This window comes from Aythya marila (genome assembly GCF_965140915.1).
Source record: "Aythya marila genome assembly, chromosome: Z".
NCBI classification, from domain to species: Eukaryota; Metazoa; Chordata; class Aves; order Anseriformes; family Anatidae; genus Aythya; species Aythya marila.
This window is the reverse complement of record NC_139080.1, coordinates 24471748-24615926: the sequence shown is the minus strand read 5'-3', so window position 1 is coordinate 24615926 and position 144179 is coordinate 24471748. Positions and strand designations below refer to the sequence as shown.

The following is a 144179-nucleotide window of genomic DNA, read 5'->3' as shown; positions in this document are numbered from 1 at the left end:
GTGTTTATGATGTCTGCTTGTTTCAGAACTGGGACCATTTCCATAGCAGCCTCAATGTGTTCCATTATTCTGTCTAAATCAGACTCAAAAAGTTCTTTTCCAAAACCTGCACAAATATTTGAGCCATTATATACTTGTTAAATACAATGAAAATACTTACATTTTAATCACAGTTATGAAATTTATAAAATGGACACAAAATTTTTCAGTTAGTATGTTCAAGCATATACTATCCTACCTAAGAAAAATGGTGTGCATAAAACCTTAGTTACTTGCAGGATCAAGTTTACTGTCACTGCAGTTACACTGTCTTTTATACATATTTGTTTAACCCTAAGGTCACACAAATTCAACAATGAAGTAGAAAGGAAGTGGAGAAACACAGATACTTCATCTGTGTTAATAAGACCCATTTATTTTTCTCAATATGGCAACAATTTGAGGAGGGAAAGAAAGATATTGCCTGTGTCAGCTTATTTCTTCCACGGCATTTTGTGAATTCCTGGATACATTTCAGCCTTCAGCCTGTGCTCTGAGAATTACTGAACATGACTCTGTAGAAGGACTTGACACTGGTGGAGACAAAAAGCTTACGAAGATAAGACAGTGCAATCCACAGCCCAAGAATATAAATTGATTTATTCTTCCTTAAGAAACACTTAAGAAACACTTTCTGTTTTGTTGTTGTTGTTGGTGGTGGTGGTGGTTGTTTGTTTGTTGTTTTTTGTTCTTGTTGTTTTTGGTTTGGTTGGTTGTTTTTTTTTCTTTTTAAACATCATGACCATTCACTTAAGATGAATTTCTGTGAAGAAGTGAATGTAAAGCTGGAGCCTAGGTATAGCACAGTACTTAATTTCATAATCATCAGTATGTTAAGGTTGGGATTTTTCTGTACAAAAATTCTATACAAATCTACAGCTCATTTGTACTTATATCCGAGCACAGTATTTTGTCTAAGCCATTCCTTTGGTGTATCTGTGTTCCTTTTTGCCAACTGCATTGTCTTCAAGGGAACAGAGAAAAATTCAAAGCCCTTGTTAGTATGTTGGAGAGAACTGTGGCTTAAAAATATAATAAAAATCTATTCAAATGAAAAAAAATGTGTATTTAGTGATTGGATTTAATCGCTACACACAGACACCTGTTCAGAGAGTAAGATAATATGTTGTAGATGTATATTTTGTGCCTATTTCAAATAGCCTTTTTTTATATTACTTTTTTATTTCTATTTATTTGGAATATTAGATGTCACAGCTATTCTTTGAAAAAAGTTTTCCACTGCAATCCTACATTGCAAGTGTTTTCTATTTTCCAATATATAAGGCAATATGACATAGTGGGATTTATATATATTAAAATATATGGTAGTGCTTATTGAGTTTAAAGATTTAATGTACTTAATTACCTGGTGGGACTCCATTTGTTACCCAAGAGTCCTGCAGCTTCATCTTCTTTTCACTTTCATATGGACCAAATAAAAGACCATCTCTTTCCTGTCTTAGGTAATATGATCCTTCTAAATCACGAATCACAGGTAATTCTCTTTTTAGGGCTTTCACTTCAGGGATGGTTGCTGTCACGACATACTGATGGTGGACAGGAATAAGAGGGTGCTGCAGGCCAATCATCTTGCCTATTTCACGAGCCCAGAAGCCTACAGAGGACAAGATACAACACGCTAACATTCAAAGATTTTCCTTTCAATTAAGGGAAAATAACAGCAAAACATTTTCAAGAAGCACTGTGCTTTGTGGAAAGTGACAATTTTTTTACACAATTTCACTTTTAAAACTATTTTTCATACTATCTAGCATCATTTTCACTCCATAATTTCATGCTGTTGTTCCTAATTATGCTACCATATATTACTCTAGTTCACAGTTATTCAAAAATGTAACTGGAAAAATATGAATTAGGCTTCTAAAAGTTCAGAAAGGAATTTAATTATCAATTCCACAAACCCCATAGTTCATTTAATTAAACTAGGACTGTAATGCATAAAAATCAGTAACACAAGCAGAATAAATTAGTTCATATTATAGGTGTTATCCTAGGCTCTTACTATCAACCAAAAGAGCTAGTGTGCTTCCCCAATACAGTAGTCAAGTCCTAACACAGCAAGGCAGTACCTTCAGCTGGCTAATCCCAAAAATCTGTTTCCTTCCTTTTTCACATGTGTCATTAACTTGTATTACTTATGCCTGTCATGCAGTAATCAATTAACTGTTCCTACTGGCAAGTAGTTAGTGCACCCTCCCATAGGTGTCCAATTAAAAGTTCTGATACATGCTGTGATCAGAAAAAGTAAGCACCAATTTCCCTGTCCCTAAAGCTTGCTCAAGGTCCTACATGTAAAATCCTAAGCATACGTTAAAGAAGGCCTAACTCTTCTCTGTTAAGGTCCTTGCAGACTAGCTGCTTGCACCTGGTAAGACGTATTCACTTAGTGATGTATCAGTGTCAAAGCTAAGAAGTAGAAGCCATTTATCTCTGCCAGACTTATTAGCTAGGGCTTTGCATCATGGCTCAAGTCTGCTGTGAGATCGGAGCGTATAGATAAGAGAATCCAGCAGATACAATCGACTGCAATGGCAGCTGCTCTTAGAGATTGGAATACTCTTTAACATCACTCTCCTGACTCTTTGTAAGAAGGAATGTAGGTCTCAGAAGTGGGAATGAAGGGGGTAAGTCAAACAGCAGGAGTTTCAGGGAAATCTATGGGGTCAGAAGTAAGGGTTGGGAGAAGGCAATATGGAGATGAGGAAGAGGTATCCTTTCAAAGAAAAGGCTATGTGCTGTATGCCACCCAGGAAAAGGAGGCATTTCAGACTGGTTCCTGTGTAATCAGCTAACTCCCAACTTAATGAAAAACTATCTCTAGCAAGGTTTCCCACTTACACAGCTGCCTCTTCTCCTGGGCCCTACACTCAAGGATGCCCAGCGTAACATGCAATTTTTTTTTGTTTTTCCTTTTTGCTGTTTACTTGGCTTCAGACCCAGAGGTTCCTACCTCTCTCTTCAATTCTACCTTTTCCAAGAACCGGCTAAATTTTAGCTCTCAGGGCCCTGAGGGCACTAACAAGCCTCAACAGTCCTGAGCCATTGGGACTTTCACCCACACACCTCCCCATGGGGCCTGAAGCCCCGTTTCTGCTCAGCTCAGGGACATCAGTACCAGTCTGAGCTGGTTTGATCGGAGGAGTGCCTGTTTACACCTGTGTCACAACCATGCCCGTGCCTGGCCATGGCCCTCATTGATCCAGACCCTGATCCATGGACTACTTCCCAGCTTGGCCTCACCCCAGACTCATCACCATGGACCTGCCTGTTAATCACTGGGCAGTGTCTGACCCTGGTTACTGTCACCAGACCTGCTCTCAACCTGCCTTGTCTGCAGGCTGGATTTGTCAGTATGGCTGCCTGTGCCTCTTCCCCACAAATCAGTCTGGAAACCTGGGCTCTGGGTGGATGCCAAATGTCAGTCCTGGGCCAGCCCAACTCCCTCCTTCATGGCATTTAGGACAGAGCCCTGGCTAGCAAGGCCCATGCCCCACCAGACCTGTTACCACTCCTGGCACCTTCTCCCATAGAGAGTACCCAGACAGTGCTGTTAGTTGACATTGATTTGGAAATACAGCCTCTCATCTCTGACATGGGCTAACACCAGAGTAATTAGAAAAGATGAGTTGGGCTGTGCTGGCTTGGAGCTATTCCCTGCACACAAGCCAGACTCTGGGTCTAACACCCACATTAAAAATAATAATAATAAATAAAATCCAAGAACAAGGTTTTATGTGATAAATCAGCTGGCAATTGCTAACAGACAGGTAAAGCAAGTGAGAATGATATCAAAGATCATGACAGAGAGACTTGGTTAATTAAAAGCCCCTGCCCAGAAAATGGTAAAAAATGGTATCTGTTGTACTGCATTTATCATATGTAAGACTTTGCTTCTTAAATGAATCCTCAGTACTTGGAGGAGACTCACTGACAGAATAGTTTTTATGTTGGTCAAATTAGCTGAGGGAAGATCACGTAGCATGCAGTGATTCAAAAAATCTTTTAAAACTACTGAAACATGATTTATGCTCCTTTATATAGAGAACAATCAAAAAATGCTAATGAAGTTGAATTTCTAGCACCTCTTCAAGGGCTTCCTCAATTAAACATGACAAATACACATTTGAATTTAAGCATAGGCTAAGGGGACCTAGAGTTGACCATTAAAAAAATAGAAATTAAAATTAAAAAAATAAAGTATGAATGCAATGAATGTATTTACTCTCATTTGCTAGCCATTCATGTACAGTGTCCCCCTTCTACCAAGTCCAGGCCATTGACTAGTCAACTACAATTACTGTTTAGGGAACTTATTTTGATTTGTGTATTTCCATATCAACTCCAAAGAAGATTATTTTAAGGTAAGGTCAGTTAATGATCCATACAGGAGAAAAGAAGGTGAAGTAGCAAAAAAAAAAAATCCACAAAATATAGTATTATACACTGTTTTTCTGCCAAAAATTTTAGACTCGAAAGAGATATTTGGAAAAGAAATAATACTCCGGAAATGCACTCCTAGTAATTTCATTGTTTTGCTTACATGTTAAAACAGAATTAGTGGGAAAACATTAGAGTAAAAATATTCAAGCTCCTCAGAGAAAATAAAAATGGCAGACAATTTTAGATCTTTGAAACTTACTTCCAAAATAATATCAAGTTTCTTAACCATTAAGTTTCCAGAAGTATAGCACAGCCACAGCTGATTTTAAACTGCTGTTGAATTAAAAGCAAATACTATAGGCATGCTCAAAATCAAATTTAAATGCCATAGTTCTAAAAAATATATATTCATACTTAGGCTAAATGCTTATTTAATTGGTTAGAATAACAACAGCTGGCATTTACTACACGAAATATGTCATAGTTTCTTTGTTTAAAGTTTTTGAACCATATGCAAAAGGCATTACAAACTCAAAAATGACAAAAGAAAGAATATGTTCTCTAAAACAAAATTCTAATTGGAAGCAGATGTCAAGTCCTATCACACACACAAGAGATAAATGAAGGCATGAATTATATCTCAAGGACATTTATAAAGATAGAATTGTAGAGATTGCAAACATCTGATGCTGAAATATTTACTGGTGGTATTACTGAGCGTAACTGTTGAACTATGTAATCTGACTATCTCTTGTGTTTTAAAAGAGGAGAAAATATTCCACCACTACATATATATAAACGGTTGTATATGAATTGTGCACAGGCCTGCACGTGTGTATATGTATGCACGTGCATATTGTATAAATAAACTAAATTCACTATTTTTGCAGAATTTAATCAATCTTTATATTATAAATAGGCTGAAAATCACTCTAGCTGGCTCAATACCAGTTAATTTATGTCAGGGATTATTTATTAGGCATCTGCTTTCTTCCAAAATGGAAATCTCACATAAGGAACAGCTAAAGATTGGTTGAAACTAGTTTGTTCCAGTTCCACAGCAGATGTCGGTTGGGGGATGAGGGAAGAAGAGAGAATGTGGAGAGCCTCCTGATATATTCTTCTCTACTCATATTGCAACACGAGCCTAAAATATGAGCTCTGAATTATACCAGTCATGATCTGTAGTGGAATGAGGCAAGGCTGAGAAGAAGAATGAATGTTAGCTGAGGGAACATTTATAAAATATATTGGTTATACGGTATTAATTTCACATCCCTAGCCAGAATGTTAAGCAACACGTGCTTCAAATGTTCATTTTGGCTGAACAGTTAGCCACGTATTGTTAGTTTAATAAGTTATTAAATCAAAAAAATTAAAAAAGAAAAAAAAGAAAATTTCGTAAGGGCTCATTCTAATTTTTACAAATAGACTTTGAAAAGCAATTACTGAAAAACTCTGCCTAATGTCTACTTGATACATAAGCCCAGGAAAGACAACTATACTACAAAAATAAATAAATTACATCTGTGATACTTTGTACATATGATGTAGAGGCAATGTTTTGGAATAATAAGTACCTACAAGTTTGGGGCCTAAATAAGAGGTCTAAATGCCAAAAGAAAACCCTGTCTCTCCATGCCATAATCTTGAATTGTTTCCAGACTAATAAATCCATCCTGTGTAACAAATGATGCAAGTATCCTATTAGTAAGAGAGCTTGTGATTTTTTATCTGAATGCTGTCCCATAATTCATGTCCAAAAGCCATGAACTGTGAGTCCATACACAATCTAAATATTGATCTTTCATCTTATGAGTGCTTGACTTCTGTTATGAAGAAAGGCTGAGAGACCTGGGTCTGTTTAGCCTGGAGAAGAGAAGACTTAGAGGGGATCTCGTCAGTGTATATAAATATCTGAGGGGTGGGGGAAAGAAGGATGTAGCCAACCTCTTCTCAGTGGTTTGTGGGGATAGGACAAGGGGCAATGGCTGGAAGTTAGAGCACAGGAAGTTCTGCACTGACATGCGAAAGAACTTCTTCATGGTGAGGGTGACGGAGCATTGGAACAGGCTGCCCAGGGAGGTTGTGGAGTCTCCTTCTCTGGAGATATTCAAGGCCTGTCTGGATGCCTACCTGGGCAGCCTGCTCTGAGGAACCTGCTTTGGCAGGGGGGTTGGACCTGATGATCTTTCGAGGTCCCTTCCAACCCCTACAGTTCTGTGATTCTGTGACATAGTGGTCTAAATAAAATTAGTTTAATTTGGTCTCCCAGTCTGTGTCATTGCTTGCTTTCTAACAAGCATACTGAACTCCTTATCTAGTCCTCTTTCTCTCCAAAATATTGTTATATTGCACTACATTGGCATCATGACAGCTCATGAGCGTGCATAGAACCTCAAGGTGAACTTTTCAGACCCCTGCTATTTTAGCAAGGCTAGCAGCCATAGCAGGTGATCACAAGTACGTGGGAGGTATATGATGAGAAAGCACACTTTTCAGTGTGTTTCACAGTCTTTACTGAAAGCCTAGAATGATCTAACACAGGACTCTCTGCATTCCAGACATGGAAAGTGGGTCACCTAGCACATACAATTTTTCTGTCCAGAGCACAACCCTTTTATCCCATTCCCTCCAAACTTCTCCCTGTGCCAATCTCCTCCCTTCCCCACCTCTGCTTTTCCTGTAACTGCTTTTCATCTCAGTCTCAAGCTCTTTTTCAATCACTCTTTTACAATACTTTTTCATCTAGTTGCCTCTCTCCATGTGCAAGTCAACTTTCCTCTTTTGTCAAATCCTGTCCCATCTGCCTTACCTTCCTTCCAATCCACTCCCATCCACCTTTTTCCTTGTTTGTCTGACAGTCTTCCATCCTTAGACAGCTCAGAAAGCCTCAATTTTCCAATTCCAGTTTCACCCACAACCAGTCCTCAAATATTCTTTCTAATCTTTTTGCCCAGAAAAGCTCCAGTTCCCATAATGAAACATGTAGACCCTTTTTGGCTATCTCCCTCCACAGTGTCATCCCAACTGTTGCTATCACCACAGTCCTTCCCAGCCTGAGCTATCTTATTCAGCAGGTCCTCTAGCACTTAAGCTCTCCACCTGCTGCCAGTGCTCCCAGCTACCTCCCGGCATCTTTCCCAAGCATTTCACTCTCCCACTCTACTCCCCTTCCAGTCCAACTCTCTCATTATTTCCAACTACCAGCCATGGTTGTTCTACCACCTACAAGAACAGTACCTCTCTCACTCAACTTCTTCATTTTATCTGCCTTGCATTAGAGACATGGTGTTTTTTATTATTATTATTATTATTTTTCCACTGCACATATGTAGAAAGGAATTAAAAGGATTATATATCCCTGCTCTCAGTTTGCTCATCCCATTTGAAGAAGAAAAAGTCTTCTGGAGTCATCACACCTCCCAGCTGAAACCTGGTTATTCACTGGGATGGGATGTATGAAAGACTATTTCAAAAACACAGATACGATTCAGTTTGAGGCTGTCAGTGTCTGCAAAACTTTTATCCAAATTGTAAATATTCAGAAAATATTCAAATGACTGAAAACAGAAAGTCTTCTGCTAGGAACCATTTGGCACACTTCATGTGGGAGGTGCCAATGGTCTCACCAGTACTATGATTTTCTGTAATTTGTATAAAGCAGCATAAAAATAAGTGAAGTTTGGTTTAAATACTGCTTCCTAGACCTATCAACTCATTTGAGAAAACAAAATCAAATCCTGTTGGAAAGACTTTTGAGGCAGAAACATCAGTTTAGCTTCTTTAACAAAATGAAGAATAAAATTGCATATGTAAATACAAGTTCCTTTGAGTTTGGAAATTTTTATTATGTGGAAAAATTTATTATTAAACAAAGTGTGTGTTTAAAATACTAATCAAATAACAAAAATCTGCTCTTTCAATGATAAGTGGAGAGTTAAATCTTAGAGAAGATAATGCTGAAATATGCAGAATTATCTTATTGGCTGCAAATCCTCAGTCTCTGAAAACAAACAAACAAACAAACAAAACCAGTGAAGATATTTCTAGTTCATTTGTACATCCCATATCCCTTCCTAAGTAGCTTTCATAATATTTTAGAGGACCGCATTCACAGACAGTAACCTGTCTCTTCTACACCACTTACTGCCGACAAGTAAGAGTCTATTCTGCTTCTGAAATCTAACAAGACAGCCTAAGTAGTAACTGCTGGAGACAAGCCAGAAAGTAATATTATTAATGCCTAGACAAGGACATTTATCTGAAGAGTTAAATTTTCACAATAATGTAAAGTAAAAAGCACGGAGTATATTTTACCACAAACCAAATATTCAAAAGCATATACTTATTCCTGTAAATCGCACAAATCTGCACAGATCCTCAGTGTCACCTAGTTTGTAAATCAGAATAGTATACAACTGATGATGTTAAATCCTACCTGCAGTGTTCACAATTCTCTTTGCCTGAATTACTCCAAGCGGAGTTTCAACTTCCCATGTCCCATCTGATCGGGGGTTCAGATTAGTTACTTGGACTGGGTAATTCAGTTGGGCACCGTATTTTCTGGCTCCTGCAGCCAAGGCCATTGTGAGAGAATAGGGATCAATATGACCATCTCCAGGGTTATACAGGCCAGCTAAAACCTATGTGGAGGTAAAATCACACAAAATGAAAGAAACTAATATTTATAAAAGTCAACTAATTTTGTTTCAAAAATGATTTATTTATTGAATGTGATGTATTTCTTGAGTAAACGTTAAGGACTCAAATCCAAACAAATTTTGAAAACATAGCACATTATAAAGGCTACAGCTAACCAACTTAATAGTGGTCCTAAGGAAGCAAAATTCCTCAGTTCTCAGATGTAATTATAATTTTAATTTAATATTATATTAATATTATAGCATACAGTATTCACTAAAACGCACAAGAGATTTTAGTTTATATATTTTTCCACTGAAATACAAGAATTTCTCATACCATTTTTATAAATGGAACAGGATCTAAATACCTGGCAGACCAACATTTAAATGCAATGGAAGTTGTTCCATAAAATTATGTTTTTTACCATATCCATGTTCAATAAGGGGAATAGCTCTTGTACTTTCTCAGGAGTAATTAAGTACTGCTCTGTTGGATGCCAACCAGCTCGAGTCATTTGGTATTTGAATTCATCCACCCTAGTAGGGGTTGAAGCAATTCTGATGCTGCCAGGCTGATGAAACCCCACAGCCTAAAACAAAGAGAAAAAATGAAATACTGTAAGAACTTTTACTTATCTCCATAAATACATGTTCCTATGCTATTCTTATTCCACAAGAAATTTGCCATTAAAATGACTGGAAAAAGACTCAGTGTAAGCTAGGTGCCCTTGGAGGAGCAGGATTAAACTCCTACAGTTAATTGGCTTCCCAAGTAAATACATGCTATCTTCAAAAGAAATGTAAAAAGTTATTATTGAATGCCATATTTTATTAAGTTTTGATTAATGTCTGAATTTATGGACTCACTTTCAAACTTATCAGATACATCTGAAAATAAATATATAATAATTTGTATTAAAGTTTATCACCTACTTAATTTGCTACTGAGGTGCAGCAGAATAAACTTAACAGATGTAGCAACTCTATTGACAAAATGAACAACCCCCTTCCTTTTTGCCTTTTTAATAAAGCAGAAATCCTTATACAGCTAAACACTGAATCCTCACTTTCAGGTATACATAATGTATTTTATCTTTTCTCTGTTAATTAACAGGACATTAATAGGGTTGTATAAGTCTTTTAGCAGAACTCACAATGATAATTTGCTGCAGTGTTTTATCTTGCTGTAGATAAGAGCAGCAGAATGAAGAAAAAAGCACTTTGTGACAATTATTAAGTTAGTACTGCAAGGATCACGGAGGTTCTGCTGCAGTCTGAAGCAAGCAGAGCGTAGTAAATGAAATCTATGTGGCTGAATGTTGCCAGATAAGGAAGACAACTCCTGTGTTTCTCTGCATACCCATTCCCTAAGTCACTAAATAAAAACATGTCTCTGAAGGGGATGGGAAGAATTACAGCAATCTTCTCAAGTACAGACCATCATATCATATGAAATTATAAGCAGACAAGTTTAAAGCAGGAATGTATCATAATCAATCCATTCATTCCAGATCCTTGATGCTATTTTAACTCCTAGAGCAAGATAAAGTTGCAGACTCTCAGTCTGCTGAGCTTCTGAGATGTTTGATGAAAACAATCTTCTTAAACTTTACAGAAATCTGAGAAGCTATCTAAAATATTTACTGATTAAACACAAGACTTCAGTACAGTTATGCAGGCAGAATATATTTTAATATAAAGAGAGACTTATGATAACCCTGAACAAACACATACAACGTGTCAACTCTTTTATGAGACTATTCGTAAGATTGATTTGAATTAATACTTAGAAAGTTAAGGAGATTACCTGCCCAGTCTCTTCTTCCAGCTTTTCATAGAGTTTGATGCTGTAAGCATGGATTTTCTTCAGGTTTATTCCAGGATGAAAGTAGGTAGTTAAACCAGCCTCAATTAAGAAATAAGAAAAACACAGAAATAAAATTAGAAATGGAGTGTTGTCTTTCCCACCTTCCAACTATCATTCAAAAGTGAACTGTCGAGATACTATAAAGAAAAGCAACACATGTATAGAGCCAAGTGCTACAAAAATAAAAGCAAATCCCTTTCCCTACTTATGGCATTCTTCTCTCTGCATATGTTTTTCCACCTGTCTTTTCTCATCAAATCTGTCAGCTCATGATACTCTTGCAGTTGTCCTCTCCTATGGTTTCCTTTCTTCCTTAAATTATGCAGTTGTCTGTTTCAAATCTTTTGGAAGTGACACATTACTTAGTCCTCGATCAACTGCAGCCTCTGCAATTGTTGAAGTAGCTTAAAAAATTAGTGTATGAATTTTGCACATCATTTTGTTAGGCTTGATTTTAGAAAGCTGATGAGCCCTTTTGGGTTCATGCAACTGTAATATCAAGAAGCTACTACAGACTTTCCTGTATTTAAGGAAACTATTCACGTCCCAACACTATAGACAGCTTCATCAATCTAATGACATTCATAAGTGCAGATATTTAGCACTTGAAGGAAGTTTAATTCTTACTGACTTAATTTAAGAGTTTAAGTCTTACAGAAGTTAGGTCACATGTCTTCGTATCTCTAGAATTTGACATCTCACTAAAGCCCTTCTTCGAACTGAGGTAACAGCACTGAAAAATTACATTCGGTTTTCATGCTCAGTTTTCAGTAACTACATTGATTTAAATATTTTTATAGAGAGACAAGTTTGCTAACTAAATAAAGCTTATTCATACCTAATGTTTGTTTTAATTAAGAACCCAATTTATATATAATATCTTCGTTTACTTACATAGATGTAATAGAACAAATGTACAGTACGAGATTTTTAAAAACAGTTAAGGGAGCTAGACACCCAAATTCACTGTTCAGTTCACTGCCATTGTGAGATAAAAAGAGCAGAGAATCTAAAGGTGAAAAGTAACACACGTAGTAGAATTTTGATAGTTTCCTTCAAGTTGCCTACTAAGAATGCACATCAACTACTCTTGATTTTCACTCGTCAAAATGTCTCTGTGCAACAAATATGTAATTTTAAGGCCCCAACTTTTAAAGATAATTTAATAACTGTACATGTATATATATGAACAACAAAATTAAGAGTTAGTGGTCTATAAATATAGGTTCTGATTCAATCTAGTTTAATTTTGCTGAGAACCTATTAAACATTACTCTTCTCTGTAATTAACAATGTTCTTCTCTATAATTAACAATATATATTGTATGCATTACACATTCTCATTTTCTGAAACAATGGACTGTTGTGGCTCATCTTTCTTGTTGCACCTTCACATTTAAGACCCATTTTTTCTTCAGATAAAATTAGCTTCAAATTGCACTTAGCAAGTTGTTTCCACTCAAATGCCATGCCCCTCAAAAAAACAAACAAACAAACAAACAAACAAATAAATAAATGATTCCTAAGTCACTCACTGCCTGAGATGACAAGTACTCAGTCTCTTCAGAGCATGAGAAGTGTCTGGCATTAGTGACTGCACAGCTTTATGCATAGTGTCAGTTTTTCCTACTTTTCTTCATATGAATTTTATCTTCCTGATGCCTTAAAGTTTATATACAATATCATAGCATACCAAATGAGTGAAATGACACATTTTTCATTTGTGATGGTATTTTATTCATAAATTTGCCTCTGGTTCCCTCAGTATGTTTGGTATTGTTCATTACCCAAATGTTTTAAGTTTAAAGGTGATCATGAAAATCTGGAGGAGTAAAAAATATCCACTGAGGGCTACATTAAATGCAAAACAAGCCCCTTGGATTCAGGAAGTCACTGAGATACAAAAATATTCTGGAAAACTATTGCTGGCTTCATGAAGTCCCTGAGATAGATAAATAATCTGGAAAAAATATTGTTTGTCTTTTTTTTATTACCATATTATATCATCATCATATCGTCTAGAGACTGGATATTTGACAATGTGTGCACTTGACCTCATTTGTTACATGTGGTTTTATGCTGTTGTGAACACTTGTATTTTATTTTCCTCAAACTAAAACCCAAGGCTGCTTCAGTAAAGAGTTTGTAATTAAAAGTTGCTTGTTTCCTTAAAAAAATAAGTCCTAAAGGCCTTTTTGCTACGTGTAGAGAATAAAGAAATAAATTAGGCATTGAAGTCTTCACATTTCTTCAGCCATTTACAATAATCTATGGGTAATTCATTTACTTGTGCCTGGAAATCATGCCATCACATATTATTTCTACTGTCCTTTTTCATTTATGTAAACATTTTCTGGTTGGTCTTTTGTTGTTTTTCCAAATGTAGCAATATATTTTCCAGATGTAAGGAAATTCCATTTTAGCAGCCACTGTTAGTGAAGTCATCTTAACCAAATGAAGCATAAATCACCTACAACTTGGCTATAAAACCATATAAGTTCAAGTACATTTAATTGCAATAATTAAATCTAATCTCTGACTTTTTTAAATAAAGAAAAAAAAATCTAAACACATTTAGTGCCCTTTGGCTTCTCATGAAGATTGTTTCTGATTTCAGAAGTGTAATTAGGAGACAAATATAACCTGACTGGACTATATCAAAATGAAAGTAATAGAAACACAGAATAATTTAGACTGAATGGGGACCTCTTGAGGTCCATATCTATGCTCATGCTTTAAGCAGGATCAGCTACAAGATCAAACCAGGTTGCCCAAGGTTTTCTCCAATCTGGAAGATCTCCAAGGACAGTTAGTGCACTATCTCTATGGATAAATATTCCGATACTTTGCATTTGTCCTTGCTAAATTTCATGAAGTTTTTCTCATTCCATCCCTCCAGTCTGTCCAGGTCCCTCAACATGGCAGCCCTGCCTTCTGCTACACTGACTGGTTCCCACAGTTTGGTGTCAACTGTGAACTTGACAAGCATGCACTCTGTCTTATTTTCCAGATTATTGATAAGGATATTAATCAAGATGGGTCCAAGGACCCTGTGACACTCCACGTTTCCAACATTTGGGTGGGGTACAATCCATTTACCACTACTCTCTGAGCCCAACCATCCAAGCAGTCTTTTTTTTACCTATCTAGCTGTCCCACCATACAGACCACAACATCTTAAGTTGAACACATGAATATTACGGGAGACTGTGTCTCATGTATTGCTGAAGTTGAGGTACATGACATCAGCTGCTTTCCCATTGTCCACACATTCAGTCATTTTAAGATAGTAAGCAACTGGTTTGGGTCAGGTATATTTTATGCTTGGCAAAATTTTATGCCAACTGTACCAAGTTACTTTATGAGCTCATACATGATCTGAAATTCACTCTATGATTTTTCCAAGAACAAAAGAAAAGCTAGCTGGCCTTTAGCTCCACTGATTATTTCCTTTGGCTTTTTATAAAGATGGATACTCCCCCAGTTCCACAGTATTTCAAAAATGATACAACTGCAGCCTTGCAATGCCATCGACAGCATTCTTGGACTCAGCCCATCTGCTCCAATGTATTGTGAGTCAAGTTCTCCTAGTAATCCCTGACTTGATGATACTCGTCCACTGCTAGTAGTTCCTCTACTCCTTGAGCTGTGCTTCTATGCACAGAGGTGTGTGAAACTTTGTCAGTGAAAGCTGGCAAAGAAGGCATTGAGTACTTCAGCCTTATCAGTGTCCACTGTGGCTGAATCACCCCCCTCATTCAGTAGCAGTCCCACATTTTCCTTGTTCAGCATTTTACTGTTAATGTAGCAGTAGAAGACCTTGTTGGCCTAATGCTCCTTGCGAGTCTTAACTCCAGTTGGGCTTTAGCTATTCTAGCATCCTCTTTGCATGCCCATTCAGTTTTTCTAAACCACCTCTTTGCAGCTTCTTCCTGCTTCCAATTCCTGTAACTCTGCCATGAGCTTTCTCTTTAGCCTAGTTGGCTAAACTAGGCTAAAGACATCCACCTCTTGTCCTGAATTTCAGGGTGGACTGTTCTTATATATGAAGATTTGCCCTTAGTTTTGCTCTGTTTTTGTGAGACAGATTGTGTTGTTTTATATGAACATGAGCTGGGGAGATAATTTTCTGTAGAATGGCCACTATGCTATGAAAATCGACAAAGACTTTAAAGCATTTTTATAGACTATTTTTTTTATATATTTTGAATATTTCATGTGTTCTTTTCCTTCTATTCCAATCTGTTTCAGATTTTATATTTACTTTACTATTAAACTAGCATTCTGGAGGAAATGGCATTAATATGATACTACCAACATTCACTCTTATTTCAAGTTTGACTGAGCGTTAACAAGTTTTTATTTGTCTTGTGCTGTGATTTATTAACCATCAGCAGTAAAATCAACTGAACGTTGCGCGAAACAGTATTACATAATAATGATACATCACACATTTTCTTAGAAAACACCTTGCTGAAAAATAACTATACAAAAAAAATATTTGCTGAGTGAGTTATATATGCATTGTTCAGTCCTTAGAATGTCGGTGAGATTGCAAATGATTTGACAAGCAGTATACTAGAACCCTGAAAGTTCATGAAGTCTAAGTCTTAACCTAGTTTACATACATATAATAATCACTACTCTGTCATGGTTAGATGGCATAAAAGTTAGCAGCACTTACTCTCTTATTTATATCTGCTCATTATTTCTTGTTATTCTCATAGCTAATACAAAAATGTGCATGGTTTCTGTCCTGTTTTCAATAAATAATTTCAATAAAAGGAGAGTCAGACAAATTCTTCTCAGACCACAGAAGTGGAAGAAAGTTTTAGCAGCAACACTAGCAGGAATATGATCTATATGAAATGTGATCCTGAATGCTGGCAAGACTTACTGGACTGCAAAAGAGGGAAAATCTGGTACAGTACAGCAATATCTGAACCAGGCTTTCTCAAGTTTTCTGGCCGCAGGCAATATACCATGTGCCATATGACATGTTAACTATACATGTCATTTTCATCTATACCCAGTGAAAAGACCACTGATAAATGAACAGTACCTACTGCAATAAAGAATTGACAGTCACAATTCTGATCTTTTTCATCATGTGAAACAGCAATTTTTTCATCTTGAGACCCAGCACTACAATATGGAATTCAATGAAGAGCATTAGCATACCATGTATTTTATTTAGTAGTTATTCATTTTTAACCTGTCTCATAACTAGGTGTCTTTCTGTGTTCATCACCCCACACTGTTGGAGCAGGTACTACAAGGCAGCCCACTGAGAAGCCTGGTGCAGGTATCTTCTCTACTGTGGTCCCTCCCTGACTTTATACAGAGTTCCTCACCCAGTGCCCCATCCTTATGTTCACTAAAAATGAACAAGCAAAAATACTGAAGGAGAGGTTGCTTTTACGTAGTTAGGAGCAATAAGCTAGAGTGAGAGAGCATATCAACAAAATATTAGAAACAAATTGCCCCCTATTCATGATGTTGTTTTCATATTCAATGAGGGGATTTGATTATTTTTTTACACACATATTGTTCTGTATATGCATTGGGTAGATAGAACTCAGTCTGTGACTCTCTTTTATGCTGAAGTCGAATTATTTCTCTGAACACTTCCTAATTATGATTCATTACACAAGATGTATGATCTGACACTTACTATATACCATGTTGCATTCTGAACTGCATCAGCTGAGGTAAGATTGGCTAAAGGAAGTATAATTACTGATTTTGTTTTTCCTAACTTGATAAAGTGTGTTTTCTTCTGTTTTGTTTGTTGAAAAGCAAGTACAATGAAATATAAACATACATGTCAGGCTTTTTTTTTTTTTTTTAATATTTTTTTTTACTAACATCCTCTTTTAAGGCTCCAAACCCACAAAGCATCTGCACTATAATATTTCAAACTTGAGGCTTTCTCCTGTAGGAAGAGTGTGAGAATATAAACAGAACACAATGAGAGTCATCCTCCTTACTTTGTTCCTAAAAGTCACTCAGATATTCTAGTTGTAAGCACTGCATAAATGCTCTATTGTATTAACAGAGTAGTCCCAGAGAAAGCAAGCTGTTGCTTTTATATGCACTTTTATTACTACACACAGGGATAGCTTTCTCCTAACTCCATGTGAGCATAGCTGGAAATGAATAGAAAAAGCATCTAGTGTTGTGGCAAGTTTTATTTTATTTAATAACACTACCTACTCCAGACATTGACACATACAAAATATGTAGTTACATACATGCATGCTATGCACCACTATGTCCATGTGATTAGCATTATTATAGGAGGTGTCCCCAGTTGTCATAATTACATGTATGTCTTTTTAGTTCTTTTCCTTAGACTACAGACAAACAGTCAGCCTTACAAAACAACAATGTACAGTTGTCAGCTTTGCTTTTCCAAGACTTTGTGCAGTGTCAGTAATGGTAGGAAAGAAAGCTCTTGTCTCTAATAAGAATCAATTGCTGAGACAGTCATGTTCTCTGAGAACTGGGCACTGATGTTGGTTCTTAACCACCTCTTTCAAAATAACACACATATAAAAAATAATTAAGGATAAAATAATGCCAAATTCCACATTTCTGTTTTTTGAATGGTATTAAAACCACTCCCAGTGGTAAAGTCTGCAGTATAAACTAGATTACTTATGACATCAAAATTTGTTTTTAAAAAAATCTGAATTGAACTGAAGTTTAAAGTCTAAGTCCACTTAGCTGCCAAAACCATATAATAGTATTAACAGTTATGTTCCAGTAATTTCAAAATACAATATTTGTCCCAACTTCTATGAACTTCTAGGAAAATATACTATGGATAGCTGAACCAACTTTTCAAAACTCACACTCCAGGTCTATACAGAGCTCAGTGCTAAAAAGTTTACATCTATAAAATAACCAAGACAATCTCTGGAAAGCCAGGGAATATAAGGATAATGAAACTTCCACCACTGTTAGATAAACTGTTGTTAATCTGAGAGATTAACAAAATGTTCCTTACTGCATGCCAAGTAGATCCTGCAGTGAGCTCAGATTTTTCCAGCAGGATGACATCCTTCAAGCCAGCCTTTGCCAAGTGATAGGCTAGGCTCACACCGACGCAGCCACCTCCAATGATCACTGTGTCTGCTCTGTCTTTCCTCAAGGAAGGAGATGGATTTTCTTTACTGGGGAAAAAAAAATAACAGTTATGGACACTTACAGAAAGACAGTTGCACATTTGTCCATCTGCATTGTTTTCAGCTCCAGTCATTACGTAACTTGGTCCCTGCCTGCGAGTCTAACTTAGAAAGTAACCTGTTCACTCCTATCTTCTTTTAAAGTAAATGCTCCCAAAGGGTTTTTTGCATACCCGGGCCTAATAAAAACTGCAAAGCAAGTTTGCTTCCACTCACAGCTTTAAATCTTTGCTATTTGTCCCATTTACCCTTATATGTAGTATATTTTCAAATGAGAATCTGTACCCCTGAAACAATGCCAAAATCTAAGTTTTTGGAAGTGTGAGTGCAACACAACACAGTCTTTTAAGAATGACTACTTAGTAAAGCTCATTGACACATTTTTAAAGCGATATGTCAGCATTCACCAACAATGAAAATTAATTCTTATTTTCAAGTTCTGTGTACCTTAACGTGTTCTGCTTTGCTGAAGTCAGAGCATTACGGTGGCAGGTTTTTCTCAATGGCTTGCTTACACCTGCTACAACGTGGTTTCACAACTATTGTAAGCCAGCACAACTCAGCACTGTTACCCCGGGCAGCCCATTCGCTTCCATCTTATGTGACCCCCCCCTTCCGCAGAGGGCCGAGCAGCAAGCCAAGATCAGGAAATGTATCAGGATAAATATCCAAATTAAAACATTTTCGATGAGCGGGGCAAGGTCAGACCTTTTACTGCAGCAGAATACTGTGAAACTACAGTACCTGTCCTTTCGGGACAGTTAATCAACACTCATTTAATTTTATCTCCCCACTCCTTCTACGCAGCTTTTTGGTGTTTGCTTTCTCAGCCTCTCCGGCAGAAAGCTACCTAATGTGTAACTAACTGATCTTTCACCCGTCTGCGCTCGGAATTCCGAGCTGCTAGCGGCATGCATGACGATGCACATGACAAAATGGCATTTTAGGTACAAACTCACCCGCCCTGGGCGCCCGCGCCGCTGCCGAGGGGCCGGGGGGCAGCCGCGGGCAGGGGGCAGCGGTGGCGGCGCGGGGTCGGCAGGCGCCGCAGGGCCGCCCGCAGCAGCGTGCCCATCCCGCACACGGCTCGTCCGCAACACGGGCCGGCTCTGCGCCCCCCGACGAGGACGGCCCCCGAGGAGGAGGAGGAGGAGGAAGGCGCCGGACCGCCCCCCTGGCCGCGGAGCCGGCTGTCCCCGCCGGGACTGGGGGCGGAGGACGAAGGGGGGGGTCCCCCGAGGGGTCAGGGACCGGGCAGGGACGGGACGGGACGGGGGTGTCACCCACAGCGCTGCCCACCTCCTGCCCGGGCTATAAGAGGGCAGGCAGCTCGCTGCGGGCATCCCCTGCTCCGTGCCGAGCCGTCGGACAGACTCGGGCAGCCGGCGTCCCCGGGCGAGCAAGATGCTGCCGATCGCCAAGAGCTTGAAACAGGGCAAGAGGGTAACTCCCCGCACCCCCCGCGCAGCCCCGGACCCCTGCTCCCCTCCCCTGCACCTCCTCTGCTTCCTCCTTCAGTATTTTTAATTTTGCAGCCCCTGCTGCAAAACCCCCGCTGCTGCCAGACCCTGCTGGAGGGGCTCGGTGTGACTGCGGGTAGGGGCGTACTGTGAGAACCTACCTCACGGGCATGGTGTGCATATGTACACCTACACAGTGTACCTATATGGTATACCTATACATCCATATGGTATATCTATATAGCAGCTGTAGCTGTTCACCATCGGGCCCCTGAAAGCATTTGGATGCCACTATAAAGTGGACGGATATATTGGGTTGGAGTTAATGCTGTGGCAGCTCCTGGGATCTTGGTTTCTCCGAATGCCTGGCCACCAAAATTTAGAAGCTTTTTGCTATATAGTGTTTGATACGTAAACTAAACTGTGCTTGCAACACATTAAAATTGTGAATGTTGTAAGTGTAAGCCTTCATTGCATGGGGTTTCTGTCTCCAGCATCCTGACAACACTATTTAAAAGCCCCAAATTGCTCTTCTCTTGATTTATATGACTGAATACCAGCAGTGTTTGTAATATGAGTGCAATCTCCAATATATGCGTGCCCTTAGCACTCTCATTTAGCTGAGAATAAGCTGATATAAAAAGTTATCCAGGCATCAGCCATTCTGCCTGTTAAGACAAAACTGTGAGTACTGTCTAAAGCAGACTCTGGCATTCACCACTTCTGCTACCCAGTAGTGGGAATGTGGGTGGAATCACATATTCTGCCTTCGTCTCGGGAGGACAGTGTTATCATCAATAGGACATAACTGTTTTTGTTCATTTTTATATGTAACATACAAGTCAGAGAAGAGGCCATGGGAAGAAGGCTCAGCTTTGGACCTTTCATGTAGATCAGCTATAGCTGAAGGACTCACTGAAGATCTGAATAGCAGTTTTGAGGTGCATTTTTCTCTCCACTGACGGAAAGATAGGACATTGGTAGAGAAAGAAGGCTTCCCACTTGCATGGTTTGGTTACATTCCTAAAGCTGGATAGGGGGATATCTTCATACACTTGTACTCTTTCCACGGATAGAGGTATGAACTATGTGGTGCAATTTCATTCACGGTAGCAGAAGTGAAGCAGTGAAAAGGTGGCTCAAAAGCCTTGTTTAACTTTTTACAGATACTTTTTCATGTTATTTAATATCAGATTTGTGCATTATGGATTGCCTGATCATATAATTTTGGTCTGCATTGAGCATGAGCACACAGTTGTAGTTCTGTTAGGACAAAACAGAGTTGATGCCAAACTTATGCTAGCTATATGTCTGTTGAGCCAATAATATTTTATCCAGTATGGATAAGTAAAAATGGTTTGAAGAGATGATATCAGATCTATAATAAGCCGTCTCAATACAGGAATTATATTTTTGCAGAATTTGAACTGAAAAAAATGCACATTTTTATTAAGTACTTCATGCTTTATAGTTTTGTCACCTTTTATCTGCTATTAGGTGCTCTTATGCTATGTTTAATAGATTGCATTACATTAGATATTAAGATATCATGTACTGTTATATCATGGCTTGCATTGCTTCTCTGTGTTTAAAAAAAAAAAAAAAAGGAAGGTGATTTACAGTGTACTTTAAAAGAGCTAGAACTGTGAGGGAAAGCTGCCATTAAATCTTAGAAATGACTTGTTAAAAGAAAAAAAAAATCCATTAGTTGCACTGCATTGAAATATAATATCCATATATTATGTCAACATCTGTCTATTACTTAATCTTCAGTTAACAAGCAATGACTGAAGTTTCTTGTATGTTCAAGGTTTTTTCCTCCACACTCCTGTTCTCTGCATACTAAACTTCTGAAGCAGGCTTTGTCTGTTGTTCCTTGGCAAGCAGAGGAAGGAAAGACTCAGTTGTTGGTCCCTCAGCTGCTTTTCTCTGGCTCAGTTTGAGGCATTCTGTTAAAACTGCAAATTAGTTAATTGGAAGCACAATTTCTACAAAGCCTCTCGACACTTACACGTACAAGAGAGTTGCCCTCTGTTGAGGAATGACTGGTAGACTCACTGAAAATTACTGATTTTTGTGGATTCAGTATTGCAGGTTGAGTTTTGCCCGGGTCCTGATGAAATGAAGATAAAGGCTCATGTACTTGAAGCTGTAGAGTTAATCAGGTCACTATTTTGGCAAGTCCAAAACATGCAATAGAATGCGAAGCAAAATCTGCAAGCCAACACTTGGCCAGGCTCATATGCCTGCAGAGCAGCCCCATCCCTTTGTTGCCATGTCAGCACCAAAACATGAGTCAAAAATGCTGACCCTCTCAGTCAGTCTTTGTAGCCTCAGGGTATGCAAACACATCAATGCTTGGCACCAGTTCTGGCAGAGGTGGCATGGTGCTCCTTGGTAGAAAGGCGTACCTCATCCCTCCTAAAGGGCAGTGATGCTGAGAAGTTATAGATGTTTGTCTTTCCCATATATATGTGTGTGTGTGTGCTGAGATAAATGAATCAATGAAGGAGAAATTATCAAGAAATATAATATATTAAAGTTTGGGGGCTAATTGTTTAAAAAAACATCCTCTCGGTGCACAAGCTACACTCAACTCTATGCCCATAAGGCTTTTCTTTGTCCTACTCCCTCAGATTTCATTTAAGACTTTTTGGAAAATTTGAATGAGCCAATGAAGCAGTGAATGGAATATGAAAAATAACATATATTAGGTACAACCAATCTGTATTTTTCTCATGTTTTTCATTCTACAAAATCAAAAAGACTTGCCTTGTATTAGGATTATTTTTGAGGTAGAAACAAGGTTAATCACAGGGTGTTGTAAGGTTTGACATCTTAAAATATTTCTGGGCTGTGCAAAGCAAGCAGGATTTTCTTTCATTTTTTAAGTTTAGGTAAGCAAACCCAAGGCACTGAAAACAGCCTGCCAGAAAATGGAGGCATTTTGAGGTGTCTTATTTGCTTGGAAAATGTTACATGCTTACTGTTTTATGATGCCTGTTGTGTTGTCTTCTGTCATGAGCTACTTGTGCTGAGGTTCTGTCAAGATGGCATTTGTAGCTAAAGAGCAAATGACTTGATACTTGTGTTTTATTTTGAAGTTTCACATATATTTTAAAGGAGAATTTCAGACTGTGGTTTATATTCATAGAGACGAAACTGAACCGTTGACCTCTAGCTCTGGGGACTATGCCTCTAGAATACAATAAATCTGACTAACGGGAAGTCTTAAGTACTACATATCCATATATTAAAGCCTGATGTTCTTATAAAACAGGCCACCTACCATTTTTTCAAGAGAACTTCAAGAAGTGAATGGATTACTTTTTATTACTATGGTAAAGGCCTTTCTGGTAGCCCACAAATAATTATATTTTCTTTGTAAATATGGGAAATTACAATGAACTCATGGAAGCTGAAGCACTGTAATAATTAATCTTTCCTCCTGCTTTTCAGGGTATTCTAGAGCGCTTAGATTCTGGAGAAGTTGTGATTGGAGATGGAGGATTTGTCTTTGCCCTTGAAAAGAGGGGATATGTAAAAGCTGGGCCTTGGACTCCTGAAGCAACAGTAGAACACCCAGAAGCAGGTCAGTTTACTGGGAAATGGTAATCCTATAGTGAAAGCTAAGTGGCTGGATAAATAATAATTATATAGGAATTTGTAGCAGGTTTTAAGAAGTGAGGTTTGACAATGCCACATTAAGTAGAATTAAACACTGTTAAGAATAGTCTAAGAATGCATACACCAGAAACTCATTTTACCCCATAATTTGTCTATAATATTGTCCAGAAGCAGTTGGCTAGGGACCAATGAGTAGTGCAAACATAGTGATACCTCACTAGAATGCTCTCTGTCTTCAATAATTTGCAGCCCAGGGACTTGCTTGACACAGAAATTGTATCTTTGTGTTCAATAACATTCAGTGATTGCTCTTCCATGGCCTTGTCCTGTTTGTCCTAGAGCTGATATCAAGTTTATCATTCACAACATCTTGTCACAAAGAATTAGGCAGGTAAGTATCTGTTTTCTGACCGTTCTAGGATTTTTATATCGTCACAAGCAAATATAGCTTGTTTATTAATTCTTTACGGAAAACCGTAGCTTCATCTAAGCAATAAAATGGGAAAGGAGTCTTTAATGTATCTGCATCCACTATGAAAAAGGAAATGATAAACCTCATAAGAACCTAACCATTCCAATAAAGCAGGATCAGTTTCTGTGTCTACACTATTTAAAGGAATAACTCTTTATAGTGTAGGGGAACAAAGCAAGCTTGTTGTGTTCAGAAGAGTACTTTGTTTCCATTTCCTGTACTTGTGAGTGTTTCTATATGGAAACAACTTTGTAATTTTGCTTTACAAAACTGAATTGTTGGTTTCTAACAATACTGGTTACCTTTCCTGGACCACTTTTAGTTCTAACTACCACATCTGATAAACAGGGCATAAATTACAAAGCTATTCAATCTGGGAAGGATCTATTGAACTCATGTCAACTGGCTTATCCTTGACAGTCGTCTGACCAATCGCTTGTCTTGCTGAGATTCTGCTTTATGCTGGAAATGAGTTCTTGTTGTCAGACAGTGCTTCAAGGGATGAGACATGATTTCAGTGAAATTTTGTTATTTGGCTTTCTTTGACATGTTTTATATGAGGAAAACATCTAAATGAATTCAGTATGCTAGATGAGCAAACAGATTTGCTTTAAATAGCTGACTAGTTGCCACTGATTAGAGCCCAGCCAACTAATAATTGCTACTGATTTGCTTCTAACTGTTTTTAGAACATATTGGCTATGTCTGTAACACACTTATAACATTTTAATAAACCCTTTATAGGCTGTTTATAAATATACCCTTAACTGGAAATGTGTCAATTTCTTTTAGTGCAGTGTGTTGCCTCCTCTCCATTACTGCTTTTTGCTACTGAATGTTCAAGAGTCATGTTACTTGGAAAGCAGGTGTGAAAAACACAAGGAGCAACTGGATAGGCCAGCTGGTCCATACAACTACTAGGCCTTCTCTTTGTAAGGAGAGAGGAAAAAGGAGAGAGGTTCTTAAAATGCAGCAAGGCATGCAAGGAAAAAAAAAAAAAATGAATCAAAAACTGTAAGAGAGGAGAAGATCTGCAAGACTGACAACTTCAGAAATGAGATCTAAATATTTGTTCTGAGCCAGATCAAGTATCAGAGCTACAGCTGTGCACAGGGCATATACACTTATTGCCCCCATATTCTGTTGGATTAATTTTTTTGCTAAATGTCACTCACGGTGAATTGAAGTGAAAACTCAGTGTTCTATGCCTGACTTCTAAAATGCATCAAATTATTAATAATTATTTGGCCTTACATGTGGCTATTATCCTCATTTCTCTAATGGTGGTAGAAAATACAGCTTCAGAAACATGCTAGAAGTTACACAAGAAGTAAATTACAGTTGTTGTTTATTTTTTTTTGTTTGTTTGTTTTCTTGGGGGTTTTGTGTTTTTTGTTTGTTTTTGTGTTTTTTGTTTTTTTTTTTTTGATAGTGTCATGCACACTCTTGTTGACTTTATAATAATGACAATGTATTCTAGCAACAAATGTTTGCCTGAGATTGAATGAGGTTCAAGCTCATACTTTTAAGGGCATTCTTTCTATCCAAATGTGAACAGCAGACTCCCAAGTGGATCTACCTAACTGATAGTCTGGGATATCAAGTTTCTTATTTATATATGTTAGGTTGTTTCATTTACTTGCCTATGTCACTGTCTTTATTCACACAAATCCCAAGCCTTTTTCTAGGAATGAAACAACTTTATTTAAAGTTTATTTAAACTGAATTATTATGGAAATGTCATATGTGAAAGTATATGTAGATTTCCCCTCCCCTTTTCCTACTTCTTGATTAGTTTTCATCAGTATTTTTTATGGGGGAGAATCAAAAAACAAACTACAGACCACTAGAAATATACAGAGACAGACCTTTTATTTGTGTTTTAATGCTTCAGGAAAAACAATACTCCCTACACTAGGAAATTTTTGACTTTGAGTAGAGGTTGTAAGACTGAAATCTGATTCTGATATTTCAGGCAAATTCCAGGGGTTTTTTGAACTGTAGCCATACTACGATCTGTGTTCCTGAATAGGTCTTTTTGATTGCTGGGAAAAGAAGCATGATATTAAGTCACAGTGTGGTTAGCCAAGGCTGCAACTGAAAATGAAGTGCTCTACTAGCAGGGAAAAACAAGGAACGTTACACTGTCCTTCACTGAAAGTAAATGTGTAATTGTGTGTTTGGAGATTGACTCTAGCAGCTACTGTTTGAGCTTTTCTGGTGTAGAAGTCTGTTTGTTGTAGCTAAAGACAATAATTTTATAATGGCATATTTACACGTTTTCCTAATGACACAGATCGTCTGTAGGCAATGAGGTATGATAAAAGACTCCTGGAAAACTTCCAAACATCTGCCATAGAAACTGAAGTGTTTTCATGTCTGTATGCAATATCTAAGGAATAAATTGCTCCTGCATTTGCTATAAGCTGTTGATCTTTTTAACTCTATTTTGCATGATTGGTAGTGTTCTGGCAATTATAATTGTTTTGTGGGTGGATATATATATCCATTTTATATTTTATATATAAAATCAATTGACAACTCCTGTTCTGCTCTTGTGGTGTCGGTTGCGGTGCATTGCTTACTGTGATGAAGTCAGAACTGACATAAGAGAGCTTACTCCCAAAGTTGTAATGTAGGAAACTTGTCCATTAAAAGTAACGCCAGCCTTTCCTTCAAAAGAATTGTTGGCTCTGTAGTAAAATCATGTAACAACTTATGAGACAAATTAAGTCTGTGTTCTGATTCAATTTTTTTTGGAGCGATGAATCATCTCTTAATCAAGTGTTCTTTTAACCAGAGAGCTTTGGTCTCAGCTGAGGCTAGGTTTTGCTTGGAGAAACTAGAAAGTACAAAGTGGATGAGATTTGATGATCTTTTTGTCTGGTATTCCTTGCTATGCTTTATTTTGCCGGTTGTCTGTTTCCCCCTCCCAAACCATGATGCAGTTCTGTAAAGTGAGACTGGGTGGTCTGAAGGACTCGCAAGGTGTCAGACAAAACTGAATCTACTGATGAACTAAATAGAAATCCTCAGCCATTCTTATCAGAGACTAACTGAGGAGAATGTCTTCTACCGAATGTTGCAGGAGTGTGAAGAAAAGGAGTTCTGCAGACTACTGCTTCTACTCTCTCATAATGATTCCTCTAGTAAATACTGTATCACTTGTTTTATAGTAACATTAATTCAACAAGCATTCGATTTGAGGATAACTATACTAATAACTGTTCCAAACATCTCTTCTTTGTCTCTTTAATTCTTTACAGTTCGTCAGCTTCACCGGGAATTCCTCAGGGCTGGATCCAACGTTCTACAGACATTCACCTTTTATGCCAGTGAAGACAAACTAGAGAACAGAGGCAATTATGTAGCTGAGAAAATAACTGTGAGTAAAATACATCTACATCTATTTCGATCTAATGTGAAATAAGTGGATTCATTTCAAAAGGCTCAGTAAAGAGATTATGGAATATTTTCAGTTTTTCATATTGGTTTTGATCATGTTTGATGACCAAAGTATGAGATAATGCAATTTCAGAGGTAGGAACAGTAAGAAAGACAAGGTTAAATGCAAAAACAAACAAAAACACACACACAGAAAATGGTACAAGGATAAAGAGAGGAAGGAGGATGCCCACGTCTTATGTTTTTCAGCTGAAGAGATTAGTGTACTGGAGTTTTCTTACAAAGAGTATGGGGAGAACTAAGAGCACAGGGAGAACAATAAGTTAGGGGAAAAAATACTTTAACACCTAGAGAGACAAATCAACTGCAAAAAAAATGGTGAAGAATCCTAGAAAACAACTTGCTAGTAAGAGTGGAATGTTCATAGAATCACAGAATGGTTTGGGTTGGAAGGGACATTAAAGCCCATCCAGTTCCAACCCCCTGCCATGGGCAGGGACACATCCCAGCAGACCAGGCTGCCCAAAGCCCCATACAAGCTGGCCTTGAGCACCTCCAGGGATGGGGCATCCACAGCTTCTCTGGGCAACCTGTGCAAGTGCCTCGTCACCCTTTGAGTGAAGAATTTCTTCTTTATCTCTAATCTAAATCTCCCCTCTTTTAGTTTAAACACATTACTGTGTGTCTGATCCCTGTACTCCCTGACAAAGAGTCTCTCCCCAGCTTTTCTGTAGGCCCCCTGTAGGTACTTGAACTACTTGAACCCTGCTCTATGGTCTTCCTAGAGCCTTCTCTTCTCCAGGCTGAACAGCCCCAATTCTCTCAGCCTGTCTTAACAGCAGAGGTGCTCCAACCCTCTGATCATCTTTGTGGCGGTCCTCTGGACTCATTGTACTAAGTTTATGTCTATCTTGTGCTGGGGGCCCCAGATCTGAACACAGGGCTCCAGGTGGGGTCTCACAAGAGCAGAGCAGAGGGCCAATCACCTCACTCACCCTGCTGGCCACGCTGCTTTTGGTGCAGCCCAGGACGCAGCTGGCTTTCTGGGCTGCAAGCGCACATTGCCAGCTCATGTCCAGCTTCTCATCAACCAACAGCCCCAGGTCCTTCTCCTCAGGGCTGCTCTCAATTCATTCTTTGCCCAGCCTGTGTGGTGCTTGGGATTGCCTCAGCCCAGATGCATGGGCTTGCACTTGGCCTTTTTGAACCCCATGAGGTTCGCACAGGCCCGCCCCTGAGATCTGCCCAGGTCCCTCTGGATGGCATCCCTTCCCTACAGTGTGTCCACTGCACCACACAGCTTGGTGTCATCGGCAAACTTGCTGAAGGTGCACTTGTCACTGACAAAGATGTTAAACAGCACAGGTCCCAGTACTGGCTCCTAAAGAACACCACTCATTGCTGATCTCCACCTGGACATTGAGATGTTGACTGCAGCTCTTAGAGTGCCACCATCCAGCCCATTCCTTACCCACTGAGTGGTCCTTCCATCAAATCCATGCATCTCCAATTTAGAGACTAGGATATCATGGGAGACAGTGTCAAATGCTTTTCACAAGTCCAGGTAGATGATGTCAGTTGCTCTTCCCCTATCCATCAATGCTGTAACCCTGCCATAGAAGGCCACCAGACTTGTCAGGCACCATCTGCCCTTAGTGAAATCACATCAGAATCCTGGATTGCGTGTGCCCTGCTGTGCTGTCCCTCCACGGGTTATCAGGGTGTTTGAAGTCCCCCATGAGAACCAGGGCTTGTGAATGTGAGGCTGCTGCTACCTGTCTATAGAGGGCCTCATCTGCTTGGTCTTCCTGGTCAGGTGGCCTGCAGCAGACCCCCACTACAACAACCCCTGTCCCTGTCCTCCCTGTAATGCTGACCCACAAGCTGTCAGCTCCTCACCCATCCCCAGGCAGAGCTCCACACACTCCAGCCTCTCACTGACATAGAGGGCAATGCCCACTCCTCCTCGCCCCTGCCTGCCCTTCCTAAAGAGCCTGCATCTGTTCATTACAACTCTCCTGTCACCGCAGCCTTCCCACCATGTCTCCCTAATGCAAGTGAGGTCACAGCCCTGCAGGCATGCGTACTGTCTTGTGTATTGCCCATGCTACCTGTGTTAGCACAGGGACATCTGAGCTGGGCCCCTGGTGAAGCTGACTTACTGGCTGGAGTGGCAGTAATTCCTTCGTGCTGCTGTTAAAAACGTGCTGCTGTAGTTTAAGACCATTTCTTCAGTAAAGTAACAACTAACAAAGCCAGGGAAGGCTCTGTGGCCAATACTGCCCTCTTCAGGCGTAAAGGTAATCTGGCACAGCAGCAACGTACAATGTTGGCGTTTTCTAATGCTGTGCACCGAGGAGCTGTAGGATGCTGGGTGCCTTCACTAGATGCAGAGCACAGCTCCAATTTTGGCATCAACATTTCTAGCTATTTCCGTTGAGACTAGGAAATTTGGCATTGGGAATTTTCTCTGGGCCTTTCCTTTGGTCATATTGTTTGTTTCCGCCTCTGGAAAACAGAAGATTCTCCAGGAGGCAGAGAGAAAGGAATATATTTTTTTTTATGTGAATATATACCAGGCCAGAAATTAGAACAATCTGTACACTAGGGAAACAACTGTGGCTTAAAATAAAGAGATTGCTTTTACCCTAGTACTGTTGTACATATCAGTATGCAATAAATAGCATTATTCTCAAAGCATCATATTTGACATCAGCTCTCAGCTATCTGGGCTGCTTGTTTAACAAAAATAAGCACATCTGTTATACAATATGAAAGCCTATTTTTTGTACTTCTTTCTATCTAATAACAAGATTGGAGCCTGTTTCTGTACAGAGGATATAAGTAATTCTGAGTAGAATGAATCAGAATTCTTCATATTCTAAGGGGCTAAAACCACTGGTCATTACAAATATTGAGATGCTGTGCACAGCCTAGAAGATACTGATGTGGGAATGATTCCAAAGAGGGGGGTTCTGCTTCACTGGCTGGAATTTTTGGGAGAAGATCTTCCTGATCAATTAAAAAATATATACTTTTAAATTCTAAGTGAATGTGAGGTCAGTATGGGCTTTGATTCTTTTGTCCCCTTCTGTGCTCCATGCATATCTCTGACCAGGTAAAACTGATGTAATCTGTATTCATACAGTGCCAGAAAGTGAATGAAGCTGCTTGTGACATTGCAAAAGAAGTGGCTACTGAAGGTGATGCTTTAGTGGCTGGAGGAGTCAGTCAAACACCATCATATTTAAGCTGCAAGGATAAAGCAGAGGTTAAAGCAGTTTTTCGAAAGCAACTAGAAGTCTTCATGAAGAAGAATGTGGACTTCTTAATTGCAGAGGTAAACTCTTAAACAGGAAAAAAAAAAAAAGTGTATGCCTTCAACTGGTACAGTGTGTTAACTTTCATCTGTGTAGTCTACTTTAGGGAATAAAGTATATACTGCTTCCTCCTTTAAAATTTTGTGCTATTCTTTTATTCTAGTAGTATCAGAATTCTTTGTAAATGCCTAGAAAAATCTGCAAGTGTTCAAGAATAGGACATTGAATCCTAAATTTCTATCTCAGTCAAGTCAAATTCTATACTGGCACAAAATAAATAGGTGAATGTGATCTTAAATAGATCCAGTTTCCTCCTGTACTCTGAACAACCAAACTGTGGTGGCTAATGTACATGAATTTTGGGGGTGAGTCCTTGATTAACTCTCTATGTGGACATTCCTACTTCAGAGCAAGAGTGCCTTTATTTTTTTAGTTTCTCTAACTAACTCTTTAAAATCCTTTTTTTTTTTTTTTTTTTTTTTTTAAGCTGTGTGATCACTGATCACTGAACTCAATAAAATTCTTAGTGTAAGTCATTGTATTGCTAATGAATTTTGGGTCTGGATTAACATGCTTATGCTTCATCTCCAAGACACAAAACTAGCTGAGTTCAAATTTCTTTCAGTATTTTGAGCATGTTGAAGAAGCTGTCTGGGCAGTTGAAGTCCTGAAAGAATCTGGCAAACCAGTCGCAGCTACAATGTGCATTGGTCCAGAAGGGGACATGCATGGCGTGCCCCCAGGACAGTGTGCTGTCCAACTGGTAAAGGCTGGTAAGAACCTGTTTTAACTGGCCCTTTAAAATAATGGAATAAAACGAATTTCTTAGGCACCCATTTACTTGAAATACCATGTAATTAGCTTCCTGATTACATCTGCAGATATAAAAAGTATCTGTGTTTACTTTGCTAGAGGAGTCTTTACAAAAAAATAGACAAAAAAAAAAAAAATATATATATATATATATATATATATAAATGCAGCTATTAAATCTTTATTATCAAGGGTGGTATAGGGAGTAGAAGGCACAAGTAGCTGATATTGCATAGAGCAAAATGCTATACCTATTCCACTTTGGACAGAGAATCAGCCCCAAGTTCTGTGCTCATAATTAAGAAACATAAGCAGAATCCAAAGTAGCCTATGATTCTCCACTCATGTTTTAAGAAATGTCTCAAAAAGTTCAAATCCAAGATGAGAATGGGGTTGAAAAAACATGTCCTTTTGCCTATCAAAGGATGTGTTTTCTGGAGGACAAGGGGAAGGACAGAAGGCATGAATCAATGGCATGACGGTTGGTACAGGAGTTTTACTGTATCTCTCCTGAGCTACTCTTATCATTGGAGTTAGCAGTCACAAGCAAAGGCAGAAATTGTGTTACGAACCAGCTAGTTAATTGCATTTGTGCCTGTGGATGTTACTCACTGTAGTGTTTCCTCTGGAAGGTAAAGAGGAGTGCAATTCCTGAGATGTAAATGCTCTGATCAGGAGAGCAGAGGCTGGCTCTAAGCATGGAGTGCTGTGGCTCTTTTCCAGGGAGATGTGACTTGAACAATTATTTTTTTCCTCACAGGTGCTTCTATTGTGGGAGTCAACTGCCATTTCGATGCAGAAACTTGTCTGCAAACTGTGAAACTGATGAAAGAGGGCTTGCAGGCTGCTAAACTGAAAGCTCACCTGATGTCTCAACCACTTGCTTTCCATACACCTGATTGTGGGAAGCAGGGATTTATTGATCTTCCTGAATTTCCATTTGGTAAGACAAGAGTATCTCTTTATTATTGGCTGTTTCTTTTTTCTCCTTTTTTTTTTTTTTTTTTTTTTTTTTTAGAAAAATTGAAACTGCAGTTTATCCTTCTGCACAATAGTATTAGTCCCTATTACCTTGTCTAGCACTGTGCTTAGAGGCATTGCAGTGTACTGTTAGGTGAAAGTTCATCCACATAGTGAAAGTATTTCAATAGTATCATAGTATGTGAAAGACAGTAAAATTATAATGAAAATTGTTAAAATGCCATGACCTAAACTCCATTAAAAGTATAGTTCTTACTCATGCTATAGAGCATTGTTCAGGACAGCTGTAAAACAGCTCAAAGAAATGGACAAACTCCAGATTTCAAATACCTTTGAACGGGAGCTCCCCTGTGTTCTGGTTTGTGACATCTATCCCACAAGCCCTGTAATGTTTATCTTTATAGGAATTTAATGTCCAGCACATACATGGAAATGGATCATTAGTACAGGTGCATAATTACTGCAACTCAGTCTTGCAAACTATCTAATGTGAGAGTAGAGAGAAACCAGAAGCAGTATGTTCCTAGATGTAGCTAACAAATGGGTTAGCAGTTTGGAGATGGATTCACCACTCTTATGCTAAGGAGAAATTTTACAGAGACTGAAAGGCTCATCCACTTTTGTATTTAGAGCTTATTTGCACCTGGGATGTAAAAGATCACATCTTCCTAAGATGAGAGGACAAAATCAGCCAAAACAGTTTTATTTTGATTAGAAAAATACCTTTCTTTTCAAGTACTATGCACTCTTCTTTTCAAGATCAGCCTATAACATAAGGTATTGAAACAATTGAAACTTGGATTTGTAGCAAAAACTGAGAGAGATGTGATTTTTAGGAAGGTCTCTCAGTCTCTCTCTTTTTTTTTTACTTCCTTTCTTTAAATACAGGAAAGAATGAAGCCTAAGGCTTTGATTAGGTGATAATAGTGTGTCTAAATTCTGAAAGTATTCTGGAATATTTCAAAGTGTCAGGACCTCATTTGTGCTATTCATTCTTTCATATAACTCCTCTGATTGCAAGCAAAAATGATAGAGCAGATGCAGTAAGTAATCAAGTGAATTGAAGACTTCGCTATTTGGTTTGTTATGGTTCTTGGCTTGTCTGTATAAGCAGTCTGTATGAGATCTCATCTTTTAGAAATTTCATGACTCAGTTGGAGAAGCCTGTTTCTGTGAATATTTTCAATACCCAGATCAATTGATGCACTTTGATAAATGATTGTTAAACTAACCTAGTTAAATTTAGTTAGTTAGTTAGTTAGTTTGTGAAAGACTGCAGAAGAGGCATTTAGATGTTTTAAGTGCACATACCCTCTGTAAAGACCAAGACCTCAGTTTCTAGAAAAGAATTGTCTATGTTGTATTGGCAAACTCCAGCATCAGCTGCCAGTAGTATTTATTTATCATTAGCAGTTTTTTCCGCTTTCTGTGTCTTCCTTTTAACTGTAATTGGCCTCAAATGTTAAGGAATGACAGTGTTTTAGAAAGCAATGTGCTGGTCAGTTGTCTCATGAGTAGATGCATGGAGAGGCTAAATCTAGGAACTGATTACAATCTTCTCATCCAAAGTTTATGAAAACTTCAATCTCTTTTTATCATAAATAACCAAATTGTTAAGCTAGGGATATATAACTCTGAGTAAAGCCAAGAAAATAAATGCTATAAAATGACAGGAGTGGAAAATAAAATGTTAAATAATTTTTGGGAGGGTAAAAAGTACAACAACAAAACACTATCTATGTAGAATCTTCTTTTCATTGAATATTGTTTGCTTTTAATCATCATATTCCACCACATGAGTAGTCAGTTTGTACAGAGGAATCTATCCATGTTTCTTTAGAGAGGTTAAGCTCTTGCTGTCCTTATGCCTATGATGCATAAAGGACTGATTGTGACTGTGTGGGTGATGGAGAAAACAGGGAAATATTCTATGCTATTCCCCTGGAGTTTAGTTGCTTATACATGTATCAGCTGAGTAAAAGATGATGCATTCTTAACATTCATCACTTTGTATCAATTTTGCATTTTCATTTTAATGATATATAAGAGAAAAGGAAAACATCGACAGGACTGAACACAAAGTTACATGTATGTGAAAAGCTTTCTAAGATACTTTCATTTGCTTTTCTTTTTTTTCCTCACTATTAGACTATCTTAATTTCCTCTGTCCAGCCCTTCCATGTGAGACTAACTTTTTGTTTAAGAACACTTCTTTTTTCCTTCTGTTTTTTATTTTCTGACCCCTATTTAACTACTCATCGGACTTTAATCAGTTCTGCTTTTTGTCAGCTTCTTGCATGTTAAGGCAGTTTTGGAACAGAGTGTAGGCAGAAGAATCGTACCTCTGTGCAGAGATGCCAGAGCTTCCTCACCACAGCTTGTTTGCCTAGGGGTGTGTTCTGTGGCCTGACATCACACTGTTCTCCCCTCATAACCTTGCTGGTTAATTTCCTGCAGGTGTGCGTAAAGAAGCAGGAGGATTTACCTCCTGTATTTTTATTCCTCCGAGTTTCTTTTCCAGTCCTTGGTCTTTTCCGTTCTGCTACTTGTTGTACTTCCTTCCCACTACGGTGTGCTTTTCTTTGTTCTCTTCATGCTCTGTTTGCTGCTTTCCTTCCACAAGTCTTTCCTCTCAGCTCTGTTGTCCCTCCACTCTGCTTACCACTGGGAGAGGGGCTCAAAAGAAACATGTCATCTACACATAGAATTTTCCACGAGGAAGGAAGTGGCATGTGGCAGCAAACTGCTTATGGATGGGAGTATAATTAATTAAGGGATGGGCTAAGAAAAAACTGGCTGCCACTAGCTGATCATGGGGGAAAAAAAAAAAAAAAAAAAAAAAAAAAAAAAAAAATTCTAGTAAGCACTCCTGAGGAAATAACAAGCAAGCTTATTGTTGCAGGTAGTCCAATACCCTCTCCTCTCACAGATTAGAGTGCAGTAATCAGATTTCCCACCTACTGATAGGTCACTGAAAATGTAACACTGAAAGTGCTCCAATACTCCCGTTCAGAACTCTAGCAGAATGGCAAGCACGAGGCCCAGGGCTTCACAGAATCACACAGAATCACAGAATTGTCTAGGTTGGAAGAGACCTCAAGGTCATCGAGTCCAACCTCTGACCTAACGCTAACAGTCCCCACTAAACCATATCCCTAAGCTCTACATCTAAACGTCTTTTAAAGACCTCCAGGGATGGTGACTCCACCACTTCCCTGGGCAGCCTGTTCCAGTGCCTCACAACCCTTTCAGTAAAGAAGTTCTTCCTAACATCTAACCTAAAACTCCCCTGGCTCAACTTAAGCCCATTCCCCCTCGTCCTGTCACCAGGCACGTGGGAGAACAGACCAACCCCCACCTCACTACAGCCTCCCTTGAGGGACCTATAAAGAGCGATAAGGTCGCCCCTGAGCCTCCTCTTCTCCAGGCTGAACAAGCCCAGCTCCCTCAGCCGCTCCTCGTAGGACTTGTTCTCCAGGCCCCTCACCAGCTTCGTTGCCCTTCTCTGGACCCGCTCAAGCACCTCGATGTCCTTCTTGTAGCGAGGGGCCCAAAACTGAACACAGTACTCGAGGTGCGGCCTCACCAGAGCTGAGTACAGGGGGACGATCACCTCCCTAGCCCTGCTGGTCACACCGTTCCTGATACAAGCCAGGATGCCGTTGGCCTTCTTGGCCACCTGAGCACACTGCTGGCTCATATTCAGCCGACTATCCACCATCACTCCCAGGTCCTTCTCTGCCTGGCAGCTCTCCAACCATTCCTCTCCCAGCCTGTAGCTCTGCTTGGGGTTATTGCGCCCCAGGTGCAGGACCCGGCACTTGGCCTTGTTGAACTTCATGCAGTTGACCTCAGCCCATCGGTGCAGCCTATCCAGATCCTCCTGCAGAGCCTTCCTACCCTCAAGCAGATCAACACACGCACCTAACTTGGTGTCATCTGCGAACTTACTGAGGGTGCACTCGATGCCCTCGTCCAGATCATCGATGAAGATATTAAAGAGGACCGGTCCCAGCACTGAGCCCTGGGGGACGCCACTAGTGACTGGCCTCCAACTGGACTTGGCTCCATTCACCACGACTCTTTGGGCCCGGCTATCCAGCCAGTTTCTAACCCAACGAAGCGTGCGCCAGTCCAAGCCAAGAGCAGCCAGTTTCTTGAGGAGAATGCTGTGGGAGACGGTGTCAAAAGCCTTGCTGAAGTCAAGGTAGACCACATCCACAGCCTTTCCCTCATCCACCCGGCGCGTCACTCTGTCATAGAAGGAGATCAGGTTCGTCAGGCATGACCTGCCTTTCATAAACCCATGCTGACTGGGCCTGATCACCTGCTTCCCCTGCAAGTGCTGCATGATGACTCTCAGGAGGATCTGCTCCATGAGCTTCCCTGGCACTGAGGTCAAACTGACAGGCCTGTAGTTTCCCGGGTCTGCCCTCCGGCCCTTCTTGTAGATGGGCGTCACGTTTGCTAGCCGCCAGTCGATTGGGACCTCCCCCGATAGCCAGGACTGCTGATAAATGATGGATAGTGGCTTGGCCAGCTCCTCTGCCAGTTCCCTCAGTACCCTTGGGTGGATCCCATCCGGCCCCATCGACTTGTGCACATCTAAGTGCCGTAGCAGGTCACCAACCAGTTCTTCATGGATAATGAGGGCCACATCCTGCTCCCCATCCCCTTCCACCAGCTCAGGGTACTGAGTATCCAGAGAACATCCGGTATTGCCGCTAAAGACTGAGGCAAAGAAGGCATTGAGCACCTCCGCCTTTTCCTCATCTCTTGTAACTAAGTTTCCCCCCGCATCCAGTAAAGGATGGAGATTCTCCTTAGTCCTCCTTTTTGTGTTGATGTATTTATAGAAACGTTTTTTGTTATCTTTAACGGCAGTAGCCAGATTGAGCTCCAGATGAGCTTTGGCCTTCCTAATTTTGTCCCTGCACAGCCTCGCTACTTCTTTAAAGTCCTCCTCAGTGGCCTGCCCACTTTTCCAAAGCTTATAAACCCTCTTTTTCCTCCTAAGATCAAGCCACAATTCTCTGTTGAGCCAGGCCGGTCTTCTTCCCCGCCAGCTCGTCTTTGGGCACGTGGGGACAGACCGTTCCTGCGCCATTAAGACTTCCCTCTTGAAGAGCGCCCAGCCTTCCTGGACCCCTCTGCCCTTCAGAACCACCTCCCAAGGGACTCCACCAACTAGTGTCCTGAGCAGCTCAAAGTCAGCCCTCCGAAAGTCCAATACAGCGGTTTTACTGGTCCCCTTCCTGGCCTCACCAAGAATAGTGAACTCCACCATTGCATGGTCACTCTGCCCGAGACAGCTCCCGACAATCACATCCTCCACCAGTCCTTCTCTGTTTGTGAAGAGAAGGTCTAGCGGGGCACCTCCCCTGGTAGGCTCACTAACCAGCTGCATCAGGAAGCTATCTTCCACGCTCTCCAGAAACCCCCTAGACTGCTTTCTCAGGGCTGTGTTGTGCTTCCAGGATATGTCAGGGAAGTTGAAGTCCCCCACGAGTACAAGAGCTGATGATTTTGCAACCTCTGTCAGCTGCCTGGCTTGGTCAGTCTCAGAGGACATGAGGTGCTGTTTTGCAAAAGCAAAAAAGCTTAGAACAAATATAGCTCAGTAATGCTTAACAGAACCTAAAAGCTAGACTTCAAAAAATTTGCATCATTAGTTTTAGCTCAGACAGTTCAAACATCTACAGCCACTTTTGCAAACAGTGTGCAAGTGTTTCAACAATGTGATTCCTTACTGAAAAACTACGGAAATGGAGTGTGCTGGATACCTAAGCTATGAATGTTTTTGCAGCTCTGGAGCCAAGAATTGTCAGCAGATGGGATGTTCAAAAATATGCAAGAAAGGCCTATGACTTAGGCATTCGTTACATTGGAGGCTGCTGTGGATTTGAGCCATACCACATCCGAGCAATAGCTGAGGAACTGGCTCCCGAAAGGGGATTTTTGCCAGAAGCTTCTGAGAAACATGGCAGCTGGGGCAATAGCCTGAGCATGCATACCAAACCCTGGGTCAGAGCAAGGTATGTATATGTGAACTGGAAAGCACACCAACACAGCCCTTGCTTAGGCTTATATTTGTCCATGCAGCAGACTGGATTAACTGATATGGAGGTTTTATTTATGTTAATAATTTGGAGGAATTAAATCTGATCTGGGAATAATGAAAGGGGTGCAGGGGCAGTAGGACATACTCCAAAGTTATCACACACACACTTTAAAATGAAGAATTGGTCATCATTAATGTGAAAGTAATTCATGAAAGTTAAGATGGAAGCCTGACAGACTATGGTAGAACAGCTCCTAACGGTGAGTGGCTTACGGTGTTCCTTTGGAGGGTGAAAAGATACTTTTTAGATGTGTAGCATTTCTTTGCATGCTTTAATTCAACTTTCTGCATCTGAACACAAAGTCAGTCTGTGCAAGACAGATGACCCTTAGTAATAATGATTTAAGCCACAGTTCCGTTAGTACTGTGAGGTGCTGGAACAAATATTTTATTGTTTTATTTATTTAGGGCAAGAAAAGAATACTGGGAGAATTTGAAGCCTGCCTCGGGCAGGCCATATTGTCCTTCAATGTCAAAGCCAGATGGCTGGGGAGTGACCAAAGGAGCCAAGGAGCTGATGCAGCAGAAAGAAGCAACAACTGAACAGCAGTTGAAGGAGCTCTTCCAGAAACAGAAGTTCTAATCCACTGCAGTTTTCTGAATGTTAGGATGTTAGAACATCTCATGCTTCAAGAGAAAATCTGTGAAGATGAATACCCTTTTAATTTGCCAGTTAACATGTAATGAAAAAGACAAAATGAATAGAGAATGTGATTATAGACTAAATATGTGAAGCTTTGATAATAAAGGCTTTCTTTGGTCAAACAGTTTAGAAGGAGATTCTTATGGATTCTTATAACAATTGGGCTTCTTTTAGCTAGGTGCCACTTACTGGGTAGACATAGAAATATGTGGAAAGTAATAATAGGCTCAACTGGCCTGTGCATAAAGGAGAAAGTCACTTCTAAATACTGTATCAGTGGATTTCCATTCTTGAGACTCTTTTCTGTTTGGAATTATGTAGGAGCTTTCTCAGACCTCAGCATTTGCTGAGGGCCACTTCAGGCATGCACAAGCTGCCAGTGCTTCAGACAGAGTTATCTGTAGTCACTTTCTTTACTTAAAGAGAATAAAAGTATATTGGAAAATATATCTTTCAATTGAATCAAAAGATAAGAATGAGATCTTGCAGGAATTTCTTACGTGCAGGAGAAAGGTTCAGAGAAAACTTAGGATGCAAAAATGGCAAGTAAATAATTCATTGTTTTTGTCCTAAGTTATCATGTTTACAAAACTTTATTCCTTTGGAGACTGTAAGGCTTAAGAGATTATTCTGAAATTATATATTAAAAAATGAATAAATTAAAAATAATATGATGGAATAGTACTGTATTATCTTCACACTCAAAATCATATGAACTCAGAGTAACATAACCCAAGTAAACAACTGTCATTGTCAAATACTCCAGATGATTTCTGGATATCTGATTTGAAACACTCAGTTTTATTAAAAATCAAGTATTCTATAGAAAATTAATAATAAGAAGGTGTGAAAACCCTGTTAGGATATAGAATCATCCACATAAGGTAAAAAAAAAAAAAAAAAAAAAAAAAAAAACAGTAAATTTGCTGAGAAGGGTTTTCTTAGGAAAGGTATCTCTATAATTGGAAACCATGAAGGACATATTTCCATAGTTTATTTTTGTGAAATACTACACAATTGAGAGTTCCTTCTGAAATCTCATTCCCACCCATCCTGCGTGAAAGCCACTGCCTTTATGAAAATATTCTTGAAGTTAGAATATTGAAAACTGGGCTACTTTGTATGTATAAGATTATTTCATTATTTCTATATCCATGCTGATATTCGGAAGTCCAAGAAACATTTCAATATGCAACACTTTACTGGAAAACTTCAAATACATTTTTCAGGCTGTTATTGGCATGCAAATTTTAGAGAAAGTCATCTGCTTTCACCATGTCTTTAGCAGACTGAAATAAATGCGACCTGGAAATTTTGGCTAAAAGCCAAAACCAGATAGATCAAGAAAGTGAATATTTTTACATGTACACTATTTTGGAAAGGATCCATTTACATATACATGTATGTGCATTACATTAAACTCCTTTCCTTCTTAAACCCTTCTGGAAGTTCTCCCTGCAGAAAATGCAACTATGCAAAATCTATGAACCAAAAAAGCCATCTCTTTGATCACTGCCAAAATGATCACAGCATTATAGATGTATGCATGATGAAGTGGCTAAAATACAAGCTACAATTGCTACAGAAGTGCTTTGTGCAATCATTACCAGTTTAGGGACTTCCTGTAGGAAAAGATGCAGCTTGACCATCATTCTGTATAGAAGCAGCTGGGCTGATTTTTTTGTTTGTTTGTTTGTGTGTTTTAAAGCGCAAACATGCAAAAATTCGTATTGGAGTGAATTGTCAAGGTTGGAAGAGCCTTGCAGAGAGATCTGGACAGATTGGAGAGCTGGGCGATCACCAGCCACATGAAGTTTAGCAAGAGCAAGTGCCGGGTCCTGCACCTGGGACAGGGCAACCCTGGCTATACGTACAGACTGGGCGATGAGATTCTGGAGAGCAGCCCTGCAGAGAGGGATCTGGGGGTTGTGGTTGACAGCAAGTTGAATATGAGCCAGCAGTGTGCCCTGGCAGCCAGGAGGACCAACCATATCCTGGGGTGTATCAAGGGTGGCACTGCTAGTCAGTCAAGGGAAGGAATTGTCCCACTCTAGTCTGCACTGGTGCAGCCTCATCTCGAGTAGTGTGTCCAGTACAAAAAGGATGTGAAACTGTTGGAGAGCGCCCAGAGGAGGGCTACAAAGATGGTGAAGTGCCCAGAGGGGAAGACGTGTAAGGAGCGGCTGAGGTCACTTTGCCTGTTCAGCCTGGAAAAGAGGAGGCTGAGGGGGGGACCTCATCACAGTCTACAACTTCCTCATGTTGGGAAGCAGAGGGGCAGGTGCGAGTCTATTCTATCTGGTGACCAGCAATGGTTGGACTAGGTGATCTTGAAGGTCTTTTCCAACATTAATGGTTGTATGATTCTATGATCTGAGGAAATGGAGTCAAGCTGTGATGGGGTTCAGGCTAGACATCAGGAAGAGGTTCTTCACCGAGAGGGTGGTTGCACACTGGAACAGGCTCCTCAGGGATGTAGTCACAGCACCAAGCCCGTCAGATTTTAAGAAGTGTTTGGACTGTGCTCTCAGTCATATAGTCTGAATTTCTGGGGACACCTGTGTGGAACCAGGAGTTGGACTGGATGATCCCTGTGGGTCCTTTCCATCTTGGGATATTCTATGATTCTGTGATTCTATGACTTGACAATACACAACATTTAAGAACCATAACATTTAAGATAATAATCAAATATTATTTTAAGGACTTACTTTTAGACACCCATTTTTAAAAGGACCAAATTTTAATAACTAATACTGATGATGAGAAACATTGAGGAGTTAAAAAAAACATTCAAAAGGGGACCTGGCCCGAGTGTAAAGGTGCATGATACCTGTTTGGTTGTTATCTCAAACTGGGCTTAGAAAGAAATTGACCAGGTGCTTTATTGATCACTGTATAACCCCCAAACTCTACAGGAAAACAAACAAAAACCAAACATAAACAAAAATCATGCAGAAAAGCCAACAAAGTTTTATTTCCCATTTCTTTCTGTGTAACATCTGAGTGAGAAGTTAAGGAGCTGTTAGATTTTTTAAAGCTTTCTAATGCTTTATTATATGACTAGTTAAGGAAATAAGATGGACCAACAACACAATCCTAGGAAATTTGTTTCCCTAGGAAGCCTGTCTGCAAACTTTGACAGTTAGAAATGAAAGCGGCTTTAGGCAGCCACAGGCTCTATTTAGTACCCTAAGGCAGGATCAGCTGTTCATAGGATGCATTTGTATCAACTGTTTGGAAATGCACCTAACCATAGAGACCCTGTGCCAACCCCACCCAATGTGGTTACTTCCTTTGTCTTGAAATTGTTCTTAATTTGGTGACCCCGCTTGAGTAGCGGTGTTGGACTAGATGATCTCCAGAGGTCTCTTCCAAGCTCAACCATTCTGTGATTCTATGATTAATCTGAATACTCCTTGATATAATTTGAATACACCATGATGGAATTTTAATCCATTTCTTTCCAGATCATTGTAGAAATGAAGAATTTATTCCCTTTGTCTTCCCTGAAGCCTTTTATACAATTGATTAATACACATTCCTTCTTTCTCTCTTCTGATTGAGAAGAGAGAATGCAACACTTTATTCTCTCTTCTGCTTCTTCATTCTTTCTCTGTGGCTTCCATGTCTGTGATTCATCACAAATCCAGAGATCATCTCCATCAGATCTTTTACCAGATCTTCCTAGGTCTTAGCATTTTTCATGTGGAAGCAGAAGTGAAATGACCTGAACTTTGGAAGTTTAGGTCCAGAAGTGAAAATACAAAGTCTTTGCTATGTAAAGAACAAACCTTTCCTAACTAGGATGAATGTAAGGACAAGAGGGATTTGAACAATAAATAAGCTTTGGAAACTTTCTACAAGCTCACTGTGCTTCACAGAGAAGAGAACTACATTTTTGGTGAGCTCCAATTTTTTTCAGGAATCCCATGCAAAGAATGTTTGATGGCTTAAAAAAATGAGTTTTACAATCACATCTCTTCATCCATCTTGTTGGTTGGCTTGATTTATCACTGCTTGATTTATAACTGCAGGAAAGCAAAGACTTTCTTTTGTAATGTAGGATATTCTGGAGTAAGATACAAAATCATGGAAAACACTTTTTTCCTTTTGCTTTTTGAGGAGAGTTTGATAGGAATCCTACTGAAACAGAAATCTCCATGTACCACAGAGTTCTTCCAAAAGCAGTTTGTGCCTCATGCCTTCTTATTTCAATTATATCCTCAAATGCAGTGGTAAGTTCAGTGACAGTTTTTATCTAAGCATTGAAAAAGGTCAATTCATATATCTGTCTTGTTCTACTGTATTGACTTTATAAAATATCTAACATAAATAATCTAATTTCATCCTCCAATGTCTTAAATTATTCTAGGTATAGATACTAATGAAATAGGATGAGCAGAATATTTTCATAAAATATACTTTTAGTATCTCACTTTATTATAAAAAATTCTTCTGTATTACCTTTTCTTTATGTTCCACTTATTGACGTGTTTATGGACAGATGTTTTCTGCTATAAGTTTTGTAAAGAGAGAGGTTACAGAGCTCCATCTACATGCAGTTCTATGGAATTATGATAATCAGTTTGGTTAACAGTGGATGATCAGATCCTGAGACAGACAGTAATCAATTACATCCCAAATTTAGGAATCAGAAGATAAAATTCAATATATTTTGGTCAACTTCACCTCAGAGCTTCTATATCCAATAATGTTGCGAAACTGAAAAGAAAAACAAATTCTGGGTAACAAGACTTGAGGCATTCAGAGCAGAGGGTAGTAGCTAACAAAAGAATTTCACAGCAAGTTCAAGAAGTGAGTATGTGGAATACAGAGAAGAAGCATAATTCTATCTCATGACTAACAGAGCAATAGCAAATATGCATTGAGCAAAAGATGCTTTACAGGCATTACCAGTTATCAACTGGTGGTTCAGAAGTGTTTTGTAGCATTCATTTGCAAACATTTGCATGCCGTCATTTCAATGCAATGGAAAAAAGAGACCAACTGGCAACTGAAATACAATAGGAAAATGGTGAAAAATGAATAAACCCTACTTTGCAATTTATCTGCTTGCAAATCCAGAGACCAAACCTGTTCAGCCCAGTATGCCAGTCATTGCCTTTTAGCAGTCAGGGTAATAAGCTTTACAGCAGGTGTATTTTCAGCCAAAGAACAAAAGCAGGAGAGTTTGACACATGGAAGATCGAGAATAAAAAGACTGTACTATTATCTCAGTCAAGCAGCAGTGTTCTTTTACACTGGGAAGGAAGGGAAATATTTTCTGCAAAAGGTGTGCAGTGGAGTGTAGAAGGAAGAACATTCTTATTCTTTGATCTACCTACCTTATCCCAAGTCCCACATATCCTGTTGATGGTTCTCCACCAAAGATGAACCTCATATCTTGGGTTCCATAGATAGTTCCATAGGCTGATTTGCCATAGCTGTACTTCTCCCAATACTTTATGGTCCCTTTTAGCTTTAGGGACCCTCATGCATTAGAATGTCAGGTTGTAACTACTTAATAGCTTGCTGTTACTTATCCTGAGTGTGGTGCAGTTTTTAGACATTTTTAAAAGATCAGACAAATTCCGTTGCACTGAAAATGCTAATTACAAACAGTGGTACTACTAAAAGCCTACCTACATAGTAATCCAAAGCTAAATTTCTGATAAGCAAAAGCTAAATCCATACACATTTGCTGATGCAATATCATTAAAGTTGCTGAATCTCTGGAACTGCTTTTTTTTTTTTTTTTTTTAATCTCTCTAATAGAGGAATTTTGCTCAAATACCAAAGGACTGAAGTAAAGACTGTGATATTGTTTTTGCATTTCATGAAACTGGATATAATTGTTGTCATACAAATGACTCCTCTAATTGCCAACTCATTTCCTTGATCAGTGATCAGCACATTAGTAGAATGTAATTGTTTCCAAAAAAAAGTTATATGTTTCTGTATATTATGCATTATATATAGTTACAGTATAATTATAGAATCAAAGAATGTCCCATGATGGAAGGGACCCACAGGGATCAACCAGTCCAACTCCTGGTTCCACACAGGTGTCCCCAGAAATTCAAACTATATGACTGAGAGCACAGTCCAAACACTTCTTAAAATCTGACGGGCTTGGTGCTGTGACTACATCCCTGAGGAGCCTGTTCCAGTGTGCAACCACCCTCTCGGTGAAGAACCTCTTCCTGATGTCCAGCATAAACCTCCCTTGCCTCAGCTTAACACCATTCCTGCAGGTCCTATCACTGGTGATTACAGAGAATAGGTCAGCACCTGCCCTTCCACTCCCCTTCATGAGGAAGCTGTAGGCCATGATGAGGTCTCCCCTCAGCCTCCTCTTTTCCAGGCTGAACAGGCAAAGTGACCTCAGCCACTCCTCATATGTCTTCTCCTCTAAACCCTTCACCATCTTCATAGCCTTTCTCTGGACACTCTCCAACCGTTTCATGTCCTTTTTGTACTTTGGTGCCCAGAACTGCACACACTACTCGAGATGAGGCTGCACCAGTGCAGACTAGAGTGGGACAATTCCTTCCCTTGACTGACTAGCAGTGCCATCCTTGATACACCCCAGGATATGGTTGGCCCTCCTGGCTGCCAGGGCACACTGCTGGCTCATATTCAACTTGCTGTCAACCACAACCCCCAGATCCCTCTCTGCGGGGCTGCTCTCCAGAATCTCATCGCCCAGTCTGTATGTATAGCCAGGGTTGCCCTGTCCCAGGTGCAGGACCCGGCACTTGCTCTTGCTAAACTTCATGTGGTTGGTGATCGCCCAGCTCTCCAATCTGTCCAGATCTCTCTGCAAGGCCTTTCTACCCTCAGCTGAGTCTACAACTCCTCCAAGTTTGGTGTCATCGGCAAATTTGCTCAAAACACCTTCTGGTCCTACACCCAAATCATTTATAAAAACATTGAAGAGGACTGGCCCTAAAATGGAGCCTTGAGGGACCCCATTAGTGACCATCTGCCAGTCTGATGAAAAGAAGTTTCTTTTCTTATGAAAGAAAAGAAGTTGAAGAAAGGCTTGTATGCAGGAAACTTTGCATTTATTTATTTTTTTATTATTGTTTGTTGGCCTGCTGGAAGATATTACCTTTTCTTAGTAGAATCACAGTACTACAACTTCATGAAAAAACCGAACAGATGTCTTATTATAGCTAAAGCTTTTTTAAAATCTTGGTTTTTACCCTTTAGTTCCTGCATAAACTCTTTTTTCTGTGTGATGAGATGTCATCGTATTGCAATTTAAACACAGAGGCTTGTTGAAACATGTAAATGCTGCCTCCTGGCGACTCACTGCATGGCTACAGGATGGGGGAGTGTCAAATGTCTTCTCAGGCTTATACACAGAAATCAGAAGAGCATTTTATTTATATCTAACTTCAGAACAGACTTAATCACACCTGTATTTGTTACTTAACAAGGAATTGTTTGTTTGTTTGTTTTTCACAAGAACTGTTGAAGATAATGAAGCACCCGATTGTGCAACATTTCATTCTTATTTTCCTGCCAGGAGGAAAGAGATGGAGTTTTACTTCAAGTATGCTCAGGCTGGCTCTTATTTTGAAATGTTAGAGAATGTAATAATGGAATATGATGTAGACAAATATTTTAAGTTATATGAAACAGGGTAGTGGAGAAAACATGAAAACAGAAGGTAGTTAACAAGTGTAAAACATAAAATATATCTAAACTCTGCCTTCTCCTCCCCTCCCCTCTAGCACTACTCTGAAGTCCAAGCATTACTAAATGCAGATTTTTCTCCATAGTTTAATTCTTAATAGTTAAGAAATTTAACCAGTCATCCTTAACTCTGTCTGTGTGCTCGTCCTGTACAATGAGTAATATGTAGGCAAAGAGATACTGTGTGCAATATTAAATGGTATTCAACACTGTATCAACCACACAATGGGGCAGAAATTAGCTGACTTGACAGGCATGCAGTGCTACATCCGCTGTAGCCACTGCTCTCTGCAAAGCTAGAACTTGCCAGGTTTTGTCTGCTGTCCTGGTGAGACAGACCTCTGACTGAGCAGCAAATCAAGGCCATATTCTTTAAACCTTTTTACTGTCTTTCTTGATGCTTTTATTAATTTATGAATTGTTTTCGCAGACAAATCTTTGTTATTCCACCCTATTTTGCTACTGCTACACCTGTGTTTAATATGACTGGTTCTGCTGGTTGTGTGAGGCAGACAGGACTCAAAGATAATTAGTATTTTCACCACTGACCTGAAAGACAATTTGCATTTGTTTTTTGGACCTGAAGGTGTATGTGCTCCATTCTGTTCACACTGATATGACAGCACAAAGGAACGGAAACTGGATTAGTTGTGTTTGCCTGGAAACTAAGCAATCCTTGGGTAGCACAAAGATGATATGTGTGACTCTTGCTACCAGCTTCTTCCCAGTTGTGGGAATACAGAACATTCCAAAGATGTGACGGCATGGCCACAAGAACTCATATTCCAGCTACCTTTGACTAGAAAATTAAAATATCAACAGTTTTGTCATGTAAGCCTTTGAAAAGAGGGCTGCATAGGACTACAAGTAAAGAATTATGATCTATTTATTCCTTACATTCATTCTGGATAGAATTATTACCAGCTGCACAGGGTTTAACAGCATAGCAATTTAGACTTTTAATTTTCACTTGTAATTTCTACCAAAATATTTACTGTATATACACACTGAGACGTTACTGAAAAGCTGTGCAGGAAAGTTGTCTTCAGCTGAGGATAGGAGATAGGAGTGTGTCCAAATGGCAACTGCCAGATGTATTTTCAAATGGTATACAGAAAATTGTTTGGCCAAACAAGGATTTGGTCCCTGGTTCAAAGCTTCATGAAGAAACCATGGAGAAATTCTCTGTAAAACAGATTAGCTATTCTGTTCTCATGAACAGAAGCAAAATAAATAAATAAATAAATACAGATTTAAATCATTATTCCCTTGGGTTATTAATTGCCACACATTATCACTCAGGTGAGCATTAATGGCTGGCATACCAAAATGCTTTGCTCCAGACCTCCAGGCTGGTCGCTTCCCTGTGGCATAACTGAGTAGCTGGGATCAAGACAACAGACAGACCACATGCATGTAGTCCACCGCAGTAGGGGCACTAGAAGCAAGAATGTGTTGTGTTCACTGTAAGGTACATTTTTACTGTTTACAGCTTCGTTTAATAGTCTGGCTGATATAGTACCTGTATTAATAGTGTGTCTGGTTAACAAGCAGTTATTTCTCTGAAGCACAAAGAGATTTCTGAGTAACACTGACTATTCAGTTACTCAGCTAGCTAGTTGCAGCTAATAAATCAAAGCTCTTCTCATTCTTTTATCCTAATATTCTGGCCTCATTTCTAAAAGTAGTGCCTCAATATGTGCTGTGCATGTGATAGATTTACTTATGAAACCAATCCTACAGGCACTCTACAGCTTTGCAGACACATCTGTTAGGACATTTTTTTTTTTTTTTTTTCCCCCAGCTATAGAGAACATGTACATCAAGCTTCTACAAAACAGCAAAAAATCGCTTTCATTTACAGGAGCATACAGTGACATATTTGTTATAATCTTCAATGAGGTGATGCATGGAATTCATTACAATAATAAAGTGTGCGATACTCACAGCTCCGTATTTCCTTAAACATGAAAGACAGTAATATTTTCCATGTGAAAACCTGCTGCCCCTCACTGGTTTCTAAAAGAAACAATGGAACAATGCCATCAATCACTGAGAACAGTAAGGACCTGCTTAGAATCCACAACTTTTAGTTAATAACTAAATCAAGAATAGTATGATGTCAGGGAATAGCCTGTAAACAGAGCTAATCATGATGCCTTGTTGGTCTACTTACTTACTAAGCCTAGCACATGCACTTTCTTCCCTCCAGTGTTCGTTGTCATTTCCCATAGAATGACAATGAACTTTGAGTTAGATTATAGCTAGAGGTCATAGTTGATCCTGGAAATGGCACAGAGGGAAATGCTGTAGTAAAGAAATTCTGAAATTCTTCAGAAAGCCCTATGTTTAGAAACATTTAGTGTTTGCAGCTACAGAATGAGGCAATGTGACCTGCAAGCAGTTCATATGTTCAAAACAAAATTCTTCACCGAGTAAAGAAAATAAGGCTGGGATTCCTCATCTGAAATAACATCTAGTCTCTTCAACCACTAATAGCATGAATAAACAACAAGGATGTAGCAGAGGGTTATGGTAATGAAAGTGCAATTCATCTGAAGAAGCTTATGTAATTGGATTATATTTATATAACCTCCCTTTTTGCAGCATCTCATTGCTCTGTACTCTTATAAAGTGCTTGATTTTACAAGAATCCAGCCAGGCAAATAACTACTGAACACAGATGGGAAACCAAATTAAAAGAAAGAATCAGAGCTACATTCAGACTGATTCACAAAATTAACTTCACTATCATAAATGCCTCCTCCGTCGGTGCTGTAGGGTCTTTCAGCCTTGCAGAAGCAGTGTTCTGAATTGTTGTGTGCACTCCTAAGCCTGGATACCTCAGCAGTGGCAAAACCAAAGGTTTGTACTGAGAATAAGTGGGCTGAATGGGGCCCTAAAGAGCTTTTTCATGGTCATGCTTTATTTGAAGTAAAACAGACAGCTGTAGTTAGATGTTTCACAAGTCCTGCTAGTCAGGCAGGAATAATTTTGGGGAAGCAGTAGTTCTGTAAGTAATCCTTTAATGTAATGACAATTTTAGGTGAGCCAGGGAAAAGTGCAGTCCCCTCTATCCAGCTTCCTAAGGTCTTGTAAGTTTTTGGCAGATACTCACACACCCGTTTTACCCCATGATTCCTTTCTTCCCCACAGCTAGTTAGTCCCTCTCTCCTCTGCGACCTTTTTTCCATTTAAGAGACCAAAAGCCTTATTTTCAATTCAACTGAAGATGATTATAATTGATGTGAATTATGCAAAGCCTCTTGTCACATTTTCCATTCTGGCTGATTCAAAGCCCTGGATCTCAAACCCCACTCTGCACTGCTGTTCCAGGTCTGATTCTATAGATCAAATCCATTTCTAGTTTCAGAGATCTTTGTCTAGTTGATCATATTAGTAATTATGGTCTGTATGAACATAACTCACAATATTTAAATGTGAGTTAGTGGATGAATACCATCAGATGAAAGTGTCCTTTAGTAAGTCCTTTGTAATACATAAATAACTCTGCTGAGAGCAAAACAAAGGCCCTTTGTGTTATTGCAGAGTGGAGCCAAAAATGTTCTCGAAGCAAAGTTTGTTCTCAATATAATTACATACAGCTCATACATAAAGCAGCTTGCCATGCTGTAGCCAAAAATGTAGTCCTTTAGATTCCATGAACATCTCCATCTATCCATATTAACAATAGAAACAAATATATGGTAAGACTGTTTATATTTCACTGGTTCCTTTATTTTATTCTACTTGATATATTACTTGTTGTCTAAGGACGCAGTCCTGCAAGAATCTTACTGCTGGCACAAATATCTGCCTGTACAAACGGCCTCTCAGCACTGGGAGTCCTGTGAGTTAATTCAGGACTGTTTTGATATGTTTTGGGATAGCGCCTGTTACTGATTGTGACTGGGGACTTTAAAAGCTGCAGTGACAGAACAGAGCAGAAAATGTAGCATACATATTCTAAGGTACTATAGAAAAGGATGAAAACAAAATCTTGGACAATTTCTTTAAATTAGGTGTGCTAAGGACAGGAGAATATATTCAAACTTCCCAGTGAAAGCTTAGATGCCTAAGAAATTATTTTAGGAAAATGAACATGTCCCCAGACACCTGATATTAGCCAGCTGATAGATCGGCTGAAGCATCCTGTCAGGATGATGTATTTGGAGACTTCTCAACAATTAAATAACCCTTCTGCACTTGAAATGATAGAAACAATTCTGAATCCCTCAGTGTTGATGGGAAAACACTCCCTCCAAGGAAGCACCATAATTCATCTGGAAAATTTTGTTCTTTAGTTATTTTTCCTCAAATACCTGCATCCTTCCATTCCACAGTATAATGACTGTAGAGCCAAATGCTGATCATAACCAACTCTCCATTGTTTTTTCACTTGTATATCAGTATTTAACATCTTTCTTTCTGAATGCACTAACAGAAAAGCAAGTGATGATAATCCACAGTGCAGTCTCATTACTCAGTAGTGTATGTTTCTTTGCCACTACAACATGTTTATGTGGTTCCAGGAAGAATCACCACTACAGAAATAATTTTCCTTGTATAGAAGTCCATAGTCAGTAAAGGCCTGCTATAGTTGGACAGTTGGGATGTGACGTCTATGCCACACTGAGATGGGGAACAGACCAAAGGAGAGCTGGTAGGTGAAACACCTCAGAACAACATAAAAGCTTCCTCTAAAATCCTTCCTCTGCTCAGGATAGGTCAAGTCCCTGGAGGTCTCAGACCAATGTAGACATGATTTGCACTGAGCACAATTTACTTTGCTAAGAGAGCATGAACCATGATGTCACCGAAGGATCTAGGTCTCTAGAAATTTTCTCTCATTTTGGGGGAAAGTCCATTTCCATCTCTGCTTATGAATTATTTTTTTTTCATGAAGCAGAAGACAATTGTGACCCTGACACAACCTACACAACTGGAACATTACAGAGCTATTATTTCCACCAACAGGCTGGGAACCACATCATCAAACATCCATAGTCCTCTTATTCTTCCCATCTGCCACTACCACCTGCATCTACTCATGTACTAGCAAAAAACATGAATAAGGAAACCATCCTAAATCCTTTTACATTTCTCACACAAGCAAGCAGGCTAGACCACAGTCTTGTCCTAAATCACTACCTGTTTAACCTAGAAATACTAACAGCACACCAAGCTGTGCAGGAGTGTTTATCTGGTTAAGGCTGGGAAGACTGCAGAAGGATCTGGACAGGCTAGGTGAGTGGGCTGCATCCAGTTGTGTGGCATTCAGCAGGGCTAACTGCTGGGTGCTGCACTTGGGGCATAACAACCCCTTGTAGTGGTACAGGCTTGGGGCAGGTGGTTGGAAAGTTACCTGGCAGAAAAGGAGCTGGGGGTGCTGGTTGACAGCCGGCTGATGTGAGCCAGCTGGAGCCCAGCTGGCTAAGAGGGCCAACGGCCTCCTGGCCTGCACCAGAAATGGTGTGGCCAGCAGGCCTAGGGCAGGGATTGTCCCCTTGGATGCAGCACTGGTGAGACTGCATCTTGAGCACCTTGAGTCATCAGTTTTGGGACCCTCACTACAATAAATTGAGCTGCTTTTTATAAAAAAGAAGTAAGATCTGCTCCAAGGATCAATATGCATTTTATGTTTGTTGTTAAACCCCTGGAAATAAAATTGTTTAAATGACTTCTTGTCTAAATAGTTTCAAACTAACTGATAAGCTGCACTAACAAAAGTACTTCTTGTTCTGAGAGACAAATGAAGAGGTAAAACCAGCCATGATGAGTATTCTCTGTCAGGGAAGGAAAGCTCTATACACACTTTTCCAACATGTGTCACAAATGAAACTGGCAGATACAGGATCCACCAAAGAAGCTACAAGTTCATAAAATCACAGAATCATAGAACCATCTGGGTTGGCAAAGACCTTCAAGATCATCAAGTTCAACCACCAACCTGACCTGCCAAGTTCCAACGCTAAGCCATGTCCCATAATGTTCCATCCACACATCCTATAAATAACTCCAGGGAAGGGGACTCCACCACTTCCTTGGGCAGCCTTTTCCAATGTTTGACCACTTTCTCTGTGAATACATTCTTCCTAATGTCCACTCTAAACCTTCCCTGGTGCAACTTGAGACTGTTTCCTCCTGTCTAAGACAGGATAAGATATCACTTCTAAATTTAAAATTGAAGCAGGGAACAAACAAACAAAAATTAACAATGGGGTTTTGGACTCTTGAAACTTTAAGCAAAGGTAACTGAGTCTGCCAGACCAGGACCACCAGTATCCAGTCTCAAGGTAATGCTGCACCTCAGTTTCAAAACACAGAAACCACTTTTATATCTCTGCAAACTAACACCACGCTGGCAGTCCAGGCCCTAAGTTTTATCTTTGGACACTCTCCCTGCATTCCAATAAAAATTTCAAACTTAAATAAGAACAATATTGATCAGATCCACTAGATACCTAATGGAAAAAAAAGTCAAGCTGAAATTTTTACTAAAAACATCATTTAAATATGTGGAATTTAAACTACCTAGAACTCACTGAAGAGGACATTTCCAGAAAATGTGTATGCCAAAGTAGAAGTAAAGCCATGTGTTATATGTTGTTTTCTATGCATACCCCTAAAATGGTGTTTCAGTGTACCCTGCATTCACAAGCATTATGGGTTCCTGAAGACAGATCAGTTCAAAGCATTCCTGTTAACGCAGTGACTAAAGGTAAGCACACAAGAAGCCATAGATGTTTTCTGGTAAAAACGAAAACCTTGGTTTTCGGGAATAGATATTGCTCAGTCCCAAGCTGTGCCATCTGCAGAACAAGAGAGCCATAAAGGATGATCTATCTCTCTCTATCAGCTAAATTCCCCATAAGCATGTCTTTGATCTGTGGACAATTGCATGACTTAGCTGAAGTTTCTGGGCATGATAATTACTTACATTCAGCCTATGTGAGGAAACAATTTAGAGAGACCCCTTTGTCTGGTGATGGCTAAAATAGGAGCAAATCAGTCACACGGGGACTGAGCCATGCGGAGGCCACAGCAACCATGGAGCTGCACGGTCCCATGGGCTCTCCCCGCGTGTGGGAAATAGCACAGGCGTATGGGATTGATTTGAATGCAGAACAGTGTGTGTGCATGCATGTGTTTGTATATGCATGCATATGTATACATGTGTAACAAACACAGCAGTGAAGAGAAACTCTGCTGATACAAACAAGTTAGCAAAAAAAGCAAGACCCAAGCAGAGAAACAGAAGCTGGAATGTGACCACAAACAAAAAATAGATCGAGCAAGAGGTTTGGGGCTGCCTGTGCTGAAAAAGGCCTGGAACTGAGAACAGAGAAACTTGTTCCTGTTACTTGAATTCAAATATACTCAGAGAAATACGCTTTGCTTCTGTAAAAGCACTGGGTTGCATTAAAAAAAAAAAAAAAAAAAAAAAAAAAACACACACACAAAAAACAAAACAAAGCAACAACAACAACAACAAACAACAGCATTTAGCATTTTCAGTTTCTTGTTTTACAGGAAATATCTCAAGACTCATCCCAAAAATTATTCATGCCAAAACAGGGAATCAACATAAAGGTAGAAAATTTGGGAAGCTGTACAGGAACTGGAACTAAAATCTCAAATCAGAAGATTATCTGGAATGTATCTGCAACTAGTTGAATTTCTTGGTTTGGGGTGTATGCATTTGAAATTGAAATAAGTAATGCCTTCAGCTACTTGATTTATGATAGTTGCACAATGCCAGGTCTTGCAGCTTATGTTTTTATAAAATTGTTGTTAAAAAAAAAAAAAAGAAAGAAAAAAAAAAAAAGGTTGCAATTCAGTTTTGATGAGAGAGGAGAGAGGACCTCCTCAGTGCCTTCTCTAGCCAAGTAGTACCTCCAGAATGCAGACAGTTGTCTTTCTCTGGCCTGCTTGTTCCTTGCCTCATCTATTAGAAAGTAAATAAAACTGCACAGACCAACAATGTTAATGAGAACAGTAGAAGTTCTTACTGAATGAAATCACCATATTGGAAAAGAAAATGTACCACATATATATTACAAATTAATTGCACAATATTCATGACTTCCCTTACCACACAAAAGAAGATGTAAAAAAGAAGAGATAACGTAGTGATTCAACTGGACTCACATATTATGTTATATTTCAGAGTATCTGTGTTCTGCATTTTCTACTTTGGTTGAGGTACAAACCTATGTACTTGCTGAATATTGGAATATACTCTGAATATTATTTTATATATAAAATAATAATAATATTATTTTCCTCCCATTGTTATTGAAAAAATTTAGAAGAAGTTGTAAATGATGCTCCTTTTTTTAGAGGTGCCTCCTCCACATGAGAATCAAGAGGCTACAAAAGGTCTTACACCAACAGGGAGTTGTACCTAGGAATCAGAAACAACCTTGCAATTAGAAGTCCCAATAGCAAAATGAAAGAAAATGGAAGTAAAAAGTATGCAGAGAAGAGCTAGCCAAAAATAAAGGCACAAAGATTATTGATTTGATTTAAATTGTAATAATTTTAGAGGGAAGAAGGTAATAAAATATCTTTATCTCTATAATGCGTATACTCATGTACAAGGTAGAAAATTAATTGAAATTTTTGAAAAAATATTTCAGGGTCAAAATTTCAATAAAATTTTATCACAAACCAAAAGGGTTTAAGTCAAATTAGGTTTTCTAAGGAGAGTGTAGTAGTTATATAACATTTTTATATATATATATATATATATATATATATATATATATATATGCTATAATATATATATATACATGTATATAATATATATATGTTATATATAATATATAACAATATATAACTTGTTTTATAAGTAGTTATAAAACAAGTATAATTGGTTTTTTTAATCCAAACGTGTACTTAGATATTATTTGGGGCAGTCAAAGGCCAAACAACAAGAAGGCAAGTGATGGAGTTGGAGAGGAAAGAGGAAAACAATAACCAGACTAGAAAGGAAACAAAAGCAGGAAAAGTAGAACAGTAAGGAAGAATGAATCAAACTGCTTACCTCTTGCTGCAGTGCTCTGGAAGGTTTTATGTCTGACTTATCTTTTACACTTACAGTGTCCCACCCAGGGATTTCAGTGTTGAAATGCATCATCATAAGAATGCATTTGCCTCACAGTATACCCCACATTCTTTCAACCTTCTTTTTTCTTGAGTTGCCTCACACCTGCATCATTGACGACAGTCCATCAAAGTTATTTACAGTGCGCTGCTGAGCCATCAGTCTGTCTGCAACTAGTTCATCATTTTGGATTCACACCCAGCAGTTTCCTGTCCCTCTGCAGCTGCACCTCCCACTTCCTTCCAGGCTGCAACTTCTCAAGCTGACAAAGTTCGTGGTGGTAAAATGGATGCATGTGGTTAAACTGGAGAAACTGCTTCTTTCAAGGTGCTTCAAGACCATAACAAACAGTACTAATCCCTTATCCAGGCACCAACTAATTCTTCCTGAACCCAGAAGTGAATAAATAAATAAGTAAATAAAAAAATAAATAAAGGTGGTGTTTGGGGAGAGTGGGAGGGGGAAAGGCACTGATTTTCTTCAAATCTTGTTGATTCTTTCAAATCCTTTTGCCTGCAAGCAAAAAGGTGTGCCCAGCTTCTGGGCCAAGAGGCAGAAACTTACATCCCAAATTGTCCAAAGGAAAAAAATCCAATGCTATCAGTATGAAGAAGATGCAGAGTTAATCTGAAATTGTACAGTGAAGATGGGAACTACAAAGTAGACTGTATGACAGGATATCATGAAGTGTAGGTTAAGAGAATGTGTGCTGCTGCCTGAAGAGAAACACAGAGGTTTGACCTGCCATGTAGAATCCCAGACAGACCAACTGTTTTGAACACTGGGATCATCTGGTCCTAAAAAAGAACCAACCAAACAAAAAGCAAACAAACAAACCTTTCCTTACAAAATAAGGTTTTCTGCCCAACGTAAGGAAGAAAATGGTTAATAAGGACTAGTTAACATTTACCCTGTATCCATTCCAGCTCATATGAAAGTCCAATCATTCTTTAAGGAAAACACAGACAGCAGTGTGGTAAATTATGGTATTTGAAGAGTGATGCATGGCTGTCAAACTGTAATAGGAACAGCATCTCAGATTATCTGATATTCAATGGCACATGCTCTGAAAGAAGCTCAAACTGAGAAAAGACAGACAGGAAACATCACTGTTGAACAGAAGCAGCAGGATGTTAAACAGTATTATTTATAAAAGTCAGAAAAGATTAAAGCTAGAAAGGTCTCCAGGTACCCACCAAGACAACCCATAAAGACTGTGTGACAAACAAATAGACCCACCACTGGGTCTCCTTTCCTCAGCCCTAAGGAACTTCCTAACAAGAGGTGTGCCTAAGGGAAGGGCATGCATGACACTGCCTCTTCTGCCAGCTTAGCAAACGCTGGGCTGGAAGACAACTTGCACTCCTCCTGTCACGTCTCTTCACTTGTTCCCTTTTGTTTCCCCAGTGTAGATCTTCTTGCTTCTGTTCCTCTCCCTATGCCGTCAGCTTATGTCTTAGCTGGTCAGATCAGTATTTTTGGCAGCACCGATGCAAGTCTAAAACAGGGAGGCAGAGGAAAGCAGTGCCTTGAAACAGCTCAGTGCTTATACAGGTTAGCCAAATCTTGGAGTCACTGTGTGCTGTGCTCAGTCTCCTCTAGCAACAAAGTTGTAAATTAAAGTCAGGAGCAGAAACAGAAGGTGCACTTTCTAACTTGGCCTTTCCCCCCCCCCCTTTATTCTTTTGTGTGTGCTTGCCTTAATTTGTCATTGAAGAGGCAGATTTAGGCTTTTACTGCAACAATAATAACAGCAGCTCTGGCTCATCATCTTAATTTCTTCTCTATCCAAAAAGAACAGTTATTATCATCTTTAATACCACCTAAAAGACTGCCAAATACAACAGCTTCCCTTATAAGAAACAAAACAAAACCAGCAACCACTACTGCAGCTATGAGGAAGGAAGTAAGAGATGTGGTTAAAATCTCACTCAACCATTTTCCCTGTTCTTTTTTTACTTTTTTTTTTTTTTTTTTTTTTTTTTTGTGGCTAACAAATGTTAAAACTTCTTGGCTCTTTTAGATGTGGGTATTTGCTGAAATACATTTGGTTGTCTCTGAATGGCCAGACCTTAACTACTTAGCATTATACAGTGGGTCATGTAAATAAATACCTCTGACCTTCTTGACTCATTTGTTCCAGTAAAACATGCTTAAAGCTTCTAATTAATACAGGATGTCACTATCATCTTTCCATCCCCCACCAATGACTCCATAAACACTGTGCCATTGTTTCCTCATTATTTTCTTCTTCTCAGTGCTTCTCCTCTCACTGCTAGAAGCTGACACCCCTTGGGTTACTACCTCATCCCTACTGACTTAGGAGCACCAGTTGTTGCTGCTTCCCCCAGGAAAGAGCTGCTGCTACACTAATTCCTTTACTGAGCTGAAAGGCAGTCCTTTATGCCAGACCCCAGGGTTTTAATTACTCCCTCCCAGTGACATAATATTTCTGATACCTGAGAAAACATACTATTTCTGGCAATGACAAGATGAGGCCTGAGTGCCTTTTTATAGTTCAAATCATTCATATTCTTACCCTCAAGGTTCTGGCCCATTTCAGTTCAGAAGGCTCTCCTTTCTGGTCTCAGCAGCCATTGCAGCATGTCCATTTCTTTGACGTTTCTTTGAATCTTAGAAAGATTCTCTAAGCAAGCGAGGCTTCCAGATATCCATTCACTCCCAATTTGTTATTCTTTACTAATATCACATGTTCTAGACAATATAAAGCCAAAGGACTTCACCCAATATTGAAACTGCAGAAGGTAAATCAAGTTAGATACCAGAAAACACATTCTCATTGCAAAGAAAACTAGCCATTGTAATAGTTCACTGAACAAGAATGAGGAATCTCCATCTTTGGACACTTCAGAAAGGAGGTGACAGGGACATCTGGCAGTGTATTATGTTCTGGGAGAATGGGATCTTCGGCATGATCTGTCCAGGTCCTTTCCAGACAAGGTTACTGTTTCTGTAATAAAAATAGCAATGTCTGAACCCGTGTAACCCAGATAGCCTAACCTGATTTCTGTTCAAGAGGTCACTTCAAACCAGTGGTCAAATCACACTGAAGCCAGCCTCTTCATAACAGTTTAACAAAAGAAACTTTCCCACTACGTGTGGCCCCAATGCATGTGCCCTTTTTGTACCTGATTTTCCCCATAACCCCTCCTCTGCTTCTTAGTGCCTGCTCTGACTACAAACTTGTTCAGACAAATAGCTTACCTGAAATCTTGGCCATACTACCTGGAATGGAAGATATTCTGTTTAAATCAGTGGGATAATTCAGGGTAGTGAAGTTAAGCACATACTTGTCTATAAGATATTAGCATAATAATAGTGCAGATTTGAAGGACAGTGGGGACTCTCATTCAGATAGCTGTAATATGGAATTACAAACCACCTACACTGACGTTAAACTTTTGATGACTGAAAGATGATGATTGAAGCTTTTGCAGTTCTTTAAAGTAAAAACAGGACCCTGCAATTAAAATAAACAAAACAAAACAAAAACAAATAAACAAAAATATTGTTTTCATTGCCATATAAAATTATAAAATGCACTTGGTAGTACTCAGAGTCCTCAGGAAATTTCCAAATGAAATTTGGGAAACTGAAATGAAGGGATGATGAACACAGTCACCAGATGGGGAGTCTCCTTTTAACCAGCAAGGTCGCCAGTGAAACACCTCAACTCTCAGAAGGAAATGATAAGCATCTCACTGTAGCAAGGGTAAACAAAAGATGAAGCAATGGATTTTTTTTATTTGAAATGTTGAACTTTGTTGACATATCTAATAAAATCAGAGTATCTTACAGCTGATGTGACTTACTCACAAGTGAAAATCTTCAGCATACTGGTTTCTGTCAGCAAACATATTCAAAACCTTGGCTGAAAATGATCAAAAGATGGAACACAGATTAAAGTCCATCAATCTATTCTAAAGCCTTATAGAAACCAGGAAGCATTAAAAAGAATGCAGTTGGTAATTGCAAAATGATCAGTGATATTTTAAATAAGCAAAAATAGAGAGATTAATGTATAAATAAGCTTGCTATGTTAAATCAAATGACAATACTTGAATACTTTTTCCTCCCAGCTATATCTGTCTAGCAAAAGATCTCTCTGTCCCTTGTTTTGAGTAGTTAATCTTTTATTTTTGATAACTATGACAACCAGGATATCTCCAAAAGGAATAAACATGCAGAATATACTTTTGATACAATTAAGCAGAAGGGATTTGCCACAGGACAATGACAATAACTTACCAACAGGAACTTCAATGACAGCTCAGACCTCTTTAGTTCTTGCATCAACAGCAAAGAATGTTAAGATGCGTTTGTCGTATGATGCAATTCTAAGAATAAAGACTGGCTGGAAAAGGTGTCAGCTGATAATTAATGACAACCACATGAGAAGCCATTAATAAAACCATTCCTGCAGATGACCTGCTCCTCTGTAAAAGAAAACAAGACTGCAGTCTTAAAGCAAATATACCATACTGTTATGAGAAATGGCCTGTGTTATGTATGTTACATCATGTTACATCATGTTAAAAACCTAGCAGGTGATCACAGTCTCACTAAGTTTCCTTTCAGTAATGTCAGGCATGGATCAGATTTGTAGAACAGATGCTGAAAGTAAACCTTGGTAATATGAAAAGCAGAGCCTGGGCTAGCAACACTGAAGTGCCAGTGCCACAGCCCATTGCTAAGTATGCTGTGGTAGCCTGATCTGAGAAAGCAAGGATTACACAGTCACCACCAGTCAGTTTGTGCCTCTGTTACTCCATCCCTTACAATATTTGAAAATGCTGGCCAGTTTTAAGCAAATTTGAAACCAGCATTGAATTGCAAAATCATTCAGCTGGATGATTCTGGCAGATTAAATGTCCAAAGGTAAACTAATTTTAACTGTGTTGAAGCACAAACTGATTCTGGTTGGATGAGACCTCAAGAAGTCATCCGGTTCACCTGGTGAAGTGCCAAAAGGGTAAATCAATCTTTCACAACTTTAAAAAAAATAAAATAAATCAGTCATTATATATATATATACATAGCTTATATTTTGCATCAGATGAGTGACTAAGACATACATACCTATATTAACATAGCTTTGGGCAAGTCATAGCACATTCTGATTCTTACTCAGATGGGGTGGCACCGTGGGGTAGTGTATGGTGAGTTAGGATATTGAATTGAGGATACAGAACATAAATCCATAAGGAAATAGTTTTGAATATTCTATTGCTCATATTACAAATTGTTTGCCTAAGGCATAAATGTTAGAATTGAAAAGAGTAAGGCTCATCAAATAGGCTACAGAATACTAGTGTTAGTCTTCTGCATAAAATCTGACAAAAGCAACCTTCTGATTTAATTAAAAAGGCTATGTGTCATTTCTGCCTATAAACATCTTTGTACAGTAATGATTTAGATGCTGTTTCCATTCTGAAGGGCCCACAGTCAGAAGCTGAATTTTTCTGCAAAGGATTTCAGATACTGCTTAAGAGGAAAAATATTTATTTCTAAAAATAAAAGCTGCTCGTTTTCTTACAAGTCTGATTTGCTTTCAGACCAGCTATTCATCACCAGTCACATGACAGTAACAAAGAATCAGATCAACAACCACTTTCTACTAATGCTGAACTTATTTGGATGCAGGAAAGTGTATTATTTCTAACACTACAACCTCTCTCATCCCACATCTATGAACTCTGCTGTTTCACTGTAGAATGACAACTTAAGAGGGTTGCCAATCAGCAATGCCTGGTGACGTTAGAAAAAGAAACAAAACACATTTCCCCCTTTTTCATTCTCCTTTAAACTACAAATTACTGTTCTGTATGAAACCTCTCTTGGACTTTACTACTCTTCCAGATCTGATCATCTGGATTCAAGGAGGGATTTAACCATTCACTGGGAAGCATGCAGGCCCATCAACACGAGATTTGGACTTCTTTTTACAAGGACTGCTTCCCTTTTTCAGCGCTGCCAGTGGGATCACATGGCAATTCAGCTGAAGATGGAACCAGATGAAGATACCATCTGTTTCTCCTGTACTGAGTAACTGGATCAGACTCAAGAATGCAGCAGCTTTGGGTGTAGCTACATCTACAGACAGCAGCTCATGCTACCCAGTATTTCTCCAGAACAGTTTAATTGGGATGAGAACTTGTTTCATAAGTGAGGCTAAATGTCAGGCCTTCTACTTAGGCAGGCAGGAGAACACCTAAGATCTCCTAGATGTAGGTGTCTCACCCTGACAAACTTCGGAGAGGACACTTGGGATTCAGGCTTGCCTATAGCATTAGCAGTGTTGTTGTGACTTTTCACTCCATATACTGAGTTTATTCTGTTGTGTAGAGTGTTTACGCAGCGCTCTGGAGAATTTTGTTGCAAGACTTTCTCACTAGTATGTATTTTATTTTACTCAGCAGGCTGTTCTCTTTCTTGAACTGTCTCCAACCTCGTTGGATCCCCAAATGCTGGAACAAATATCTGGCAAACTGTAGCTGCTATCTATAATTATTTCTGCTCAAAAACTGTTAAGACTTTAAACATCTCTCTAGCCTGCTGACTTGCATTTTATTAGGAGACAGACTTCCAAAATGCCTTGGAAAATACTCTGTGCTTAGTAAACATCATACAAGTCTAAAATGTTTTATGCTGCAGTCTGTTGGTATTGGCATTATTCTGGCTTGTGTTTTACCTTCTGCCCCAACTCTGCCTCACACGCTAGCATACTCAGTTGCTATTGTGATGACCAAAGATGAATGTATAGATTTTCTGAGATGTTGCTACTTAAGACTATTTACACCACAGCCAGGGCTGTTACTATATCTTACACATATGTTTATAAGGCAGCTTTAATATAAGCAGGTTGTGTATTTAGAACAGTGTAGCTGAAACTGTGGGGAGATAACATACAAGCTGGACATGAACTAGCTTCTGTGGAGAGGCTAACAAATGATTCAAAATACACTAGGCATTCTTGAGACAGTGTGAATAATAAAGCTAATCAATAAGTATCCATGGTCTTCCCTGACCTGTATGAAAGTGAATGATAAACAACAGAATGTTCTGCTGGGAATAAATAAATAAATAAATAAATAAATAAATAAAATCACAGTGTTCCAGTGTTAACAGTGTGATGTTTACAAATCAGAAACTTAATTCAATAACTACTATGCTTAGAATACTTTTGATTATAGCACTGTATTTTACAATTATTTTTCAAGAGTCTTTATCCATGAAACATGCAAGAACAGAACTACCATCAAATAGAAAGTGTTTCTATTAAAACTTACATTTTTTGGATGTATTTTTACTTATGCAATTCACATTTATCTAAAACTTAAGCAATACAAAGAAAGCAGTAAGGATTAACTGGACTGCAAAAGACAAATTTCCTGTCACTCCACTTAGGTGTTTTGACTGGAAATCTCAGGATTCCTTGTCTGCTACGATAACTGAAATTTACAGAAAATGCAAACAAATCCTGGCACTTTCTTGGCTCAGTGGCAATTGTTGACACCTTAATAGATGAAATCCATCAGATTCAAGCTAAGACCTCTTGAGTATTCGCTAGAAGTGCTATATTTACCGCTCACATTTTATGTAATTTATGCCCATTACTTAATCTAGTCTTAGCCTTTTAGAGAATGTATTTAGAAATTTTACCATCCACTTGTGACCCAAATACAGCATTGGCTGTACATACAATAGTCTGTTATGCTCATCTCAGCCAGTGTACAATGTAATGACACAAGTCCTGCAGAATCTTACAGGGGTCAGATGGCCTGGAAATGTACTGGAAACAGAGTGACTCATCCAGTCTTCAAAGTTTTTTTTCCCTCAGAGCAAAGGAACAGCAGCTTACATGTTTATGGGAAGTGTCAGGATCACACACTAAATCAAAAGCTCAGTAGTCTTCAACCCAGTCTTTTCATCCAAATGTCAGTACAGAATTCCTCAGATAAACCTTTTTCCATATAATCAAATTATTTTAGTATAGACCTTGTATGATCTTGCAGACAGATCAGGCTGTTTGTCAATCTATCTGTATATCAGGTTGAGAAAGGATGGAAACTGAAAGGCTAATTAAAAACATCTGAATTGTGTTCTTGTCATATGTTGCACTGATTAATCAGAAGGTAGACTGCATTCACAGCCACGGGAACTATGATTTCCTTTTTTTAGATTCACATAGGTATTTTGTCTGTTATAACTCAATGCTTGTTCTGTGGTTTGGGGCTTCCCCTCTCTAGTTACAAATGTTCTTGATTGACTGAGGTGAATTGTGGATGTGGCTAAGCATATTGCTTCCTCTTTCCCTGAATAACAACGCCCAATACTCCACTACAGCCTGTATACTGCTACACAGCTGGACACACTGTATTCACAGGCAAGCAGGCATTTTCTTTATTTCTCAAAATATCTTGGACTGGACTTTTTCACTCTGGACCTAAAAGAAAATATGACTTTTAAGGAACTATTTATGAATTCCCTTTTTTTAATTATGAGATACTAAACATGACCAAAAAAAAAAAAAAAAAAAAAAAAAAAAATGCAGTTAGAAATATTTCTTGCATTTTTGCACTTAACATGACTTTAAAAAAAAGTTTTCTCAAAACTACAAATTTTTCTTTCCGTCATCAGGATCATTTTTTCTATTCCCATGTACTTGGGTGGAGCACATTAGAATATGGTTTCTGTAAACAAACAAGTTGAAGAATTGCTTTGTAAACCACTACAGAGAGCTGGAAGCACCATCATTCCCAACTCATCCAGCCTGCAAGACAGGACTGCTCCTGTTGTGTCTCTTGTTGCAAACTTTTTTTTTTTGTTTGCCACAGAGCCTACTAATTACTTTCAAATAACTTAATAAAATTCTTATGAAACTTGGAATTTTCCCACTATAATAGTACATTTAAGTTGGAAGCTTAGTTTTTGTATCATCTGAGCTTTCAGGGAGGGATTCTGGAGTATTACTGACACATTTTTCTCCATTGTCACTTAGACAAACTTTATCAATCTCCTTGATTGGTTAAAAGAGAAAAGATTGACTTTTATGAATGATTCCTTTCAAGGGAAGATTGATTTGTATTTAAATTATCGGATCCTCTCAGCAGTGAGAGATTCCGTTTCATGTTCAGCTTACCATACATTTGTAAAGCTTACCACACAGTAATAATTCCACGTTCTACAACTGCAATAATATTTGGTTGCAGAAAATTCTTCAGTTTGGAGCCAGCATAAATATCCGAAGTATCCAGTTCTCCTACATTCAATGGATGGGCTTATCACACACACTGCACCTCTATTGTTTCCCCTGTACAATACAACTCCTTGTACTTGGAAACTGCCCCAAATCTCTTCTTATATCAAAAGGGTAGATACTTCCAGAATTTCAAGTGCAGAGACAACTATTACTAGAAAGTGTGCTTTTTGATGGACGTTTTATTGGAAGAGTGTTACTAAGCCATCATGAAGTCAATAACGCTTTCACGCAGTTAGCTTCTAGCCACACTTCACACAGACATACTCTTAAAAAAACCACAACCTTTTGCCAGAAAAAGACTCCTACTAACAACAAACAGACATAGCTGTTTGGCTTGCCCACACTAAAGTTTGAATTACTCTATCAACAGAAACCTCTTAAAAATGCTTGTCTGCAATAGTTGCATTAACACAATAACAGCAATTAAAAAATTAATAGCAATTTCAGGACACCTCAGAATACCCACAATGCTACAGTACTTTGAGGCATGCTAAGGAATATTCTCCTCCCTCCATCTCAGCTACTTTTAAGGAATTGCACAGCTAGTTAACTAAATATACAACTGTCTTGTATTTGGACAGAAATCATATTACAATAGTGGTAGTTTGGAACTGATCAAATGTTAAATCAGGCTTCTCGGTTGAGACCTCGTTTTCTTAAAAATGCTTTGTACTAGAACTAGTTTACTCAAGGTGTTCAAAGATTCAGAGGGGTGTAATTTCGCTTCAGCCTGAAGCATTCTGTAGGAGTTACACGCTAGCTGGAATGTTTGTATAAACACTTAGAGGTGTATTTCTGTTCTTGTTCACATCATTAGCATGCAGAAGACAATTTAGACAGCACTATGAGATCACTTTGCAGAGGTTCTGGTTGTTCAACCCACAAATGACCCAACCTTTTACGACAGACAATTAATGACCCACCCTACACATCCACAAATATGTATGAGCAGTTCTATATGGTATCATCCTGTCTCCAGCCCTGTTCAGCATTTATTATGCCTGGATCTGCCTAGGCAGTCTACAATCAATGCAGCTGAGAAGCTTTCAGTATGTCTTCTTCTGTGCTGAATTTGGATTCTGTGTTTTTCCAACATGAACGTGAACTGAGATCATGTCTAAGAACTAGCATAAACAGGCTCAGGTAAATGATATTGCAACGCACAAAAATCACAGATTAACACACAGAACTTTGCAAAATGACTTGTCATTGGCTTGCTAACTAAAAATTGTATTAAAAATCACTGCTTGGAGACTGCCCAAGGATAGCAATGACTCAAAGTACTCCCTGTATAAAAGTTCTGGCATTTAACCCAATTCTTTAAAAAAAAAAAACGACATCAACTAAATTCCCAAGCTTACATTTCAGCTCACTAGCAATAGAGCACTTGTGGCTCTCAGAAACCTTTGGCTCTTTGAAACATAATAATCTAGCTTGCTGGCTGAATATCTGCTACTTCCAACAGCCCTGCTCGTAAGGTTGACCCGGCCCCTCCCACGTGCAGTTTCCAGGTTAGCGATGTGATCTACACACTGAAGTGCAGCAGCACTTCCTCAGCAGCAGCGCTGCAGGGCTCTCCACGCAGCTCATGTTCTCTTAGATGACAGAGGCACTCCCCAGTAATTGTTGCACTTTTCACTTTTCTAAACAGTGGAAAACAACCACAAGCCAGGCTGATTGGGTGCTACCTAACCCACTTCTGGTTAGTGTACAGAGTCGCAGAGTGGCTGAAGCTAGAAGAGAACTCTGAAGGCCATCTGGTACACCCTCCCTGCTCAAGCAGGACCATGCTCTCAGATGGCTCTCGAATACACCCAAGAACGGAGACACCACAACCTCTGTGGGCAACCTATCCTGTTGCTCAGTCAGAGTGAAGTCATGCTTCCTGACGCTCAGGAGGATCCTCTTGTGTTTCAGTGGTGCCCGGTACCAGGACAGCACAGAAAAGAGGCTGTCTCTGTCCTCTTTGCGCCGCCCCTTCAGGTATTCATGTACATTGATGATATTCCCCTGAGCCTCCCCTTCTTCAGGCTGCACTGTCCCAGCTCTCCCCGCCTTTCCTCCTACGAGAGGTGCTCCAGTCCCCTGACCATTTTTGTGGCTCTTTGTTGGACTCTCTGCAGTAACTCCACCTCCTTCTTGTACAGAGGAGCCCAGAACTGGATACAACACTCCAAGTATGGCATCGCCAAGTGTGATGAGGAGAGAGGAAGGATCACGTCCCTCAATGTGGTAGCAACACCCCTCTTTAAGGCAGCCCAGGATACCAGCACACTCCACTACAAGCCCCGTTTGGAAGGTCATTCCTAGCCTTTCAGATTTTTTTTTTTTTTTTTTTTGCTGTTTTACTCAGTGGAGTTCATTGACGTATTTCTTTTAACCACCTTTATGAACAAATCAACATAGTCTGAAAAGCCTGCCCTATTATATTGCTATGAATGAACAGTTATGCATGTACTGCAATACAGACATTACTCTGAAGTTTACTCTGTGCTCCTTGACAATGTGAGCTTGAAAAATTGCTACTACCTTGCAAGTTTTGTTTTGTTTTGTTTTCCCATAAGGGTACAATTTTGGCAAAATGTAATAGCTGCTGAGATCTGATGGCATAGCTTTTCTGCTGCATTGGAAGAGGCCAGTCAGAAACTTGACTGTTGCTGAGCAAGTTTCGTACCAGTTTTCATGCTACGTTTACCTATTATCTCCTTTAAATTCTACAGGTTTGTCCCTCTGCTATCAGAGCACAGCCAGGTGAACAGTGCTTCAAAGACTGTTGCAGGAAGAACGGCTGAAGTCATAACACACACCAATATGGTCAGATCATGCTCTCTCTTTATTACCCGAATAGCCTGACTCTTACAGCAAATTTAGCAGGGGCGGATAGCGTTTCACACAAGATTATTGTTCGAAAGCACTCAGACAAAACAACTGCAAGAAAACTACCCCACCTGCAAGAAAACAACCCCCTTGTGATTAGCAGTCACGTAGATCTTGTCCTTGAAGAAATGCCATCTGCTTGCAACATTATTTTTAATTCCTCAATCGGGCGATAGAAGAACATCTTTATGGCAACTCTTCGTAGTCATCCTGGTAGCTTGGTTTGCTCAGCTGCAGCAAGTGGTGGCCTCCTTGCAGCTTCAAAAATTCCTCAACAAAAGACCTTGGCTTCTGCAGTAGCTTACCTGAAATATTAGGACTCTGATCCTTTGGCTGATGAGGAATCTTGAATCCATGTTTAATTCTTTTAAGCCTGGATATACACAAATGCATCTTCATTGTTTTTTCTTTCGTGCATTACTGATGACAAAACTGGTTTGCTGCTTACATTCATCCACTGCAAATTTGCTTCTGAATACTTAACAGAATCAAACTGTAGTTCCTCCACCAACATATTGATGGCTTGTTTTCTTAGCCACTTCTACATGGGGTATAACCTTATCTTTCGGATCATTTCACGGATGCTTTGATCTGCACCTGAATTTACAGCAACAGAAAAAAATGTTGTTCTCCAAGATGTAAAGCACACCCGTTTATGGTCCTTTCCTGTGGCTGCTGAGCCATCATTTCCTTCTTTTTCCTAACAGCTGTGACTTTTGGTATTTGAGATGTAACCATGAGTCTCCTGAATACACGAGGTTTCTGAGTTAATGACCTGAGAATGTTTGGATTGTCAGAGGCTCTCCCCAAATACTTGAGCCTCCAAGGACAGGATGCTAGTCAATACCTTAACTTTAGAAAAAAGCAGTGATGGTGACTCACTCTGTTTCTCTGGCAAGCTCAACTAGAAATGTTTTATTCCCGTGGTGCTTCTTAAATTTACAGAGGAACAACAGCATCACAGATGAGCCAATGCATACTATGTTATTTTTGATTAAACTATTTTTGGAGCTCTATCATTAAGACTTTTTTTTTTTTTTTCATTTATACAAAGCGAAATGGAGTACCCTAAAGGACAACAAGAAACGGACCACGGGCCTTAAAATTGCATTTGATTAATCATTCCTTTCAGACTTGAGCTGTCCCTGCTGGCTTCCTGTAACCTTCGACGTGCTCTGCAATACACTTGGAAAACTCCGCGAGGTTTCCACGCTGCCAATTCCTAAGTAGGACAGGCCAACACAAGCACAGAACGCCGTGCCTCGGCGCAATCGGTTAGCTCCGTTTAAAGGCACAGAATTGCCCGAGACAGCTACTGCAGAACATGCCCTCCTCCCCAGGGCTCCCTGCAGCCGCTGCGGGGCACGCTCGATAAGGGCCTTTCAGCTATTCCGCTTCAACCTCTGGTCACGACGAAGCACGTAAAGCTGACGAGGCGACGTGCACCTCCGCGGTAACCACGCAGACAAAAAAAAAGGCTTGGTGGAGCGGGAAGAGCAGGAAACAAGCTGAAAAAAAAAAAAAAAAAAAGAGAGAGAAAAAAACAACAAACAAACAAACAAACAAAACTCTGCCAAGGGCTTTGGGGAGGGCACGGGGGGGGCGGGGAGCTGCTGAGGCCGGTACCGGCATGGGCGGAGCCGTGAGGGGGGACCCGTGAGGCGCCCGCCCCCAACGGCCGCCAACGGCCGCCAACGGCCCGGCACGCGCCCGCCCCGGCATGCCCCGCGCACCGCGTCCGAGGGCCGGGGTGAGCGCGAGGGGCGGGGTGGAGGAGGGGGCGGGGCGGAGGGCGGGGCGGCCAGCCAATGGCGGGAGGTCCCGCCGCGGGTGGGCGGGGCCGGCGCCGAGTTGCCGCAGCGCCGCCGCCGCCGCTTGTAAACAGAGCCCTCGGCCCACGTGACGCGGCGGTACCTGCGCGGCGGGCGGCGGGCGGGCGGGCATTGTCCGCCGGCAGCGCGGCGCGGCGGGCGGGCGGGAGGAGGGCGCTGCGCCAGCACCGCGCGACGCTGCCTCACCTCACCTTAACCCAACCCCCCCCGCACCCCCTCATCCTTCCTCCTCCTCCTGCTGCTCTTCCTCCTCCTCCTCCTCGCCGTCCTCCCTCCCTCCCTCCCCCGCCCCGCCGCTGCGGCCCCCCGGAGCGCCCGCCCTAAGATGGCTGATGGTGGGCGGTGAGGCGCCGCGCGGGGCTGCGGGCCGGCCGGCGAGAAGCGGGGGCGGCTGAGGCGCGGCACAGCCCGGCGGAGCACGGCACGGCCCCGGGTCCGGGTCCGGGTCCGCGCAGCAGCAGCGCCATGTCCGCCTTCGCGCTGGAGGAGACGCTGGAGGCCGACTGGGTGGCCGTGAGGCCGCACGCCTTCCAGGAGCGCGAGAAGCACAAGTTCGTCTTCATCGTAGCCTGGAACGAGATCGAGGGCAAGTTCGCCATCACCTGCCACAACCGCACGGCGCAGCGGCAGCGCAGCGGCTCCCGCGACGTGCGGCGGGCCGGGGCCGGGGCCGAGGCCGAGGCCGGGGCCGGGGCCGGGGCCGCCCCCAAGGCGCTGCGCAGGGGCCCGGCCTGCGGCGCCGACCCCCCCGTGCCGGCCCGGGGCTCGCTGCGTGCCCGCAGGCCGGCGGTGGAGGACATCGAGGTGCTGGAGCTGGGCCGGGAGGAGGCGGCCGGCTCGCTGTCGCTGTCGTCGTCGCCGCCGGTGTCCGAGCCGGCCGCTGGCGACGCGGAGCCGGCGGGGGAGGAGTGCAGCTGGGCCGGGCTGTTCTCCTTCCAGGACCTGCGGGCCGTGCACCAGCAGCTGTGCTCGGTGAACTCGGAGCTGGAGCCCTACCTGCCCGCCTTCCCCGAGGAGCCCTCCGGCATGTGGACGGTGCTGTTCGGGGCCCCCGAGCTGTCCGAGCAGGAGATGGACGCGCTCTGCTACAAGCTGCAGGTCTACTTGGTGCACTGCCTGGACACCTGCGGCTGGAAGATCCTCTCGCAGGTGCTCTTCACCGAGACGGACGACCCCGAAGAGTACTATGAGAGCCTGAGCGAGCTGCGGCAGAAGGGGTACGAGGAGGTGCTGCAGCGGGCCCGCAGGCGGATCCAGGAGGTGAGGCTGCTGCGCTCGGTCCCGGTCTCTGTGCCTTTTCCTTACGCTCTGACATCTTCTGTAGTTGTTCTCCCCAGCTACTCCTCCCCGCCTCTGTAGAACTGATCGAGCCATGAGAGAGACACACACAAAAACAAACAAACAAACGAAAAAAACAGGAAAACTATCTAGTTGGTTTTTTTGTTTGTTTGCTTGTTTTTTGATGCTTTGAGAATCTCAGTAAGAAACCAGGACTTAACCTTTCCAAGGGGTCTAGGGCCAGGATTTAAGAATGTGTAGATTCCTCGCGCTATCTCAGCATGGTTCCCTACTTTACTCTGTGCGATCAAATGTTCACAAATGTCTACAAGAATCTTCAGGACTTGGCAGTGTCTTGCTGCCAGATTCTTGTTGTTGCGTTGCTTTGCAGCAGGATGTGTTGGAGTCTGAATTCTCCTGTTTAATAGGAGCAGCAACATGTGGTGTTTATTTTGACAGTACAATTTAGGCACTCGAGGCCAAAAAAGCTCTAGGTTTTTACAGGCTCTGGGTGCTGAATCTGGTATTTCAAGTGAGATGATGTCTTCTGGTGGAATTGGCATAAATACAACTTTTGTTCGTTCTTGGTTGGGATTTCAAAAAGAAAGCTATCTAATCTCAGCGAGGATTTACTGCGTTGACATTGCTGGAGTCTGACAGGTCTTGGATGTTTCAGGACTTGAGTGTTTCAGGATGTTTCATCCCGCTTCCCCATACCCATACTCTGTTTAGACAGAAGCAGTTGAGAAGGTTGATTCCATTAACTTCTTACATCAATGTGTAAGATTTTTTTCACATACTTGTGTGCTGAGTTGTATGAGGACCCAGACTTTCCCAGTAAAAAAAAAAAAAAAAAAAAAAAAACGTTTACATTTGTTTTTATGCTCCTGTGGCCTTGGATCAGGATGCACCCAGAGTACATCTACGTGTGACTGTGGATGAATCAGGTTATGGAATCTGGGGTTTTTGCAAACGCTCTCTAAACTTTGTTGTATCACTGTAAATCAAGTTGGGTTGCTTCAGCTGCCCCCTTATATTCTTCCAGGATTGCGTGTTCAAAAATGTGTGATGGTGAATTTTTTTTTTTTTTTTCCCTGATGGAGTATGAGCATATGTGCTTGCTGTCTGTTTTGATGGCATAGCTTTGGGTCTTTGTAGGATTCTGTCTCAGCTTTTCCATAGTGACTGAAGCTACAGAGTACGAGAAAACTGTTGTCAGCGATGAAATCACGATAAGGGCATCTCAGTGTAGCATTTTCAGGTACAAGCTTATTTCCAAACTGTAACATTAGGATATGTCATGGGAAAACAAAAAGGAAGAAAAAACACAAATAGCTATTGAAAGGGAAGAATTCAACCTCATTAATTTTTCTGTACTACAGGTAATTTGTCTAATAGTGTTCTGCAGTGGTCTTAGTCCAGAGAATGTGAAAGCGTATCATTGTCTACTTCTTTCTTTGGATACATGAATGCTTGGTTGTATGTACTTAAATTAATTTGGCCCTCAGCTGAGCAGTTTTTGGTCAGGACGAGAGAAGTTCCTGTTAAACATCGAGTTTTGGAACTGGCTATTGAACTAAGCGCGTAGTGCTTCTGAAGAAACACTGATTCAGAATTACTGTGCAAGAACTATTTATTTGTTTCTTGAAGAATTTCAACTTCTGTTTTGTTAGGACCAATGCTATGGTCAAAAATTAAATCAGGTATTAGTAGGCAATGAAAGCTTTATCATAGTCAACCCACCGTTCTCTGTTAACATTGAGAACTTGGAGGAGTCAAAATGGCAGAATGTATTTGTGCATTTGACTACAGTACAACCTTCCTTTCCAATGGCAAACAATCCTAGCATGCCTCAAGTCAGTACAGCTGTACTTCTGTCACTGTTCATGATCTAAATCGATCCTTCTTTAATTAAAGGTAGTTCATCTTTAAGAAAAGAAACCAATTGAATGACCTGCTTGACCCTTTTGGCTCTCAGGTTTCTCTTTCCCTTACCTGTTAGTGGTTTGTATGGTCCATAATGTCTTCCTTTCAGGCAAATACTGATGTTGCTTGTCATTGAATTCTAAGCGAATGAAGCAGTGGGTGATGGGTACCGCCAGGTATTTCTGAAGGAAAGGTTTTTCATACTTTCAAGCAGAACCTACTGAATCAATGCTTTGTCTCTCATTTTAATTTACTTTTCCATCTGTACTTGAAGCCTGCCTGTTAGCTGTTCGGAATGTTGGTTTCCGGCAATTTTAAACAATTTTACCTCTCTTAAGAGAACTTCTGAGGAGAAGGGGAAGGACTTGGCACTGGCAACTGAAATAGTATGAAGGAGCATAATAAGTATAGAGGGTTTTCATGCATGTAGAGTTGTGTAAAATACAAGTTTAGAACTCCAAGATTTTGGCTTAACTTTTTAAGATATACAGGAAATAATTATAAAACCCAGAAGTGTATCTTTATCCAGGACAGTTATTCTCTGTGCAGTTACAGTATTATTTAAGAAGTGCTTGTAGTTTCTGTTGATCATGGTCTTTGGGGTGGAGAAGCAAAGAGAGCAACAAAACCTCTCATGCTCATTGTTTCAGCATCCCCTATTTGGCCATTTGTTGCTTTCCGTAAGTTACACACAAGCAAGTTTATTTTCACAGCAGTTAATAATTGTTGCTTTTTGTAATAGGCATTTTTATCATTGTCTCAATTATAAAACTTTAATAGGCCAGAAGAATGTTACAAGTAAAAACAGATCCAAGATGAGAAAGCTCCTCTGCAAGTATTTCTATATGACATGAAATTAATTTCTTCTGCATAATTTGCAGTTTAAAATTAGCACGTCTTTTATTAAAACACACAACAATTCTGGAATAATTTAGAAACAGTAAATTTATGCTACAGTGAAGCTATGTTACAGTAAATACGTGTATCTAAAAGAATACATGTGAGTGTAGTAGTATCTAAGATGGTATTGTATCTCTGCTTTGTTGGCAAAAGGTTGAATGTAGTCACAGTATTACTGGATAAAAACTGCAGTTATTAAAAACTATGGTTAAGGCGATTTGTTAGCATAGTCATGCCAACAAACGCATTTTTTCTATGGTTATCTTTTTACTTGCTCCTGCATAGCAAGTTGTGAACATGGGAACCCTGTCTTTACATTTCACGCTTAGTTCAGCATCTTTGAATTAGTGGTACAAATGAATCTCTCTTTTTCCTTAGAGTTTTAATTGCTATAGCATCATGAAATTTGGCAGGTAATAGTCAATAGCTATTGACTACTGAGTGCTAGTTATAAGACTAGTCACAGACTTGCTTTTGTTTTGCTGCTTCTCTAGGAATTCTTGTGTCTGTAGGCAGACTCTTGAAAGACTACTTTGCGTATCTGTTTTCTGTGTGTTCTTCTGAGTTCTTTTAATATAAGAGCTCAGAAAAAAAACTCTTAGTAGTTGATTAAACTCTAAAGAAATTCTGAGAACCTTATTTTCAGCGGCTAACTTAAGAATGCCTTGGGAGTGGCAGTGTCCTTGCCCTGTATAGTGGAATATCTTACTAAGCACCAGAGTAGCCCTGCAAATTTTTATGTTGGTTGGCTTAGTTTCCTTTTGACTCAAAGGGTTAGAAAGGTTACGAAAAAATAATGTCCAAGTCATTTACATGTTTTGTTATACTAACAACTTCTTTATAAGAAGATTTTTTTTTGACAGAAAGCTGTTTTGCTATTTTCTTTCAAATTAGTGTATATATATATAATTTTTGAAGATACTTTTGCACAGCTTTAGTAGGGGAACATTGTTTTCAATGAGTGAAACGTGACTGTCAAATCACACAGATGAGTAAGTATTGGCTCACGTGTAAATCAAAGGATCTCACGTGCTTTCCAAAGGCACTGTCAAATATTTTTATTTACAAGAAAAAAATGTAAATAGTATCCATAGGTTATTGTTTTGTTATTCTGATATTTCAGTGAAAAATAATAGTTGCGGTAGTCTTAGTAATTTGTCTTTATTTTCTTGCTTCTGACCATGTGTGTTCAGTTCTAAAGTAAGTGTATATATGGTAGGTAGTGAGGCACTCTATGAAAAATTAAAGTTTTCCAGAGGTGAGGTGACCTCTCCCTATTCAGTGATCTACTCCTAAGCACAATGTGATTTAAAGAGAGACTTTGACATCAAGGTGTTAAATAATCCAAGAGTAATACAAAACAGTACAAAAAAGTATTCAGTGATGCAAAAATTAGATACTAGCAGTGGTGTTCCCTTCAAAACCGGTGAAACATCTCTATGCAAGAGGCAAAGAATCCTGGATGTTAACTACAACAGCTAGATCTAGAAGACACACAAGGTGTTTCATGACGGAACAGAACACCAGTTCAAATTTAAACTAGGGTGCGCGGAAGATTAAAATACGATATACTGTAGATTATTGTTACTATTATTACTTCTCTATCTCTGTTGAAATTAATAGAGCAGGGTTAATTATTAATTACTGCTCAGCAATAGTCTATGGCATTCTGGAAATCCAAGCTTATTTCTGTTTGAAAGCTGCTTTCATGCACTCATCAGTTGTAGTGGTTAACACTTGTTTGTGGTGCAACTACTTTAATTCACTCCTAAATGCTCTGTAAATAAGCTGTCTAACCAATGTACTGCTACGATAAGTTAATAGTAACCAAAATATAATATGGCAGCAGCTGTAGGGCATGCTCTATAGAACAGGTAAGTAGTCTTCACCTTCCTAAGAAACAGTTGCGTGGTAATAGTACTCTGCCTAGTACTTCTGTCGTTGCCGAACCAAAGACTTTTTTTTCCCCTCAGTGTTAAACCTTGCCAGCCATCATCTTTTTTATGTATCTAATCTGCAATTGGAGCTATTAGCAGTTAGGTTTGGTTGTTACAAACTAGTCCTCAGTTACTAAATATTTTAAAGGCCTGGCATTTTAGTGGTTGGAAGTTCATACCTGACTCATTCTGCAAGCATCAAACACTGGTGAGGATACCATGACACATTTTCAGATAAGCAGAATGAAGCATGGAGAGGTTGCCACACTTTTCTGTGAATAATAAAAATTTAAGTCACGCTTAGAATGAATTCTGTGAATGTAAATAAATGTTACAAGTTAACCACTTTATGATGGGATACCACTGAAAGGCAGGGAGCTGACGTAGAGAAGGCTGTATCATTTGAGATGCTCGGTCCTCGTTGCGGCAAGGATAAATAAATACTGTAACAACTTAATCATATGGTGGACGTAAAATTGCTGAAAGTCAAAGCTATTATTGCATACCATTGTAAAACGCATGCTTTAAATTGGCTTCTAGGAATTTAGCATTTAGGGGACATTGACATTACCACAGTCTTCGCTTATCTTAAGCCTGTGAGTTAAACCCTTCCAAGTACTACGCAAAATAACTGTTTACCTTTTAATTGGAGATCTTTTATCTCTCATCCTTCTGTTGGATATCTTCCTGACTAAATGTTTATTTTTTTTTTTTCTAGTGCCCTTCCATTTTACTTCTCTTTCATAGGTAGCAGCAACTTGCTTTTGATTGCTTATGACTTGCAATTGCAGGTTAATTAAAGTTTTGGGTGGTAGGTTTGTTTTTGTCAATGCTTTGACAAAGACTACTTTGTCAAGACTACTGTGTTGTCTCTTTTTCCAGTCTGAGTTTGATACTTCTGGATTTGAAATAATATCTTTTTTTTTCCCTTTTGTAATTCACTTATGGCATGCACATGTAGATAAACTTAATGTGTTTTTCTAGTTTTGCCTTGCTAGTGTGACAAGAGCTAGCTGAAGGTGATGAATACTGCTACTGTATCTGAAAACAGTAGAGAACGTTTAAAACAATACACATTTCTTCAAGATGTATAAATGATATGTGCACAAAGAAAAGGACTTCTGCTTGGAAAGTTCGGTTTCCCTTGACAGAATGCAAGTACAACATGAAAAATAAAAGTACATTCTATAGAGTATAGCAATACCGATCAGGATGACCCTTAATCAGTAAGCATAGGCTTAATATTTAGAAACTGAACACAGCAGTTTGCCATTCTTATAGTTTTCTGCCCTATCAAAATACCTGGGAGAAATGCAATGTATGCTCTGTTTAACAGTCTGAACACAGGTTGAGGAATCATTTTTGGCTTGTAGTTGAGGAAGTATTCTAATGAAGAGTTTATTTTAGAGATAGACTTTACTTTTAAAAGTTGTTGCCTAGTAGGCAGGTGTAGCATTTTCATGTGCTGGAGTACTTTGACAAGGTGGGCACAACCTATGTGATAAACACTCTGAAACCCATTATGCTCTAGGCAATTCACAGCCTACCTTATTTCTTAGCTTTTAGATACTGTGTTGGGTTGTTTTTTCTTCATATTTACATTATCTTCTTGCATATTTTCCCCCATTTTACCATTTAGCAATACCGTTTACCATTTTTTAGCATTACTTTCCTTCTCATTCCTGAACTGAATGTCCTCCAGGCCTTCAAGTCAATGCCTTTTAATACTGCTTTCAATATCCAGTAACTTTTTTCTTCTCAGTTTCTTGCTGTGGTAATATAACACAGGTTGGCTTAGAATTGGAAAGCAGATTCTTTCTAATCATTGCACCCTCTTACATTTCTTTCTGTAAGACACAGCTTACTAGTAGATGGTCTTTGAGGTTTATGTTGTACTTTATAAACATGATATAGCTTCCACAGAGCTTAAAAAGTCACTCTAAAGCCTTATATTTCAGAAATGGCCAAATCTACCATTTTTCTTCTTTTGGGAGGTGAATTTTTGATCTTAATAGAAACAAATCCTTGTAGTCCACCATGAAACTGCTGTTACTGAAAAGAACTTCAGATAAAGTGGGGACCTGGTGAAACTAAAGATACATATATAAAACTCTTCTTTCAGGAGATGAAAGCTTACCTGTAAGGGGTATGTTGGGGAGAGAAAGAAGACAGGCAGAACGAAAGGGAAGGGAAGGAGAATAAATAAAGGTTTTCTGAAGATACATTTTAACTAACTCAGTTATATTACGTATATATCTGCCCTGTTGCTCAGAATGCTATCTGCTAGATAGCAGTAGAGTAAGGTTGCACCTGTTGATTTAGCAGTTGAGAGTATCTTCTAAATAAGCTCTATCCTCCTCTTCCTCCTGTATTTTCTCCAAAGAAGAATCAACGATTAAGATTTCTTTCTACTAATTCTGCTATGGTTGATAGTGTAATGCCACTAAGTACTTTTTTGTTTTTTTTTAGTACCATGCAAAACCAGGAGAAGCAAATGAGCATGTATTGCACTCAGCAGAGGAACCTGCAGCACCTAGAACATTAGTCTAGGTGCAGTGTTGGGCAACTAGAGTGCTCAGAAGTTGCCAGTAACATAACACATGTTACATTGCATCCTCCCTGTATCCTAGAAAGCAAATGAACAGAAAGGTAGCTAAAATAAATAAATTTAATTTTCAAAAACTTGTCACAAGTTGTTAATTTACCTTGTAATAAAAGCATGAAAGTAAGGTATTCTGCTGTTGTAAACCTTCTGCTATGTTAAAAGTGGAGTGTGCAGTTGTTTTGTCCTGCTCTGTCAGTGGTCAGCATGATAGTGCTCTGGGGAAGGGCTAACATACAAGGCCAACAGAATCTGTAGGTTTAACCATGTTATATATACACCAATCTAGATGGTTTTGAGAAAGGGTGCCAGTATACACTGGAACAATTTACTTGAACTAGTCATATGTTTTGCATAGTACTAACATCACTATAACCATTCAGAGCAAAGATCTTGGATAGTTCATTGAAAATCCTCCTCTAAGTGCAATGCTGTTTAATAGCAAACAGGCAAGAATGTTTGAGGAATGGTAATGAAAGAATTCTTGAGCCCTTAAAAGAAGTAATAATATGATCTCATCAGAAATCTGATGTTGATATCTGCTAGAGTATGGGTTAGTCTCTAAGAATAATTGTTGAAGCCCATGCAAAACTTGATATGAGATCCTAAAGTCTAGAAAATAGTCCAGATTTTTTGGACAGGAGAATGGATGATTTCATAATATCTTCCAGTCATAAATTGCATAAATTAACAGGGGAAATGTGTTTTTGTTTTAATTAGTTCAGTGTTGAAACTTGCCCAATTCCCATCTTCTGAAGAATTTGGGCCTGAAATATAAATCCAAGCCATTATAAGTTTGCCTGAAGACTCCATGAAGAACTTTGAAACAAAGTGCTAGATTTTAACTTGCAACATTTCCACAAATGTCTTCTTGTTTTGTAGCTCTTACTTTTCAGCTATGTACATTACTCCTAATAACTTCTTACTAGTGGCACATTTGTGCAGTTTGGATTTTACCTTTTGCTTACGTCCTTCAGCTATAGCAGCCAGAAAGGTGTTTCAATGTGATGACAGCTTCCTAGGCAAACTAGTTTTTGAAAATCTTCATCTGGAGCTATTGAGAGTAGATATAAATAAATTTCTGCTGTTTAACTACCAATGACTGGTTGCAAAAATTTTGGCATAGGTTGTTTTAAATTAAAAAACCTTTTACTGGTAAGTTCCTATCTTTGGGTTTCCTTTTAATCTTTTTTTTTATGGTATTTGTGTAGTAAAACTATGGATTTTTTTTAATGTATAGGGCAGACAAACAATCACAACAATTTGAATGCTTAGTAAGCATTTCTGTGTTTGCTGTTCTTTTTGTCAATTCAGTAGCCCATTTTATTGTTTCTTTTTCCAGTTCTGAAAATTGTTATTTTTTGTGCTACTGTTACAATACTTTTCCAACTGGATTTATTTACTTTTGAAAAACGTTGCTATTGCTCAACTAACGTTAACTAAAATGAGTTGTAGAGCAACTTTTCACATGAGTCTACAAAACCCAAATTGTTGCAGTTTGCTTCTGTAAGGAAGTTATTTTGCCTTTGGAATAGCACAATATTTGTTTATAATTATGATGTCAGAATTTCAAACTGAACCCTTTGTCACTTCAGAGAAGTAAAATTCAGGAAAATATCCATACATGGCAGGACTTCTAAAAATCAGCAGATGTGGAAGAGTTTAGTTAATAGGTAAATTGTATGCATTATTTCAACTGTTTTATCATGCTGATTTATCACACATGTATTTTATTTCTTTGTGACATTTAATACATATACCCATATATATTTAATACATACATAATTTCTTTATGAAAACAGGACTAAATCCAGCCCAACTGGGTAACACTGCAGGATACAGGTCTATGATCACCTGATATTAAATTGCTCTCTCCTTAAATGTTATGCTGCTACAGAGGTGAGATAATAGCTTACTATTTGTGTGGTATTTGTTGCTAGAGCAGGAGGAAAAATAGCATGCATGATACAGTGTTTCAGGAGTTTCTTCATACCACAGCCTTTTATTAGTAGCAGTGGACTGTAATAGTGGACTGGATGTTGTATTTTACTTCTAGAAGCTTTAAAAATAGGGTGTAGTCATGTGTAAACCTGTTCCTTTCTTAGGCCTGACTTTATCTGTCTTTCTGTGATTTTACTGTTGTATAAGGTGCTGCAGAGTTAGAAGCAGTATTGAACTACACGAGCCCTGCGAAGCTACACAAAGGGCCATTTCAGTTACACGTCATCTGTTGTCCAAGGTTTAAAGGTGGCTAATCCACCACCCTGCTGAAGAACTGGACATGCTGTAATGCATCTCTTACTGATGCTGAAGGTGGGGGTGGGTGGGATCCTCCTGCAGCTTTGTGTGCCTTCCTGTTCTGCATCTCTGTCCTTGATGATTCAGTGCAGCGTAAAACTCAGTAAATTCATCCAAGGGAATTAGCTCTTTGCCTGGTGCTTAGTTAGCTTGTTGAAGACGTGACAAAGGTAGTGCAAAGGAGGAATGGTGCACCTGAGAGGAGAAAAACGTGGAGCCAAGGTGGAGCTGGAAGAAGAGGGGTGGGAAGTGGGATGTACTTTCAGTAAGAGCAAGCTCACCTCAGCTTTAAAAAGTAAATTCAGGCTTACTGGTGCCTGGAACCTGTTGTCATAATGCTTTACTGTCTTTGCATTAGATTAAAAAGCCTAACATTAGGCAAATACCTGATTAGTATCAGGCATTTGAGAATATCTGCTGCCATGACAAATGTATTGTAAGATTGGTAAGAGTACTAATCCTTTACTGAATACGTGGGTCCCATGAGTTGACTTCAGCGTGACGATGATAATATACTTGTTGTTCCCATCAAATTCTCACATTTGTTTTTCTAGAAGAGTATTTGTTGTTTAGCAGAGTGGGTGTTTCGTTTGTATCCTGTGTGTATCCTGACATTGCAAACCTTACACAGAGAAAGTGTTTTTTAGAGTAGTGTCGTAATACTTTGTCAATTAAATGTACTCACTGTATGCGAGTATTAGTTGGAGATGGCTGTCAGTTTTGACACTCTTGAATATGTTTTTCTGATGAATAGCGTAGTTCAGAAGCACAGAAAAAGAGGACCAAAAGGACCAAAAATTAATGTATTTTGTGTCACAGCATGAACATGTCTTTAATGTATGTTCTAAATCTTTTTTTTTTTTTTTTTTTGATCGGATTACTGCAGAAAAAGTTACTTAGAACTCATTAGGACATGAATAAAAAACCAGCTCTTTGCCAAGCCTTCAGGGTGAGGTGTTGCCTAGAAGTTTTTTGTTCAAAGTTACCATGTTCCAACTAATCAGTGATTCATTACTGACTTTATCTTTTAGTTATTTTACCCCTTTCCAAGGGGAAGGAGTCCCAGAGTACCATATTAACTTTGAAATAAGGTAACTATTAGATGCCCCTAAGGGGTCTGTCCTGGAACCAGTACAGTTGAACATCCTTACCCATGATACATACAATGGGATTGAGTGCATCCTCAGCAAGCTTGCATATGACACCAAGCTGTGTGGTGCAGTCAATACACCAAAAGGAAGGGATGTCTTCCAGAGCGACCTGGAGCAGGCTGGAGAAGTGGGCCCATGTGATCCTAATCAGGTTCAAGAAGGCAAAGTGCAAGGTGCTGCACCTGGGTCGGGACAATCCTAGACATGAGCACAGACTAGAAGACATCATTGAGAGCAGCCCTGCAGAGAAAGACCTGGGGTTTCTGGTGGACAAAAAGCTAGACATGAGCCAGCAGTGCGTGCTTGCAGCCCAGAAGGCCAACTGTGACTGGGCTGCACCAACTGAGGGGTGGGCAGCAGGTGGAGGGAGGTGGTTGTGCCCCTCTGCTCTGCCCTTGTGAGGCCCCACCTGGAGTGCTGCATCCACATCTGGGGCCCCCAGCACAAGAAGGATGTGGGGCTGTTAGAGCAGGTCCAGAGGAGGGCCACAAGGATGATCAGAGGGCTGGAGCACCTCTCCTGCACGCTGCGATTGCTGGGACTGTTCAGCCTGGAGAAGAGAAGTCTCAAGGGTGAAGGCTCCAGGGTGACCTTATCACAGCTTTCCAATACTTAAAGGTGGCTTATAAAAAAGGTGGAGAGCAACTTTTTGGTCAGATAATGACAGGACAAGGGGGAATGGTTTTAAACTATAAGAGGGGAGGTTTAGATGAGAAGTGAAGAGAAAATTCTTCACTCAGAGGGTGGTGAGGCACCAGAACAGGCTGCCCAGAGAAGCTGTGGATGCCCCATCCCTGGAGGTGCTCAAGGCCAGGCTGGATGGGGCTCTGGGCAACCTGGTCTGGTGGGAGGTGTCCCTGCCCATGGCAGGGGGCTGGAACAGCATGGTCCTTAAGGTTCCTTCCAACCTGAGCCACTTTATGTAGGGAATTTGTACCTTTGCTATTCCAAGTAATACACTAAATTCAAATAAATAGCTGGCTTTTAGGGGCATTCATTTGGCATGTAGCATGATTTAAAAGAGCTACAGCTACGTCATAAAGTATGGTAGAGTGATCAGAGATGTACCATTTCTATGTCATCTTAAAACAAAAGCAACTTTACCACACTGTTACACATATCTGTGTCTTGTTCACAGAAAAGGAGATGTGTAGTTTTCACTTGTTGACATCTCCCTGTCGAGCTTTTAGAAGAGATCTAGCATGCCATACTTTGTTGTCAGAGCTGGCAGCTCTAAGTCTGAGCCATGTGATACTCCCATGAGTTATGTATACAGAGTTCTGCTGAGATTTCTATTTAGGATTTTGGGTGGGAGGAGAGAAATGGCATTGTTCAGTAATGTTGCATACATGGAAATAAAGTTTTGGCTCACTTCACTGCATTAAAATACTACTTCATTTTTTTCTTACCCAGTAATTGAGTACTTTTTCTTTTCTGCTGACTTGTTTTACAGGTAGTACATTGAAATGAGGTGCATTTTTGGCAGGCAGTGTAAATGAACTTGACAAAAATAATTTTTACTATCCCAGGAGCTGTTAATCTGAACATAAATGAAAATAAGTGTTACAACTGAAAAGAGGTCAAGATCACCAGTCAGCACTATGCTGGTCTTAGTCTTAGCCTTCTGGTTGGCTGTCTGCATTTAGGTACTTTAGGTGGTAAAAGACTGTTTTAAACAGGGTTTAAAGAGGATTTAATCGAGTAACTCACCCTATGTGAGCAGTTCTTCACAGCCCTAAAAAGAGAAGTGTGAAACATGTTATGAAAGTATTCCTTTTTGTATCTTGGGTTTTAAAGAACCTGTTTTACTTCTCAAAACCTTTTTGTTGCTGTTTTTTCTTGATGTTGTATGTGTTGCTGTTTGTTTCTTAGAATAGCTGTGAAGTTTGATAAACTTGTTTGTGTGTGTTTGGTTTGATTGTTTTAACTGGCTCAGTCCTTCTATAAACAGCCATTCAGAAACTCCTCCCCAAAATTCAGACAATAACCTTTGCTACACATTGGCATAGACTTGGTATCCCCTATCTTCAAAAGCCTGTTCGAAAAAACTGGACCTTTTGGTCCACTCAGTAGGTAGAGGATTGCTTTATGTACTAATTATAAACTCTGTGATTTCCAAATAAGTTTAATATGTAACTAACTCGTTTGTATCTTTTAATTTTGAGACTGGAAAGATGTAGTGCTGCTTCAAACACTTCTCATTCTGAGCAGTAGTACCTGGCTTATTTATAGTGTCCTGTAACTCCGTATCCTCTTAGATGGTTTATATCTCAACATTAAAAAATATCTTAGATCTGGTTTGGAGAGTCAAGCTTTGGTCTGCTTTGACTGAATTTAGCTGTTATAATAATGCAAGTGGTTCTTTCTGTTTTACATACAAAGCCAAGGCTGTTGATGGCAATGCAATCATACAAACAGAAGTAAGGATTGATCTTTTAACGACCGTGGGTGACATTTCATTACAGGAAAATACATTAAGGAGAGAGGAAAGTAGTTTACCTGTAGAACAGATCTCATTTAATTGAGACTCCTACTCATTACCAGGATATGTATGTGTGCATGTCTTGTGCATGTGTTAAGAAGGTGGTTCTTTGTTTAAAGACAGCTTTAGAAGAGAGAACAGCAACAATTTTAAACCTGTTCTAATGTGAGAGCTTGAAGTAAGTTCAGTTGCTGAAATCTTGCATCCCAATTTTATGTACTCCGGAAGTTTTACTTTGTAACTCATTGTCTGGAATTCATCGTAGTCTATTACAACTGTATCAGCAGGTGGATTAGTTCTGGAAGTGGCAAGTAATACTTCCAGGCATTTGAGAACTTAATAGGAGAGTATCACAGAATCATAGAACATCCTGAATTGGAAGGGACCCATAAGGATCACTAAGTCCAACTTCTGGCACCACACAGGTCTACCTAAAAAGTCAGACCTTATGACTAAGAGCACAGTCCAAACACTTCTTAAACTCCAACAGACTTGGTGCCATGACTACTTCTGAGGGGAGCCTGTTCCAGTGCACAACAGCCCTCTCAGTGAAGAGCCTCTTCCTGATGTCCAGCCTGAACCTCCCCTGCCTCAGCCTGACACCATTCCCTCGGGTCCTGTCACTGGGCACTAAAGAGAAGAGATCAGCGCCTGCCCCTCCACTTCCCTCATGAGGAAGCTGTAGACCTCAATGAGGTCTCCCCTCAGCCTCCTCTTTTCCAGGCTGAGTAGTGCATTTCTGTAATTATTATTTCAAAAATATGTAAAAGCTTGGGAAGGGACTGAAAAATACATTGCTTGTTTTAGCTAAAATCAGGTATGTGTCATGCTGTAGAGTTTTTACAAATTCCCAAAACAAAATGGGCATAACGGTGAAGGTTTTGGGAATAACAGCAAAGGAAATGTATGAAAAGGCCCTTCACTGATTAAATGAAGCATTGGATTACACCCCCAACTGGTGGCAACTTACACATAATTGCACTGTCTTCTGTAGGGCTTTTTAAAGCTTTATGGACAAAATGTTTTTTTAATTCTGAAGACAGAAATAATCTTTGTTATATAGTTGAAATATGTGCTGTTAAATTGGGGAGAAAAAAAAGCCTGTTTCCTCTGGCTAGAGTCTATCTGCATAATAGTTGCCTAAAATATATGGATTCATTTAGTTGTGAACAATGTAGCATCTGTGAAACATGATTCTTAAAATAAATGCAGTATTCAATGGGTATTGCACTAGTCAGGCCTGTACAGGATATTACTCTACCCTCCTCCACCCACTTCTTTAAATAATTTAATTTTAAAAAGTTGTGGAAGTCAAAATTTCATACCAAGGCTGTTGAAGCAAATGAATGGTAGCACTGAATGTCTGTGTTGAGAATTAATCATCAGTGGGACATAAAATATGCCACAAAACTTGTTCATGTATTTTATGCTAACAGTTTGCAAACTGCACTGTTCGAAGGTACTGGGTTGGTTTAGGCATTTGGCCAGCTTAGCCAATGTCTCCATCTTTCTGAAAGGTAATGGCTGACTTTTTTGTATTTCTAAAACAGCATATCCTCGAGATACTGCCTGCAAGAAAATTGGAATATACAGAGTTAAACAACTTGTGAGACTGTGGAGGGCCAGGTTTGCCTTATGACATTATTAATTCAGTGGATTCTGTGCTAGACCAGCGTTACTGTTATCTGATAGTCCAAGTACTGCCTGGATGGCAGCCAGCTAAGACAAATGCTTCATCTGCCTTGGATCTTTGACAGGAAATCTTCCACCAGACTGCTTTATGGAGCAGGGTGGGAGAGGTCCTCCATGCAGCTGGCAGCTCCATCCATCTGCGATATTAGTGGCCCCTTTAGGACTGGTAGCAGTAAACCAACCTTCACTCTTCCTTGGGCTTATTAGTCTGTGTCTAGTAGGAGAACCTAAGCTATCAATCTTCTGTTCATACCATGCTGTATCAGTGAAGGGTGTGTTAATCACATCCATTCCAAACAGTGGGACAGAGTAGTTTCAGACTTCCATATTCTCTTAAACATTGCAAATCATAAATGTCAGTTCAAATGCAAGTCATAAATTCTGTGTTGTTTTTCTTTTCGAAAACTGGATCATGTGATACTTCTTCACTCTCTCCTTTCCATCCTGTAGCTTTTAACCCAAGTGGAATTTGAGGCAGCAGTTTTATGGTGTTGACTTGAGAGGATGAAATACAGGCATGCTTTTGAGCTGATTTGCAGCTTTTGTAGAGGAAGTTAATGTTTAGACATTTCCCCTCAAATGCCACCTGACTGCTTTTTATAAGAATGTGTTAATAGGTGGGTGGGTGTAGTGAGGCTATCTGTAACCTGTGCTTACAGTTCAGTAGCTGTGCTACCTGTTTTGAAGAATATCCCTATTTGATAGCTCTTTCAAGTAACCAAATAAGGTCGTGTTTGGTTGTTTCTAAATCAGCTTTGCAGTTCTGTTATGTCTCTTCCAGTAACTGTAGCTTGAATGAAACTGCATCACCATTTTCATTGGAAAAGATCTTCATTAGGCGCAGGAAATGGAAAATGGGGATTCTTGTAGGAAGGAAGAAAGGTTGCTCGACTTTTGTTAATTTCAGAATATATGTATTATGTATAAATAATCTGTCCTCACTTGCATGTGTTTTTAAGAGTTTACTCCCTGGGGGTTCGGTGTCTCTGAAGGAGTTGAGGAGCAACTCTAGGTGTAGGACTGGGGGACCCCAGGAGCAGACCCAGTAAAATTGGACAAGACCCTGATATGATGCCCACTTATTTTTTCTATGTGCATGAACTTCGTGATGCTTCTTGACATTATGAAAACTGTTTCTCATTATGGACGTGATTTTCACTGAACAACCAGCTAATCATAAGTAGATGTATGCTGTTAGTGTCCTGAAAATGTATCCGTGCTATACTGATGATCATAAAATTTAAATGGATCTTCACTTCCTGGCACATTTTCACACTGAATTCTGCAAAGTTGTGACTGTTCCAGAATATCAGAACTTTTAGAAAGACCAAAAGATTGATCTGTGGAGGGAGGGGGAAAAAAAAGTACTGTATTGTATTGTTCTGTTCCTGAAATTAGATTACTTAAGGTTCTCCTTTAAGGGTGATAAGTTTTCTCTAGCTGTTCCTTTTTGTTGCTGTGTAGGATATGTTTTGTATTTGTTTTTTTTTTTTCAGTATGTTGACGGAGATGATTATAGTTTTGGGACTACAGGTAGAGTAGGAAAAGGCTTGAGTATGGCAGCTCTTTTTTGAGGCACTAGAAACATGCTAGAGGAACTGAGGAAGATGTTGGCTTTGCAGACTAAAGGGTTAAAACTGCTAGAGGACTGGAATAATGCATGAAGTCTGTAGAAACTTAGGAGTCAAACCCAAGAGCATCTGGGATGACTTCTGTCCCTACAATTGCAAGCTAAGGCATGCACATTTTGCCCAGAAAGCTCATTAAAATACTGGTTTTACAGACTGCAAGCCACAGAACACTACCCAGTACTTTCAGTGAGAATTCAAACACCACAGAATATTACGCACCGCTGGAAGACAGGAGAAGGGCAGTGTTCCTGTCTTGCACTAGGTAATGAAATTAGTAGGTAGGTGAAATTGCTTAGGGAATACAGCAGATTGCTGCTGAGAAACATCATATCCATTCTGCACCATCTGTCTGAGACCTCTCTTCCGTGACAAGCCTTGCTGAGGGAAAGCTCTTCTTGGCTTGTTGTTTGACAATCACTTTAATGCTGAACATGTAAATAAAGCTACTGCGAGCCTCCTTGAGTTCTGTCTATAATCTTGGCCAATCTTCAGAGCTTCAAAGGAAGTTGAGGTAGTGTTGCAAGGATCTTTAGAAGCAAACTTTACATCACAAAAAAAAAATAAATTAATTCGTTTGGGTAACAAAAGAGCAGATTAATACAAATGTTATGGAACAGAGTAGACACTATGGTAAAATGTCATGTTTTGACATTCTTGGCATACAAATGAACCAGATGCCAAAGGACTGTTGATCAAAGCTTTGGTTTCTAATCTGCAGTTCCCTCTGTATTGTCTTCCAGTAATTACACTTGATACAGCTTGGTATACTGAGAATATTTCATGTAGGTTGAGCATCCAGCTTGACTGAACACAGACAAGATAGGAAATGCTTATTCCATGTTATTCCTAATCTATATTAAGTTTACTTAAACTTGGACTGTGAATATATGCTTTTAAATTGTTGATACAAAGAATTGTTGATACAAAGAGACTGACTTTAAATATCTGAAAGTTGCGTAAGAGGGGCATTAATTTCAGCTAATCTTGTCTCTGCGAACACATCAAGTACTCCACGTGTCTGGATGGATTAGTTTTAGTTAAACATTTGAATATTCTTTCGGAATATTGGAAATGGTAGAAGACTTCCAGCAACATGTGAGGTCTGCCCAGGCCAATGCCCAAAATAGATGCAAAGCAAACATATAAATTGAAAACATACATCATAGCAAATTTGTAGAAACAAATGAATTTTCCACTTCATAAGAACTAAAGGAAGGAATGGACAGAATCTTCAGATATTGTTTTACATGAATTAAGACATAATTCAAATAAAACAAAGTGGTTTTGTTTTGTTACTATTAAAAGCTTCTGATTTCCTTTTTTTGAAGATATCTAATGGAACCTTTGTGGATTTGAACTTCATGGGTAAACTGTCTAGGGTGAAATGCAGATCACTGTTCTGTTTTGTGTAGATTCTTCTTTCTGTCTTGAGCTGCACTGATATAATAAAGCTCTGTGAGTCTAAAGTAAAAAGGAGGTTTAAAAAAAGCAACTAGAAAGCTCAAAATCTGAATTCTGCTTTGAATTCCCTTTCTTTCCCACCACTCCTTCTCCCCACACAACTGGAAGCAGGAAACTTTGTGAAGTAGCATATCTGATGAATACATCGTAGATTGTCTAACACTAAGTTGCTTTTTGTGCTCTTTTTGTGCTAATTTTTACTATCTTCTTGAGATCTTTGGAGAGAAGAAATCAAAAGGAGTGCTTCACATTTTGAGTTAAGATTATCAGAGAAATGACCATACTTAACTGGCTAAATTCAAAATATGGGTGGGGTTTAATACATTTTTTTGTTTGGTATATCAGAGTGGTGACTTTAGTCTATCCTCTTCCCTCATTAGTAAAAATGTTTTTAAAAAATTACCACTTTCAGTAGGAATTTTAAGCATATTAATTAAAATTGATACTTTTTTTTTTGTACAGCTTCTGGAGAAACACAAAAACACAGAAAGCATGGTCGAGCTGCTTGAACTGTATCAGATGGAAGATGAAGCCTACAGTAGTCTTGCAGAAGCTACTACGGAGCTCTACCAGTACTTACTACAACCATTCCGAGATATGAGGGAACTTGCAATGCTTAGAAGACAGCAGATAAAGGTATGGTAAAGGTAACTGAACTTCTCATTAATGGGGAAATTGTGCTTTTTATTTACTGTGTACTAATTAGTTCCCTTACTGTGAATATATGCAGTTACAGTTTCTCCACTAACTGCTGACTGTATATTTCTGGTTGCTATGCTCAGAGAAGTGCTTTTGAAGAGAGAGAACATCTTTGACATATGTAACTAACCATTACTTGTTTAACTTTTGTTTGACTTTCGCCTATTTAGCAATGAGTAACTTAAAAATTTGTGATTACTGGGATACTAATACATAAAATAGAGATGCATGCTGTACAGTCTATATGTATCACTGTTAATTACTTTAAAAGATTCTACAGGCAGCTCCTTTTCATTTAAGTTTTCTGAGAATTTGATAAACCATTAGGAGTCAGTAGTTTCCAATCTTACGTTGTGAAATGCTTAAATGTGGAAGTGTTTGAAAGTAGGAAATTTGTTGTAACACATTATTAATTTAGCTCTTTTTCATAGCCAGCTGAAGAATACTACGTTTGGGTGAAACTGTTTTATGACGCATGTGTTTTACTTAAAAATAATTCCCATCTCTTTAGACTCCTTTCTCATCTTTTAAGTGCTTAACCAAAAGGAACAAATGTCCTCTTCACTGTATTGCAGAAGTACTTTTGATAATCATCTGTTCCTTTGCTGTTTATTAGCCTATAGCCTTCTGAATATTTTTAAATCTATATTATGACATAGGAGCTAAAGTAAGCCCATTTCACGTGATCTGTATTGCAGATGTCAGTTTATCTCAGCTTGGCACCTTACTCAGTTAGCCAAAGTTCATTTTACTTGTTTTGATTCAAAAGATTTTTCTCTGTTTGAGTATAGAATAAGGGAGACAGGCAAGAGGATTTAAGATTCTGAAACTGGTTTTAGTTTGAGCTATTGCTATGTCTAAAAGCAATTTTTTTCCAGAAATTCAGCAATCTGAAACTTTCTCAAAATTTATCAGTGAGATAGTTAATATAAGAATATTTGAACTAAGAATACCTTTTACCAATGAGTGACCAATGTTGTTGTGTAGAGAATTGGGATGAATATTTTTTGGATGTATTATACTGTTGAAAATTATGAACAATACATTTAATAAAAAACCTTCAAATCATGTTGAAATAGCTTCCATTTTATTTGAATTTGTAGAACAGGAAAGGCCTTTTTTTTTTTTTTTTTTTTTTTAAACAAAATTGCTCTTCTTGTCAAAAAAGGAAGAGGTAAACACTGTATTGCATATAGAACATGAATTGAGTCTTTTCTATTTTCAGCTTCATTGATCTCTTGTATTTCAGTTTTAAAGAACTCATTTTTTTCCTTTTTGTGAAATAATAACCTCGGTAAACTAACAAGACATGTTCTGTGGTTTATTACTTTATTTGTACATAGTTGCATCTAATGTACATTAAGTTCTCTTCCTAACTTGGCAATTTGTGAGTTATAAAACTTGGTCATCTGTATTATGTGGTAGAGAAAGATGCCATCTCTTGTTTTTCACTTCATTGTTTGAGAGAAAGCAGTACTTGTATCTATGATGACAAAATATATATTACACTGTGTAGCTAGGGTGGAGGAACTGGTTTATAAATAGAACTTGTGCTTGAGATGGTTTGTGTTAACTTGCTGCATATGTTTTTCTGGAAGGCTTAATAATAGAATAAAGATCCTTAGGTTTCTATAGACCATGATGGCTGGGGTTAGCTCCATTTTTATATATAACAGAAATATTTCTGGCACTTACTACCTCAGTGAGATGGGAACTATGAACATACACTGCCTAAATACTGACAAGGAGAAAGAGTTTAGATGTAGGGCAGGGTAAGGAAGGTAGAGGCTGTGGAATGAGTTAATAATATGAAAACAGTAAGTTACAGGGATAATTATACCTGGATACAAATACCAGTACTTGGTAAAGATTGTCTATGTCTCCTGTAATTCCTATATCTAGTATTTTTGCAGCTGTTCTATGTTGGGTACCTGTCTCTGATTTGTGAGGAAGTTTTATTTTTTTATGAATTTGGAGTTTTTAGTAAGCATTTCAGTTAATTTCATTTTGTCTATTTTCAAAATAAGATTAGGAAGAAAGGAGTTTGTTTACCTATAATCCTTGAGAACAATGTTTATTGTCCTCTCCTTTTGGAGCAAGACATAAAAATTGTCATATATTATCTGGGTATTGAATTTCTACTCTTACTATGGAAATTTAGGTGAGAGAGACGCCTACAAGAGGGAAGTGAGAAACACCAAATTGTGTGCTCAGTGGAGGGTTGTTAGGGTAGGGCACCAGGATTCCCTACAGATTCCTTCTTCGCTTAACATAACAACTTAACATAACACGTAACAAGTTTGTAACGAAGTTAAAGCATTTAGAAACTAAATTGCAGAGTTCGTATTGTACATGAAATCTTTTTATTTTTTTAACTTGTATGTCAGTATCTCAAAGTGTATTTTGTATTTATTGAGCCCAAAGAATGGGTAACTCTGTACAGATGAGGAATCAAAGCTGTAGTTTGAAGCAGACAGTTTAAGCAGCTCCTCACTTAAATATTGCTGAATTGGAAATTTTAATGAAAAAGAGATGACTTAAGTAGTAGAATGACACTCTGGAAAACTGTGTTTGCCAAAATTCTATCATGGGCTTTAGAATAATTTGTCTTAGCTGGTTTTTAAACAGGGCATTTATTTTTTTTTTTCAAGTCTCATATAATATTTTTGAGGGCATGACTTTTTGTGGTGAAGATTTGGAAAACAAAGTTACATAAGGCTCAGAGAGGACACTTAAAGCAGTGCTGATTAAACTATGCCATTTGCGTGGCAATCAGCTCAACCTCATTCTTCTCACTTTCGAAAACAACATTCTCCAGTAGTTACAGACTAGTGACTTACTGACAAGTTAGTGAAAAACATCTCATATAAAAACTATGGTAGTAAGCAGAAAGTGGAAGAAACACTTCAAAGAATGCCTAAGTCTCTTTCAGTATATCTGTAGCTGCAGATGTATTCTTGTATCATCAGAAATCATAGTTAGATGAACTTGGAATTTGGAAAACCTATAGAGCAGGTAATAAATATTAATCTAAGTTCATGCAAGATGGATGGATTTGCAAATAAAGGTAATAAACTGTTGAAAATACTGCTTTCTTGTTTGAGAAACTGGTGTAGTATAGTGTATTATGATGTGATAGCTTTTATAGTTTCAAAGCCTATTTAAGAACCTATTTAAGAAAGGTTATATTCAGTCCCTGATTACATTCTGAGCTATAAATCCTGTAGATTATATAGCTTTTCTTTATATGAAACAATACCAAAATGTTTTGCTTACTTAAAATTAGGGGTTTATGGGCTTTCAGAAAAATACTTCTCTAAACAGGCAATCTGATGGAAGGCAGGCTGGTAAACTGAGCAGTGAGGAGCCTGAACTCTTTTTGTAAGGTTGCTGACTACAAATCATAACAAGTATCTGATCACTTAAATCTGTGAGTGAATGAAATTTAAAACTGCTTGGATATTCAGCTGTAAAAGTGACCAATAAGACTCTTAGAAAATTGTTTGTTTGGATGCCAATCTTCTGGAGAGTGTTGCCTTACAAAAGACAGGATTGGATAACAAAATGACAGATGAAGTTGTTAATGGATGAAAAGTAATGAAGGGTGAAATGAACAGAAAGGAGATGACAACATCCATGCTTGTTTGTATGCACTTAGCTGTAACTCCTGATGAAAAAGTATGACAATTATATCAGGCAGTTCTCTGAAAATGGCTTGCCTTAAGCATTCTTAAAAAAAATGTTTTTTTTTAATTATTAGAGGGGGAAGAAAAAAGAGCATTGCATGGAGACAAGGAGGGGTATCACCCTCTATGTCAGTGAGAGGCTGGAGTGTGTGGAGCTCTGCCTGGGGATGGGTGAGGAGCTGACAGCTTGTGGGTCAGCATTACAGGGAGGATAGGGACAGGGGTCATTGTAGTGGGGGTCTGCTGCAGGCCACCTGACCAGGAAGACCAAGCAGATGAGGCCTTCTATAGACAGGTAGCAGCAGCCTCACATTCACAAGCCCTGGTTCTCATGGGGGACTTCAAACACCCTGATAACCCGTGGAGGGACAGCACAGCAGGGCACACGCAATCCAGGATTCTGATGTGATTTCACTAAGGGCAGACGGAGCCTGACAAGTCTGGTGGCCTTCTATGGCAGGGTTGCAGCATTGGTGGACAGGAGAAGAGCAACTGACATCATCTACCTGGACTTGTGCAAAGCATCTGACACTGTCTCCCATGATATCCTAGTCCCTAAATTGGAGAGACACAGATTTGATGGAAGGACCACTCGGTTAGTAAGGAGTGGCCTTCCAGTACCTAAAGGAAAGCTGGGGAGGGACTCTTTGTCAGAGAGTGTAGGGATAGGACAAGGGAGGATGGCCTTACACTAAAAGAAAGAATTAGGAAGAATCATTTCTGTTAGGAAGAAATTCTTCACTCAGAGGGTGGTGATGTGCTGGCACAGGTTGCCCAGGGAAGCTGTGGATTCCCCATCTCTGTAAGTGTCCAAGGCCAGACTGGATGTAGCTTTGGGCAACCTTGTCTGGTTGGAGATGCCCCCACCCATGGCAGGGGTTTGGAATGAGATGGTCTTTAAGGTTACTTCCAACCCAATCCATTCCGTGATTCTATGTAGTTGTGAATGTGTCTGCATATACTTGCATTGTGAGCACTGCAGTTTTTGTTCCTTCCTCCCACTAAGATGCTGTAGAATTAGGATAGTTGCAGGATGGCAGTGAGAATGGTAAAGGTATTTCCTGTGAACAGCCTCAGTGCAAGGAGAGTAAATGAATCAGATTGCATGCTTTGAACAGCAAAAAAAAAAAAAAAAAAAAAAAGTAATGAACTTAAGATAAGAATTAGATCTATAAATCATGAATGCTGTGGGAAAGGATATAATGATAGTTGTCCAAGTATTGTATAAATATTGTAGGCATTAGACTCTGTTCCTTGTGGGTCCCTTCCAACACAGGATGTTCTATGATTCTATGATTTCTTTTACTTTTTTTTTTTAATAAGAAAAAGCCTTGAATCTGACCACAGAGTAGCGTATTTGGGGAAAGGGTGAAGGAAGATGGTAAACAGAAGTGTGCATTCAAAACACTTCTTGATCAAAATACAAAAGGATTTTAATCATGAAGAAAATACTAACTTGTGTCACTCCAGGGGTGACTCTTGGCTTGTGGCTCCTGTGACTCTTTTACTCTTGTAAAAGAGGATATAAACAGGAGATGTGATTTTTTTTTTTTTCTTCAGCCATGATAGAGATGGAAGGAATAAGAAAGAAGGAAGAGATTTAAAAGCGGACTGTGGAAGGCAAGAAAGGGAGCTTAAGCAGTTCTTCAAAGACAGAAAAACTCAATGATTGTGAATTTTGCAAGTCCAATTTTTCCTAAATCTGTAAATGGATTAAAATCTAGTACTTTTTTCAGTAGTATTTTGGAAAAAACAAACAAACAAAAAAAAATAACACAGGCTTTTCTAACCTTTCACAATTTTTGCTGGCTTTATGCTGGACCTATTAGGGCTTTATTTGCAGTTACTACAGTTATTTGTAGCGTTCCTATTCTTGGGTATTTATATGGAGTTATTCAGATTTCTTGTCTAATTCTTAAGGGTTCTCATTTTCCTTTTGTTCAGTAATCTGTATATACAAACTACATATCAAGAATTCATGAATGTGTACATGTGCTTAACATTTTGTCTGTTGCATATGCAAAGTTTTCATTCACAAAAGGATTCTATAGCTTCCTGAAACAGCCAAACCCACTTAATTTATCATTTGAGCTCACTTTCTTAAGTGATGTGTTCATGTAACAAGTATTTTTCTTTCTTTCTTAAATTAACCTTTTGTAGGTGAACTTCTTTTAACCTGGAATTCAATCAGTGAAGTTGAAAAGTTAGTAAAGGTTGTATCACATATGCATGGATAAATGGGAAGCCAAAACTCAGGGTACAAGAATTAGCCTTAATCCTGTGAATTACTAATTAAAATCTTTTAACTGTAATTTAACTTTAGTACTTACATACACTGTTATGTGTCTGGAGATAAACAAAGAAAAGCAATTGAATAATCCCAGTCATTCCTCTTTACTCTTGTCATAACTCTGATCTTCTATATTTTTCTTTTCTGAATACTTTTTAATTTCTCATTGTTCTCCGTAGTTCTGGAAAAAAACATTCACCAGTGTAGTTTGCAGTACAATGACATTCTTGTTTTGTATTCTTTCTGTATATGCTAACATCTTATTTGCTCTTTAGTTTGTTACTGCTTTTACTGCTAATACCTTAATTAAACTATTTCTGTCATTCTCGTATATATCGATGCAGGTAATCAAACCCTTGGAGTTTTTAATGGTAGCCATAGGCTTCAGATACGTTTAGGATTCAAACCCTCTAATCTGAGCTGGTTTGGATGTATTAACATTAAAATTAATCTCAGTATTTGTTAGATAAAACCAGTAGAACTGCAAAGCCCATTTTAAAGCTGAGTGCTTTCACTGCATGTATTTAGGACTGTACATACAGCATTAGAACATCTATTGGGAAATAGCATTGGGTTCATGTTACTAGCTGGGAGCATAATTAAATTAAAACCTGTAAGATGAGCTTTAAGAGTCCCTGAATGTGTGATGAAGCTGAAATGCATGCTTTTTCTTGCTATATATCTGGAATGCTGTGCTTAGTTTTTGTGTTTTTTTTTTTTTTTTTGCCTGCTGGACTGTGTCAAAGAGAGGCAGCTAAGGGGTTGAATTGAAACATACCTTTATGTATGAAGTTGTTTTCCTCTTTGTATATTGCCTCTGCCATGTGTAGTTCGCTCTCAACTTACTTTTTTCATTCCTATAATATAATGACCTACTGTTGTTAAATCTTGTGGGTTCTTTTTTCTTCCTTTTCTCCCAGTTATATCTAGGAAGATAATAAAGGGAGCTGGAGAGATAGGACAGGTTCCTACCTAAGCGGTAATGTGACGTGGGCTAAGTCTGTTTTCTGTCAGTCTTGTCCTTTATTGTCCCAGTTATCTTGAGTCAGAAATTAAAAATACTCAAGAGCCTTGAGGAATATTTCTTGGGAGATGTATACTGCATAAAACTTAACAAAGTCTTACAGTTGCAGGCCTGTTTTTCCTATCTTCTTGCAGTAAACTTACTTTGCCCTGTTTAAAAAAGGGATAAAAATGTGACATAAGAGCAATATCTCTGAAATTATTTGGAGAAACATGATGGTTTCTGTTAGAAAAGTTTTGCCTCTCCTATTTCTTCTCACTTTCTCACAGAGTAGGCTGGGGACCTCATTTGAGTTTGTTTCCTCTGAAGAACTAATTAATTGTCTTTCTGATACATATCCATGCAGTGTAGGAATGTGTTTTTACGATCTGTTAATCTGAAGTGATACCAACTGGAAATAAATGTTTATGATAATGTGTTGCTGTTTCTTCCTTTCTTGTGTGCTTTCTGACAACCACTTGTGTGAAAGCTGTAAATAATTTTTTTTTTAATTTCAAACATGCAAAAATTTGAAAGCCTTCTAAAGCAAATCTCATCTTAAGAAAAAAGTGTCTTAGCCAATTTTACAATTAGACTTGGATTCTTCTCAAAGTGAACACAGTTTTTTTTAGGAAGTAATAGCTGGAATGTGCTTTCTGAGAAAACAGTTGATAGAAAGTAAACTTAGGATTTGAGGAAATGACCCCAAGTTGCAGCAGGGGAGGTGTAGATTGAATAGCAAAGGATTTCTTCATGGAGTTGGAATGGACTCTCCAGGGAAGTGGTGAAGTCCCCGTTCCTGGAGATATTTAAGAGAAGTGTGGATGTGGTGCTTAGGGCCATGGGTTAGTGGTGGACTTGGTAGTTAGGCAGATGGTTGGGCTTGATGTTGAAGTGGTTTTTTCCAACCTAAATGATTCCATGGTTCCACGATTTGACTATGTGATCTAGTTGTGAGATGAGATTTATTTTCTCATAGACCACACTTATTTTAGAACTTCAAGTCCAATTGAGGAACTTCAGAACAAAAAGTGAGTTTGTTCTTTATGTTAGATAAACTTCAACTATATAAAAATTCTGAATTCTTAACTAACATATTTTTTACTGAAGCAGATGCATAGGTTTGCAAGAAGTATCAATTAGATGATGACACTTTTTTAGTTTTTCTTTCTTGATGTCCATTTTAATTCTTCAGCATCTTCTTTTAGTCATATCTATCATGGGCAGTAGTCATTTTGATAACACAAAATAGAACCACCTTAGGTGTAACCAAAAGTTTAGGTATATTAGTGAGGGCATTTCCCAAATGTCTCTTGAACACTGATAGGCACAGGGCATCAGCCACCTCTCTATGAAGTCTCTCTGTGTTTGACCACCCTCACAGTAAAGGAACTTTTCCTCATGTCCAGTCTGAACCTCCCCAGCACAGCTTTGTGCTGTCCCCTTGTGTCCTGTTGTCAACGGCCAGGAGCAGAGGCCAGCACCTCCTCTGCACGTCCCCTCCTCAGGAAGCTGCAGAGAGCAGTGAGGCTGCCTCTCTGCCTCCTCAGCTCCAGACAGGACAGCCCAGGTGTCCTCAGCCTCTCCTCACAGGACAGGCCTTCCAGCCCTGTTACCAGCTTCATTGCCCTCTTCTGGATGCTTTCAGGTAACTTAACGTCCTTTTTTATTGTGGTGTGGAGCCCAGAACTGTACACAGTGCTCAACGTGAGGCTGCACCAACACTAAACATAGCAGGAGAATCACTGTGTGTGGCTGGCTGTGCTGTGCTGTGCTCAATGCACCCCAAAATGCAGTTTGTCCTCCTGGCTGCCTGGGTGTGCTGCTGGCTCATGGCCTGTCAGCCAGTACCCCCAGAGCCCTTCTGAGCTGCTGTCTGCTGTTTCTGTTTATGACCTGTGTTTCTGTTTCTGACCCATGCTTTTTTATGTCCTATAAAAACAAAGGATGCTGGCATCATAGAGGTGTGCAGTGAGCAAAATTGAAGCCAAAATATATTACACACGCATTGCAAACAGTAATGGAATGCAGTAGCACATAGGATCTTCCTTTAATTTCTTAATGACATTTATTACCATCACAAATGCATTTATTAAAAGGGATTAATTCTGAAAAGAACATAGAAAACAAAGCCTTCAAAAAGATGGGCCTATTCAAATTGCTGTTCAGTGATCCATGTGTGTTTCCCTTTTCCTCTTTAAACTGTCACCTACAGATTTGAGAGCGTTGTTTCTTCCGTCTTCCTCTTTCATGAAGGTATTGTAGGTGGGTAGGCAAACTGCCATGTGTTCTTCATGAGTCACAACCTCCATAGACACCTTCTATCTCTCTTCTCCCCAACTTCTTTCTCTATGACAACTGTCATCTTTCCTTAATTAAATAACTAGCTTTTTACTAGCTTTTTCCATGGACTTTCTGTTTCCTAAGATAACATACAACTCTAAATAATTACAGTTAATATATCTTATACATGAATATAATTTAATTATGTATCTTAAATGGTATATTACAATTTAACACTTACTTGTATATATATCCTCTCGTGAGCATTTGTAGCTCTTGATTCGCAAGGCTCTGTCCCTTATTCTTGTAGTTTCACATTCTGAATTTGTCACTTTAAACTTCAATTGCTTCTGTGTACTCAGGTCTCCAGTTGTGGATATCCTAAACAACAGTAGCAAAGACTAAACTTAGTGTTTCCTTATGGTCAAATGGTCCAGCTTATTTTCCCATTATTATAGGCTACTTGTTGGCTGTGAAGGGAACAAGCTTTTCAGTTAGTAGTATAAGGGTTATCCTTATGTCCTACCTAGCCACGTTTCTTAAGGAAGCAGTTATGGTTTTTTACTTGTCAAAGACTGTTTCCCACTGGTACCTAGATTCTGTCTCCATCTATTGAATGGCCATTCCCTTAGAAATGCCCCCACCTCCATAATTTCCTTAGTTCAGCAAGGAGAGGAACAACCTCAGGCACCAGGACATGCTGTGGATCACCCAGCTGGAGGGCAGCTCTGTAGAAAAGGACCTCGGCTTCCTGGTGGCACCAAGCTGAACTGAGCCAGCAAGGTGTCCTTGCTGCCAGGAAGGCTAGTGGTATCCTGGGCTGCATTAAGCAAAGTATTGTGAGCAGGTTGAGGGAGGTGATCCTTCCCCTGTACTCAGCAGTGGTGAGGCTGCACGTGGAGTAGTGTTAATTTTGGTCCCGCCAGCACAAGAGAAGTGGACATACTGGAAAGAGTCCAGTGAAGGACCATGAAGCTGGTGAAAGGAGTGGAGTGTCTCTCCTGTGAGGTGAGGCTGAGAGCGCTGGGACTCTTCATACTGAAGAAGAGGAAGGAGGCTTAGGGGGACATCACCAATGTCCATAAATACCTGAAGGGAGAGAGCAAAGAGGACAGAGCCAGTCTCTTTTCAGTGTTGCCCAGTGCCAGGATGAGAGGCAGTTTACACAAGCAGGAACACAGGAGGTTCTCTCTGAGCACCAGGAAGCACATCTTTACTGTGTGGGTGACTGAACATGGGTACAGGTTGCACAGAGAGGCTGTGGAGTCTCCTTCCTTGGAGGTAATACAAAAAAACCAAACACAAAAAAAAACAAAAAAAAAAAAAAAAAAAAAAAAAAAAAAAACACCTGAATGTGATCCTGGGCACCCTGCTCTGGGTGCCCCTGTTTGAGCAGGGGGATTGGACAGATGGCCTCAAGAGGTTCCTTCCAGGCTCAGCCATTCTGTGACGGCTTTGGAGCCAGTAAGTTAACATTGTGTGCATGTAGGAGAGCAATGGTTCTGCTGCCTTACTGAAGCTATGTAATGGAGAGGTCAAAATGCCTGTGTATTCCCCTTGCACATCGTGTACACTGGACATGCCTTGGTCATCTGTTTGTACTACACTTAAGGAAGAATCCTCATCTCCTCATCTATTCTATTCTGAATGTCTTGCTAATTGACAAACTGTGTAGCTACAGATGTTAAGCATAAAATCAGGTAGTTAAGGCCCATAAGTGAAATGCGTCTGTCCTATGTTTCTTTCCAGGTCTCCATTGAACCTTTTATTTAGTGCGCTACTATTGCAGTAGCCGCAAGGTGTGAGGTTGGTCTGTTCCTGTTCAGGCAGCTTCTTGGGGATCTGCTTTGCAACAGTAGTCATTTCTGGAGAATGCTTCTTGGTATCTTTTAAATGAGAATATGTGTATGAACAGATGCATAAAGGGAAAGTTTCTTATGAGCATCTGTACCACCTTGAACAATCCTCATAAATGTTTACAACTCAATCTTATTGTGTTTCCCCAGTTTCTAAAGCTTTATAGAACCATGGCCGTCTGCCTTTTGTGTGGTGGTTTTACCCAGCTGGGCAGCTGAACTGTACCACAGCCACTCTCTCACTTTCCCTCCTCAAAGGGAAAGGGAGAGAAAATAAAACGGAAAGGGCTCAGGGTCTGAGATAAGAACGGGGAGATCACTCAAAAATTGTCATGGACATAGGGAGATTAAATAAGTCTATTGCCTACTACTAACAGACTAGAACAGTGAGAAACTAAAAGCAAACAACAACCACCTTCCCCCTGTTCACCCTTGTCTACCTCCTCCCTCTGAAATGATGTAGGGGAACGGGGAAAAGGGGCTGCAGTCAGTCCCTGACACTTTGCTTTCACCACTCCTTCACGGTCACCCTCTGCCCCTGCTCCTGCAGGGGCTCTCCATGGGCCGCAGCCTCCTCCAGGCCACATCCACCTGCTCCACCGGGGGCTCCTCCACCCATGGGGGGGCTGCAGCGTGGAGATCTGCTCTATGTGGGACCCATGGGCTGCAGGGGGACAGCCTGCTCCACCAGGGGCCCCTCCCTGCACAGCCCGCAGGGGAACTGCTGCTGCCTGCCTGCAGCACCTCCTGCCCTCCTGCTGCACTCACCTGGGGGCTGCAGGGTTGCAGCTCACTACTATCCAGGCTGCTGTAACACAGCAGTATTTTTTCCTCTCTTCAATCTGCTCTCCCAGAGACCCAACCAGCACTGTTCCCTGGCTCAGCTCTGGCCAGCAGCAGGTCCCTTTTGGAGCTATCTGGAGCTGGCTCTGCTCACAGAGGCCACCCCAGCCTCACCCCTGCTACCCAACCCTTTTTCAGCCCTCTGATCATCTTTGTGGCCCTTCTCTGGACCCACTCTAACAGGTCCACATCCTTCTTGTGCTGCGGGCCCCAGACATGAATGCAGTACTTCCAAGTGGGGCCGAAAAGGTGCTTCCCTTTGATACTTCTAAATACTGGCTCTTTGGAACAGAGGCACGCTTGTATTGTGTCATGCTAAATCTCTAGCTTGTGTTGTGTGTGAATAATGTTTTGGCAGGCAAAACTAGATGAAGAAGTGTGAAGAAATGCTACTTTGAGGCTTCTTATCCTCATAGAAGTGATGGCTAACAAGAATGTTACTCACATTACTCAGTGATCCCACGTCAGTTTCTATATCAGAATACCTCATTTTTGTCTAGGAGAAAAGAAGGAAGACTTTTAACTATATTGTTTTTATTCTGCCTCTCAAAGGAGCTTTCTTCATAGTTCCGTGTAAATGGAAAGCATTAACTTACCAGTCATCATTCACTGATGTCTACTTACAGTTTGACTTCATTTAGAAATTCTTGTCTGTTCACTCATAAGCATTACCTGTGGAAACTGTGACACGTGTGCTTCATTGAATTACATGTTACAACCTATCTAGTAAGATTAATATTCACTTAAGATTCGTTCACATTTTTATTTTGCCTGTGTCTTTTTTAATGGCTTTGGAAGTAGAAGTATGAAATAGATTAAAGTATTGTATTAAACTACTTTAAACATTTTTCAGTAAATGAATAATTACATAGAATATACCTCCTATATTTTTACTTTTAAAAATCATCTTTCTAAGAGATGGGTTAAATGCATATGTAGAAGTAGATCTTGAATATTGAAGTAAACCTGTAGAGTGGAATGTTTTTTTTTGAGACCAGAGTGAAGCCTTGTGAAATTGAGATGAATATTTGAGTCATTAGAGCTTCAGGTGAAAATATCTGGTTACACAGAAGATTATGAGTACTTCTGGCTTAGTTTTTTTGTCTTGACTGATATAAATGAAATATTCAAGTATGTGAATATGAAGTAGTAATTGAAAATTCAAATATTCAACTATAAAAATATAAAAATAATCAAAATCACGATGTTTTGGTATTGCAGGATCAAGCTTAAATATTTAATTACTTAGAAATACAGTCTGTTTTCTGCAGTGGGACTACAGATAACTTCAACTTCTAAAGATGAGTAAAAAATCAGTTTGGGAGAGAAAGCTATAAATTTCATGAATTTAAAAAAACAAACACAAACTCCAGATCTTTTACTGGCTTCTCATAGCTACCAGATTGCTTTGGTCTTAGGAATGAAAAAGTATTTGAATTCCCAGACCCTGACTCTCCAGAGGTCCCTTTCAACCTCAATGACTCCGTGATTCTGTGTAAAACCGATGATAACTTCCCAGTGCCCCAGCACGTTCCCTGTTTCCAACTTAATTCTGACCGAAGAAATTTTGTTTATTTCAGACCAGAATATCCCAGGCTGGAAGAAAGCCTGCATAAAGCATGCTTTTTGTCTGAAGATATGAAATTTAACAAAAAGATACTGGTAAATCAGATTTATATTTGAGTTTGTTGTGCTTCCAGTAAAAATAGTAACGAAACCACAAATGTACTTTTTCAACAAAAACACTTTTTTCTGTTGAGTAGGACACATGGTGATCTGCTGTTGGTTTACTCTCCTTTTTTTCTTTCTTTAAAGTATTTTCTTAGCCACACTGAAACTGATCGCTGTTTGCAAAATAGCAACGATTTAATCGTGTTGTTAATTATGGTCTGATTTATTTTCAGATCTCAATAGCGAATGATTACCTAGGCCCCAGAAGAATTGAGAGTCTGCAAAAAGAAGATGCTGATTGGCAGAGAAAAGCCCACATGGCTGTGCTTTCTATTCAAGATCTTACAGTTAAATACTTCGAAATAACAGCTAAAGCACAGAAAGGTAGTTATTTTCTTCTATCCTATACTTAAATAAACTATAAAGATTTTTATTTTAATGCTTGTCATGCTCTGTATTGCATTGTGTGACTTACTTTTTTTGATCAGTCTTCTGTAAGAAAAATGCAGTCATCATTCCCATTTGTTTTTTCCTTTATGTCTATTCGTATCTTTCACAAATAAGCCTTTTCAGAACATCATCAGGAGCAGGCAGAACGGAAATTATTTAATAAAGTTTCACAAGCATCTTCTCAGCGTGATTTTATTAGTTTCACTGTACATTTGGAAAAGGTTTAGGGAGCACGGAGTCCCTGACGAATTCTGTTTTCTGTACTGGTTATGGCAGACCACAGTAGTAAGTGTTTATTACTTTTCAGTTCATTTCTTTTTTCCTGTCTCCCCAGCCTTCAATTTTTTCATAGTTCTAAATACTGAGTAACATCTCAGTTTAACTCTCAGTGAAAACTGCTCTGCTTGGAAATCTTCATGGATACAACCTTTGCAGAAGTTTTACTAAACGAGTTGGTGCAGTTAAACAAGGTTGTATGACTTGCATAGACATCTGTATTGTTATCCTTGTACCATTTTAACCTAAATGGGTTAATTAGGGCAAACAAACCTCAGGGTGTGGTTTCACGTTACCTATTTTAGTTTGACTGTGGGCTACCACTTGCATGGTTTGTCCCACTCTTTTCCATGCCTGACTGATGGTTCCCGTCTCTTTCTTTGCCTTAGTGATAGTGATTGTACAACCAGATGAATGAGCTGTATCCCTGGGAGAAAATCTTTTTTGATGGGTAGGTTTCCTGTCATCTCCCTGCATGACAGCTAGATCTGCCTCAAGAGAAGCAGTCACTGCAAAACAATTCCTCTCAGTGACAACCCAGGTTAAGGATAACGTGAAACTCCACCTTACTTGGAAAAAGTGACTAAACCAGTTCAAGCATGTTGGAATTTAATTAGAGCAAATTCTAAATGTATTTAGTTCCTTTTCTAATGTGATAAATGTGCCAAATAAAATACCCCATTAGTTAATAAAGAATGTATCTTTATAGTTACTTTAGTTTTTTTCTACATAATATTTTTATATACAGCTGTAAGGATTATGAGAGAACACTGGGAAACAAAAAGTCTGGAAAATATTGGCAACTGTAGAACTTTGGTGTGCAGGTTGTTTTCCTGTTTTGCTTTTTTTTGTGTGTTTTTTTTTTTTTGGCCTCCTCCTTATTTCAGGGAGGTCTTATATACCAAAGTAATAATACATGACAGGAAAAAACACATGACTACAAATAAGTATTTATTACCTACTGACAGCATGTAATATCTTTTAACGTCTAGGGACCAAATGCTACCCTTTTGGTTGAGTTGCAAGGCTTTTGCAAGTACAGTATCATGTGATCTGTATATTAAAAATGGTGAAAATCTCATGTATATTAGCTCAGGTGTTGTCTGGGGCTCAAAAAGAGGGAGTCTAAATCAAAGGCAGATTGTACTTTGCTAGTTAATTTAACTCTGTCAAATAACTTGCATTTTGATTTTTTAATTTTGTTATTTAAATTCATTCTTGCAGAATTGTAATTGACTTGAAGATGAAATTTTGGTTTTAAATTCTAATCCTTGTTTCACTGCTAATTTCTGTTAAACTTACTACTGAAATGTAGAATTTATCAAGGGAACTGGAGACCAGTATGTGATGATAGAGGCTTTCTGAAGCAGGGGAAATTCAGGATGTAATTTAAGACCACATGGTAATATTAAACAGTGTTTTTACTAACTCAAGAATTTAAACTTGTTGTTCAGATGTTCAGGCATTATGTATTTAGAATAGTTCCTCTGTGAATAACAAAAACTGGAATTACAGTGATGAAATTATCAACAAATAGCTAATTGCATAGATCCTAAGAGTAATTATGTATTGGATATGAATGTTAGTACTCTGTAAAATAGCTATTCTGCTAAGAGAACTCTGTATGTTTTTTGGTACAAATGTATGCATGGTCTCTACAGTAAAATTACTAGAGATTTGAAGACAAAACTGATAAGCTTTCTACTTTTTCTCCCCTTCTGTAGCTGTGTATGATCGAATGCGAGCAGACCAGAAAAAATTTGGTAAGGCAGCATGGGCAGCAGCAGTGGAACGTATGGAAAAGCTTCAGTATGCAGTTTCTAAGGAGACTCTGCAGTTGATGCGTGCTAAAGAAATCTGTTTGGAGCAGAAGAAACATGCATTGAAAGAAGAGGTAATTTTTCATAACAATAGATTGAAAAATTAAACATGAAGAGGAAAAAAGAACTGTAAAGAGTGTTAATGCACTTGAAAGTCATTATTTTTCAGTCTTTTATAATAAAAGTCACTATTTTAACATTCCCAGCATCTTACCATGTTAGGCAAATGGAGTTGCAATGTTGGTGTAGGTGGTAGGTACAAAACCCACCATTTATATTTTCCTTTCACCTTTTCCTGTTTAGTCAATCAGGAAGATGGCTTCTACTGTTAATGTTTACAGCAGTCCACTGAAATGAATAGAAGAAAGAGAGAGGGATAGGAACAGAAATATGCTGCTATGTAATCTCCACACTTTATCTCTCAGAGACATGAACACCTTTTTGGAGTAATTTCTGACAGTCCAGATGGAAGAAGTCTGCACATTAGTAATTACATGGATGACTAGCCTGTTCTACAGCACTTTCTTTGTCTCTACTTAATCTATTTGTTAAAGCAGTCTTCCAGAGGGGATGGTGGTATCTAGAGCACTCAAGGAAAGAGTGCATGCATTAAAATTGTGCTTAAATGCCTTAGCAGGAAAAAAAATAAATAAAACCACGTGTATTGGATTTTATTACACCTCCTCAAAGGAAAGGTACTACCAATCCTCTTCTAAAATTCACTGTCTTATGGATGCTAAATGTTAAGAGCTTGGCTGTCATACTTATGTTAATGTACATTTTAACCATGGAATCACATTTTTAGAGCACTTTCAGATTCACGTTGGCCAGCAAAATTTCACTAACCTGGTGGCTTTGCCTTAAAAAGGTTATGCAGAGAACTCAGGACTTTAACACAGTATAGATTGGTAGGTTTGCGGGCCTAATAGACTACGTACCTATTGTATGAGTTTCTGTAGAAGACAGACAACTTGATGTGCAAGGAAGAGAGATTAAATGAAAGACCCACAGCATGAAAAATAACTGTGTAAAGAAGACAACTTTGAGTTTTATTTAGGAAGCCAAGAATTTTCAGAAAACCTGAGTTTATCAGGCTGAGTTGATGAGAGAGTTTAGCACTGACAGCTGGAAATGCTATATTTAATATATTCACATGTTTAGGCTAGGTGTGCACTGTCTTTCCATTAGCACGTTTTATTTTTCTCCCAGTGTAGTCCTTGTAAATTTTTGATAACAGAGATTCGGTTTGGTGAGTGAATTATGGTTTCAATGTGGAAAAGCATTTTGGGCTGGATAGAAAAACAAGTTATGTTACAGTGTAGTGGTGTGATGGAGGTCTCTGAAGTGAGAGGTTGAGGGCCTTTTGGGAATGAGAGATGAGAAACATCTGATGGGTGTGAGTCAGCATGGTGCTTCAGGATTACAAGCTATTGAGAGTTCTGGATCAAAACAAGCTGATGGGGCGATACGAAGATCAGCTTCTGTTCTGAAATGTCTTTTTTTTGTGCTTTGAGAATGTAATAGCCCTAACTGTGCAAATTTGGATGTGACAATGTGACAGGGAACCTCATATTATAGGTGGCAGGATGCAGTCTTATCATAAATGTTAGCTGGTGATATGTTAGCTGCTTGTTTTGGAAGAGATGGCATTGAAAAATAAATAAAAAGATTATTAGTTTTTTTTTCTTTAAGCTTGAGAAGTGTGTTTCTGATGCGTTTGGTTACACAACTTTGTTCCTACTGAGTAGGAAAGGGAGATGAATGGAAAATACTATACATGCTTTTCTTATACTTAATAATTCCATGTTCTCCCAGTCTAAAATCATCTTGCTGATTGATTTTTAAGAGGGATGAAAAATACATCCTTGTTTCTGAAAAATGTTATTGTTTCTGTAGTTTTCATTTAGTATGTAAATCAAGCACTTTTTTGTCTCCTAAAATGTGTCCATGCTTAAGTACCTATAAAGTTGCTATGTTTTCCACATTATCTTTATAGGTGGATCATCTGCCTTTTTCTCACCTGAGAAGTAATAAAATGGTTTTCTCTATGTATAATACTTTTAAAAGACTTTAATGAATAGTTGCCTGTGGAGGAACAGTATCTTTTGATTTTGGTTTCAATACAGTTTTCCAACTACTGTGCAAAACTCTTATTTGGAGATGATGGAAATAAGCATGAATACTACAGACTTAGTAAAGCCTGTGTAAGCTGCAGATAACAGCAGCTGTGTTGGAGGAGTACTGTTGGATTGGCATTCAGAAGGTTTGTTAGTGTAGTACACGTAGTGTAGTTCTTTCTGGTTTTTAGTGATGTCACAACAAAGGTGGAGTTTGTTGGTGACAAAGTTGGGAGATTTTTGTTATATGATTGAAATGACATACTGAAAGAGATGGATAATCCTAGAGACTAACATAGCGGAAACAGAATGAAAGCACTGGGGTCAATTCTAAATTAGCCAACTGACATAGTAGAAATGATACGCACATAGCCATGGCAGTGCCAAAAGCACGAACAGCTTCTGGAAATACTTCTGACCTTTACAGCCCTTTATTATTCTGCAAGTGTTGGTCTTCAGTTTAAATACCTCTTCTTCTTCACTGGCATTTATAATCTCTAATTTAGTTATAGGAAGCTGTGCTATGCCTGCTCAACCTTGGTTTTGCTAGAAAAAAGCAAGACAGGAGAGGCTCTATATTCAGTTTATTGACCTGATAACCTTTTCTGTAACTGCTCCACTTTGTGCTTGTTTCTTTAATAGAGATAACCACTGTTACATTTACTACACTTGCAGCAATACACTTCTGTCTTTTGTGTCAATTTATCTCTTGGAATAAAACTTGGTGAGCCTTATTGGGTATTATGTAGTCCCTGCATGTCGACAGGCCTACAGAGACCTAGCACCAGCTGTTCCTCTACCATGATCTTAGGTCAGCAGGGGTCTGTAGCATTATGAAGATTAGGGACTGAAATTTCCCAAAGCCTGGGATGCCAAACCACTACGCTACCAGCCCTCTGAGTCTTGTAGGTATGTAGAACTAGCGAATGGTTTGGGTTGGAAGGGACCTTAAAGATCACCCTCTTCAGCCCCCCTGCCATGGTCAGGGATGTTACCCACTGGATCAGGATGCCCAAAGGCCCATCCAAGCTGGCCTTGAACACAGTGATGGGACATCCTCAGCTTCTCTGGGCAGCCTGTTCCAGTGCCTCCGTACCCTCTGAGTGAAGAACTTCTTCTTAGTATCTAATTTAAACCTACCCTCTCTTAGTTTAAAGCCAATTGCCCCTTGCCCTATCACTGCAATCCCTGACAGAGTCCCTCCCCAGCTTTTCTGTAGGCCCCCTTTAGGTGCTGGAAGACCGCAACGAGGTCTCTCCAGAGCCTTCTCTTCTCCAGGCTGAACAGCCCCAACTCCTTCAGCCTGTACAGCTGATATTTGATCTGCCAACCAGCTGTCCCAGGTGTGTACAACTCAGGAAGACACAGTCATAGAATCATAGAATATCCTGAGTTGGAAGGGACCCTTAAGGATCATCAAGTCCAACTCTTGACACCGCACAGGTCTACCCAAAAGTTCAGACCATGTGCCTAAGTGCACAGTCCAATCTCTTCTTAAATTCAGACAGGCTCGGTGCAGTGACCACTTCCCTGGGGAGCCTGTTCCAGTGTGCAACCACCCTCTCTGTGAAGAACCCCCTCAGTCATTTGGTTTGAAGGGAGTATGTAGTTGTGAAATAAAATAAACCCTGCTAGGAAGTCATGTGAAAAGTTTCTTTAAAGGATTATGTTGATTATGAAGTTATTTACTTGGAATTACCATGTGGTTATTAGAGAAGAATAGCTGGTCTCCTGCTACTTGATCCTTTTGCACCCTCATGTATATTATTTATTGGATAAAACAATATAAAACAGCTAAAGTTGGCAGTTGAACTAAGAATAAAGTCCTCTTTTTAATACGTCACTTAATTTATTTCTCACTGTGACAGTATTTTTTTTTTTAAAGGAAAGCTTTTGCTTTTTTTTTTTCGTTCATAGACTGACGACTACTCTAGTCACACATCAAAAGCTGCTTAAAGAAGCTGACCATGTCAATTATAGTGCCTTTGAAATGACTTTAGTGTCATCCACATTTTAATAAAATGGCTATTTTAATATTTTGACTTATCTGAGAGAAATGGAGATTCTCATAAATCACTAACACACTTACATATGTAGAAGGAGTGTAATTGAAAGTATAGAGTGAGGGCTTTAGGCAGTTTGCTACAGTAGGAGGAACAGCCTATGAGCTCTAACTTTGCATGCATAAATACTTGGGATTTGAACAACATCTGTGAAGTCTGAATGGTTAGCTTTATGGTTATCAGTATTTTTGTACCTTAAAGGAGGCTATAATGAGGTGGGAATTGGTCTCTTCTCCCAAGCACCAAGTGATAATACAAGAGGAAATGGCCTTAACTTGTGAGAGGAGGTTTAGACTGGATATTAGAGACATTTACTGAAAAAGTTGTGAAGTATTGGAACAAGCTGCCCAGGGAAGTGATTGAGTCACCATCCCTGGAGGTCTTCAGAAAACATGTAGATATAGAACTTAGTAGCATGGTTTAATAGTGAACTTGGCAGGGCTAGGTTAAAGGTTGGCCTATATGATCTTGGAGGTCTTTTCTGACCTAGATGATTTTATGATTCTATGAAAAAAGTCAAAAGAATATCTCTACACTGCTTACATATTGAGCTATTTTATTTCCTGATTGGTAGCACTCCAAATTGCATATGCTTTTCTGAATTTTGTTTGAGGGGAATGATGAAAACTTTCATTTTGAGGCAGACCAGAGTCTGTTTTTGTGGGCTTGTTCCCAAGCCCTGTCCTCATGACAGTAAACAGAATCACTAGATCACAGTGAAAATCCTTGGTAATCCTCTAAGTATGTGAAATAGTTTGGACAAATGGAAGTGACTGGACACTTAAACTCCAACAAGGACCTTCCTGCACATATAGGAATTAGTAACTAGTCTTTTTTTTCCCCTTTAGAGGTGTACAGTTGAGTTCTAAATGTTCACTTCAAAACAATTTAATTTATATAGTAAACATTTAGAGATATTTTCATAAAAATTAATTTCAGCAAAGTATTGCTTGGGTTCTTTAATTTTTTTTTCATAGTTTGGTAATTCTAAAAATTCTTTTTCCTATACGTTAAGCCTGAATCAAAGATACATCTGCTTCCAATGACTTTGAATATTTAAGCATGTCTTGGATTTCACGTCTGTCATTTTGCCCACCTTGGATGTATTGGCAAAAATAGGAATTTTATTAGGGATTTTATTCAAGAGAGCATGACTAGCTATTCCTGGAAAATTAATCTGTTGTTGTTGTTAGAAATAAAGAGCAATTTAGTAAAGATGCAACAAAATGTTTTTTTTTTTTTTTCAGAGAACCGTTTCGCTGTGGTATGTTTCTTTGTACCTTTTCTCAGCCATTTTTCTTTCTGTGATAGATTTTTGGAAAGGCTAAGTAAAAAAACTAAAATTGGGAAATCTTTGAATTTTTATTTAAACACATCTGATTCACTTTTAATAACATATTAAATGATTTTGCTTTATTCACTTCTAATGTTCCAGTTGATGGTGGCAATAAAATAACTGCTCAGTACTGGTGTAAAAACAAGTGGTATTAACTGAATTAACAAGCAAATATTTAAATACAGAAGAATATTTCTAGTAGGGTAGTAGAGGAAGGAGTAACTGGAACAGATTTCCAGTAGGAGTTACAAACAGAGGCTTTGGTGGGAGCTTTTTATGGTTTGTTTGTTTGTTGTTGTTTTTCTCCAAAAGCAGATTAAGAACTACAGCTACAACATGGAAATTACTTTGAGAACTTACTCTAAGAAAGCAGTTACTTTTATATTTGTCTGAAAGCATTCCATGATGGTAGAAAGCTGGATTTGATGACCCTCTGTGCTATATTCTGTTTGTCTAATTTTAATTAATTTTGTCTGTTCTCTTAGTATGTGTGCTACAGTTCTTGTAAGAGGTTTTCTGTTTTAATCCATTATATCTTTATTACCTGTGGGGTGGTTTACAGATGCTGTTTTTCTGTCGTAGAACTAGTAGGAAAGCTGGGTTCCTTCACTTAGTATGAGTGAGACAACAAAGACCTTAAACACTAACTTATATTAGGGCCAGAGAGATTAAATTGAGTGAATGCAGGAAGTTTAGGTATATCAGGAAATTGATCTCATATCTCCTCAGTTCTAGTTCTTCATCCAACTGTAAAATGTTTCTTTCCTGTAATTGCATTCTCACTTTAAAATTCCTGGTATTTTTTTCGCTATGTTGATCAGCCTGCAACTTTTTTACGTGTTTCTTTCCTAGCAAGGATGCAGCAAATTACTAGAACAGATTAGATAACATAAAGAGTCAAACACTCTTAAATTATACAACAATGCTCAAATTTTCCTAGAAGTGGTGATGCTGGTTTATTATCTAGATGTGCTATCTCATGAACTTACAACACAAATGGCTGAAATTAAAGGTCCTAATTTTTCTTTTTCATGAGGCAGTTGTATAGCTAGATTGTATGACATCCATATGACAATATTCTTTTTCCATTGCTGTTGCATCTCAAAACTGAATTATAGTGATGTTATGTTCCTAAAATAGATCTGGTAGTTGGCAGCATCTGTAGTGTGTGCTTGCAGGGCTAAGATTTGGTTGGAGAAAGGTCTTTTATGGTGCAGACACTGGTGCAGCTGAAAGAAATTTTGAGCTGCTATAACTTAATTAGCTGACACTTTTGAAGACTGTACAGAGACATAAACTGACTGTCTTTCTGCAAAATCTGTGGATTTAAATTTGTAAACATCTTTTATTAAAGAATATATATGTTTGTCAGTGAACTGTAAAATTCACCCAAACGTGTGTGTGTATACACACATGTACATATATATGTATATACATATATTAATATATATGATATACATATTATTTGTATATATATACATATTATATGTATTATATATATACACACACACACGTTTGTGTGAATTTTACAGTTCACTGACAAAGCCCAAGAGTTCTAAGTTGTGACAGAAATTTTAATGACATCTATACTGGGTCTGGCTGGGATGGAGTTAACTTTACCTGCAGCAGCTCATACAGTGCTGTGCTCTGCACTTGTAGCTAGAAGAGCACTGGTATCACACCAAGGCTCCCTCCAAACTCCCCCAGCAGCTTGAGGGTGGGCAAGCTGTGGGGAGGTGACACAGCCAGGACAAGTGACCTAAGCTGATCAAAGGGATATCCCATACCATGTGGTGTCACACTACTTCCTAGCAAGGAAAGCTGGGGAGGGGGAAAAAGAGGAGGGAGGGGCTCTCATTATGAAGACACCTGTACTCCTAGACAGCCCCTATGTATTGAGGCTCCACTTCCTGGGACATGGCCAAACATCTTGCTCATTGGTGGGAAGTAGGGAACACTTTTTTTCTTTGCTTTGTGCTTCTGCGTGACCTTTGCTTGTTTCCCCCCCACCTTCCCTTTCTTTTCCCTTTAATTAAATTATTCTTATCTCAACCCATGAGCCTTTTTTCTTTCCATTGTACTTTCTTCTCCCCCTTCTTCTTTTGAGCAGGGGCAGTAAGAGAGCAGTTATGGTGGAATTTAGCTGCCCAGCAGGGTAAAATCAGCAGAACATAGCATTAATTTGTTAAATTAATATATAATATAATATGTAAATATTATGAATATAATATTATATTTATATATAAATATACTATTATATATAGTATATATATTAATACATACATATATGTGTGTGTGTGTATATATATATATATATACATATTCAGAATGAAAAAATAATTTTAAAATGCCAAAACACAGGACTCTCTGGCAAATTAACACTATTCCTCTAGTAAGGAAAAACTGGAAGGTTCAAGAGGATCTGTTCTTTTGCCCTGAAAACTTGCCAGCATCATGTCACTTACTGTTTTCATCACAGATAGTAGCTTGGTATGGATGTAGAGTAACAGACTGCCATAGCAAGACGTTTTGGTGTCACTGGACTGATAGACATGAACGATGCATTATTGACTGTAAGATTTATGATAATCACTTAAAGACTTAATGAGCCATTCAGGCTGATAGCTGATATATCAAAAATGCATTCAGTAAATAATGTAGTAGAAGGAATTTCAAAAGTAGAAATTTCAAGAAGCTATTCACAGTCCTTCCATCTGTTAATCTCATATGGAACAGAATATAATTAAGGGAACTGCTCCTTCGTGTTTAATAAAGCTGTGAAATACATATCAGTGAACAATGATGCAGATGCTAAAAGCTTGCATGCTTTTAAAAAAGGGGTAGGATAAAGTCATGAAGTAAAATGCAGTCAGTGTACTTAATATAAAAGTGTACTTAATATAAAAGCCATCTTTGGTATTGAGCTGGAAGCTGTGCAGGAGGCTGGAGAAGCATTTTATAGAAGTGTCACTGCACTGCTTACTGCATTTCATCCTCCTGCATATTTGCTGTTGTAACCTTTGTCCAAAAAAGAGTATTGAATAAGACCAATTCTTGGTTTGATTCAGTACAGGTATCTTCCTGGTTTAGTATAATTATTTCTAAAAATGCCTGATAAATAAATCCTAGGAGACCCATTTGTGGCTATTAATTACAGTCTTAGTCTTTGAAGAAACCATAGATTATAGAGCTGCATGTCTTGGATTTCCCTCCACATTGAGCTCGTAAGATCCACTTGCATGTCACTGTTTCTTGAATATGATCTGATTTGCCAGCTGATGAGTGGTTAAATCTTGTTTTGTTGAATGCATGCTTGCTGTAGGTGGAAAGGAGAATGATCTGAGCTCACTTAGGTTGTTCCTTGTGTATCTTTCTTGGGTCAGAAATATGAGACAAGTGCTAAAATACATCAAAATGTTTAAGTCTACATTTTTTTTATCCTATGAAAGACTGCAGAAACGGTGCTGCTATAAAATTCTGTACATTCTGATGAGATAGAACTTAAGCTTTCTGGGTCTTTTTCCTTCCAAGCTGCTGTACTAGATAAAGGTTAAGAGATTTTTTTGAGGAAAAAAATAGGAAAAATCATATAAAGGACTGCGGCTTATTAAATATTCTGCTTTTCCGCTTTGTTATGCCTTTACTCAAGAAGGTTAACTGTGCAATGCAGGAGAATAAAATATGACAAAGCACCAATTTACCCTCTTAGACTTTTTTTTTTAACTTTTAAAGAAACTCCTCAGTTAAGTTGTTATTACAAGAGGATCAGTACATGTAATTTTCCCAGTTTCCACCACCTTTCATTTCTCTCCCTTCTTCAGTTTTACTGACAATTTTAACTTTATTTTATTAGATGCTGTTAGCAAACCAACTTTTACACTTTTTGAAGATAATAGTAATTTCATTATCTCATTAGAAAATCATATGGTAGAGTAAATGACTTGTAGAGATATGTCACACTACTCAATATGTGACTTAGCACTTCAGCAATCACAAGGAGTAAGCCAATATCTTAACATATGGAAAAAATGTCAAGTATTATGGCTGAAAATGTATGCCTGATCAAAACCTATCTTCTCCTCTTGATGTGTTTAATTTTAACATGTTATATTTAGTGTACCAGACTGTATCTAGCTGTACTCATAAAGTCAGTGATGTATTCTTCTTATCCTGTAACTGTGTTTTTTTCTCTTTCCATTTAGATGCAAAGTCTGAAGGGTGGTACAGAAGCCATAGCCCATTTGGACCAGTTAGAAGCCGATTATTATGATCTACAGCTTCAATTATATGAAGTGCAGTTTGAGATCCTAAAATATGAAGAGCTACTGCTGACAGCACAACTTGAAAGCATCAGAAGACTGATGTCAGGTGCTTTATGCATTTTAATTAACACTTCTTCTGTAGAAGATAATTCTCTTCCTAAGAATCTAGTAAAACCTGTGGGAATGAAATGAGAACAGTTTCTCTACCACATTGAGCTGGATTTTCTAACATACTGTTATCATTTACACTTGTTCATAAGATGAATACATACAGATACAGAAGTTTTGGTATGGTTGTCATTGTCTGTGTTTGGAAATAAGTATATAAGGTACTATGTAAGGTTTGGAAGACTAAATTCAGGGAGGAAGATATGTCTTAATTACTGGAATTGTCTCATGGAAATCTGCATTGGCAATACTTTTTTCTTCAGAGTGATTAGCTTCCAAAGTATATTCCTGTAAATCAGAATTCTTCAGCTAAACTTTAAAGCTTGTTGTATTGCCATCGTACTCATTTAGAGCAGTGGTGCAAATACCATGTTTCCAAAACCTATTCTATATCTTATACATACAAACTACTGAAATTGTATAGGCAAGTTGTACAGCGTTTTTGAATCCAGTTCTGTCTTTGGACCTTTTTGTGCTTAACATCTTCTTTCACATTAAATTCTGTTTTATTTAGCGAATAGGGCTTGTGGAACAAATTCTCTAGGGATAGAAAAGTCACTTGAGAATAGAGATATGAAGGTAGGTTGTATTTTTGACTTGCCTCTGGAGAAAGAAAAAATACACCTATCACTGTTGTGAAAGGAATCCTTCTTTCAAGCTTGTGGTGCCAACAATATTAACTGCTCCTGTGGAAGATCAGGATTGAAAATTCTGACTTGAAAGAAATATGGGAGCTTTGACCACATGCCTCTGTGGAATGCTAGTTAGTGCTTTATAGATAGTTGTTTGTACTTGGGAAATCAGTAGTGATTGTACTGAAGGAAACCTCTTGAACAGGAGGCTGAGAAGAGATGTGTATCAAAATCCTTTCTCTTTGGTGTAGTGACAGTAAAAACTCAGAGCCTTCAGACATTAAAGCTGCTGTAAAGACATAATTGGTCATTACAAGTTGTCACTAATGTTTTCTTCAGAAATCTAAAAAAAAAATGCTCAGCTCCACAGCCTGACCTGAAATAAAACAAAGCCCCAAGTCAACGAAACAAATAGCCCTCTCATTCCTGGATGGCAGCAAAATAGTTCACTGTTTTGGCTTCCTTTGCTGTTTTAAAATTATAAAGTATTCTTTAATAAAGAAATCTAATACATATATATTTAATGAGAGCTGTCTGCGTTAATAGGAATTATTGTTTTTAATAACTCTCAGGCATATCAGAAAATGGAAAATGCGGTTTCTAAATGTATTGAAATTTTGTTCAAATGATGAAGTTACCTCTTCGGACTTTACTTGGGCAAGAGGAATAGAAAAATAAATTGTGTGAAAATTGTGACAGTAAACGAGCTACACCTTTTCCAAACTATGCTATACCTCATCTGAATGAGAGCTTCTCAGTGATGTAGTGGTCTTCTTGTATGTGCAACTTCAGTAGGTTAAAGCAGAAAAGTATGGTCTGTGGCATCTTCAGTTATGCTTTCTTTTTAAAGCATACTTACAGTCAGTAAAAAAAAAAGCCTTTAAATTGGGCACATCTGTGTGATTTGAAATGCATGTGTCTTAGTGACGTCTAGAGTGTGTTGCTATTCTTTCTTCAGTGACTATATGGACTCTGTGCAGATGTATTGGAGGGTTTTGGGTTCTGTTCTGATTTACAGGACACTGGCAGTACTATAGATGAAGTCTCAACTGAGAATTTTTTGAGAGCATGATTTGATTTCTCTGCCAGATTGAATCTGGAGGTTGAAAGCTGGGAGAAAAACACTTCCTTTTGTGAATTCAGCACATTGAGTCTGAAAAATATTGAATAAAAATACATTGCTGTATTTTAAATGGCAATAGTAGGCTTTTACTGTCATTAATCAAATACCTGCACTAACATTCAGAAAATGTGAATTTACTAAGTTAAAATTCTAAAGAGTGTTGTTCTGTCCATACAAACATCTTTGTAAGATGGATTTGAGGTGGATGCATTGCCATCAGCAGAGCAAGTGATAATGGCTTACTGTTTCAGTCGGAAGTTATTAACAGTTAGAAGTAATGTGGATCTTATCTAAAGAGGAGTCATTCTCATTGTTTTATTGAAAGTGTTTGAGCCATTAAAAGTTTAACTACTTACCAAACTTAGAGTTAAAATGACAGCCATTTTAGAAACTCAAAAGCAGTTCATAGAAAACTTGTGGAGTTTTTGAAGGAAGTTGCAAGAGAATTGCCAAGTTTTTCTTCTATTGGTAAAAAAAAAATAAAAAAAGTTTTAGATGTTTTAGGACTGGTATGTTTGACTAGTTTGCAGCTGAGCTGTTGGGGTTTCATTTATAAATTCATCCTTAACTCTTCAAGAAAGCAAATTCTAAAACAATTTCCATATAATTTCTCCTGTTTTATTTGTGTGTAGCAAAATATAATTTAGTTACTTTTTAAAATTTTACTCACTGTTCCAAAGGTGTGAGAAAAATCTCAATTTTCTTCAGACAGGATCTTCTGTGAAGCTATTTTATTTGCGATTGCAATGGCAGGCGTCCTGCCATTTAGGAGCACGTTATAGTAAACAAATCATAACCATTTATTCCCTATTACCTGACACCTGATCACCTCTCCTGCTTCCTCATTGTCTGAGTACTACAGGTTCACAAGCTACTCAATGCTCCTCTATATCATATATGTACAATTTTTATTTTTTTAACCCTTTAATTTCTCCTTTTTCCCTTTTTTCCCATTTCTTATGTTTTGAGAACCTGTGATCTTTATTTTACAGTTCCCTCACTGCTCATCCTGGTTTTCTCAAGCTTCCACCTTATTTTGGAATAGCGAGGCCTTCTGCTGTCCACTTACCTACTTAGCATTTCTCCTTGTTATGACAACTACCTTGAAATACAGAAAATTGGTTCTCTACTGCAAAAACACAGCTTAGTTTCTCACAAAGGGGGTTCTAATGACTTGGCTGTTTTATGTCTGCATGGAACTTTTTTTTTTTTTAAACTGAACAATAAAGTAAATTTAAGTAGATCTGTTTGTATTCAATTTTATTTTAGGGTTGATATAATTCTGTTATTTCTTTTCTGGTTGTGCCATGTCCAGCTGAGCTGAAATTAGCATGACACAACCAGATTTTTGGTTATAGCAGAGACCTTGCACAAATAACAAGAACTAAAAACTGCTTTTATAAAACAGTCAGTGTTCTGAAGACCCTGCCCTCTTCCCCAGATAGTGTAGGAGGAAGTCATGGTACTTCTTGAAAGGTAGTTAAAGGAGAAAAGAGAAGGCTTGGTATTGCTGCAGAGGAGTCACTTGACGGTCATGCCGGCTATAGGTGCTTTTTAAGCCATTAGTAATGCATATCTATCTTGGTGTATTGCAAGCAACTCGTACTGCTATGCCAATGAAGCAGGGAACGAGACCTTTTCTGCTTCTTCATTGAAACATTCGGCAAGGATTTATAATTATCACTCTTTCCTTCTTGGCAAGAGATGAGAAGTCAACAGTTAGAGATGAGCTCAATGTTACACTGACTGCTCCACTCAGGAGGCTAAAAATTATGACTGTTGATAAAATGGTTTACAATGACAAGCCTGTAATGCTTTGAAGGATTCCCTTGAAGTTACCCTCCCACTGCTGCCTCTGAGCACAGGACGTGACTGGGAGGTCAAAAACCTCCCAAGAGGATTTTTATCGTTGTGTTGTTTAATTTCCCTCCTATGAAATTAATAGTAGGTTGTGGCAGAGGAATCTCATGCTAAAGACTTCAGAGAGTCTGTATATCCTGAACTTTGTAATGAAGACCAAAGGATATTACTGTGCAGCATGGATTCCTTGTATTAGTTAAGAAACCTGAAGACATGCATGGGCATTATGATCAAGTTAAATTACAGACTTAAGCACACATTTACAGCGTTTATTCTTTAATGCTCTGAGCTTACCTGAATAACAGGTTGTATGTTTCATTTGTATTGATTTCTGTTTGTCATACAACCTTTAAAGCCTTCTAGTGCTTTGCTCTTTAATGCTATTACACTGACCTTTTGTTTCTGTTCTTACTCAGAAATGACTAGCATTCTTATGCGTTATGTCTTGCAACTTGAGGTTGTTGTTGAACAAAACATTAATCAAATACAAATTATTGATTTGACTTTTTCATTCCTGACATTTTTAAAACAGAGAAGAGAGATGAAGTGGTATATTATGACACTTACGAAAGTATGGAAGCCATGCTTGAAAAAGAGGATATGGCAACATCTGCACACTTGCAAAAAGAGGAGCTGCAAAAATTGCAACAAAAAATTCGCCAGCTGGAAGCAAGGCGTGGACGTATTTCAGCCAAGAAAGCCTACCTCAGAAATAAAAAGGTACTACAAAATTGTAAATTTCTAGGGTAATTAGCAAATTTAATAAAACTTGTAAAGATTATATTTCAAAAGATTACATTACGTGCAAGTCTCTTAAAATTTTTGTGGACTGTATTTAATAAATACTAGAATTTATTTTACAGTGTAATTAGAATAGTATGTATTTTCAAATCAATATCTTTAAAATTCAGTATGTCTTGTAGCTTTAAAGGAACCTTTCATTACTTAGAAGTCAACAAATATAAAATTGTTTCTACTAACTACTCAGAATACTTGCATATGGAGATGTTATCATGTTTTTACAGAGAACAGATTTGTCTTGATTTACAATTTACAGAAGAGAATCTTCAAGAGTGTTTTCTCTCTCAAGTTATATTTTCATTCTCTCACTTTTGTCCTTTGAAACCTAAGTGTTATGTAATTGATTCTCTGTTTTCAGCAACCATATATGCAATGAATTCTTAATTTATAAAACTAGGTGTATAATTATGTACTAAAATTAGGGTCAGTTTCCTTTTTTATGCATTTCATGGTTGAGATGTGCAGAAAATGGTTTTAATACAGTAAAGATTTTCAAATTGTATATGAAATGTAGGTAAGTTTATTAATTCCTTTTTCCAGAATGACTTGGGTTTTGTTCACAAGCAGTTTGCATTTACATCAATATGCATTATTAATAAGATAGCTTAGTGAGTAGAATAGATCTAAATTTTGATAGAGGAGTGTAATACTTATTAAAAAGAGTATTTCCACCCCATACTACATACTATAAGGCTATGTAAAAGTCTCAGTTGAGACCCCATTCTAAGTAAGCATCTTTTATATTTTGTGTTTTTATATGATTAGTAGAATATGGGAAGACTGTAAATAATTATAAAAGCAATTTCTCTTTTTAGCCAGTTACGGGAAGTAGTTTGCTCAAAGTCATTGTGTTTATTTTATGTGGTTTTATAAAAAGTATCACAAAACAGTACTTCTTAGTCCTTTAAGTAGTAAAGGACTCTTGTCATGTTATGTTAATTAATGCCTACATTAATTACATTGTAATAATTATGCTATTTTCTTCTGAATATGAAGAGACACTGCAGGCATCTTATGGAGTACACAGACCTGCTTAAAAGCCAGAGGCTAGTTGTTGTTCCTTACTTACCTTAAGGAATTACCAAGCTGAGAAGTAACCCTGCGGCTTGAGTAGAGATTTTTTAGCGTGTCATACCAATGTAATTAACTGGGCACTGTCAACTGGTTTATTTGTTTCATTGTTATGCTGTGATAAAATGCCTTGTTTATGGGGAAGAAATTGGTTGTTTCAGGCTACAGCACTGCAGCATGCCTACTTGTGCACTAAAACATGATGTAGGGATATGTATGGTAGTATTGCTCATCAGGGAAAAAGAATCATCAAACTCAGTAGTTTGGTTGCATTCTGCAGCATTTGTATGAAAAGAGCACAGCACATCAGCCAACAATATTTATGTTAGAGGTAGTTATTGTGGTGGCTCTTACAACTGCTGAACATTACTGGGAACCCTTTTCAGCTTACTAGTAATTACCTAAAAAATCAAGACTCTTGTGTCTTTGAAACGTAAGCAATCATCATATGTTGAGTTGCCATTTTCGTTATATTGCAAAATATTTTAATGAATTCTACTTACAGTGCCTGATGCAAATTCATTATACTTTACAAACCTGTGAGGGGGAAAAAGGGGCTCTTGCTTTGAAGATTTTGTGATTTACCTTGGGTATGCAAAACAGATACAGATGGGGTGCAGAAGAGGAGTCTAGATGGTGAGAATGAGTACAGTGATAACTGAATGCTAAATGGAGAAAAGAATGAGGTTTTGAGGCTGGTTTTAGAAAGTACTGACTATATAAATATTTTTTAAAAGTCTGTCTCTCAGGTATGTAACGTTCATTGCTGAGAGTCTATTTCATGTTTTTCAGATTGTGTTCCTGATGATGTTTGTTTCAGCTTAAATGCAGTTTTAAGCAAGTTCAGATTGCATTGGTAGGGTTTTGGTAGGGCCTATGGTGGTGTGTCCAAAAACGTTGTGGTATATTTTGAATTTGTAGTCCTTGCTCATTATTAGCTTCTTGGCAATTGAAGAAAACTCTTAGGAGAATGCCTCCTTTCCAGCAGCATATGTGTATGATGATTAAGGAAAAAGCAAGCAATAGGAAATGATTCTCTATGATCAGTTCTCATTTTTCAGAGGAGGTTGTTTCACCATCCAAGTATTTTAAAATTTTGTCTATTGAGATAATGAAGCAGTTGTGATGTGTAGATTAAGACTTCTATGTAATACAAACTTCTGTGACTACAGTCACTTTGTTTTCCAGAAATTCTTTGCTTGTTTTTGCAATTGATATTTTTGTTAATAATATCAGATAATTTTAAATAACCTTTATTTAGAAGCTTTTTCTAAAGATTTGTTAGAGACCTCACACAGTGTTATTTCTGAGTTACTGGGCCAGCATTTTTTAAATGTATGGCTTGCTGAGGTTGATATTCTTTCACTACACTATTACTTTACTACTATAAATTATTATTTTCAGCTTTTTTGTTGTTTTTACAAATTTTACATTTATTAAGCAGTCGTTTCCAGGTGTTACTTTGTGTTGATGACAGTTACGAGCAAAAGAAGATTTTTATTATTATTTTTCTTATTTCTTTAAAGCTTGTTATGGATTTTTCATTTTTTTTTTTTGGTGCAGGATGTCTCTATTGTTATCCCAGTCTACCCCCTGCTGGCTGCACAGTAGTATTAATTAGTTTGTAGTATGAAAAACATCTGTTTTATTATGGATCTAGATTTATAGCATAGTCATGGCAATAAAGATAATCTAGAAGGTGTTTGTAAAAATATCTTAGAAAAAAAAAAAGGAATTAAGAAGAAATTGAATTATTTGACATCCTGTAAAAGTGTTCCTTCTCATGAGCAGTGGAGAGGAGCAACTGTTTGGTGGAACAGTTTGGGGTGTGCTTATAATGCATTCTCTGATCTAAGAAGCTTTTTCTGTTGTGTCCATTTAATAGGAGACCTTTACTACTTTGCAAGCACACAGGTTAAAGCATGGCCAACACCAAAGCAGTGTATGTACTTACAGCAACAGTTAACATTGGGTTATGTTGTATACTTTAATACTGTTATTACAATTACATTTTAAGGGTATAACTACATAGAAAGCTTACAATATGCTTCCTGCACACACTGAGTTTACTAAAGGAGAAGATAACTTTTTAAGTGGGATGCTTTTCAATTTGAATGCAAGGTTTAGTGGAACTAATTAAAAATACTAATACAGACCTCTTGGTTTAGTGGAACTAAAACAAAACTAGTACAAACCTCTTTTCTTATATTAGAAAAGAGCAATATATATATATATATGGTAATATATATTATTTTTATATATGTTATATGCTTCTCCCAAGCACCAACTGATATGCTGAGGGGAAATGGCCTCCAGTAATGCCAGGGGAGGTCTAGGTGGGATATTAGGAGAAATTTCTTTACTGTTGTGCAGCATTGGAACAGGCTGCCCAGGGAAGTGATTGAGTCACCATCCCTGGAGGTCTTCAAGAAACATGTAGATGCAGAACTTAGTAGCATGGTTTGGTGGTGGACTTTTCAGTATGAGGTTAAAGGTTGGACTGTATGATCTTGGAGGTCTTTTCTAACCTGAATGTTTCTATGATTCTTTGATATTTCATGTTGCTAGTCTTAAATGTAGTAGCTTATCCAGTGATAAAGGTTGAAATGGTTCATTAGCTCTCCTTTTCTGTCTTTACGATAGAAGCACAAGTTGATATTACAGAAACCAGTCAGATGATTGAAAGAGAAATAAACAGTTCTGCTGTATGCTTTCTGAAGTTCATACAGTTAATGAACATGTTTTGTGAAGTGTGGCCCTCTGACTGGGCATCATGATCCTAATAAAGTTTTACCAGTCCCGAGATGGAAGTATTACTTCACTTACTTCACATGTGTGGCAGTCCACTCCTGTTCATATACCCATGTTTTGATGTTTTTTTTTTTTTTTTTTTTTTTTTTTTTTTTTTTTTTTCCACAGTATGAGGTTATTGATTTATGTTAATCTTGTCATCCACTGAAGGACTTCTTGGTTCTGGTAGATGAAAGGCTCGACACGATCCAGCACTACATGCTTGCAGCCCAGAAGGGCATCTGCATCTCAGGCTGCTTCAAAAGAGGAGTGACCAGCAGGTGCAGGGAGGTGATTGTTCCCCACCTGCAAGGCTGCATCTAGGTCTGGGGTCCCCAGCACAAGGAGGATGTGGACCTGTTAGAGCACGTCCAGAGGAGGGCCACAAAGACAATCAGAGGGCTGGTGCACCTCTGCTATGAGGAAAGGCTGAGAGAGATGGGGCTGTTCAGCCTGGAGAAGAGAAGGCTCCAGGGAGACCTATTTGTAGCTTTTCAATACTTAGAGGAGTCTTACAAAAAAAGATGGAAAAGGATTCTTTACTCAGGTAGATAATGATAGGACAAGGGGGGATGGTCTTAAACTAAAAGAGGATAGATTTAGACAAAACGTTATGAGGAAATTCTTCACTGTAAGGGTAGTAAGGAACAGGTTGCCAAGAGAAGCTGTGGATGCACCATCCCAAGGCCTTGGCCAACCTGATCTTGTGGGTGGCATCCCTGCCTGTGGCAGGGGATTTGGTGTCAGATGATCTTTAAGGTCCCTTCAAGCCTGAGACATATTATGATTGTAAGAATCCAGGTCCCTTCCTTCAGTTCTTCCACCTGAGTATTTTTTCTTCATCCTTACTTTGCTGTCGGTTAATCTTGCCTACAAATAGAACCCTGCATTTGCCCTGTGAAATTGCAACCTTTCTTTTCTAAGAACATCTCTGTAATTAAGATGATTCAGAATTCTAGTCCTGTGCTGTAACATGTTTTCAGCCCCTCCTAGTTGCTTTTTTAAAAAAAAAAAAAATATTATTTTCAAATAATGGAGACCTAATTAAATTAAAGTAGGTCATTCTTTATTAGTATAAAGTCAGCACCAAACATGTTTTTGTCCAGTTTATGATCTTTCTTTAAATGCTTAAAATATATTTCTTTATTGCTCTTATTCAGAAATATTTAAATATTAATGCTAAACAGAATATTTCAGAAAAGTTTGATCCCAATTTATGAGAGTAAATATTCTTGTAGTTTGTATACTTTAGTCTTGCTAGCATATCAAAAACCCAACAACAAAACAACAACAACAAAAAAAAAACACACATAAACAGAACATACAATCTTAATTATTTCATAATATTCTTTTAATCAAAATGAATGCATAGAGAATAAAGTGTACAGGAAAATCAGTACAAGTTTTACAAAAAGTTAGATTCTCTAATAATATTCTTAAGCTATTACTGTGTCTTTGAAATGCAAAAATTAGGTAGAATGTAATTCTGTAGTTACAACTTTAATGGATTATCCTTTCAGATGATATTAATTGAAACCAGGGAGGAAAAACGAACAAACAAACAAAAAAATTCACAAGCAAGCATAAAACCCATCAGCATTTAGTTATATGTATATATACATATACTCTGAAGTTGGGACAGTATTTCCTCAGAAACTAGTGCTGTTGTCAGAGCATTGCATGTGTATGGCAGTGAAATTGATAGACATATGTTCAAAACAACATGGTATTTCTTGCCTATGCAGGAACCCTGGCTACCTTCTTACAAATGTGAACGTGGTCACATAGTCAGTATTTAGGAGAAAGTAGGCTTATTTCTGCAGTTCCCAGTGTCTAAAACAGGGCATTTTTATCCCTTCCCTCTGTGATTTTGTGTCTTTCTGCCACGACTGCAGAATCTTGCTTGATGGCTGATATTTGATCAGCTGCTCCGAGTAATGTGTGACTGTGAAGTGCCTGTCTGGCTCCAGCCACTCAGTCAAGCTGATGCATCCTGGGATGCCCCATAGGTTCTTCCAGTCACAGTCACACTCCAAACTGTTTCCTAGTAGTGGCCCCTCTTATACAGCCATGAGTCTTGTTTCCAACTACACATCTGACCTTGTTCTAGTTCTGTCTGGTGCCAGTACTGGCTCCAATTTCATGGCCTACAAGGGATGTCCTGTCCCTCAGAATTGTCCTATGAAGTTGTCCATCACTTCTGTACTCGAAGGGTATGCCCCATGCTTATTCTTTGCAACAGATGGTTAAATCAGGTCTTTTTATATAATATACCTTAAGTTTGAGTGTCATGCTTCTTCTTGTTATCTACTGTAACATGTCCCCTTTTCTTTTAATCTGTTCTTATTTTCAGGCAATGTAATAAATACTTGTTTCTAAAACAGATACTATAGCCACAAACTTGGTATAACAAGTAAACTGTGTTTGCATAAAATTGTAACAACTTTATTAACGTTTGTGCTTTCATATTACAAATGCAAAAGATAAGCTCACACTTGTAAATGGAAGCTACCTACTTGTATAAACATACGTAATACATAATAATTATCCATATCCATGCATGGAGCTACACAAGGCTTTTATGAAGTACCTGACAAATCAGTATTTCTTGCCACTTACCTGCTTGTAGAAGAGACTTTTCAAGCAGGTGTTACTTGTATATTCTTTTGACAGCTAAAAGTTATGTTTGTTGTGTTTTTTTCCTCTTGCTTTGTTTCCATTTTATGGTTTTATTTGGAAGTTAAATCACCTTGTTTAAATTAGGTTGTCTGAAATGGGCTTAATTTTTATTTTTCTAATTCTTAGCACTGTTTGTGAAATATTACATTATGAATTGAAAATTAGTAATTAAAATTCATACTTTATAGATAATATTTGATGTCTCTACAGGAGATTTGTATTGCAAAGCATAATGAAAAGATCCAGCAGCATCACCAGAGTGAGGAGGAGTACAAAATGCACCATAATGTTCAGCTAGTAAGTTCAAGTTTTCTGCTTTTCAGCTTAGCCTTAAAGTTAATAGCTTGCATTCTTTATTATACAATCATTAGTATTCAAAGTGATAGCTGTTTTAAAAAGATGGTGCGTATCCTTGAACTTCAGATAATGGATTTTTATATCATATTGTGCTGGTAAGTAAGAATGTATGCCTGTGTTAAGATGTCATTCAGTCCAATCAAGTAAAAAAGTTCAATAATACGAGGTTCACAGTCCAAGTGATTACTGTTAGACTTAAAGCTGCATGCAAAATTTGTTATGATGTGCACATAGAAGATTCTGGACATCTCTGAGTACAGCATGAGGTATGCTGAAATGAGTAAAGAAACCATCCACATTTATTCTTGCAAGGTAATAAGCTTGCTCTTCCTCTTTTCACTACAAAAGAAAGCAATTGGATTGTGTTGTGTAATACAGTTCTAGCTGTATGCTCCACGGTTCTCTGCAGTCTCATCACAAGAGTAGGCTGCCTAGTCTGACTGTTGTGCTGTACATAATAGACTTTATTTTAAAGAGTATTCAAACTCTGGGCTAGGTCTTTGGAGCTGATACAGTATCAATATTTAATAAACATCACTGACAAAGATGCATTGAAATCCAAGTCTTCTTAGTTCAGGCTTCATTTAGATTAGTGAAAGGGATTCTGTTTCATCCTTATACATTTTTAACATTGATACATTTGTCCAGGAAGTCAGCTGTATAATTTATTTTATGAAAAGGCTACTTGTAAAAGACCATATGTACTGGCATACTCTTCAGGAACTTAGAAATATACATTTTCAGTTCTTACAATGCAAAGGATTTTGCTATGTGGATTGCAGTCTATTTATCACTCATATTTAAGACTTGACAAATGTAAATGACTTTCTTGTCTCTCAAATATTACAGGGCTTTTTTGTTATTTCATGGATTTGCCAACTTGCATTATATACAAAACATTTAAGCTATTTTTTGTCTTTTTTGTTCTGTAAATAATTTAAATTAAAATATCCAATATTACATAAAATAAATTTTCAGCCACTTTTTTCATGAAAAATTTTGAAAAGATAACCTTGGAGGTGTTCAAGCCTGAAACCAAATAAACGTTGCAATTTCACTGTGATTGCTAAAACAAACAGAACACACACATGGCCCACCTGCTCCTCCCTCAGGTTTGAGACTGCTTCAGGAAAAATTTGACTGGATTGCATATGAAAAATGCAGGTGTGGTGGTAGGAGAACTATCCTTTCTTCTTGTTATAATCTTTTCTTTGTACTTCTCTGTTAATTTATTTGCTCCATTTCTGTTACTTTCTTTCACCACGTGCTTCTCCTTTTTGTTTCCTGTCCTTACCATTTTTCACACGTCCTCCTCTTCTTTTCCCTAATGCATCCATATGTATCTCCTTCAAAATCACAGGAGTTGGCTCTTTGTAAAGGACACCAGGAAACTAGCTGATTTCTGAAAACAACAGGCAGGCAGACACTACTTTTATGTTGGTTGAATGAGAATAAAAGTTCATGAAGCTGATAATCTGAATGTTAATGACATTTATGAGCTTTTACTCACTTAATGCTATAAGCCTTTTAAGAATTAAGGCTCATGTTAATGCTCTGATTTTTCTTTTGTAGTTATTTGTTCTATGCCTCATCATTCTTCTGGTAATTCTTGTACTTATGCATACAGCAACTTTTGCCATCCGATAACTAGTGTCCATTTTTCAATTTATTTTCAATAAGTTTGACTGTAGCGTTTTCTTCAAAGAATTAGTAACTTTGCTGAAATTTTATGAAAAAGAATGACTAGTTAAAGGAGGTGGATCCACATGTGTTTCCACTGCAGTAAGATCTCCAAACAAGAAAAAATACTACTGTCTTAGCTGCAAGGAAGAGCTTCAAATGTTTATTTAAATAAGATTACTGAAAATCAAGCTGGATTAATAATTAAATAAAGTTCCAGTCAAGTATTCCAAATTCAGACTGAAATCTTTCTTTATTGAGTTTTGTATTTCACTGAGGTTATAAAATACGAAATTTATACTATTTTTCAAGGGGAAAACAAAGGCACAGTTTTGAGGTTCAGAAATGTATTTATTGGAGAAATACATTGTTAAGTAATTCATTAAAACTAGTAGAAGAGTTATTTTCATGCAGTATTTTTATGATGCTAAACATAGCATTGCATGTAACGGTTATTTTCCATATATTTTCTCAGAAGCGAGAACAACTGCAAGATGAAGAGGAAAGAAAGAGCTCCTGGGTTAGTCAGGAACGACAGAAAACACTGGACAGACTTCGCACATTTAAGCAGGTAAAAGAAGAATTGTTGTTCTTCTTTTACACGTTTTTCTTCTGCAAAACAAGTTTTTACTCATTCCAGGACTATACTATACTACTAGGTATTTTCTTTCATTGTTCACTTACCTATTCTTTGGAAAATTTACAACAAAATACGGTACAGGTGGTAGCAAATCTCTCTGGTCATTGCATTATCAGTACCATAATAAGCTTCTGTTGTCTGTCACGTATGTCAAGACATTTAGCAAACTTTTAGAAAAGAAATATGATCCAAAAGATACTTCCTACAAGGAGCATTGTCATCTGACATAGCCCCACTACCACTGATTGTTAAAACACCTGCCAGTACCTGTCCCTTCCTATTATGATGTTGGTATCAGAAAATCAATAGAAGATGGAATGAAGGAGAGAAAGTAAGGAAAGGAGCTGAAGTGCAGGAAAATTGAGACTGTATTGATTCTGTGTTAATTGGTGAAGACTAAGTTAGTTACGAGATAGCTTTCCAGTAAAGAAACTTCTGTCTTGCTTGTCAGTATACTCTTCATATCCCTATTTTTTGCAAGGCTTTTGAATTGCATAGACTCAGTAAATTGAGGCAAGTTTACTTATCTTAATGGTTTCTTGTTAGTGAACTGACTTTTTACATGAGTATGTTTATCTTGATACAATCTCTCTTGCTTTAGGCTTGTCACAATTTTAAAAAATGTTTTAGACCTGTCTTTTAGAAGCAGTTTTTACTTTTGCATTAAAAAAACCAACAACAACAACAAAAAAAAAAACTTGTTTGAGGAGACAGACACACCAAATTTAGGAACTAAATTAAAACCACTTTGGAAATTCTAAAAATGTTTGGTATTTTTAAGAGGTAACTTTTTAAGCAGTGTAATTCACATTTACAGCCAGCATATTAGTTCAGAGAGGAGTTTGTTGCAGAGAGAACCATTGACCAGAGTTAGAGAAGAGATGCAAGAGAATTCAAAATGGAATTCTGAATTTTTGTTTTCAGAAAAAACAATTTTGAACGTACAGTCAGATTATTAGTGAAATCTTAATTTTAAACTCATGTGTATCTCTGATTAGACCTATCTGCATGTAAATTATGGCTTAACTAGAAATATGAAAATATGAAATAGAAATAAGAAAAGTGGATCGTATTTGCATAAAGGTAAGGATATATTTGCTTTGTTTTTATTTTTAGAGCAAAATGAATGAAAATAATAGACAAATTCTACTTGTCAGAAAGGTAAACCCTAATGACAAGTATTTAATACCTAAAATGCTGTGCTTGCGTGTACTTATCTAATTGTAAGTATCTTATTCACTCTAGCGGTACCCTGGGCAAGTAATACTTAAATCAACCAGACTACGACTGGCTCATGCAAGAAGAAAATGTGCAGCCAGTTCAGTGTCCTCTGTAGATCAGCCTCAATCTTTGCCAGCAACCATACAAACCCAAGATAAAAGTGAAGAGGTGGAATTGGAAAGTGCAGTTCAGCCTTTGCAAGTGCAGGAATCCACAAGCTTAGAACAACTTCAAGATGTCTCGTTACCTCCCAATGGTGTTACCTCTGAACTGCCTCATGTTACTGCTTCTCCACTCATCAGTAATGAGTTTCAAACAGAGACTGTTACTGTAGTACCACTTCCACCCCCTTTGCCTCCACCTCCTCCACCTCCGCCTCCACCCTTGCCATCAAAGGAAGATGCCACCAAATCCTTAGAGAAAAGTGACAGCTTTGTTAAACGTCAAAGTGAAGAGAAGGGAGTCCAGCACTCTTCCAGTGTCCCAACAGCACATCTGTTTGACAGCAGTCAGCTAGTCAGTGCCAAGAAGAAACTTAAGAAGACAGGTGATCTAGAGGGTTTACAGAGAAGGAGAGGTAACGTTTTCATTTTTGTGTATTTATATGTAATATATATCAATTCCTCTTTTGAATTTCCATATAGAAAAGTGTATGCTGTGATTTAGTTATACTTATTGATGGGCTGAAGAACATTGGCAACTCAAAACAAATGTTAGGACCCTCATGACAGCATAATGTATACATGTTCGGTTAAACAGAAAACACTTACAAATCTGATTATGTGATGCACCATGTCAGCCTAGCTCGAAAATGGAGCTAAACATGCCTAAAAGAATCTTTTCATACCTTGTTTACAGCTTAAAAATGCAAATAGTATATGCTTAACCTGAGGGTTCAGTGTTTTTTTAATAACAGAATTTTACATAATTTATGATCTAATAAGATGAATACTTGTCTTGGGACATAGGAAACCTTGAGAATGTTTTCTTCAAGGTTTCTTCAAATTTTCATACAAAAATCCACAAATCGTGACATCAACTTGAGAGCTGAATAAGAATGTACAAACTTAACTACAATTGAGAATTAAACATGTCATAATTCAGTGAAGCATCTTAACTTCATTGGAAACTGAGGTGAGTAAATAGAGCACAGGGTTAAGTTAGATCTGTTACAGCTTTACTGTATGATTCTGTGCAGTTTTCTTTTAACTGTTTGTCACATATTTAAAATGGGGAGATAGCAGCCATGTTTGAACAAAATGATGTTTAGATGAAAACTGCAATATTAGAGTTTTTATTTGAGACATGGAGATGGGATCTTCAAAAGCACGTGTCTGCACCATTCATTGTCCTAGGAGTTGCTGAGAAAAAGTACCTCAGGTGGACCTTGATTCACACTGCTGCAATGTGACTGCAATAAATTTCTATTAAAAATTCTGTTTTTGTCAGTTACAACTGCAGTAGACATCCCTCAATCAACATTTCTCCTCATCCATATAAAATCAAAATTACAGGTGTTTTCATCTATCAGGCAGAAGCAAAAGTGTTTCTTCCTTAATGCTCCTTAAATGGCTAAAATGCCTTGAAACAACTGAATAGTTATAGAATTCTTAAGTTCTTATGAGACTTGCAGGTCACAGGTACGGTATCTTCAGTTCGTTATCAATTTTGCTGCTGTTGTACTCTGTTTTTATTTTTCTGTAGTCCTATTTTTTTTTATTTTTCTGATACCAATTCTAGCTTTCAATTTTACATAAAACAAATATGTGCAATTTGATATACCTCATAAAACACCAAATACAAAATTAAAATATATCCTCCCCCTTAAGAGTATCATTAATGTTCATAGCTGTACACTACCTGTTGCTCTGTATTCCATGAGATGTTTCAACTCTCTAAAGAGCTTCAGAAATGTCACTCTACAAGAGATGAGTGTTCTATAATCCTTCCTTTCTCCTTTAAACTACAAACCTTATATCTTCATATCTTTTCCTCATGTCTATTCTGACTGTCTGAGCCGTTAGTCACCTGGACAAGGTCCACTCATAAATACAAAGTGGATTTTAAAAGTGTATTCTACAATATGAAGAAAAGAACTAGAGCTCTATATTCATCTGTGTGCTGCACTCTTATGTGCTAGTGTATGCTGACTAGTTTGGATTGTTTTACTTTATTGTATCACATTTTGAGACATAGAAATCTGCCTCTCGTTCTTGTATAGAGCCTGACTTTATTTCTGCAGAGAATGAGTTTCAAATTGGTGATAAAGGAAGGATTTCTGATAAAGAATAAACTCTTATTTCTCTGTCTTCATTAACTATAAAGGAAAGGAATTTATATAGGCACTCGGTAACGGTGCCTATATAGGTGACATATCTGAATCCAAAAGAGCAGGAAGATGTTCCTGTTGCAGCTGGCTGTACTGCTTCCCTCACTGGCATGTAGTAGTATTCATATTACCTACTATGTAGGTATATCATCCACAAAATGCAAGCGCTGGGGATATAGATTCTCCGCTCTGCTTGCATTCCTGTGACTGTACAATCTAGTACTTAAGATACATGTTTGTTACCTGAGTTTCAAAGTCAAGAAATGGAAAGTAATACACACTTTGATTTGGCTTACTGCAGCTATTATGATTTTCTGGACTGCAAACAGGAAAGCCGTCTTGTCCAAAAAGTTCTACCGCTGTCCTGTTAGGAGGTTACATGGTTTCAGAGATTATAATTGCCTGTATAATCCAATTTTGTCCTGGTAATAAAGAAGATTTGGAGGCTAACACAAAAACAGAGCTACAGAATGGTAAAATTGATAATACTAGAGTCTCCTGTATTTTTATGGTATAGGACTAGTACATGAATTGCATGTGGCTACATTTTGTTATATAGGAAACATAATCGGATACTGAATAAATTTAGTAAAAGTCATACTGAAAGTCTTTTGATTTACTGCAGTGAGTTCCCCGATGGATGAAGTGCTGGCTTCCTTGAAGCGTGGGAGCTTTCACTTAAGAAAAGTTGAGCAGAGAAGTCTCCCTCCTTTTCCTGATGAAGATGATAGCAATAACATCTTGGCACAGATCAGGAAAGGAGTGAAACTGAAGAAAGTGCAGAAAGATGTTCTGAGAGAATCCTTTACAATTCTGCCTGATACTGACCCTCTGACAAGGAGCATCCATGAAGCATTGCGACGAATTAAGGAAGCATCACCTGAATCAGAGGATGAAGAGGAGAGTTTGCCTTGCACAGACTGGGAAAATTAACCTGTAATTAACTTACGTTTAAAAAAAATCTATTCAACATTTTTTATAACAATAGCTGCTAAGCCTCAGGTTATGCAATCTAGGGGACATAGTATGAATGTGACTAAACTGTCTGATGTACAACATGACAAAACATGCACATATGAATTTAGTATCACTGACTTTTCAAAAGAATTAAGGTTTCTATTAAGAAAAAGTTTTATAAGGCAACATCTTAGTCCTGTTCTTGTTTGAATACTTTTGCTGAATAGTAAAAGGACTGCTCCTATAATAAATAAATAAAAGCTCTATTTTATTTAGTAAATTTGAAGGGACTGTTTGCAGCTTATAAAACAGCTTAAAAATCCTTTTAAGTAACAAAGCAGCACAGTCACTTTTGGACATACCCTATAATTATTTCTAATTACCTTTGGCCTTGTGAAAATGTAGTGTTCAGACTGAATAGCTCCAAATCAAGGATGATTAGATTTGACTGCTGGACACACTGAAATCTCATTGGTTATCCTGTGTGACTGACTCTTTGATAGCTTGGTTTCAATTTGTGAACACTCTGACTTAATTGAATTTCTAAACTATAAACAGTAAATGTACAATTTATACTTCAGCTACTCATACAAATCCCGTGAACTTTCTTTATATGAAACTACAGTGCCTGAAAGTATAGATATTAGACTTCTGCAGATGAAGTTAGTGATTTCAGAACAAAATAGAGATTGGCAAGAAAGGAGGTTTCAAATTTAAGGTTGTATCAGCCTTAATTCTTGATTACAACAGCACTGTCCTTCTCTGGTGATTCTTTTCTGCTACTGGTGTGCAGATAAGCTTAAGTCTGAATGAAAGGTCCCACTAAACTTATTTGTGAGTATTTAAAATCTGGAGAAAAGAGAGGTGTGACAATCTCTAAAGAACTTAAAAATCTGTTCAGAAATTGAGGAGTATGGCAGATAAATATTTACAATCCTTGCAACACAGCCAGCAGTAGGAAGAAGATAACCTTTTTGGATGCTTTCAGTCAGGCAATTCTATACTGGTTATTTTTTACTGTAGCTGTAGTGTGGCTATTGGTACAGCTATTTAAGAAGTGATGGTGATGTAACTCATCATCTGCTGAATATTGTTCCAATTGTGTAATACTGTCTCAAATTGTTCATTGGTATGCCATTTTCAAATAATTCTATTTAAGATTTTTAAAAAGTAAAATGAATGTTGCTTTTATTTTCTCATGAAATAGCAAATCAGTAGTGTGGCCAATACCTACTGTTTAACCATGGTGTGTTCCTACTATACGAAACATACTAGTACATGGTCTGTTCTGAAAGTAGTAGGACTCGTTTAAAAAAAAAATAAAATTATTCATGAGAATAGAACAAACTATTAGAATTTTTCAAAGTAGCACCCTTCTACACACTGCTGCCAACGAGTTTTCCAGTTTTTGTACGCTTCCAGGAACACCTGAACCAGAATGCTGTTTAGCTCCCTTGTCACGGCCTCTTGAAGCACCTCTACCAATGCGTGACGCTTCCCCTTGAGCATTGATTTTGTTCTCGGGATTAGAAAAAAGTCTGGCAGGGCCAAGCCGGGGCTGTAGGGGGGCTGAGGCAGTGTTGCCACCTTGTGCTGGGCAAGATACTCCACTACGTGTAACGCTGTGTGGCTCGGCGCCGTGTCATGGTGCAGCCGCCAATTGTTGACGATGGCTGGGCGGACACGAGCAATGCGTTTTTGCAGTCTTGTGAGGACTTCCACATAAAAAACTGCATTAACTGTTTGTCCGGCTGGTACAAACTCTTTGGGGATGACTCCATGTCGATCAAAAAAGCAAATGAGCATGGACTTTTGCTTGGATTTGCTCATTCATGCTTTCTTGGGGCGTGAGGAAGCAGGGGTGTGCTATTCTGTGCTCTGCCGCTTACTCTCTGGGTCGTATTCAAACACCCACGTCTCATCACTGGTCACTACATTGTCCAAAAAGTCAGGCTTCTCATTCACATGATGAAGAAGCTCCTGGCAGATCACTTTCCGGTTGGCCTTTTGCTCCTCTGACAACACTTGCGGCACAAACTTCGTGCACACTTTCCTCATGGCTAAGTTTTCTTTCACCATCTCAAAAACTTGGGTTTGAGGAATGCTCAAGTCATCAGCAATCATTCTGATACTCATCCTGCAATCACGGTTCAGTAAATTTTTCACTTGTGACACATTTTCGTTGGTCTTGCTGGTCGAAGGGCGTCTGGAGCGGTCGTCGTCTTCCACTCTTTCCCTACCTTCTCGGAACAGCTTGTGCCACTCAAAAACACCCGATCTACCCATGGCAGCATCACCGTAGGCCTCCTTAATCGTGTCACGAGTCTCTTTGCCCGTTTTACCAAGCTTTACACAAGATTTGGTCGCGTATCGCTGCTCCAGTAAACGCTCCATGATTCTCCGTGAGGAGGCGTTCCGACAGGTGTTCACAGTACAAGCGACCTGCTCTCTTCAACGGCCAACAGCTGACTGCCGATTTTTCCCAGTGTTCCCAATATCCCCCTCCACCGATCCTGCGTGCACAGACCGCCTCTCATCTGCCTGTTCGCCCAGGAAAAAGCCAGTCCTACTACTTTCAGAACAGACCATGTATTTTTGGAGTTAAGGAGTGCAGATAGATGTACTAAACTTGTGCTGAAACTCAAAGTTCTCTATTAGTTTGCATATTGAAAACTCCCGTTCTCACAGCCCTTTAGAAATGAAGTCATAGCTATAAGAAACTTGCCTTGGAATTGATGTGGTTTCTCAATGTAATTATTCCCTCTTCATTTCCTAGATAACCTAGCAAGAATACTCTTTAACAGTATAGAACTCGTAAGCAAATTTACTTTTTCTTTTTTTAAATCTTACTGGTAGACCCCATAACAATCTTCCATTGGAACTGTGTCCTCTTAGGAGTTTTATGCACACATTGCTGTACAATATAAATACACACTTTTCTCTGCTGTCTTTCACAGCCCTTTAAAAGCAGTTCAAAGTGTAGGTTGAAAATCACAGCCATGCAGTATCTGTAGGGCCCAGTGCTTGTCTCCTTTTTAAAGGAGTACTGACCTGAATATGAATTATCTTGCCAGTTTACAGCTAAGATCTTTTCCCTTTTTAAGGATGTACTCCTGCCACACGCTGAAGTCCCAGTAAATAGTTGGACCTAAAGCAGGGTGCAGTGTCACTGTTCTTTGTGCTTGCTCCTTGGAGTTTTCCATGCATCTGGGATCTGCTCTCTTACCAGTATCTTATTTCATTATGAAAAATATCCTGTTTTCATGAGATGAGACTTTAAATTCATGCTATGGAATTATGTGAAATAATCTGATAGGCCAGCAAGTTGAAACAAAGCCCTTGTGAAATTCAGCTGAATGAAAACTTTTCACATAGATGAGTGGTCACCCAGAATTTATTACACAGGAATAAAATCTAACAGAAATCTGTTGTAGAATAATGTTTCTTACTATTATCAGTTAGTGCTGTTCCCAGTTTAATACCATGCTTTATTTAAAAAAGAAAAGATTGATCTACTAATTTCTAGGTTAAGCTCTGCATATCCAAAAATAGCTGCATAGAAATTTTAGGATCAAAGAAGTTATATAAAAGTACATCGGCACCTTTGTTACAAACTTCATTTACTATGTACACATCGTTGTAGGCTAAATGTAATGCAATTATTTGCCTTAAGAATAAAAGCTAAATTTGATATGATTTATGTTTATCAAATGCCAAAAAGTGTCTTAGTTCACATGCAGTAGAGGAAAGAGTATTAACAAAGTACTGAAGTCATTTCCTTAATTATTGAGGTTTGAAGATAAAATAATAGTAATTAGTTCTTACAGGAGATCTAGTCATCTCTTTTATTAGCTGCTGTACGAGTTAACTTCTGTGTAGCTATGTTACTACCTTTTCTTTAAGAGCACTTCCTTCCTTATGGACACTCTAAGCCACGTACAATAGTGTTGAGGCATTCCATGTATCTGAAGTACAGCTGAACAACCATTATAAAGATGTAGTAGCTTCCATACAATAGCACAGAATCTTGGTTATCAAAAGTCTCCCAAGCTTTTATAGCTCTTGAAGATCACAGTAGTACATTTGGAGGACTCTGAGTAATTCAAAGCCCACATTCCTGGGAGCAGTGGACAAAGTAACTGGGTGAAGAAGTGGCTTTTGTTCTCCCTTCTGCTCTAATTCAGGGCCTCTCCAAGCTCAGATGTGTGTTCGCTGCCAACAATACCAAAAGAAAAAAAAGACCCAGTCATATGTTGTGCTAAAGTGTCATTAGGCCTAGGAGCAAAGAGAACTGAGGCTTTTAAAGACATACCTTAGTACTGCATGTTGGAATTGCCTAATACATTGATCAGAGAGGATTTGTGAAGCTGTTTAGCTTTTCAGATGTTCCTTTTTTTTTTTTTTTCCTCCAAACAGGTGACTTACAGCCACTGGAGTGAGAAAAGAAACCCCAGTTGAAGATTACTTTTCCTCTTCATTTCTGAATATTGAGAGCCAGCAATTTTGACCATCAATTCCCCAGGAGGTTTTTTTGGCAAAGAAATAGCATTTCTTTGGCAAAAGATTAGCACCTGGAAAAAATGACCTGAAATGTTACTTTTCAGATCACTTTTTTCTTTATTTGTTCCAAAATTCTGGTTTGAGTAGAAAGCTAAGTTGTTTAGACATGCATTTCATATAACCAAGAATGCCCAATTCATAAGCACTTTTCATATTTGTGTTATTAATGTGTGGCCAGTTAAGTGAAGGGAGTATTTTGAGTTGAGAGAATACTTGCATTTAACTAACTTTGGGATTTGGCTGAAACAACAGCTATAAAATCCACCCTTCACTGCACTGAATATATCATCTGCTTGAAAACCAATTAAATAGCTCCTTGCAGAGAAGCTTGCTATGTAGCAGTGTGATGTTACAGAAAGAACAGAATTTCTAGTTGCGCTACTGTAGCTGAAATTCAGTGTTGTGCAACCAAGATTTTTTTCTTCTTAGTTTGAAGAACTGTGTGTCAGGATGAAAAATAACACGTGGCTACAACATAATGAGAAGTAAGAGTTGAATTCAGTACATATTCAAGAATGTATTTGTTTCCAGTATGGTACAATTCAGCAAGACATACTGCAGCACCTTTTTAGAAGGTCATTTGTAGTATTAAACCTTTTTCAAGTAGACATTTTCATGCTTTCTTAAAATAATATTTAGCTATGGGAAACCAAGTTAGTTATACTTTATCATTTACTATAAGAAGCAATATTTTGTAATTTCATACTTAAAATTATTTTTCTTTTTGGTTTAAAATGGCTTTGTTTGAATACTGTAAGCAGCCTTCTTTAAAAAAAAAGATCAAAGCACTTAAACATACTAATACTTCAGTTGCTTCTCTTGCTGTTTTTTATTATTCTCTTTAGTGGCTGCAAAAAATATTTGTATTTCATACCCAAAAGCCTGTTTTCTGAAAAAACAGCTTCCTTTTGATCATGACTGTTGTTTTTTTTCAAAGGAGAGTTATAATTTCCTCTGCAGTAAGTTCTTAGTAGTAATCATAGACTTCATGGCTAATGGCTGCAGGCAGCTACACTTACAATAAATATCACAATAGTAAGAGGTATGCCAGTACAGAGAGAGATAGTATTGGACCATCTAGAAACTCCATGTGATATTAAAATAAAAAAGCCCATTAAAATTTTTAAGGAAGCTTAAGTTTTTACTAGCATTGTATTTTTACTAGCATGACATACACTGTGTTTGAGAAGTACACAATCCCTGTCCTTTGTGTAGTGTGTTCCATTCACTTTTCCTTTTGTGAAGGACAAACTACTATGTGAATGATTTTTTTAAAGTGGAATTATGCATTGCTGCTGTCACATAACGGAACATATACTGTGTCAATGTTTATAACAGGAGATTTCATGTCTTGCCATTTACTTTTTTAAACAGGAGCAGGAGTACTTACCTTAGCAACAGACTATATAACCTACAGGAACCTCAGATGTTGGACGCTTCAGCTGTTATGCTGTGGCTGTCCTGAAATTAAAGCTCTATCAAACATCTCAAATGGATGCCACTTTACCCTTGCTATTGACAGGCATTTTCTTAACCTTGTTGCCTTATTTATAGTTAGCAAACATTCATTTTCAAAGCACCTATGAGCAGCATTATTCCAGAGATGTATTGATTTTGCTGTATGTATTCGTTGCCAGGTCTGTATGCTTCTCTCCTGAGAAGATCAGCTCTATAAAATGCTTGATACTGGCTTTCTAAGGACCTAAAACCACAAGGTATATTTTTCGTAAACTGCTTCTCTGAACTAAAGAGTTAGACATCTTATAAGCACACCATCTAATACCATGCTCATGCAGCAGTATTAGTGATTTCAAAATTCATCATTATCATCTGACATTGCCTGTACTGTAACCTGTGACGTGTTTTTGCTCTACGTTTGTCTACACTTCCAGTCATACCGCACTTAAAACTGAGTTAATCAAATATTTTTTTGGCCATAGCACAAAGCAGAACTATGATGTAGAATGGTACTTCAAATTACATAGTTCATCTGAATCTTTGTGCTATGTTAATTAGTGGTGATTGAGCAACTTTTATGTCAATTTTCTCCTGTTTTCCAGCCTGCATTTTTATTCCTTACAGTATGGATATGGGACACCAGCAAAATTCCAAGTCAAGAGAAAATAGTGTAATTTTATGATACAGGTGCAATGGTTCCTTTGCACAGTGTTTGTGTCTACAGTTTACCATTGTGTTGTGATATATCTAAATAGCTCAATGCTTTACTGTACTACGATCTTCAGATTTATTTGCCATGTGATCTGTCAACTTTGCCTTGAAAATGTGTGCATGATGAGAAAAAAATACAAAATTACTGTCCTTAATCTGTTCTATATTTCGTTGAAATCGTAGATTCCTGTAATAGCTTAGTTTATAGAAACGGATTTCTCATAGTAGCAAGTGTTTTATGTGCACACAAATAGAAGTTGTTATGCTGAGCAGAGCAGTTTGTATCAGTTCAGAACTGCCATCTTCCGTGTGGAAAGTAAATGTTTTTTCCCCCCACATACTGCTAAAACCCCAAATGCTTGATTTTAAGCTTCCATGAGTCCCTAGATGTCACAGTTTCACATAAGTCTCCATTGTGATATAAAAATTGTGCATATGTAGAGTACAGTTAATGCATAAAACTTCCCATTTTTCTCTGCAATGTGAAGTTCTGCAGTGGGATGGCTGGAGCAGCAAATGGGGGAAGTATTTCCACAAGAAACTTGGAGATATTAGGACAATCCTACATGAAATTTGGTTCCTCCATAGCTAAGAAAATTTCTGATGAATACGTTGGACCTTGAGAAATCGTAGCAAGCATCATGACAGGAAAAAAAACCAACAGTTAAACATATGCACAGAAAGAGAACGTCATTGTGGTGGCTGCCTTCGTCTGTTGTTAGTCATTTATCTTAAAGCAGTGTGTCAGTTTTCAGCCTTTTTTGATCTTTAGAAACTTGCTTTCTTGCTTCAAGTTAAAGCTGTTGTAGTATCGTATAACTGATCCAGTGAGATAAAGAGTTGGAGTGCATAATGTTTATTGTGTAAATGAGGACTGAAAAATCTTGAATGAGTGGGAACAGGAAATACTGAATTTCTGTTTACATAACCAAAATGTAAGGTAAACAGGAAGTTTTTCCTCAGAAATAGAGTTTGCATCAACATGAATTTCATCCTTGCATTCACAGAATTTCCAGATCCTTAAAAAAATGACCAATATTCTTAGTTTGTGCACATTCTTACTCTTCTCATGTCTTAGTTAAATAACCTGTCTAAGGTAGATGAATGGTTTTTTACCTTCCTTAAGCATCTCCTAATTTTTCATTTTTTAAATCTGATAGTCTGCATCCTACACCAGACACTTTTAAAACAAATTAGCATAATTACATATTGTGTTCTTTTGTGGCTGCATCAGGGGTAGGACTCAACATACTTCACCACATTATTTGAAAAGAATCATTTTGAGCATAAGCACTATATTCTGTAATGTCTAATATTAAATTAATGACAAGTGCATTATTGAAGATGCAACTTATTGAGAAGAGGAAACAAGCTTGTATTGGTTAATGTTCCCCTTATTCATTTGTTGCGCTGAATTTCAAGAGTGTAATTTGTAAATCAACTTTGTTCACAAGTCTATCAGATTTTCATTGTAATGCTTATGTAATTAAGTTATCCATATATGTAATGATTCCATAAGCATGGACAATACATTGTTATGTTTAGCACTACAGAATTAATGTTAAGAACAAGTGAAGCTTAATGCAAAGAAAAGGAGCAAACAGAAGCACCTTACTGGGAGAGCGTGTTGCATAATTTCAGTGCTGCGGGAGCTGACAGACAGTAGGTCATTCTAAGCTAGACTGCAAATTGCTCTTTGGTGTAAGCACATTGACATACTGCTATCAATGCTGTCAAAAGTACAGCAATGGCTGTTTTTAACCTATAAATATACTGTAATTTAAATTTTTCCTACAAAACAAATTTATATTTAATTGCTGCCTAATACATGTACGTAAAATTAGGATTTTTAGCAGGGTTGAGGGTGGGTGGGCATGCCAGTGTATTTTGGGGATGGGTTGTTGTATATACATTTCTTTGCACTTCCTGTTCAGTTTAACTATTAATCCAAAACTCCCAGCTCTGACTGTCGTGAGTCTGCAACCTGACACTTACGTATTTTTATTCAGGTCTGCTATATTCTGTGGCACAGAGCTTCAGAATTTGACAGAAAAGGTCTTTCCATTCTCAAATGTGAATACTCTGATGTACCTCTAACATGGAAAATGACCAAGCAATGAATTTTACTCTGCTGAGTTTAATGTTACTGTGGAGTGTTATTTAAATCTGATACCTAAGGCTGTTAACCAATGGTGTGTCCATTTAGGAAAAGTATGAAGGGTGATTGTTATTTCAGTGGGTATAGTCCAAACTCTGCAGAGATTTTATTCTAGATACTGTCACCTGTTCAGTAACTAGTTTGCCTTAGACTGGCTTGACTTTCAGATTCTTTCAGGAGCATTTTTTTATTTCTGAATTACAGAATAGATATTGGGGATAAGGGACACTTCGTGTGTCCCAGCACATTACTATAGTTGCTATATGTTTTGGATTTTGTCTTACATATTTATGAATACATCATTATAAGATGAAAGAAATATAGATGGCTGCAGATTGTCTTGCATGAATGACATCAGTAAAGGTTAATGACACTAGCTTCTTTTTTTAAGCCTGTTGAATAAGAAATAATCGAACCAGTTTGCCATTCACTAGCTTTGTGCAATATTATTGGTAGAATCAAACACTAGCACACTGTGCTTGGCTTTAAGGAAGCTCTTTAACACCATTATATTCAAAAGGACATATTAAATGCATATTTTATTGTAAACAACTGCAAATTTGCTATACCTAAAAATGCTTAATGGTATAAAGTATTAAGCAACAAGTATCTTTAAGAAAAAAGGTAAAAAAACTAAGCAAAAATTTCCAGCAATACCTAAAAACTAAAAAAAAAAAAAAAAAATTAACTGTCTGCCTTTTGCTCTTTTTTCTTTACTGCGGCTTTTCTGCAATGCAAGTTTATTGCTGTGTATCATGGTTTTTTATTTTCTTGACTCAGAAGTTTAAACCTGTACACAAAGTACTGAACTCACCTTCTTGTACTTGCGATGTAACGTCATACTCACAGTTTTGGTGCTTAAAAATGATTCCTTTTTTCTTTATTAAAGGATATTTATTTGACCAGTGTCTTGTTTTTACTTTGCATATATAGCAATGTTTGATAAAAAAAAAAAAGTTTGGTTCCCACAGGGAAAAAAAACAAACAAACAAACAAACAAAAATATATATATATACTATAGTTTTCATTGTTATTCTTTTAGTTCTTCAAGCTGCCTTACTGTCATTGCTTAATGGCAGATGATTGTGTATAATCGATGTTGCAGCAAGGAGTAGTATCTTTGTAAATTGTTATATAAATCAATTAGGTATTACAGAAGAACCTTGCTCTTAAGTAAT

At 38.5% G+C, this 144179-nt stretch overlaps 3 protein-coding genes across 4 annotated transcripts in view; 2 read left to right on the top strand and 1 right to left on the bottom strand.

Moving 5' to 3' along the window:
* DMGDH (dimethylglycine dehydrogenase) overlaps positions 1-19300 on the bottom strand; it is a 47844-nt gene extending 28544 nt beyond the window's left edge. The window contains exons 1-7 of the mRNA XM_082784293.1: positions 19103-19300; positions 17966-18131; positions 10894-10992; positions 9512-9676; positions 8882-9086; positions 1406-1654; positions 1-106 (exon numbers count right to left, since the gene is read on the bottom strand). The exon at positions 1-106 is cut by the window's left edge and continues 93 nt beyond it. Of these exons, the coding sequence (XP_082640419.1) occupies positions 1-106; positions 1406-1654; positions 8882-9086; positions 9512-9676; positions 10894-10992; positions 17966-18131; positions 19103-19218 (1106 nt within the window). The 5' untranslated portion in view covers positions 19219-19300. The remainder of the gene's footprint in view (positions 107-1405; positions 1655-8881; positions 9087-9511; positions 9677-10893; positions 10993-17965; positions 18132-19102) is intronic.
* A 128-nt stretch (positions 19301-19428) lies between these two features.
* LOC309890433 (betaine--homocysteine S-methyltransferase 1) lies at positions 19429-39109 on the top strand. The gene is made up of 8 exons (XM_082784292.1): positions 19429-19586; positions 23063-23195; positions 26969-27087; positions 30256-30447; positions 31053-31200; positions 32001-32183; positions 38028-38256; positions 38751-39109. Exons 1-8 carry the CDS (start codon positions 19548-19550, stop codon positions 38923-38925), a joined length of 1218 nt encoding a protein of 405 aa, XP_082640418.1. The 5' UTR covers positions 19429-19547; the 3' UTR covers positions 38926-39109.
* A 30814-nt stretch (positions 39110-69923) lies between these two features.
* On the top strand, positions 69924-143901 carry JMY (junction mediating and regulatory protein, p53 cofactor). Of its 2 annotated transcripts, none has more exons than XM_082783575.1 (10): positions 69924-71053; positions 89614-89787; positions 103716-103866; positions 105933-106102; positions 115747-115912; positions 120122-120309; positions 127141-127227; positions 129446-129538; positions 130853-131405; positions 133783-143901. In XM_082783575.1, exons 1-10 carry the CDS (start codon positions 70259-70261, stop codon positions 134088-134090), a joined length of 2685 nt encoding a protein of 894 aa, XP_082639701.1. In that variant the 5' UTR covers positions 69924-70258; the 3' UTR covers positions 134091-143901. The 2 variants fall into 2 exon arrangements, with proteins under 2 accessions (XP_082639701.1, XP_082639700.1); XM_082783574.1 differs by having other exon boundaries at positions 129443-129538.
* The last annotated feature ends 278 nt before the right edge of the window (positions 143902-144179 follow it).

Coding starts and splice junctions, on each gene's coding strand:
- JMY (XM_082783574.1), top strand. CDS start 70,259: ATGTCCGCCTTCGCGCTGGAGGAGACGCTGGAGGCCGACTGGGTGGCC. Junction 89,788..103,715: donor TTAGAAGACAGCAGATAAAG/GTATGGTAAAGG, acceptor ATTTATTTTCAG/ATCTCAATAGCGAATGATTA. Junction 131,406..133,782: donor GGGTTTACAGAGAAGGAGAG/GTAACGTTTTCA, acceptor GATTTACTGCAG/TGAGTTCCCCGATGGATGAA.
- LOC309890433 (XM_082784292.1), top strand. CDS start 19,548: ATGCTGCCGATCGCCAAGAGCTTGAAACAGGGCAAGAGG. Junction 23,196..26,968: donor AGTAGAACACCCAGAAGCAG/GTCAGTTTACTG, acceptor AATTCTTTACAG/TTCGTCAGCTTCACCGGGAA. Junction 30,448..31,052: donor TGGACTTCTTAATTGCAGAG/GTAAACTCTTAA, acceptor AATTTCTTTCAG/TATTTTGAGCATGTTGAAGA.